Source organism: Pezoporus wallicus, unplaced genomic scaffold (genome assembly GCF_028554395.1).
Source record: "Pezoporus wallicus isolate ANWC-B61680 ecotype Strahan unplaced genomic scaffold, APGP_CSIRO_Pwel_v1 contig_6428, whole genome shotgun sequence".
Lineage (NCBI taxonomy): Eukaryota > Metazoa > Chordata > Aves > Psittaciformes > Psittacidae > Pezoporus > Pezoporus wallicus.
In genome coordinates, this window is record NW_026639269.1 from 2637037 (window position 1) to 2781215 (window position 144179).

Genomic DNA, 144179 nt, shown 5'->3' on the forward strand with positions numbered 1-144179 from the left:
CAAGAAATCTTCCATTAATTACAGAGGGCTCATTTTTATGACTAAATATATGACCAAAGGTACAGTTTGGGTGTGAATATGTGAATAACAAGGTAAAGTCAACTCCACCAATGGGGAAAAAATGCAAATTACGAGCTCTTCAGCCTAATAGGATTCCATACAAATATTCAAGCCTGTATACATCCCTGTATGCATCTGTAAACCTCTCAAAATCTGTTCTAATAAGATGAAATGCCGTTGGATTTCAGGCTTCTAAAAACTTATGTCCCACTTGTAAGGAAATTTCAACTGTGCTTGCATTCAGTTTTTTTAGTTTGCATCCCAAAGATTGACTTTAAATAAGTATAGAACACTGATTGAAAGCATTTATTGATTACAACCCCAAATCCTCGAAATCCAATTATATGTTTTCAAAGAGACAGACATCATCCTCGATTTAAACTGAAGCAGCTTTCAGTATCACACACTGTAATCATTCTCACAGAAGCTACCTATCAACATTACAAAGTTACTAAAGAAATACTGCATCTACATCTAAGAAGTTTTTCGCAAGCAACTCACAAAGCAAACTTAGAACGTTCACGTTAAAAAAAATTTGAGAAATTTCCATTGTCTTCTGTTTCTGAATTAAACTATGCCAAGTCAAAGATGCCTCATCCTAACTGACTTAAACTGGCAGACAAGAATTATCACTTATGTCTATACTACCTTCATGATCTGTATGTCTACTACCTTCATGATCCTTTACGTGTCCCTTGGACCAGCTAAGGTCTTCCCTCTACGCTAGCAGCACCCTCCAGTGCATACTTGCCCCGGTTCCACAGGTCCTTGCGCCTGCTCACATGCAAGCCTTTCTACTCACTCACACTAGACACATCATGGACTTTTACACAGACTACATTTTAGACTTTTGGGGTTTATTTTTTATTTCAGGAAGTGTTTTCAGGCTGAGCTGAAAGTCTCCAGTGAGAAGTCACCCAGCAACATACCCATGGGGACAGTATTGTGGACTTCCCAATTGCACATGCTGCCTCAGATGTAGGTCTTCAGTCAAACTGTCTTTTGCTGGTTTATGTGACCACTCTCTGAGCAAGAAACATTTTAACATGCCAGAGGTAAACCATTCCAAATGCTGCGTACGAGAGAACTGCATGTTCCACTCCAAAATAGATCTCAGATGTTTTCTAGCATGTGTGCTGTGCTACATTGTTTCTAGCTAATGTAAGAGGATCATGGGTAAATTCATACTGACAGGGTAGGTGTACAATATATATGCTTGCCCGTATAGGCACAGGACAATTTCAGATCACAGGGAGATCCTATTAGCACATCATCTCAGTTTGACATTAAACTATTACGTTGCAATGAATCCCTGAACCTTGTTAATTTTACAATGCAGAATGGAAGAAAATTACTCTTCAAACTCTTTGCTTCACAGAAATACGCAAAACCAGCTCTTACTTTTAGTTAAGATAAGCATTTTTTAAACCTTTTTTTTTTTCCCCCATAGTATACGCATTAATCAGCTTCAGATTCCAGTTACATAGATCCATTCTAATAGGATATAAAATTAGGAAAAAACCCTCACACAAGTCCACCAAATTCTGGCTGAATCAAAGTAAGTTTTATATAAATACTGTCCCAAACTATAAATTATTCTAAGGCTTGAGCCAACTCTAGTTTCCAGAGTACTTAAAACTTGGCCTCAACTTCGTGGAATATGACCAAGAATCACCAAAAGATTGGCAAAACCTAGGGAGCCTGGCCTGAGAATATAACAAAAGCCGAAGTCCAGAGTGGTTCACACTGACAAGGTGTCAGTGCATTTTAATGTTACCCCGAGTGACTTCCTCCCCACATACTTGCTTCTTTATCAGATTTTAAGTTGTATACACCTGAAAAACATTACTGGAAAATGATCACAGAATGGTGTCATAAAATACAATGTTTAATCAAAGTAGGGTAAAAGCCTTCATATGACAAAAATAGGGCTTGTTGCAATTATGATTATTTTGGTTACAAATGAAAGTGTCATGTTTAGAAATACCAGAAAACACAGCACATCTGGGATCTGAGTTTCTTCTCTGTGCACGGCACTTTTAATATTTCTCATTCCATGATTTCCCACAACTCCTTCTGAGCATACCTGACTGACAGTGATGCACGAAGAGGCAACCTGCTGCACATCAGGTGATTCAAGCAGATTTGCTGTGTGATACAAAGTAGATGGACGTGTAAAACCATCTGTTAATCAAGTACTTGCATTACTAAGGTATTAATATCTAAGCAGGTCATTAAGACATACTGTAGCTTTAGCATTGACCAGGTCAGACAATGTCTAGAATATCTAGCAATTAGATGGCACTTTTTAATTCTTAGGTTAGAAAAAAATCATACATAAATACACTGATTTTAGACTGTAGAGAAGAAAGTGAAGGTGACAACGTAATTCCAGAGTGGAAATTTAAACTCTGAAGTTCATAATGCACTAGTCATGGGAATTGTTTAGTTAGGGGCACATTGAGAAAAGAACACATATAAGCAAAGATTCACTTAAAATAGGCCAGTGGTCAGGACTGGCTGACAAAAAGTCCCACTAATTTGGAAAAGGAATGGAGTCACAGTCATTTTAGTGTGAGTTATTATCATAAAGAGCATCGTCACCTTCACTGTTCCATCATTATGTACCCTTCCATATCTTTGAAAAAAGATATGAAGTAATTTTAATGAAAAAAGAGATTACATAGTCTCTTCAGTTTGGACAGAGATAACAAAAGGGAGATATGTTAAAGGTCCATAGAAACATGAAATATGTGGAGAAGTTGAATAGAGAAGCACCATTCACTGTTTTTCTTAGTATAATAATCAAGGAGTACCCAATTTATTTACCAGCCAGAAAGTTTAAAGCAAACAAAGGAAGTAATTTTTAACACATAATTAAATCTCATGCAAAATTAAATTGTGGAACCCTTTATCACAGGACGCTGTGGAGGTCAAAAGTCCAGAAGCTTACAAAAGGCATTAAAAAATCCTCATGTAGAATAGATCCATCAGAGGCTACATAGCATGATAGTCCAGAGGAGACCCACAGTTCAGGAAATGCTTACAACCACTGGTTGTCATAAATGAAGAATTTGTTACAGGGCACTGAAGAGGTTAAGCATACTCTTATCTATAAAGAATCTGCTACTGGTCACTGCAAGGCACAAAGTAACAGGCATGATGGACAGATGATCTAACTCAGTATGGCATTACTTATGCTCCTTTCTGCTTGTTATTTATATAAATGAAAAGTAAATACTGAGTAATTGCCATTTTGACTTGACAGAATCTTAAAAATGAATTGGATGAAAGGCCATACAAGATGCACAATAATGATCAGATTCTCTCTGGAGCACCAAGGCCTTAAAAGTGAATAGTTCCCTTTTTCTTCTTGGTTACAGTTTTCTTCTTGGTTAAGAACTCAAGAGGAAAAAGCTATGTTCCTTTTATGCTCCTCAAAAGCAGCACATTTTGAATGAGCTATGTATTTCTCTGCCTAATTCACATAATCAACTTCCAAAAGTAATTTTTGTGTTTTTCACTCTAGTAGTAAGGATTTGACTAGTTATCTACATCATTGTGGATTGCAGCATCTAAATAATTTTCTTTAAAAGCAGGTTTTCCTCAAAGAACCCAATGACAAGTCTGAAATACTGATACATGTTGGAGAGTGCCAAAGAAACAGACTATGCTGCATCTTGCCATTATTGCAGGGAGCATTTCAACTGCAAAGCAGAATATTTATAATTACATGTTTAAAATAGACATTATAAATGAACTTAGAGCACATAATGTTAAAATACAGCCCAAGGCTATAATGAAGTATCTTAGTAAGGAAATTTCCAGTTCTCCTTACCATGTTTACAGAAAGAAGTGCTATGTTTTAGTATTAGGCAGAAAAGTAAGTTTCCACAGGCAATGACTACAGCAACAAGTAACAAGATGCATTTTGGTAGCCAAAGCATGTGGTAGTTCTATTAGCTCGGAGTTTTCAAATAAGAATCCCCAGAGATCAGCTGCACACAGGAGCTGCTTAATTTGTGTAAGTTACATGTACTTTTTTCCAATTCAGCAAACTGTGCAAATAATTTGGCTAGAAATTAGATGGTTCCTGGCAATTTTAAGTGCTTGGAAGGACATATGCTAAGTAACTTTTTAGTTTGTTTTGCCCTTAACGTATTTGAACGTTTAAATGGAAAAAAAAAAAAAAAGAGAGAGGAAAAAAAAAGATAAAAAGTAGCAAATATTAGAGTACATTACAATAAAATAATTTTCAGTGTAATAGCTAATAACCAATTCTGATCAATAAGGTTATTTGCAAGTTCTGAGGACTTCAATGACTATAACGGTGTTCTGAGATCACCTTTTGATTTTGATAGACTGATGACATTGCTTTGTTCCTTCATGGTTAATTTGGAATATTCTATGATGAAACTACACTATGATGTAAATTCTTGAAGATTAGGTAGGATACATTTTGGTTAATAATTAAAGGTATCAAAAACCAAACCAGAAACTAAAGATTTTTGCTTCTTTGTCACCTGCAAATAGTTTTACTATTAGGATACTAGCTATTGCTTTGGACAACAGTGGCTATTAGTGTCACAAGTAGATCTGAGTGTTCATGATATTTTCACTTGATGTCCTGATCTGGCAGCAGCAAAGCTAAAGTAGAAGGGCACTAAATGTAGAGAATTCAATGCAAACAAAAGCACAACTGGTTTAACCAGCATCAAACATGAACATGTTCTAAAATGGGTTTGTACAAGCTCACAAAACACAGATATTTGTAGCAGATCGCATACCCCAATCCACATTTTGTACAGGAATGTGTGGTGTCTATGGAATCCTTCCAGTACATCTATTAGTTGCTCAGGGCTAGGCTTAGTCTATTTTCCTCTTCTCTCCTCTTCCTCAAGAATACCACAGCTAGAAAATTAGATTTGTGTGAAGGAATTGTGCCCTCCAACAATGTAAAAGGTCAATAAAGGGAAGTGTTTCTAACCTATCAACTCCATTACCTCTGCCTTGATTAATGCACTGGTGATGAGTGGGTTTATAGCAATAACTCAGATTTCTGTTCCTACCCTTGCCTGTTGCTCTTGGGCATCTTCTCTGCTTTGATTTCTTGTCCCCTCTACATCATGCCTTTAACATAACCAATATTGCAGCCACTTCATCAAACGATAAGAATCTATAAAACATCTATAAAAATACACTTTTTAGGTGCAGATTAATAGAAAATAATAGCTGCTGCCATCACATGAGATAGAAAGTACTGTCCATAACTGAATGGCCCTAATAATGATTTTGATCTAACTTCAAAGTTAATCTAACTTGTTCTAATTTCAAAGTTGGACCTCCTTTGACTAGAGAGACCAGATGACTTCTAGAGGTCCTTTCTAACCTAAATTATTCTATGTTTCTCTGTCCTGTAAAGAGATTGTGGCTACTAACATTCACTAAAACTCCCAAAGGAGAGATCCATTTATATTAACCACTTGTTTGTACATATTTCCATAATCACTATTTTTTTAGGAACATACTGTAGGTTCCAATGAGCATTTCCTTCTCTGAAACCACCTAAAGAAAGCCGTGGAAAAAGAAAGAAAGAGAAGAAGCAGCTGCAGAGGAGTTTCCTGTCAGAGTTATGGAACAGGAAAATGAAGATCACAATAATATGCTAGGACAAAACTGATGTAACCTCAGTGTTTCATTGCAGGCACCTCTTTGGCAAATCTTCCACTACTTTTATGAAAGCTGTGTGCAAACAGGGATTCCAATAAATCTAAGCATGTACTGATCAGGGTATTTTAAAGACTGGGTCTTCTATCCACTGAAGTTAGGAAGGAAAGGGAAATAAAAACATCCATTACAAGAGTTGCTATTCGTATACCCTCAAAGCTTGAGAAGGAAGGGGGCAGACTGAAACATGAGAAATATACATTTGCATGAAGCAGAAAAGATCTGGAAATGTGAAGGCTCTAGGTTATCTGGGGAATCTGAAGCAACTCCATCAGGAGAGAAGGAATGTGGCTGCTTCTTGGGCAGGAAATACTGCTTGCTTAGCCCCATCAGCCAGTGCCAGTAACTGATGGCTATCTTGGTGACCGATAAGGAATCTACCCTACTGATTTAAAAAAAAAAAAAACCACACCAAAATGCCTTAAGGACTCTGCTGTTTCTTTGTAGTGGTGCTTATACATTTCAAAGAGCATCGCTTCTGGGACTCAGCACTGAGGAAGCTGGAAGACTGGATCTGCTGACTTGTGAAGTATCAAAGCATGCAAAGGGCCCCAAATCCACTACAGAAAAGCTGCCAGGGCTCATCTGAATCACAGACTACTCCAACACATTACTAACCCACACAGGCACTAATGGTTCCTCTGGGACTAAAAGTGAGCAGATCAGAAGTTACTAGTGCCAGAGGCTCAGATTATAATCTCCTCAACTCTTTGATATCTATAAAAAAACTTAGACAATGACTGACCTCTTTTGGATAATACGATATATACACATGCTTTCAGGGACAGGACAAAATAAGAGGACTTAGCAGAGAGAAGAGAAAATATATCCTGTTTATGTGTATACCTATTCTGGTGGCACTCTGGCTTCATTCTCTATGCTGCAAAGAAACTGCTACATAGAGATGATGTGACACCCAAAAGCAAAGGAAAGAAACTCTTTTGATACAGTCATCTGAATCTCTTGAAGAAATTTCAGCCATTGCTGATTATTGATTAAGGTGGCATGAAATTCAGAAGGAAAAAAAAAAAAAGGTCACTTGTCAAGTTCCTGAAGGTCTCTGGGAGTGTTTTCACTTCTGAACTGTGCCTGGCAATTCTTTGGAAGAATATCACTAGTCATGCCAGGGAATTTTCCAGCAATTCACTGACACAAAAACATTCACTAACAGTGCTTAACTTTCCAGTGCAGATTCAGCTGGAGAGAAGGATTCATCTTTCCTGCTTTTAATATACCTCCAGTGTAGATGCTACTCCCAACAACAGTAATCCTTAGTACTCAGTAAACAAAACCAAGCACTTTTAGAGAGGATTTAATCTAACATAATTTGGTTATTTACTTCAAAATGAGAAAAAATCACAGCCTATTTCTCTCTCCTGACTAAAGATGATTACAAGTTCAGCTACAAATATCTGTAATGTTTACGTCTGCATACGGTCAGATGGATTTCACATGAAAAACAATCTAAGTGTGATAAGCAAATCTTGAATACCATGGAGACTGACTCTTATATTGGATTCCCAAAACTTAAGGCATAAGTAAGTCAATGAAGAGGATCTAGAAAGCAATTGTGGTTAGGGTGACCATGAAGATACCAAGTCATTACTCCCTGTATTGATTTCAGACCATTCCTGCAATTTAGCAATGCCATTTTGAATTACAGTCATAATTTTTCTAACCTCTGCCAGTTGCCTGTCTTCTGCAAACATCTTGTTTTTTCTCCAGTGCCAAGTACATGTCACACATGAAAGGTTAGAAAGGCCAGCGCCAGAGGAAGCTGGTTTCACCTCACTGAGACATCACCTTAAGAGCCAGCTACCAGAAATACTTCACTGATTCTAGGTTTCTGTACAAGTGTTGTATCCACCTCACAATCAACCATACTTCTTCATTTCTTCATGACAGTCTCATGTTGGGCAGACTAGGAGCCTACATAAGTTGTATCATAAATGCTGCTTCCTTTTTGTGGAGACAGTGTTCTCACAAGAGAATGGATAATTGGTACATAAACTCTGTATAATCGTGAAAGATACAGCAAGGCCATGAGAGGCCTGAAGAAGCTTAAACAAGCAAGATAAGAAGAAGCTGGAGTTCACTGAATTATGAGAACTGTGGACTGTTGGCAAGCTTTCGAGGTCAAGTTCTCACACGTGTGCTTAACCAATTATATGTTAGTCACTAAGGGTCTTCAAGACATGTATCCAATCATAATATGCCAAATCACCGTAAGTGCATGTAAGAAAGCGTATATAAGGAGTTAAGGCTTTGTAATAAATTTGGCAATCGCTTGATCACATCGATCATCTCTGCGTTATCCGTGACTCCTGCGTCAACACCTTTTGTTCATTTCAATAGTTGTTCTATGAAGGAATGATATTAAATTTGTCTGAGAAGATGTCTTATTGACAAGCAATGATTTGCATTTTTGTGATTTACTATTTTCTCAGAAAATAGGTCCCACTCAAAGCTACCTTTCCTTCTATGTTAAATGTAACTACTTTTTGCCAGTTCTCAAGCACTCCTTAACCCTCCATGAGTTCCCCAAGAAGAGTACAGTGATTCAAATATTGCTTCATCTTGTTCCCTAAGTACACTCTATCCTGTCATAACATGCTATATTAATTTATCTGAATATTCACTGACTTTTCTCCTTTTGTGTCCCATATTCTTATTAACATTTATAAGTGCAATAAAACATTTAATTTTGACTGAACTTTCTATTAACCTAATTTTCTTATTTGTCTCTTGATAATTGTCTTTGAATCTTCACCTTTCTGATTTTACACCTGCACACTTATGTCTCACACTTATGCCCCTTTTTAGAGCATAGAAATATGCCATTTCCTGTTTTCAGTGGGATTTCTTCTGTTTTCCAGTCATTGAAGGATACTTTATATTTCCTGCATCTTATTATATTTCCCTTTTTAATCTGCATCAGAGTATCATCAGACATATCTTCAAAGCACAGAGTACACTTCTTATACTTAAGGTAAAATTGACATATCTTAAATATATCGTTTAAGGTATTTTATGCTGTACATTGAAATAAAGAAGAAATATGAAGTGTTTCTTGTTTAAAGATGTTCTCTGAGATACTCAAAAGGCATTTGACTTGGATGATAACATTAATATTTTATAGCACATTTGGACTGTGTAACACAGAAGTCACAAAGTACTCCATCATGTTTATTATTTTCATGCTTTCATAAAGTTTGTATAATTTAAAGCATGCTCTTGGGAAGAAACAGAAAAAAATATGAAACTTCAAGCAAAACAGGATATGACTATGTGACTGCCAAAATATTGGCAGAAAATCCATAAAGAGTAACTATGGAGTTTCCTGAGTGATTAATAGGACAAAAATCAAAATACAGCTACAAAAAAATGTAACAAGCACAGTGTATATTCAGAATGGAATAGAATGGAAAAATCCCTCTCCTCTTCACACAGATCTCCTTCTACTTCAACTTCATTGAGGAGAACATTTAAATAGGAGGACTCATTAAAAACTGGAATAAAAGGCTAAAAAAAGTTTTCGACACAGACATTTTAAACAGCAAATCAGCATCTTAGCAAAGAAAGAAAAATAAGTATAGATAATTATCAGAAAAGGAAAAAATACAAATGTTCAAAGTAAGAAAATGAGTTAAATAATTAAATGAATATCCAATCAGAGGAAAAATATTAAAATCATAAATGTAAAACCAGATCAAGACAACCAAAAATCGTTAATAAGAATGCAGATAAGGATGATCATTGGAATGTAGCATGCCTGATTTTTCAAAGCTTCTCAGCAAAATTCCTTGCCACGCTGAAAAAAAGAAACTATCATGCACTAAGAGAAAAACTCTTCTAACAGATAAGCAATTGGTTAAAAGACAGAAAGCTAGATAATAATAGATAAATACACGAGAATGAGGAGAATCTGCTCTCAGGCCTTTTTTGCTGCTCCACAAATACAGAAGTTATGTGGAAAATGGAATAAATAATGAGTTCACAAATATTGCCAAGTTCACAGATGACACAGATGTACTCAGGATCATCAAACCTAAAACTGGCTGACTAGAGCAACAAAATGTTTTCACTAGAAAGAGTTATCAGGCAGTTAAGCTGCCTGAACATGAAAGCCATTATCCAATAAGTGAAAAACTAATCCTAAACCCAGATACAGAAACGTGTGTCTGAATTTCTTCTTCTCAAAGACCTCAGTCACTTGGAATATACTTGTGAAAACATTAACTCCAAGCTCAGCCACAGTCAAAAGTCAAATACAATTGGAATTACTAAAATAAAAGAAGAAAACACATCAGGTAACAGTAAACATAACATAGAAAACATAAAACATACATCATGCCATGACGTCATGCCTTTTAGGATATCATAAAACTAGGAAAAACCCAGGGAAAGAGGGAATTAGGATGATATTGAAAGACTCCTCTACAAAAGACCATTAAGTAGTTTAGGACCTGAAAAAGAGATATTTGAGGAAAGATACAGTAGTGCCCTACAAAATCACAAAGAGCATGGAAAAGTTGAGCAGTTTAACTCACAGATTTTAGAAGTTCAGTGAGGAAACCATATCCCATTTTGAGACAATCTGGGGGGCTGGATGAGCAAATGAAACAGCTGAGTGAGAAACCAGAAACAAGCAAAAGCACTCTTTTCAGTTTCCATCACAGAAATGATGCCTTTCATTGTCATACATCTCTTGTTTTGCCAAAAAAAAAAATGAAGAAAGAAAAAGGGGGAGAGGGGAGGAAGAAAATACTCCAACTACTAAACCCAATTGTTTTTCATTTCATGTGGATTCTGCCTCATAATTAAATTATAAGTAATAATTATTTATCTCTGCAACTTCTGAGCTAGGTGTGTTTTGGGGTTTTTTTGTATTATTTAACAAAAAGTTTTGGCTGAAGCAGAGAAGTCTTTGGGCCTTCTGACTGCCTTTTCTAATATCTCCCATTTGTATATACATATGTATTTTATTTGTTTGACTGTAATGGGTTTATCTGCTTTGTTGGCTTCCCCTTATCCCCCTTTTCTTTTGTACTTCTTTCTTTTCTCCAAAAGCTGTGTTTGATTTTTCAGGAATGAAAAAACATACCAGGTTGTGAACCAAAGGAAACAATTTAATAGTCCTTCAGGATGGAATTGTAGGAGGAATTTTATAGGAGGACAATTATAAACCACAGGGTAATGATTTTTGTCTTTTATGCATAGAACAACTTAGCTCATTTGGGCCCAGGCCCAGGACTGGAACTGGCCAAACCCACAAAATAACTAATTGAATGTTTCAGTCAAACATTCAAAAAAACAAAACCTGCAATACTGAAATCCCCCTTAGTCAGTCCATGAAGAGGGCAGCCCAGCCTCAGCGCTGCCGCACCTTCTCCTTTGAAGTTACCCAAGCATTTAGACAGTAGTGACACTGCTTCTTAAAAGCAGACGTGAAGTTGATCTGGTGCTCAAATTCAAGCCTTCATGTCGTGGTTTAAGCCCAGCCAGTGACCCAGGACCATGCAGCTGCTTGCTCACTCCCTCCTTTTCCTCCCCCCACTTCCGGAGGGATGGGGAGAAGAATCGAAAGAATGTAGCTCCCACAGGTTGAGATAAGAACAGTCCAGTAACTAAGGTATAACACAAATCACTGCTGCTACCACCAGTAATAATGATAAGAGGAATAACAAGGGGAGAGAATACAACCATTCACCACCCACCGTCCGATACCCAGGCCTACCTGAGCAGCAATCTCGCCCTTCCAGGTAACTGACCTCAGTTTATATACTGGGCATGACGAGCTGTGGTATGGAATACTTCTTTGGCTAGTTTGGGTCAGGTGTCCTGTCTCTGCTTCCTCCTGGCTTCCCCTCCTCCCTGGCAGAGCATGAGACTCAGAAAGTCCTTGGTCAGAGTAAACATCACTGAGCAGCGACTAAAAACATCAGTGTTATCAGTGCTGTTCCCAGGCTGAAAGTCAAAAACACAGCACTGCACCAGCTACTAAGAAGGAGAAAAATGACTGCTACTGCTGAACCCAGGACACTTCACCATCTATGTGTGGGCACAAGAAGGTGGTTTTGGCACAAAACAGTTTTGCTGGCCCCACAGTGGGGTCTGCACCTGGCCCAGCTACCTCCAAACATCTCAGGTGCCCCTAAGGGGAGTACCATGCTCTCAGACCTCCCCACTCTGCCCCGGGAGGGGACAGAAACCCCTCTCTCCCCCACTTGACTGCATGTCCTGTCAGTTCCAATTCTGGTTGTGTGGGAGGGGGCATAAAGGCAGCAGGCTCGACCTAAGGACTCAGGATCCAGTATGCAGAGCAGTAGCAGCAGAGGATATGCCAGGAGCCCTCTGACACCAACAAAGTAGATAATCAGCACACTGCTTATTTCTCAGCTAGGGAGGATTCCTGGGCTAGGTTGTCCTCTGCAGAAATCCTGCCCCACCACTTATTCCAGGACCCCACTACAACCAGGTCTGCTATTCACAATCTATCTCCTTCAAAGCCCATCTACAAGTGGTCTACAGCAGCATCCATCGTGACCCAGGCAACAGGAGTAACATCTAGAAATCACGAAGGAGTTTTTAATTTCTTGGCTTGAAAGCACTCAGTTCCCAGCCAAAAAACTATTCATGAGTGCTGTCAGTCTTGTTTAACTCATGCCACAATGTTAATATCTGCATCATGGAAGAAGCACAGCACAGCGCTCTGACTTTTAACTGCAAGTACTATAGTTACTTCTCTTTTCAAAACCTGCTTCTGTAGGCAATGGACATTCAAACATATGTAAACTTCTGTGGGAGCAGGAGTAGGATTTCTACTGTTCCACAGACAGCTTCTGGGTAGGTGCCCCATAGTCTGGGTTGTATAGTTATTCTCTTCCTCCTGCTCCTTGCAGCTCAATCAAACCCTTCAGTCTCAAGCAGGAGTCAAATGCTCACACCTGTATTTTGGAGGAGTGCTTCAAAAACTAGCGCACTTTATAGGAAAGGGAAATGGCAGTCCTATTTGTATGTATCAAGGGAAAACCTTTACGTGCCTAACTTCAGATGTGGCTAACTTTGCCCTGCTCCTTTCCATCAAAAGAGTTGCCTCCAGGGCAGAATCCAAGGCTGATCTCTTCCTAAAACTTCCCCTTTCAGCACACTCTCAACAGCTGTTCATTAGTTCAGGAAATCCGGGTACTGTCTCTGAAGGCAGCTTTAGAGGCCACTGTCTGTACTGTATCTGGTTCAATTCCCTTCCATCCCTTAAACCCCATTCATGTAATCTCTCTGAGTGATTATATGCACTCTCAGAGTGGCATGGGCAGTGAGATCAGAGAATTTTCACTTCTTTGGATGAGCTGTTTTCCTGACTGTTCAGTGTGAACCTCAAGCTTTGTCTTCGATCAGTGTGGAAGAAATCTTTCTTCCAATTTTAATCCAACCCCTGCTTTCTTTTAGTTATACCATCTGATTCATGGTATCAGGGACTCAGGCTTATACATTTACTCATAGTATGAGAAGACTAATTCATAATCCAAAGAAGTAGGAAATACTTGGTTATTGATTTGCATTCTTCCCTAATTTGAAGAAATATGTTAGAAAACCAGCATAATCATTACATCTAGAAAGGCAAATATCCCTTCAGACCTGGAATTTGCCCTTTCCTTACAGGACAGACACTTGCTCTAATGAGAAGCAGGAGAACTATGCCTGCAGTACTCCTTCAGCTGTTAACTCTGTCAACATTTGAAGTCCTGCAGTTCCAGGATAGCTTTTTGTACATGCTTTTCCTCTCCAAATTCTGTGTTATTTTCACAATGAAAACATACATTCAGTTCTAAACAACTTGGAATGCTAAATTGCCACTCTCTTACAGCCAACATAACTTCATGTGCATTGATTTGGGCGCATCTTATGTTAAATGAGCTTTCAAACGAGGAAGGTACTGCAGAGGTAAGTTGATCACACATATTAGAACTGAATATACTTTTTTGAGTTAAATGAACATTTCTGAACTGCTTAGAAATGTTTGCACATTAAATTAATGAGCTGCATCTGCTTTCTGAATGAAATGAACACTTAGATAAAGTACAAACACAAGATACTGTCTTTCACAGTATCACAGTATCACAGTATGCTAGAGATTGGAAGGGACCTCGAAAGATCATCTAGTCCAATCCCCCTGCCGGAGCAGGAACACCTAGATAATGTTACACAGGAATGTGTCCAGGCGGGTTTTGAATGTCTCCAGGGAAGGAGACTCCACAACCTCCCTGGGCAGCCTGTTCCAGTGTTCCGTCACCCTCACTGAGAAGAAGTTTCTTCTCGAGTTTAAGTGGAACCTCTTGTGTTCCAGTTTGTACCCATTACCCCTTGTCCTATCATTGTTTGCCACTGAGTAGAGCCTGGCTCCATCCTCGTGACACTCTCCCTTTATATATTTATATACACTAATAAGGTCTTTGTCTCTGTACAGACAGAACTTCAATCATCTTAAGCAGTCTGAGAATCTAGTTTCATGGCAAAGTACATAATTTACTGAATATTTACAGAAAGGTGAAATTTTAACAGAGCTGAAGTTCATTCACTACCTTGATCACAATAAAAAGGAGGCAGAGATCAGGTCCACCTCATCAAATAGCATTTTCAGGCAATGTGTAGAAGTGCTTCTCATGGTACCAAAGTCTCTTGAATTATGTTTTGTCTGAACATAGTTTTAAACAGAATATTATGTTTTAAGTCACAAAGGAATTTCTCCCACAATCAGGTAAGTCATGACCTCTACTGGAAGAAGGGGTAAGAACTTGCATCTCCACTACATGGAGAATTGCTCATTAGAAAGTTGTACCTAGCTTTATCTAGAAATGTCATCAAACAACTGTGCAGCTCCTTCAGGCATCTAAATCGCTAATTACACTTTTTCTTATCCACCCCATTTTTTTTTTTTCTGTAACCATTGGCCTGCAACATTAAGCATAAGGCAGAGTGAGAAACTAAGAAAGATAGCATTATAGTACTAATAGCTGCATTGGGATGGTTGCATTGGTTTAGAAATGTTGCATTAAAGCAAACTCACTCCTTTAGTTTCAAGTAACTTGTCAAAGGCAGATGTCAGTATTTTATGAACAAAATTTTTCACAAAACCAGTGCCTCCAGGCAGACAATGTATTTCCAGCCCACTGTTTCTAACCTTATTGATTCTCAGTTCTATCATACAGTGGATAAAGAACTGGCTGGATGGCTGCATGCAAAGAGGTGTGGTCAATGGCTCAATGTCCAGCTGGAGACCAGTAATGAGTGGTGTCCCTCAGGGATCGGTGTTGGGACCGGTCTTGTTCAACATCTTTGTCGCTGACATGGACAGTGGGATTGAGTGCACCCTCAGAAGTTTGCCGATTACACCAAGGTGTGTGGTTCGGTTGATACGCTGAAGGGAAGGAATGCCATCCAGAGGGACCTTGACACACTTGTGAGGTGGGCTGATGCCAACCTCATGAAGTTTAACCATGACAAGTGCAAGGTCCTACACCTGGGTCAGAGCAATCCCAGGCACAGCTACAGGTTGGGCAGAGAAGAGATTCAGAGCAGCCCTGCGGAGAAGGATTTGGGGGTGTTGGTTGATGAGAAAATGAACATGATCCAGCTTCAGTGTGTCATTTCCAACCCTAACTATTCTATGACGTCTGCATGGAGACCTCATAGCAGCCTTCCAGTATTTGAAGGGGGCCTATAGGGATGCTGGGGAGGGACTCTTCATTAGGGACTGTAGTGATAGGACTAGGGGTAACGGGTTCAAACTTAAACAGGGGATGTTTAGATTGGATATAAGGAGGAAATTCTTTCCTGTTAGGGTGGTGAGGCACTGGAATGAGTTGCCCAGGGAGGTTGTGAATGCTCCTTCCCTGTTAGTGTTCAAGGCCAGGTTGGACAAAGCCTTGGGTGGCATGGTTTAGTGTGAGGTTTCCCTGCCCATGGAAGGGGGGTTGGAACTAGATGATCTTAAGGTCCTTTCCAACCCTAACGATGCTACGATTCTATGATTCTATACAGGGTTACAGCTTCCTTTAAAAATTAGTATGGAAATACAGTACGAAGTAAAAGGCGGTTAAAGGTGAAGTCATTCTTAAAACTAGTCGTTTCTTTGTATTCTTCAATTCCAATACTTGTTTCAGAAACCTTGTCTGGAGCCCACTGAAGTCTGATGGTTCTGTAACTGTTTCTTTTTCAGTACTGAAATCCTGATACTGAGCACCATGTGATCTCATTCACTGCTGATTCCTCCAAAAAGTTTGAATAACTTTGTCCTAGCTTTTGTTTCAGAGCAAAATTTGAAGGAAAGAAACAAAAAACAATAAAAAATTTTCATTAACAGTTACACAAGCATATGAGATTGGCTCCTCGTGTTCTAGATCACAATTATTATGTCTGTAAAAGCTGGAAGCATTTGAAAATGTTTCTTTCAGTTTCATAAGTAGTTGGCTGGTTTTTTTGTTACTGATCTCAATAATCGATGTGTTGACCAGAAGTTCAGGGTTTAGCTTTGTTAGTTGGTGGTTTGCTGGTTTGTTTGTTTTCCGTAGAATAGGGCCTGGGACTCAGCTGCATCATCTAAATTGGTATTTTAAAAGAAAAATATCTTTAATACAAAATGTGAAGTCTCGGCTATATCTGTAATTAACATTTTCACATAAAGAAAGGCCTCTGCATGAGTTGAATATAATTTGTTAGTGAAAACCACATAAGAATTTTATCCCAGCAGAGAAGTTTGCAAGTTTGACAAAGCTGTTATAAACATTGTTTCCTACATACAGCTCCTGGCAATATTTATTCCGCTCTTTAGATGGCCGCAAGTAAGGAAAGCACTTATACATGTCCGGTTTGAAGCCTACAAGTACTTCCAGGACTATTAGCCCCAAGGAATTTACTCATACACTTGCATGTACAGATGTAATCCTTCGATTCAGTGATCTGAAGGATAAGCAATAATGAAAATAAAGAAAGGAAGTAATTTCTGTGGGCTGTTACCAAGCTATCAGATATGTGAGAAGACCTCATTCCAGCCTCTTGCACAAGCTGCACACCAGCCAAGATTCAATTATATCTCCAAGCCAGTCATATACCACATACATACAAACATTGCATGTGGGCAAGTGAATTGACTCCCAGGTGGGTCATGGATGACCTTCTGAATCTAAACAGATGTGAAACATCTCCTGGAGGCCAGGTTTGTGCACTCCACATACACAAGAACAGCAGAACAGAAGTTAAGACTGACAGAGAAGAGATACACTGACCTCACATAATGCAGATATGAAAGTAGAGAAATCATAGAATAGTTAGGGTTGTAAAGGACCTTAAGATCATCTAGTCCAAATCCTTCATTTAACTTGAAATTTCTCCCACAGTCTTAGGCAAGTGATTCCAGAAAGACTCTGAAGAGCAGGGACAAAGGGGAAGTGGAAAAAATATATGTACAAGAAAAATGAGCAGATGAGGTCTGAAATCAACATGCCAAAGTGAACAAGCATGTGTATTTTGATGATCCAGAATAGCAAACAAGTTGCTGAGCATCAGGGATACATTGGAACAACTCCCATAACCACAAAAGAATTCCCATTAGTATACTTGCTATAAAAATTAATTTGCATTTGTCAACACCTAGTGCCCAGGGCTCTCAGGGCACTTTAACAGATGACAATTTGTTTAAACATTTGTTTTACACATTTAAATGGAAGAGCATTTTGTTATGTATATATAAATCTCTGCAGAATCCAAATATTTTTACTGGGAACTGAAATTTCACTTCTTCCAAATGCAGTATTTCTCTACCTCGCATATGGACACAACAGATGGAGTAAATACAAGAAATGGCTGTAAGGCTGAGAAAAGGTTCTTCTCAATTCTAGAGAATTTATAGCTGATGTTAAGATTTTTCTACTTGACTTCCTTGAAGTCAATGGTACGTAATACCATTAATGTTTACATTACATAATTTTGCAAGCAATAAATGTTTATATCATGTTCATTGATATATAACAGAGCGCTCTACAGACCTAATGAAAGTTTCTTCTTTACAGGCATTTCAGTATTAGAATTAACTACTGAGTTTGACCTCATTGTTCTCTAACCTGAGCCCTCTACTCAGGTTATCTATTATTCCCATGGTAATAAACTCTCCTTCTGAATATCTTGATAGAGTGTCTTTTTAATTTAAGGATGAGAAAAGGAACAACTACTCCATTATGTCTCAGATAATCCACATTATATGAAAGACATCTGCATTACTAGAAATGACAGCATTTTAGGACTACATTCCTAAAGATTTATTTAAAAGCTTTAGAACCTAAGTATAGAATTGCATGGGAAATGTTTTTAATTTCACAGAGATGTAATATTTCCAGACCAAATTGTTTCATTTTCAAGTTGAAGTTAAGAGTTTACAAATTGAACACACCAGCCTTTGCCTACTGCATTCTCATCAGTACTCCAGGAACTGGCATGGAGAAGCAGAGAGGACCTTGTATCAATTGAGTATCTTTAGTGATTTCACACAGTTCTCACACAGCTGGGAGCTATTGGCATTCTCTCACACCCACAGAGGAACAATACCATTCCTTATTCAACTGCTGAAGACCATATTCAGTTTCCATTTTGAGAAAAGATCTTGCTTGAACAAAGAAAAATCTTTAATTTGAAAGTATTTGCCTACCTCTGCTCAGGCATTTATTTTGGTACAGCTCAGGTAACAAATAGTAGAAGAAATTCTACATTGGGCAACCTGTTCCGGTGCCTCAGCACTTCTATTGAACATTTATCGCAATTGTATTATATTGCACAATATAACTTATATTGCACAAATATATTGCGATTCATTAATGTGCATCTAGTTACAGCTCTATCCAACTCTAGGTTGTTTAATAAAAAAAAAAATCATTCAGCTTCAATTTTTAAGCAGAAAGGGATATGAATAAAGGTTTTGAGTTGTATTTGCTATATCCACATTGTAGAAAACAGAATTCAAACAGGCGAGAAGTTTATTCCTGAGACTAACTGTTCTTACTACCAGATTCTCCCAGCTCTGGTAATTTTTCTACTTTCTGCAAAGCAGAAAGAGCAGCGCTCCCAGAAAGGTGAAGGTTTCCCCTGTTGATATCTCAGAGCAACACCGGAGCAGATCTGTTCAGTTATCTTCACCTCTTGCAAGTAGTCCTCTCCCTCTCACACAACTCAGCAACCAGGTAAGTCGCGGGAGGATGGTAACATAGTGGCAATGGTATATGTTCAATGCTATTGACAGCCAGGCCACAGCCTGTGCCTCTTCCAGTAACTCGCTTTATACCTCAAGACCGAAGGAAAGACTTGGCTTTTGCACCTCCTATTTACAAGAGCATTGTAACAACGGCAGGAGAGACCAAAGTAGAAGGAAGACGTGGGTAGATACACACACTCAGTACATTGTGACACAGGTTAAGAAAAATGAAATGTAATTTAAAAAAAAGAAAATGAAAGTGAAACCTAAAAAAAAAAAGTAATTTACATGAAGAGGGAAAAAAACCCAGAACAAATAAAGTATCTATCACATGAAAGAAATTAAAGAATATACTGTAGGGACCCTGTGAATGGACAATTCACATGTGTGTGCAAAGTAGATAGGCCATGGGTGATGTGGGAGAGGAGAGCAGAAGGAAAGAGAGAAGAAGCTAATAAAATCATGAAACATCCACAGACTGAACTTTGCAGGAGATCACCAGATAGATAAAACCTAGCCTTTAAATGGTAAAAAGAAAAAAAAATCCATCCCAAAATGCAAACCATATATCCATTTTCTTGGACTTCATACTGTAACAGTATTAACTGCATAAAATTAATCATTTTGGTGAAATTTACCTCATTTTAACATTGTCCTTATTGCCTTCTACTCTGCTTAAAGGCTAAGAGTTAATCTTCAAAAGAAATTAGCTAGGTAGCAGTTCTTTTTTATAACATCAATGTTGCTTCTCTAATCACTTTCCTATGCCACGTATAACTAGGAGAGGAGACAAGAAGGTTTCGGTTATTTTTTTTCTCCAGCTAACTCTGGGCAGCAGAACATACATTTCTACAGCAGGTATTTTGGTCCTGGCTAGATGGCTGCACAGCACTCCCAGAGATAGAGCCTACACTGCTCCAGCTACATATGTAATATAAAATATTCATACAAAGTCCACAGGCAGAAAGATAGCCACTATTTATTAGCTGCTATTCATTTTCTCAAGTGATCTGTAAGGGCAACTAGTTTGCTATCAACTTGGTTGAAAACTAACTCTTCCGCAAATGGAACACTTATTGAAGGCAAACCTGTCATAAGCCGAATATGCATCAAAATTCTCCACATGTAGTCTTGCCACAGAGCCATTCTTTGTTGTCAGAAACTTTTAACATCCCAAAACACTTAGTTCTAATTCCTATTTTCCACTTTACTGCTTTCACCCTTTTCCATTATAGCTGGGAACTTAGTTCAGCTGTAGTACGCTCAGCAGCAGCACCCCCAAGCCTGCTGGGAATTATTTTCTCATGATTTTTATCATGTGCAGGCTCAGCAAGAGCTCATGAGATTCAGGAGCTGAAATCTCCCCTCTAGGAGTCACCAGAATGTCCACAGCCATTATCACACTCCCTTATTGAGCATATATACATTAAATATTGGGGTACTCGCTCTTCTTCCAGTTTTTAATAACTGATGTTACAGTGGTCAGGACTATGTTATTAACTTCTCAACCTACCATAATGATACACTAGTAAGTTATTATCAAAGTATTATTTCAAGGCTTCTCAAGCCTTTGTCAATATTCACATAATGTGAAGGCATCCTTAAGGCAATGGTGTCATTGTAAGGAAATACGATTCTATAGGTAGTTAGCGAATAAAAAACAGACTAGGGACAATGTAGGCCCCCTCAGGAAGCTCTCGGGAGAACTGGCTACACAGGATTTGGAGAAGGCTGAGGTTCTGAATGACTTCTTTGCCTTGGTCTTCATTGGCAAAGGCTCTGACCAAATCACCCAAGCCTTGGAAGGCAGATGCAGGGACTGTGAGAATGAAGACCTTGGGCCCACTGTACGAGAGGATCTGGCTCGAGACCATCTTAAAAAACTGAACGCACACAAGTCCATGGGACCTGATGAAATCCATTTGCGGGTCCTGAAGGAGCTGGTGAATGAAGTTGCTAACCTATTGGCCATCATATTTGAAAAATTATTGCAGTGAGGTGAAGTTCCCGATGACTGGAAAAAGGGAAATATAACCCCCATTTTCAAGAAGGGGAAAACGGATGACCTGGGGAATTACAGACCACTCAGTCTCACCTCTGTGCCTGGCAAAATCTTGGAGCAGATTCTCCTGGAAGGCATGCTAAGGCACATGAAAAACAACAAGGTGCTTGGTGACAGCCAGCATGGCTTCACTAAGGGGAAATCCTGCCTGACCAATTTGGTGGCCTTCTATGATGGGGCTACGGAACAGATGGACAGGGGTAGAGCAGTTGACGTCATCTACCTGGATTTGTGCAAAGCGCTCGACATGTCCCTCATGACATCCTTGTCTCTAAATTGGAGCGACATCAATTTGATGGATGGACCACTCAGTGGATAAAGAACTGGCTGGATGGCTGCATGCAAAGAGTTGTGGTCAATGGCTCAATGTCCCACTGGAGACCAGTAATGAGTGGTGTCCCTCAGGGATCTGTGTTGGGACCTGTCTTGTTCAACATCTTTGTCTGTGACATGGACAGTGGGATTGAGTGCGCCCTCAGCAAGTTGGCCAGTGACACCAAGCTGTGTGGTTCGGTTGATACGCTGGAGGGAAGGAATGCCATCCAGAGGGACCTTGACACGCTTGTGAGGTGGGCTGATGCCAACCTCATGAAGTTTAACCATGACAAGTGCAAGGTCCTACACCTGGGTCGGAGCAATCCCAGGCACAGCTACAGGTTGGGCAGAGAAGAGATTCAGAGCAGCCCTGCGGAGAAGGACTTGGGGGTGTTGGTTGATGAGAAAATGAACATGAGCCGGCTTCAGTGTGCGCTCGCAGCCCAGAAAGCCAACCATATCCTGGGCTGCATCAAAAGGAGTGTGACCAGCAGGTCAAAGGAGGTGATCCTGCCCCTCTACTCTGCTCTCGGGAGACCTCACCTGGAGTACTGTGTGCAGTTCTGGTGTCCTCAACATAAAAAGGACATGGAACTGTTGGAACAAGTCCAGAGGAGGGCCACGAGGATGATCAGGGGACTGGAGCACCTCCCGTATGAAGACAGGCTGAGAAAGTTGGGGCTGTTCAGCCTGGAGAAGGGATGGCTGCATGGAGACCTCATAGCAGCCTTCCAGCAACTGAAGGGGAGCTACAGGGGTGCTGGGGAGAGACTCTTCATTAGCGACAGGACAAGTGGTAATGGGCTAAAACTTAAACAGGGGAAGTTTAGATTGGATATAAGGAAGAAGTTCTATACTGTGAGGGTGGTGAGGCACTGGGCTGCCCAGGGAGGTTGTGAATGCTCCATCCCTGTCAGTGTTCAAGGCCAGGTTGGACGAAGCCTTGGGTGGCATGGTTTAGTGTGAGGTGTCTCTGCTCATGGCAGGTGTGTGGAACTAGATGATCTTGAGGTCCTTTCCAACCCTAACTATTCTGTGATTCTATGATATTGATCTACTTCAATGGTGAGCTTTATAAAATTTACTTTCCCATGGCAGACCCTGCTTGAGTTTATCCACCAAACAAGTGAGTTTTCTTACTTATTACCTACTATATCTACCTGTCAAAGGAGCATTAATAGTAACTTCTAATAGCTATTTACTTTCAGTACTTTGTGGGTACCACCAGTAACTGTCAGTGTATCGGCTCAACTAGTATATGGCAGCCATTCCGACAAGTACTCATGTGGACAAAAGGTTTGATTCACAGTTTTGCAGCAATCTGTTTCAGTGAATACTGTAAATGAATATTGAATTCTGTGTGTTTCCCTTAGCTTGAGTAAGAATGAACTGCCCTTGAGAATGCTCCTGGCTGCTGGATTCCTGGGTGTAAGAGCTGCTCTGGTGCAGGGGCAAAAAAGAAAGCATGGAGGATTTTATGAATGCCAGTTCAGCCCCTTCCTTTTGAAGGCAAACTAACCCAGCACAGATGGCTTTGGATATTCAGTACAAGATTTATGTGACCACAAAACACAAAGCCAGATTCTTTTTCCTCAGTTCTATGTTTGGAGTTTTTTTCTAAGAAGCATTGTAAAAGGACTTACTGTGTATATAAAAAATATCTCTTTAAACTTCCATAACAAAAAGACTGTTAAGTGCTTTCATTTGCCTATCGATTTCCAAAGTAGGAGTTGGATAGTATCAGGCTGGAATGTTGTTATGACCTCTTGAATTCTCATCCAGAACTTTGGTCCCAGATGCCGGAGATCCCTGGTGCTTGGCACTGACACATTTGCCTTGAGCTTTCACTCCTGGGAGGTCTGTCACTTCATATCACGGGGGGTGTTATACCCACAGGGTACTTTCTCATAATTTTCTCTGATTACAGGGAGAAACATAGTTCATTCAAAATGTATATTAGAATGTAGGAATAAAGTGAATGACCTTTTCTTTCTCTTGCATTTACTACCCAGGCCAGTGCACTGCTTAAGCCAGCTGTTTTTTCAGGCTCTCTCTTGTCTATATTTAAGGTAGCATACACTCCCATGTCAATAAGAGCTTCACATACCTTGAAGAGTCATGTTCCAGTTAGAAGAGAGCTTTTTATCTTCCCCTTCCTCTCTCAGCTAGCATTATATTCTTCAACAGCTTGAGTTTTTTCGAGACACAGTTTCTAGGCATTATTGCCTTTTTTGCATGACAGTTCATATGTCATTTGAATGTCACAGAGATACCATTAATTTTTTCATGCTTAAAAAAAAAAGGAAAAACTGAAAACAACAAATGGAACGCTCTATGGAGTTTACGAGGTTACAACATTGGAAAGATACTTTTTGCAGGCAATATGGACATATGATGCTGTAACAGTCACATGGCTAAATTTTTTGACGAATTCTCACCTACCTTTTCCTTAAGTGGAAGAATACTATGTACGTTTACCAGTGACAGGAGGAAATTTGCCAAAAACGTGTCAGAAAGCCAATACAGAGCACTTAAATAGTTCTTCGAGTCTATGGCAGATAAGCAAGGAGCCTCCAACCTGCCCAGTATACCTTCTGGAGAGCTAGCTGCAAGTACTGGGAGGGGGAAGATGGTCGTTAAGAAAAACTCAGGAATCACATAGTAATGATTTTCCCATTGTAAAAATGGACAGTCAGATGCACTGATAAGGCATTTCACACACCTGGGGGAATTAACATACCTTGAGTTTTCTGTGAAATGAGATTCTCTAGTTCTGAAAGATGCACAGCCACTGATTCTCTCAGCTCCTCCTCTAAGAGGCCAACCAGCCTTGAAATACACTGTCTACACCTGAAGCTGACACTGACACTTTGGCTCTGAAGCAGTAGTAAGACTGTGATAATTCAGTTCTTCTTACAAGACAACTAAATTTTATTTAACTTTTTCTTTTTTAATTGGAAGACTATTGTATCTTTCAGTTAAACTGATGAACTGAGAACAATATGTATAAATGTGTATATGTGCATACATATACACATATACACACATACACACCATATATACATGTGTATATATATTCACCAAATAAACCTTCACATATGGAAGCCATCTGTGACATCTGGCCTTTACTAAATTATATATATATGTGTGTAAAGACACATCACTCCCTCACATCACTCCCTATGTATTTACTTCAAAATTCCTTAAGAAGATCACGATTCTCAGAGGTGCAAATGGCTGAGCTCCATACACCAGTAATCTTTCATTAAGAAGTTCAGTTCCTACAGTAGTAGCTTGCAATGCTGTATCTTTATGTCCAAGTACATGCCTCAGCATCTAAGAGGCAATAGTAATCAACAAGCATAGTTAAATGGTAAATTTTAAATCCATTTAACAAACACACAGATACTATGAGTTGAAGCCATATTAAAATTTAGTGTAGTTCCTCTGCTGACACCAACAGGCACCAGACCAACCAGACAGTGTATTTTTTAACTAAAGATTGGACAGCAAGATGCTACTAAAAATAAGTCCAGAAATTCTTTTTGCATTTTGCCGTCTGCTTAAAAACAAGGCCAAGATCCAATTTTAAAGCCTTATCATCAGATGAGTAAGTAAACATCAGTTAACAGAGTTTGTCATAACCGTTTCCAGACAATATCTGGTAATTAGATGGTGACATGTTTCATAGTGTTGGTTTTGTGTTTTTTTTATTGACAGCTTCCGATCAGCACCCACAATAACTTGATATAGTTTTCATGAATAGTAAAAAAGGGTCTTTTTCCTGTGGATCATTACTCAGATAATACTAAAGTTTATACCATTTGCTTAACCTCTTTAGAATTAGTTGAATATCTGGGAAAAATACTCATATGCTCAATTAAAGAATCCAATTAAGACATGGTCTCATCACATGTGCATTCACTCTATAATCCCACTATATCAAATGAAGTAAAAAAATTAAATGATTGAGAAATCAGCTAAATTCTGAATTGATAAAATCTGATGAGGAGCAATAATCTAAATCACAGATTCCAGCTCCTTTTCAAACTGGCAACCTGTCACTACGGGGGTCCCCCAGAGATCGATAATGGGCCCAACACTGATTATTATCTTAATAAGTGATCTGGAAGGTAGGATCAAGTGTACACCACATTCCAGTATTTAAGGGTGGCAACAAAGATGAAGACTCCATTTTACAAGGAATCACATGGAAAATATGAGGGGTAATGGGCACATTACTCCTACGGAGATTCCAGTTGGACAGAAGAGGAAAATTTTTCACAATGAGAACAACCAGCCTTTGGAGTAATCTCCCCAGAGAAGTGATGGATTCCCCTATGTTTTTAAGATTCAGCTGGACAGGGTGCTGGGCCATTTTGTCTAGACCATGGTTTTGCCAAAATAGTTTGAACCACATGATCACTGAGGTCCCTTCCAAACTGGTATTCTACAATTCTGTGATTCCATGAAGATACAGGTTTCCAATTAAGGGAACAATAAAAGTAATTAAAAAATAAGGTAGATGAAAGGTATTTGAAGGGAAATACTGGCACAGATAAAAAGTGGATTGGTTCGAGAACAGGTTTTTAGATCAACACCACTGTCTTTTGTAGTGACCTTGCCCATGCTAACAAAGACTGAATCAAAAGAAAACAAGTTCAGAACACAGGAATTAGTTTGGAATCAGAACAGTAAAAAAACCCTGTTACTTTCTACATGAAGGAGTCCTGGTTTTCTGTTTTTATTCACTGCAGTTCTGACTTGCTCTTTTTTTTCAGGGAAAAAAAAAAAAAGCTTGCCTCCCAGGCTTGCCAGTCACATGATACATCTTACTGGAAAAGGCATCTTAATGTGGATTTAAATTAGCATGCAGTGTGAACAGCTTCAAAAAGTTCTATAAACATGTTGGAATCCTGATACTTTCCTGACCTAGCAACGTGTTTCACTTCCAGCTCCCAAAAAATAAACAGTGTGAGACTGAACACAGCAAAATAAGAGGTTCCTAGATTTTTTCTTCCACAAATTCAACCAATGCTTGTTCACGTGAACGAAGCAGAAAGGTGGTGCTCCCAGGGTGTTTTCTCCAGAGGAAATGGAAGGACACTAGGGAAAAACCCCACAGCTGTAAGGTGGAAAGATGCATGGTGGAGGGATGCAAGGCATCACTCTTTTCTGTGACACAGAACACAAGCAACTCTTGCAATCGCTTACCAATTTACCATCAGTTCTTTATAAAATTTTATTTTACCTTGAATGTCAAGCATATTACCAATCTCTGATAGCAGGACAACAGAAAAACAACACATTAGAAAAAGCCACTTATAAAGCATAGGTTAAGATCAATACAAAACTCTGCCTTAATTTAAGAAACAGATTTTAAATTCTCATGGGAATTGTGCCTTTGCTCTTTATGTAAAAGCAAGCAATACACCTCATTAGCAAAGCATACAATGAAAATTACACATAGCTCGTTTAAAATGCAAAAGGAATCAGCATAACAAACACTGCATCAGCCAGCAGTTAGACCTTTCTTGTAAACCTGCTTCTCCGGTTTGGCAACTGCAGTCCTTGGGGAGAAACAGCAAAGGCTGTTTAACTTAATTACACAGAACTGTTACATCGGGGTTATGCAAGCATTTTTAAATATTCATCTCGGTCAAATCATAGCTACAAGCCAGCTATAACAGGTTTTGGGGGGATTATTATTTTTTAATGCTATTTTCATATAAATTGAATCACCCACATGAAACCTTTTTGACCTTTTGCAGCTGACAGTACCATTTTCAATCAAAACTTGGCCCTATTGAACCAGTAGCTTTACCCTTGTGTTTCACCTTGGTTTTAAAGCAGAGTTGCATGGCAAGCAGGTGATATTGCTTCCATAATAAGCCCAAATATGGTGATATTGCTTCCATAATAAGCCCAAATATTTATCTTAATTTATAAAACTCTGATATATGCTTTTGCTCACAGAACACTCTGAGCTATGACATATGAAATGTACACAAGCAAATAAGATTCACACACACATGAAGTCAAAGCCAGCCACATTCTTTCAAATACTGTTTTTGTTGGCTGCATGTGAAAAATTTCACAGTAATTTATACCTGACCAATACCAATTAAGGCCTAATCCTGCTCCCAGTGGTGTCTCCAGCAATTTTGCAAAGGACTTCCGTGGTAAAAGGAGTATGACAGGACACCTAAATACTCAATATCAAATACTACCATTAATTTTACTCCTATTAAAAGTAGTGATCTCTTTAAAACCAATAGAGATACAGTTGATGCAAGTTGTAAAAAATTCTTGGAGTTCCTTTTCTAAAGGAATGTATAACCTTTGGGATCTTTATTTTTAATGTTTATAATGTCAGAGGTACTTTTGTTCTGGCTTATGGGATTATTGCTGGTCACCTTCCTGAGATTTGAAAGACCATAAAAGACAAGCACCATACCTATTCCTCTAAATTATTATATCACAAATTAATAATTTGGTCCCTTTCTGAATGGATCTCTCCCCACAATTACACTAAAACACAGTGATGGGTCACACATTCCAGGGGGTCCAACTGGTCCTGGAATTCCTGGACTGCCACGATCTCCATCTTTACCAGGTTGCCCACGCTCTCCAGGACGTCCTTCCTTACTCATACCCGGCGGACCTTCAGGACCTTAATGACACACATGCAATAAACAAATACATTATACAGTATTGATATTAAAATGAAAACAAGAGCAACCATGGACCCAACCCCCCCCAGCACGTTGTGAAGTACGTAGATAAAGTAAAACTTCATTTTCTAAAAAAGACACTTCTTGTCACAAATTGCTTATATATTTACATAAACAACATGATACCTTATTAAGACTTTTTTTCTTAAAGCACATGGAAACACTTAAAAATAGCTTTTAAAAGGAAATATAAACATCTACTTTAGCACACTCTTATACTTTATCATATAATTGGGAACCACCATGGCACTAAGCAGAGTCCTCCTATTTCTATTCATTTCTCTGACTTTGGATCAGGCCCTAATATCTCTTCCAAAAGTTCAACTTTGCATTTTGCATGAATACGCTGTTGTTAGAAAGAATATTTTCCTACACTAAGCAATGTTTATAAGTCACATGATTATATCAGGGCTCAGTTTTCAGACAATGGCTGGCTTCAAGATCCATCTATGAAGAAATAGCAGTCTTGGATATCAATCTCTAGTAGACCTATCTTATATTAAATAATGTGTTTTATGACAATTTAAAGGGCATGTAAGAGACAGAAATTAGCCATAAAACATATATGGTAATTAAGATGTGTAATAACTATCTACATTTTTTTAAAAATTATATCAACACATTCTCAAAACCTTTTTTTTTAAAAAAAATTATTAACATTCACTGAATCTGCACATCTGAACCACCCCTCACCTGGAGGTCCTGGGGGGCCTTGGATCCCAGGAGCTCCAATTCCTTGATTTCCTTTTGCACCATTTTTCCCTGGCAGTCCTGTGAATTAGCAAACACATGTATATCCATCATATTTGAAAAATCATGACAGCCAGGTGAAGTTTATGATGACTGGAAAAAGGGAAATATAACCCCCATTTTCAAGAAGGGGAAAATGGATGACCCAGGGAATTACAGACCAGTCAGTCTCACCTCTGTGCCTGGCAAAATCTTGGAGCAGATTCTCCTGGAAGGCATGCTAAGGCACATGAAAAACAACAAGGTGCTTGGTGACAGCCAGCATGGCTTCACTAAGGGGAAATCCTGCCTGACCAATTTGGTGGCCTTCTATGATGGGGCTATGGAACTGATGGACAGGGGTAGAGCAGTTGATGTCATCTACTTGGACTTGTACAAAGCGCTCGACACTGTCCCTCATGACATCCTTGTCTCTACATTGGAGAGACATCAATTTGATGGATGGACCACACGGTGGATAAAGAACTGGCTGGATGGCTGAGAAAGTTGGGGCTGTTCAGCCTGGAGAAGGGATGGCTGTGTGGAGACCTCATATCAGCCTTCCAGTATCTGAAGGGGAGCTATAGGGATGGTGGGGAGGGGCTCTTTGTTAGGGACTGTAGTGACAGGACAAGGGGTAATGGGTTAAAATTTAAACAGGGAAAGTTCAGATTGGATATAAGAAGGAAATTCTTTGCTGTTAGGGTGGTGAGGCACTGGAATGAGTTGCCCAGGGAGGCTGTGAATGCTCCATCCCTGTCAGTGTTCAAGGCCAGGTTGGACAAAGCCTTGGGTGGCATGGTTTAGTGTGAGGTGTCCCTGCCCATAGCACGTGTGTTGGAACTAGATGACCTTAAGGTCCTTTCCAACCCTAACTATTCTATGATTCTATGATGCTATTATCTTTGCACAGTAAGAATATTTTCCCCCAATGAATTTGGAAGTCAGCATTTGATAATACTTCTTAAATAAGAAGAGGTAGTAATTCAAAAGCAAAAAGTGGGATGCAAAATAAGCATTTCTTTGTTAACCTGCACAGCCTAACTGGGTTCTAAATTATCCTCATTTCTACTGAATTAAGAGGTGATGTAACACCTGTTACACACACAGCCACTATGATTTGAGGGAATAGATGAAGGGCAATTAAGAAATTTGCTGTCATTGCCTTTACACTGGGAAAGTTTTTAAGAAGTTCTATGAAGGAAGTTTAAGGTATTCACCACGGTTCCTGTAGAATGCAGAATATATAGACGATCATCTTCTACAACATATGGCAGAATTAACTCGTCACCAAAGAAACACTGAGAGGAGCAAAATACGTACTCTCTTACAGTAGCAAAAAAAAATCAGTTTCTTCATAGAAACAGATATCTCTTTTCCCAACTCTTACAGAATAACCAAAACTGTAAGTGCCAGCTCCAGAGGAAATCTGCACATTCTGCTATTGCAGATGAAATTATAAAAGCACTGCAGAAAAATCATCCTTACATCCAAAATTAATTTGATGTGCTAGGTCATAGTTAATAAGCCACAAAGAAACCAAATATTTACTAACCATTTGCCTGCTTACCCTTGGGACATTACTAGTTAACTGCATTTCATACAGTTTTCCTGATTATTTCTACACCATAGGAAACAGAGGTGATGCTGGGACCAGTTACCAAGTTACAGACTTTACAAAGTCTCTTGGTCTAGTTGCAGACTATATATGCATGCCTAAAGTCTTGCAAATACATCAGATATCAGCTGGAATGCTCAGGTGGATGATTTACCTGAAAGTGTAAATGTTAGCTTTCCTAAAAAGAAATCAGAATATTTAAGAAGAGCATGAAGGAAGGAGTAAAAATGTTTGTCAAATAAAAAGAGCAAAAGGAGAAAACCCCAGGAAACCAGAGTGAGCATAAAGTTTGTTGCATGCCAAAAACAAGTCTATAGGGTAGCAGATAGCGAATAGCCAGTGAATAAATACTGTTCCTTAAAACAGCAGAAACAGACATTTGGAAGAAACCAGAAAATATGGAAATGTTGAAACCCATTTGATCTATATAAAATAATCTAAATGCAGTTAAAAATATTTGTGTGAGACTAAGAACTCTCTAAAGTGACCAAAACAAAGTTTGACTATAGCAGAACTGAACACTAGCTATCTCGTTGTATTCTTGTATTTTATCTTCTTCTGGTTTGCATTCTTTGTAAGCGGTGAAACATTCACACTGCACCATGTCCTCAGTTATACTTTGTGATACCAACCCACCTCTTCCCTTAGTTCACCCTGCAATAATCCCATGCAAAACTCAAAGCAGAAAACAAAGTCATAAAGTCCATTAGCACCATGACACATGCACACAGTACCTCTTGTCCCACGAGCCCCAGGGCGACCCGGGATGCCCATCAGCCCTGGAATGCCATCATTTCCTGGTAAACCAGGAAACCCTCTTGGACCTTCAGGCCCTCTTGGACCTGGTGGTCCTGGAAGTCCTTGGGAAGTGCTTTGGGATTGACAATGGTTACAGTTTTGCAGCCTTCCACTCTGGAGGATGGCAGGCAACTGGGCTGGAAGAATTCAAACAAAAAATTGCTAAGAGTGTTGGAACAATAAGATATAAAAATATTTCCCCCTAGTCACTCATACAAGACCAGCTGCTTCTCTTTAGAGAGTATGATACCTTTAGGCAACAAGATGGTAAAGTATGGAACCTGTGGAATACATTTCCACACCTGTAGGAAAACTATCAATCAGCAATGTCAACTTTCAAGAAAGTATCTATAGAATCATAGAATATTTAGGGTTGGACAGGATCTTAAGATCACATCTACTTCCAACACACCTGCCATGGGCAAGAACGCCTCACACCAGACCATGTTGCCCGAGGCTCTGTCCAACCTGGCCTTGAACTCTGCAGGGATTGAGCATTAAGGTCATTTCCAACCCTAACTAGTCTATAATTCTATGATTCACAACTTCCTTGGGCAACCTGTTCTAGTGCCTCACCATCCTAACAGTAAAGAAATTCTTCCTTATATCCAATCTAAACTTCTCCTGTTTAAGTTTTAACCCATTGCCACTTGTCCTATCACTACAGTCCCTAACGAAGAGTCCCTCTCTGTCATCTTTGTAGGCCCCTTTTGATACTGGAAGGCTGCTATGAGGTCTTCGCGCAGCCTTCTCTTCTCCAGGCTGAACAGCCCCAGTTTTCATGGCTTGTCTTCATATGGGAGATGCTCCAGCCCCCTGATCATCCTTGTGGCCCTAAATGTATATTTATTTATTATAATTATATTTGTATTATAATTATCAGAAAACTTCTTTAGCACTTTAAACAAGGGAAGAAGAGTAAAGAGGCCTTCAAACTTACTTCTCAGCACATCTGAGCACACCTGTCGAATAAATTCTTCTGAAAATTCTCGTGCCTGAATTGAACAGAGAACAGTTAAAAAAACAGACAGTATGCATTTGTTTGGGGGTTTTAAGGCACCCAAAATGACAAGGCTGAGGTCCTATACATACAGGTTTTCCATCTGATCCAGGTGGTCCCGGGGGTCCTCTATCTCCCGGCTGACCTCTGAGACCAGGAGGTCCAACCAAACCTGGCAGACCAGATTCTCCTTTTTGACCATTGATGCCTCGAATGCCTGGATCTCCTTTCTCACCCTTCTAGAATGCAAACCAATGAAAAGCCAATCATATCTTCACAGACCATTGGGAAGCTAGGTAGCACCAAGCACACAAATTCTGAGAAAATCTTCACCGATTATCCTCATGAAATTAATATAAGTTGTCACTGAAAATTAACTTGATACTGATGAAATTATTTGACTTAAATTTATGGAAGTTTTCAGCTTCTTTAATAACTGTCTGATACAATTACTTACCAAATATAACTAGAAATAAACTAGCTTTTGTTTGTTTTTTACTTTAAGGACCCATTTTACTTAATAATTAACGCAAACTAAAATAGTCTTCCTAATTAACATATAGAAAGAAAGGATTTATTCATTTTTTCATGAGAATTAGATCATTTGTTACAGTACATTAACATTCTTAGAAGGCTGGAAAATTAGAATTGAAATTCTGGCATCACTGAAGTTCTTGGCAGACTTCCTGTAATAATCAAGATTTTTACCCCATATTATTAGCATATAAGATGAAGAAAAAAAGCAGGTTTTATTTTAGTTAGGGTACTCATATATACATATGACTAATAGCAACTGTAGACCATTTGCTTCACTGGTAAAGGTTAAAATACTATTAGAAAATATTTTGATTATCTTCATCAAAGTAATGTTTTTTCTATGCACGAAATTAGCTATTGCAATAGGTCAAGTGGAACTCCTTCCTGTGCTGGAGCCAAACATCAGTACAATGCAATTTGGTACGGGATCAAGACTAAAGTTAGCATACTATGTTTGCTCCCTGTTGAGTTTTTCTTTCCATTTTTGCACAGCTTCTGCATAATGTTAACAGTTGCTTCAAAATTTTCTTTCACCCTTTCCAACCATCAAAGATGGAATTATGGAAATAAGGCAGCAATATGACAAAACTTATTGGAGCAAATAATGTAAATTTAAGAATCACTTGGGCAGTCTCCATAAAGTTACACTGAATTTTAAGTTACGGTATTTATATTATTTTGTATTTTGTATTATTTCTATATAGTACTTATCAAAATTATTTACATCAAGAAAAGTTCAAAGCTTTCTGGCTTGATCTGAATGAGTAACAATGCCCAGGGCTGTCCACATGACAGGGTTGCAAGCTTCAAATTCACTATTGGATTACTCAGTCTTATGCAGACAGACAGCCACTAAAGTAAGGCAGGTATTTTCTCCTCTTAAAATAAAAGAGAAATTGTACAAAATGTGACAGATGTCAGTCAAGTGACTAAGAGCAGTGCTGGAAAGATGTTCTACCAGCAAGATGGCATGCATGAACTGAACAGCAACCCATACCCTCTTCCCACTTCAGAAGTTCTACACTAATTCAGAACTGACTTTTTCCAAAGATGTATATGTATTTTATTTCCTGGATACAGTCCATTTGAATGTTGTATTTATACTCTTAGTTACACCATGTAGATTTGTACTTGTTAGTTTCTATTACATAACTAGAAATGTTTTTTTCATTTAACAAGGTCAGCAAGGCTCAGAGATAAACATATGGAGCAGATGCAGCTGCCTAGGGCTATACTAGAGACTGTATGTGCTGGGATCTGAAAATCATGCTGTTCTTGTAGCTAGAAGTTGTTTGTTTTAATTTTAATTACTTTTACAGCTATGGACTATGTTTACATAACAGAATCCGACTTGCAAGCTGATTTATTTGGACTAAATGTTAAAGGGCCTAGAAAGCATTAAGAACCAGTGAAATATTGTAAAAGTGGCACCAATTGTAGAAAAACATTACAGGCAAGAAACCAGTATAGAAACAGCAAGACAAAATGCTGGAATCATCAGCACAACTGCCTGCAGAACTTGCCAAAAAGCAAATTAAACTGTTGAGGGAATGTTTTCTGCAGTATACCTCGGTCTTGTAACACTCAGCCACATCCCATGTGTGGCATTGTTTTTTGACCATTGCTATTAGCAAAAAGAATAAAAAAGAAAGAAAGAAAGGAAAAGCGCTCAGTAAGTTTGGAGAATTACAGACTGAAGAAACTTTTGATTGAGGAGTCAGAGTCCAACAGGAGACAACATATTTTATAAAAGTATAAACTCATTTTATAGGTCTGATAAGTAAATACCATGGCATCATTGTATCTTAGTGTAGAGTAAGAATTATTTATTATTTATTTATTATAAGAATTAGTAGTATTAAAAGGACTTTTCAGAAGCAATTATTATTACTATGATTTCCGATACTTAAAAAGGCTAGCTCTATAGTATGGAAATAGGATTGCAAACATACATTTTACAGATTTACACATAATCTGCAAAGAAATGGAATAATTTTGTAATACTGTATTTGTCATTACAAAATACTTACCTCTCCTCGTTCTCCACTCAATCCTTCTAGTCCCTTTAGGAATTAATAGGAAGAAAAACAACAACAAAAAAAATAAAAACAAAAAAACAAGTTGAGCCAAATTACTTGAAATAAAAAAGATAGTATTTTTGTCTTTTGTTTTCAAGAAGTAATCACAAATGTCAATTTTTAAAGATTCTGTGATTGTTATTTATACAAAAAAAAAACAAGCTGTATGGAAGGATGGAAAATGTATATTGTGGTGAATTAGCACTTTAATAATACTTTCAATATCATATACCAAAAGGATAATTTGGGAATATATCATACATATTATAAACAAATAGACATAATACAGACAAAAAAAAACAAAATAAATAAAATTGTGTTCTAGCAAAAGGAAACACTTGAGTTTACCTGTTTAATACCATCTCACTTGGCAGAAATCAAGTTCAATGCCTTTGAAATGCAAATGCAGTTTAAAAGCAAGATTTTGCATGTTGGCAAATTATTTTAGTGTCATTTCTGCCACACGGTCCAATGGTGTTATTGATTAAGTTCCATGGTAAGATGGTAGTTCAGTGCAGGCTTTTTCACTTTTCTGATATACTGTTATGGACAAGGGAATGCACCTTTGAGAAGTCCTGAAGGTCTGAGAAACCTTGGAAAGACCTAGTGCTGTCTACCAGAAGTATCTGAATGACTGTTTTTTTGGTTGCTGACCAAACCAGATAAGCATGGGAAACAATTTTAGACTAAGCATGTATTATTTTTTCAGCTTTCTACAGAAAACAAAAAAAAAGGGAAAGCAATTCAATTTCATCATTCTATCTGAAAAAAATATTTAATGTTTTCTTTCACTTTGTTTTATGCTATGATTAAAATAATAAACATATGAAAAATTTCTCCATTATTTGCAAAAATAATAAAACAAAGTGTAATTTGTAAAATGTTAGAGTTGGACACTACATTTGGTTAAAATCAGTGAACAGCCTTTTAGTTGAAACTATTTCTTTAAAAAAAAATCTGCTCAGCTTTACTATTGGATTCCTGTCAACTTACATTCCCCTGAGAGTGATAAAACTAGGCTAACATACAGTGTGGATCTCCTGCCCGTGCCTCAGTGGAACCAGCTCCTTCTGGCTAGACAGGAAGCTGTATCCATGTTGTAATTCTGAAAAAAAGCAACCATGACTTCCTTCCAAGTCTCATTTTAGATATGTACCTCTAACAAATACTTCTCTGTTTAGACATGACATAGACAACGGAGTTAACAAGTATTTATAAATACTAACAGTTATTTGCTGTGGTGTAACAAGATAGCCAACTATGACACAATTAGAATACATTGGCCCAGAGCTAAAGAGAAACAACTGGATCTCACTGATTTTCAGCTGAAACAGGAAACATCTGTAATTTATGAGTGCAGAAGACGTCAATAATGCTCCTAGTATAGTCTAGGAGGTAATCAACTACATGAAAGTGTAGCATGGTACATGCAAAATCTTAACAACTCAAACATCACTCTTACAGCCTTTACACAGAAGCCACTTTGTGCTGTTATCTGCATTTTGTATTTATAGCTGTTTCATGAAAATTTTTAATGTTTAAGGACTTCATAAAATAATCCAGAAAAATGTACTTCTGGTCTGTTTCTCAATATATATCCCAGAACCACAGAAACATGTAGGCTGGAAGGGAGACCTCCATGGGTTCAAATTCTTTTTCAGAACAGATCCAGCTACAGCAGGCTGCTCAACACCCTGTTCAGACAGTTTTGTCACAGCTGCTGTAAGCAGCCTTCTCCAAAAGCAAAATGCTTCTCCTGTATATCAAGCTGGGATTTCCTGCTTTCCAACTCGTGCCCATTTCCTCTTGTCCTTCCACTGTACACAGCTGAAAAAAGTATGGCTCCATCTTCTCTGTGTTGTGTTTATTTTAAACATATTAAGGTTATTTAAGAGGAAATTTATATAACTATGTAATCACTTTATGCATAACTACGTATCACCTGATGCAAAGATGTATCCTTGTTGATGGAAATAACCTTAAGAAACAAATAATGAATCACGGCTCTCTTGAATGAGGATTGCTATTAGAACAGTACCTGTAAGCCTGGATTTCCTTGTCTTCCCTTTTCTCCTTTCAGTCCCTTCACGAAAGAAGCACATGTTCTTAGAATACACATTTATCTGGGAGACATAACTAAACTATCAAAAATAACACAAACAGGTAAAATCTCTAAAATCTCATCCTAAACAAGGCCAAATCAATCTGAAAAGTTACTCTTTAAGAGTTCAGACCAGAAATTGCAGAAGGATAAAATTTCTGCTCTGAACACAGAGGAGTCAAATTAAGATTTAATTAAGAATTAACTCGTTAGAATATAGCAGGTAGGCAGCTGCTACTGCTCAAGCAAACCTTCTGTGGACCTTAATCTTAAAAAAAAAAAAGCTCCTGAATGAACACCTCAGACTTGTAATATGAGTATTGCCAGACGGTCTCATTAAGAAACAAAGTTGAGTACCTGCATACCATTTTCACCTTGGTTTCCTTTGTCCCCCTGCAAAATATTAGAAGTCTCCATTGTAACTTGATCCATCTCAGAGACATGTAGTCTGTATTTTAACATAGTAAATACAAGAGAAGCATCTAATAGCTTTTATTTATACAAGTGAAAACAAATCATTTTGTCCCCATGTACACAAACGCTGAGAAAAGTACAGAAAGTTACACTAAGAAGGGAATCGGTCACAGAACTATCAAAAAGAAAAGTGGATACTCATATATCGAGGTCAAATTAAAAAAATACAACAAAATGAGGTGGAAAATCCAACATGATTTTATCCACTCAGTGTATGGGAGTGGAAAGGATTGTAGGCATGGAAGAGGAGCAGTATTGCTGATGGGTTAAATTTCATCTGAAAGATAACACTAAGTATACTTCCCTTCACCCATAGAGAACTGAGTATAAATAATTTCTGTAATACTTATTATAAGCCCACTGAATGCAGAAGTTACACATGACATGCCAAAGGAAAAATATCTTTTTCATCAGAAAAAAAAAAATATATATATATATTTTGCTCTAGTTCTTATGGAAGCCTCCACAAAAGACTGTACAATAGACTTTAGAGATGTGGTAGTACTTGCTAGAAGATGTAAAGTAAATATAGAACCACAGATCATACTATTATGCACTATAATTCATAATGGAAATTTCATTAATACCCATGTCATAACATTTCATGTTAACAGATTCTTCATTTAGGCCACTCTATGAAAAATAACCATTTTCCCACAGAACGGGCCTTCCAAAATATACCAACTATTCTCTAATAATAACGGCGTGTATAGGAAAAGGAGTTCCCTTAATAATGATCACTTGTAAGAAAAGCACTTCCAAGAAAAGATGAAATTAGTGTAAAACTGGAAAGAAACCTTACCTTTATACCCTGGGTACCAGGAATACCTGGGTAGCCTGGTTCACCTGGAGCCCCTGGTATTCCTAGTTCTCCCTGAATAAGACAGTAACTCTGTGTCAGTGATGTGCTCAGTAAAAACATGTATTTCGTGTATTCTCAATACACTACATACTTCGGCTATGATATTTTGAAATTTTGTAACTGAGGCTGATTGAAATGTCTGAAGAATTCATGAAGGGATGTTGAATACAGAGAAGCCACAAAAAGGATCCCTAACTCTAAGCTTCAGTTTCCAGTATCTGTCTTTTTTGTTTAAGTACTGTTTCATATTGAAAAAAATGCCTTGTAACTGATCATGGAAAATCATGGAAAATCAGTATATCATGGAGAAGTAAATTAATCCCTTCTTTAACTACAGTACTTACAGATTCATATTTACCTTGGCTCCTGGTGATCCTGGTTTCCCCTGCATTCCAGGTTCTCCTTTATCACCCTATATAACAATATAAGAGTGTGGCTAACACATCTTTTTTTTTTGTCACATGTGGTATGACTAGCAAAAAAAACAGACACTGCTGGGAAATTTGCATTTAAAAAAAGGCACAGCTAGTGACTGAAACGCTAAAGTTCTACTCCCTTACATGAAACCTAAAGTTTCAACTTTCTCACAGGAAAGATGAGATGCAGATGACAACATGTGATCTGCCAGCCTCTGCTCACCTGTCCCTTCTCTACTTGCCTAATTTCCTTTGCTCGGTCATACCATGTTTGTGCATTGATTTCATATTTCCACCATCTTATTTAATAAAACTCTGAGAATCCTCAGACCTGTCTGAGCCAAAATATCTATTTATGTTTCTTTCTTTATTATAGCCTATGGAATTAGGAATATACTCAGTACAAGGATTTTCATTAAAATCTAAGAATTATTGGTTACTTCCTAGTGCTGTTGCGTAAGAATGAGGTTATTAAGAATGATTCAGAGAGAATCAGCCTGTATTCTGAATGAGAGATACAAAGCAAAAACATTCTTCGCAAATGAAAATAAAGCTAATTTTAGTCACTTCATAGGTATTCAATCTTCTTTACCATAGCAAACACTGACCACTTTGAGAAATGTTAGCTTCAGTATACAATTTTAAATAAATATGTACTTTTGGATATAACATTAAGCATGTGTGGAAATTGAGCTAAATGTAAATACAAAATTCAGGAAATGGATTCTAGATTCCTAAATTTTCTCTCGGACATAAAATTTGGTGCTTACTGACCAAAACTCATCTTGGAGCAAATTAAAAGGTTACACTAACAGATCTGGATTTATAGTATCTCTTTTGGTTTCTGAGAACATGGGTCAAATTAATTATTGCTGTAGCTGCAGTGCGATCAAAAAAGTTACATCTGAAATAAATTTGGCTCCTTGGGTGGAAAAAGCAGCACGTAACATTTTTTAACACAATTAAAATATAAATAAATGTAACATAGGCAGAAAGTTCTGATGTATACTGAGAATTATCTGGCTCCCAATATTGCAGAATATTTTCCAGGACTCAAAACTGAAACGATGTCTCATGACCATTTCTGCAATTGTTCCAAACCTCATGGGATGACAGGCACCATATATTGAGCTATATTAAGCTGTCTTGAGACTGAACTATCATATAAGGTAATAGAGGGAAAATCATGCAGCAAGTCACCAATATTTAATATGCAAAAAAAATGGGCTGCAAAATCCTGGTGTTTTGTCATCTGTAAAGCAGTCTAAAGCAGTCATTCATCAAATCACAAGCAAATTAATACAAACATTTACCTTAGGCCCAGGAGCTCCAGGTAGACCAAATGAGCCTTCTGGTCCCATCAAACCCTACGTATTTGTGAAAAAGACAATGACAGTTCTATACTCATCTAGAGGAATAATGTCTTCAGTATAGTGTATTAGTATGATTAGTATTAGCACTATATTACCATAGTGAAATAAGTAGACCAGGAAACATAATGTCTCGTCATATCGCAATGCAGGCTGTAGCTCTGATACAGCACAGTGGATTATTTAGACCTTCGATGGCCTAAGGAAGGGCTACTGTGTAATGGAAAAAAAGCATGCAGGAAAAAAGCACAGCGCTGCCATGAAATACTCCTGAGAGAAAGAATTCTGCAACTCAAAACCCTGTCTGTGTGATCTAATCTTTAACATATCCTTAATATGTCCTTAGCTATAATTGAAAGTGACACAAGAGTTCCTTAGTTTCCATTTAGGGTTCCCAAAACCAGCAAAAGTATATGTGGCATTTCATAATTCTCTTCCTTTTTTCCGACTGTGTGTGCCTCAAAGGCTGCCGTGCTTTGACTGCCTTAGCAAACTTCATAGAGATTTACTGGAGCAGTTCACTTGGCGGCCACACCTTTGCAACTTCTGCAGAATCTTCAGGATTGAATTGCTCATTCAAGAACCCAATAGCTTGACACTCCAACACATGCAAAAAGCTAGAGCATTGCCACAACAGTCCCTTAGACTCTTCTCATGGAAACATGGTGATAAAGGCATATTTAGTTGTCTTTGCTCCACACATAAAGTAAGAGGTACACTCCAAAAAATAATCAGCTATAAGAATGTACTTAAGACACAGCATAAAAGAAAAGCATAATAACACAGAAAGTCAAACAATTAAATAAGCCCTGGAAATCTAACTTCTCAGAGAATTTTGGCAATGATTCTAATTGACAGTATTTTCAAAAACTACTGTTCTTATTGTTATTTAATCTTTGCTTTCATTCAGAGAAAACCAATCACCTTCTGTAGAGTACTAAATGTTAGGAACTATTCAGTTCCATGAAGTTTCTGAGGTCTGCTTCCACTCATACCCTAAGAGACAGCATATTTCCATGAATCATTTGCATGTGGCCTACGTTCAGCACCAGCTTTGTTACAGCAAGCATAAGAAAATATTTATTTTGTTTGGAACCAAACCTTGATTATATTAAGAATGCCTGAATGCACTTGCACATCAGACCTGCTTCTTCACTTGTTCTCTTTTTATTTACGTAACAAAATAATGTTTTATTAATTTTCATTTCTCTGTAAGGCTTAATTCAATTTGGCTGTTCTAAATCAATCCTCAAGTTATCTATTAACTGCCTCACTTCTGAAATACAGATGTCTTCATTGTGTGGTCTTTTCTGCATTCCTTGAATGCTACCTTCCTTTTGCAAAAACCATTGTGAAATTATTATTTTCTTCTCCTCAGGTCCTGTTCTGTGCTTCTTATTAGCACATGAATCAATACAGAAAAACAAGCACAAGTTTGGGGAGGGACAGTGGGAAGGGATGAGAAATGCAATTAGGGGATTTCCGGCTCCTTTCTCAGTGCCATGTCAGTGTTGCTTTGTGTTTCAAGCTGTGTAATACACTGAGAGCCCACCCTCTAACAGATCCACATTAGATCGCTTCCAGTTTATGCACACACCAGCCCTTGGATTACAAAAGTGATAAATATTCATCACAAATGTCCCTCATTCATTTCTCTTATATAAAGTAGAAATACTGTGTGGACAGAATAGCTTTTGATTTTTGATTTTTTTATTTTTTTACTCAGATGTGTCTACATCCACGTTAACCTGCAAACATAGGCTGGAGATGGCAGATCAGAAAAATATACTTAGTATAATTAAGGATCAGGCATACAGCTGCAGAAATGGGAGAAATAAACCCCAGCTGTCCTGGCTTCCTTTCCTGCACTTTCATTACGAGGCCATATTTAACGTATTTAATTTTTAAGACTACAGGAAGACAACTACATGAAATCAATACACTGCAAGAAGAAAACTCTGAGATGCAATACACAAAAAGCTTGAGAACTTCATCTGAACACTAAAGCATGTAAAATTAAAAGAGAAGAGCATGTTCTGAATAAAAATAAATAACAATTCAAGGACATAAAATGTAGCAGTACACCCCCATTTTCCAGAACTGACACTATTTATGTGGCAGATAAATGAATAAATTATCGATGTTGGCAATTATTACTGAAGAAGAACTTGTTACTCAAGAATTTTCCCAAGGTATTAACAGACCATCCACAAGCTTTCCATCTGTTTTTTCTGGAACAAACATATTCAGCCTGACTAATACAAGGAAAATCCTACTATCTTTTCTGGTTGAAATTCCCCAATGTCATAAAATATGTTCAAATATTCCATGCATCAATTTCCTACTTATTTTATCAGGTGACAAAAGATACATTAAATGAGCTGACAGGAAGCATGAATAAATTATTTTCAAGAACCAGATGATATTTCTCTAAATAGAATTTGAAGAAAACATGTTAGAGGAGTTACTTGAATAAATACATACACTTTGGAATCCCACAAGGCTTTATTATAGCTGATGCCTCAGGCATTTTCTTTAACTTCGCTCAGAAAGAAATGGAGAAAAATTTTCCAGCAATAGGAAATAAAAATGGTTAGAGGCACAGGTGAGAGATTAAATGTGCAAGTGTACTTAGAAGCATGGAAATTTGAACTTCTAGTTCAGGGAATGTTTTGTTCAAATCTGGTTTAAACAACTGCAGTTACTGGTTGTCAAGGAAATTTGTTCTTTCCAGAGAAGATCCTTAGGTGGCTGAAAAGTCCTTTAAGTTCTTGAAAGGAAAATTAACCAATGTACTCAACTTTATACAAGAGGGCTTCTGACAGCCATAATGTAGTGGTCATGCCTGATGCAGTCAGGAAATCAACAGCTGCTGTGTGGATGCAAGGTAACCCAGAGTGAGAGTAGCCCAGAATTTGCAAAGTCCAAACTGGTTTAAATCTTTCTCTCCAACCAGGGCTGCACTGGTTTTAATTGATCTTATGTTTTATTAAGGAACTGTGAGCATTGCAAAAGAAGAGAGCTCTTCAATACATGTACAGACATTCATATGCCTGTATATGGTCTTTGTATAACCTAGCATTATTCAGAGAGCAAGTTTAGGGGGTCTCTCCTTTGTCTGTGGCTATCTTCAGAGATGGAGGAGAAAGCACAAACCATATTTTAGTTCTGAATGTTTTTAAATGAAAAACAATAAAGCAAAGTGAAAATCAAGAAAATAAATAGGAAAAAATATCAGATATGTGGACTGTACAACTTTGAAAAGTCTATTTGCACTTTAACTAAACTTTCTCAGCTTCTTCAAGTGATAATCCACATATGCATTTGGATTACACATGACTAAGCAGTACTCAGCACAATCACAGCACACTAAAGATTTAAGAGTCCTTTGTAGAATCCATCTCAGCATCATTCTGACAAATGCACAACTGAAACCAAAAGACCACTTTCTTACTGTGACTTCAGCTCCAGAAGTGTAGAACTCTTAACAGAGAGCAGACTGTATTTACAGTTAAAGAAAACAAGAAAAATTTTTTGAAAACCCTATTCCTTAAAAGTACATCAAGAACAAGTTTGCCACTACTGATTCAATATTTTTAAGTGAAAGAGAATGACAGCATATTTGGGACTTATATGTGGCTCAGGTATCTGACAAAACAATAGAAATATCTTCCCAGAAAAGAAGTTTAACAGTGTTAACAGTGAGGATGCTTAATAATGGAACCATGTAAGCATTGTTGAACTTCCATATTGAAAAAGATCATTATTTTTAAGGCAGCGTATGTTCAAACAATTATGCCATTCCCACTAATTAATGCAAGATCTCTAACTAGTTTTATGCAGCTGTCCCTTTTGCCTTTAAAATTTCGATTTTGCAAAGTCTACAGGTACTTGCACCAACCTCCAGAACAATTATTTTACTACTGTGCTTTCTAAAGGACACAGAAATCACCCTAATCAGACAGTAACAAAGATGCAGTAAACTGGAATGGCTAAAAAGAATGTTTATTTTCTGTTTCCTACATTCTAAAATCAAAATCTCTCTTTAAGCGGTTTGAAAATTCAGTGGGCTCTGATATTCTCACAGTCTTTGTCAAAAGCACACTATCACTAAAGTATCCTGAAATTCATCTTCAGAAATCTATTGCACACTGTGACTACATTTAAGTCAGTCTTACCTTTCAAGTAAGACTGAGTACTTTCAAAGTTAATTCAAATTAGCTAATTAAGAGACTAAATTCAGACTAATGTGTTTGCTGAACTTGTTTATCAAATGTGGAGTCAGAAAATCATCAATTTTAAAAGAAAAGTAGGTATATAACACTTGGGGGGGAATTCAGAGATTAGATTTAGTCTGATCATATTTGCCAACCTGAAAATAATGGGTTGCTACTGTACTTGCCATTGCTTGTTTGCATATGAAAAATAGAGAATGACAGCATCAAAATAATTTGTTCATAACACCATTTTACATGTCATATATACATACATACATACTTACAGTATCTCCTGGTGACCCTTTTGATCCTGGTTGACCTGGTGGTCCAATTTCACCCTAAATGTTTCCACATAAGGAGGAGAATTCTGTGATTAATATATGTATAGTTGACGAGTTTCTTTAATACACCTTAATTATGAAGATTTATTTACTTAGGATTATTTTTCAAAGTATTATAAACTTACTCTTAAATTATTCATTCCTTACTTTTGAATTATTCATTCCTTCTGCAACAGTTGAAATAAAACCTAATGAGAGATTTTCAAACATGCCACAAAGAATTTGGAGCACATCTCCATTCATTTGCAGCTTGATTTGATGTCCTGAATCTCCACTAGGAAAACCCTTCTCTGAGCACAGACTAAAAACCCTTACTTTGGAAATGTATGCGCAGGTTTTAGCTGTGTTTTGAACTATTAATAATACCTTTTGTCCTTTTGCTCCTTGATTTCCAGGGATTCCGGGAATTCCCTGAGGGGACAAAAGAAAACCTTTTCAATATATAGAATAGTTTATCCAGAAAATAATATTTAACACCGCTACCCCTTCATGTCTTCATTAAATGTAACACTGTCATACGATTGAGGTTTAAAATACGGGCAGGAGAGAGAAAATTCAGAAAACACATAAGAGAAAAGAGCTTCAGCTAGCAACGTGCTAACTATTTCATCTGGGGATACCATGAAACACTAATAGTTCATTCACTTCCCAGTTCTGTCATGCCAGCAGTCCATATCTGCCGCTGGGCAGGCTTACATGTTCCTGGTTGCCCACCAAAGCTGCAATGCTTTAGTGAAATCCTCGACTGGCACAGGGAAAGAAAACACTTTTCATTATCCATGAGATTTCCCACATAAGACAGAGCAAAAGTCCTGGTCAACAGAACCACAAGTAAAAGAAATCCTATTTTCCTATATAACATACATGATTTTCACAAAACAACAAAAGATGTATGCTAGCTTCCACCTCCATAAATACTTGAACATAAATATTCTGCCATTTCTTCACATCACTGCTCATTTAGCTCCACAGTATATCTCACAGTTTTCTCACAGTGGTCATTTACTTGAACATAATTCAGATTGAAAACAAAACTCCATTTTTATTTAAAACTGCAGTCTACATTCAATTAATCTATTTTTTTCTCTCAAGTAGCACTATTCAAATTTATTGGACATTGTTCTTATTTGTATCACAAGAATTTGGCTTACAGACTTTATATTTTAATCTAATATTGAAATGAATACGCTGGTGGTGAAAAAGACACCACCAGAACAAATGCATTGTGTGGAGAAATAGAAAAAATAACATGATTGTAACAACCAAGAATAATCTGATAGCTTCCATATGGATTACATCTGTGTAGTGCTGGATTGGAAAAGATACTTAACTGTTTTGCAGTTTACACACAGCTTCTAGTTAATAATGACCACATCAAGCAGAAACAGTTCATTGGTTAATGGCGTATGAGCTAACAAAGACATCCTGAGCACTTACATGTCATAAAAATTCCAATGTACCTATCATTGAGAGATCAAAGAATATAATAAAAAGATTTGGAAAACAATGCCTCATTCTGAGACTTCTACTCATATTGTATATCATAACTTCTTGCTAAACATTTGTCCAAAAACACCTTAGACCTTTTGCACAAACAAAGAAATGGAAAATAGGGAATATTTATCACTGCATTTAGGAACTTCCAGACCTGTCCCTGAGTTCTCAGTATAATTATTTAACAGTGAATTTCTGGAGCTGTAAAACATAAAACTAAATTGCAAATATCTGTACGTGTAATACAAAACACAATTTCATATATCCTGCAAAAAACTCCCACTAAGCAGCAACCTTCTCATACTGAAAGGGTCTACCAAAGCTTTCCATGGTTACATTTCTATGCTATTTGCAGGACTCAGACAAGACAGTTCCACATACTTATCCAACGCAGTGAATGATTTACCACTATATAAGCATAGCTAAAAGAAGAAACACAATGTTCTGCTGAGCTGTGTTGAACTTCCTTGGCTATAAGAAATTGCTGAGAAAAGACATTTAACTTCACCTTTTTATCAGTAGCAAAGGACAACGCTCGAAGAACAACTGTAAACCTACATCGTATTTCCTGTGTGGGCTTTTTTTCCCCTTTGTGCCCTTCTGACTGACTCTGCACTATTGAAGCACATGGAACTTCTGCTCTTATTTCACTGGGAGCTGGTCCAGACACTTAAAATTCTCTTACAGCTCAGTGACATTCACTGAGCTAAGAATGAATCTATCACTTATGTTAATGCGAGTGATCCCCAGAGTACATGGGGTGGAGATTTTCAGTTATTCTCCACATGTCAATTGGCACAAAAGGAGGAGAATGAAGTGGCTAATTTGGTCATAAAGAGTGACTCTTTCCCATGAGAGTTATTTTTCTCTATAGCTTCTATGGTTCAGTAATTACAAAGACTAATGTCTGTAGGATTAGCTCCAGCATGCCTAAAAAATTAAATTTGGTTTCCTTCTTATTATCTATTCCCGATCTATTATTTCCTTTTACATGGATAATTTGGTTACGACAACTGGAATCATTTGTACTTTCCCAGAAGACAAGGTTAAAAAGTAGTTTAGATATCCTGAGTCTCTTTCCTAGCTTGTAGTTCAAAAGCCAAACCAAGCTTTGGAAATGTGTCTTGTTCCTAAACAGGGTCTTCACGTGTAGTACAAATCCTCAGAATCTGAGCGTTTTTTTCTCTATCATAAGTAATAAGGCACTTTTATTACGAAGTTATATTTAATAAGGTGACATAACACTATGTATACTGTCAAGGAAACCTTACTCTATCGAGACATGTATTCTTACTTTAAAGCATGAGGCAAAACAACTAGTTTTACTCCATTTTGTGAAGAGTATATTGCAACTAATATTATCACAAACGCCTGTGTTTAATCAAAACTTAATATGAAACAGATTCATCATGCAAGTTTTCTGCCACTAAGGGAAACACAATGTTTGGAACTACTACAGATGGGAAAACTGCCACCCACTGGGAGTAACAGAATCAATGCTGTGGAATAATTCATGATTCACTGGCCTATGGAAAAAAAAAAATGCCTATGGGGATGTCCTTTGCAAAGCTATCAAGCAACATTTTGTCCATACGAAATAAGAAAAAGGGCTTGTGATTTGAAATCTTCTTTCCTTTGTCTTTCCAGAAAACTTATTTTAAATTGTTTGTATTTATCACATATGCATATTGGTTATAATATCAATAAAACACATCATTACATTTCTAGACAAAACAGCTAAAAATCAAAGCATCTGCTGCACTGTAGAGATTTCTGTCCTTATATGAGTTGGGCCATCTTATACTTCCAAATTAGTTAATTTGTTTCCTTTTTTTATTGCAAGCCTTAATACTGCCTTGGTTCTTTCAGCATCTTTCTCAATTATCTTCATCTAATTCAAATGTCTTCCTCCTTTCTTTCAATTTTTCCCTTAAATGGAAAGTCTTCCCTTACCCTGTAGAAGCATGTAACATTATTCATTATTTTAGCTTTAATCAGCAAGTACTGTAACCAGATGAAATTTAGAGCCAGCAAGATGAGCAAGTGAGCCTAATTTGTTGGTTAAAAAATGTGTCAATTCTAAAGACTCTCAACTGCAGTTTTATCACACACAGCTGAGTTTGTGCCTAAGAACTAATGTGATCATGTATCAGTCTGGCAGTTAACCAAGATTTTTCATTTATTGAGACACTGCTGTCTTTACCCTTTATTCAGTCTCTTTTGCCTGTTTAATCTTTTATCTTCCATCCTGTGTGCACCTAGAAGCCCATCAGCTTTCTAAACTTGTTATAGACCTGGGAAGGCTTTTGCAGGGGAGCCTCAAGACCTAAAAGTGACACTTGAATGCTACATAGGTAACTGAAACCACCTCTGGTTTTACTGAAGGTGCTGTGGGATACCTGATCTAAAATCTCACCCTCTGAAACAGATGCTGCAGTCTCCCTCATACATCTCAAATGGCTCTCAGTGGCAATGCCTAGGTGACCAAATCCCACACAACTTGATAACTTATTCTCTGAACCAAAATTACCTCTTTCACTCCCACCTTTCCTTTTCTTTGCTTGTTTGTATATGCCTGCTGCAATAGGTCTCTATAGGCTCAGACAGCAAAAGCTTCTGACAAAGTCTTTACATTGGCTAGGAATCACAAGGCATATAAATGTAAACAAGGATATCTAAAGGTTAAAGGAGCTATGGGTATGCTTCACTTACAAGAAACTGCAATGCTTAGCCATGGGTCTCACAGCTTCACTGCAGAATGAAGCTCATCTGAGTAGGCAATTAAGTCCCCTGACAGAGTCTTCCTCAGCAGCGGGCCCCACAGCTAGGACTTCAGAACACCCAAAACCATGAATTTGTTTCTATTGTGATAATGAGCTTCACTAATGACACTTAAACATTTATATATTTATACAATTCTGTATAAATATTCTATTTTATCCCAGTTTTAGCAATTTAAATAAATCTTCCATTCTTTGATAATACCTGGCAGATACAATGGATTTAACTGTAAAAGGAACATGGTTTCACAATCCCTGGAAAATTTTTCTTGTAGCTTTCATTAATCGTGAAATGTCTATTTTTGTTTTGGATAATATTAAACAGCTGGGTTTTTTTCCATGCAGCCCCACAAAAAATCCATTAGGTAAATTGCCTGAGGTCTTATATACAGATCAACTTGGTATAAGCATTTTTACTTAAGACATAAGCTACTTTCCTCAAAATACTTTTTCCACTTTTTCTAGTATTATGGATTATTTGTATCTCCCTCATGCTTAACTTTATGCCTCAAACAGGAGAAGAAACCATGCATAAAAACTATTTCCAGAAACAAAACAAAAATTATTTTACTCCTAAAAAGAATACTTATTACCCTATTCTATTATTTCTGCTGTCTATAATATTACCCTTCTCTGGAATGGTGCCTGGTAGCACTTCATTCTTCAGTACTGGCTGATAGTCCTACATAGAAAATACGAGTTTCTAGACTAAAGATAACATACTCATTATCATAAAAATTCTATCTCTGGAAGATGCAAAATTATAGAGTATCTCCAAAAGCTTCCTTGCTATGAACAAACTGTTTTGCAATCAATTCCCCCAAAACATGGAGTGAACATAAGCATAATTATCTTACTAATGCTTTACTTTCTTGGAGAAGGCATACAAAACTGTACTCTTTCAACATACTGCTTTAAACTCCTCACTGAAAACAGTACATCTGGACTTTTCTTGTAACGTCAAACATTTGATAAATACTGTCTAGGACAAATCACTATGGAACAGTTTTTCAAGCTATCCATTATTTCAACATTAAGATAAAAATATCTGAAATTATATAAGTTTTCTTTATTAAAAATTATCATGATTTAAAAATTTATAGTAAAACAATACTTCCTGTTTAAACAGTGACACCCTCTTAAAACAATGCAACAGCAATAAAATGCAAGGTAAGCACAGACCCTTTATTTCAGAGGTCATTATCTGGGAGAAAAAATCTACAATATTCTCTACTATTATTGCTGAATATTGGTAAATATTTTTATTTATTTTATGCCTAAAACAGTATGGTCAGTGAGGTCATTTTGAGGATTATCTCATTTAAGTTATATTATTTTTAAAAAAGTGGATCCATTGATTAACATTTAGAAGCTTTTGTTAAAAGATGCTCACATTCTAAGCTGTTGTCCATGCACACAACAAAACTTCAAACTGTTTCCCTAATGATCATTCATAATTCAGGCAGTGACCCAGCCCTTACAAAAGACTTCTAAATAATGCACTGAGAAACTGCAATCAGAGTTTTAGTTTTAAAAAGTCCACAGGTGCTAATTTTGATCCTACTCTTTCCTTAAACAGTACAGCTGTTAACCAGGGTCAGCTGAAGGATCACGTTTAAAACAGATAAAAGTCAAGACTACTGATAAAAACGTTTTTTTTTTTAGTGTATACAAGTTCTTTGAATTATGTTTCAATCAAATAGCTCCTTCCACTCTGAATAATCTGCAATTTTGATTCTCGGAAGACACTACAGCACATTACATGACCAACAGCAACAGAACAAGACTCAGATGGTATCTAGATGCTCCCATGATCCCTTTAAATGCCTGAAAAATATGACTGTTTATGTATTACTGATTCTTACTTGAAAAAGCATACTTGATGATACATGAGAGATTTACTGGAGGTATGTATGAAAGTACAAGTCAAGCCATAATTTGGATGAAAGTACAACAGTCAAGATACTTCTTAAAAGATTACAGCAAACACTTGGTAATCCTAACAGAATGAAAGAAACAATCCTGATTTTGATAATGCATAAAACATTTTATGGGAGAAAGTAGCAAAATATATGTAAAAGAAATTCAATGAAGCTGCATCTGCTACTAGTTGGAATTGATAACAAAGAAATAATGAGCTAAACACAAAGAAGCATTCCCACAGACATAACAAGCATTCACCGGACTAGCATAGGAGCTTTAAATTAAATGCAGAAAAGGAAAAAGCATTACCAAGATCTTTACAGTTAAAAGACCAGAGTTCGCAAACACATTTTCTGGCAAATCTGTTATTAAAAATAAAACTCACACATGTTAAATGTGGAACACAGTGACCTCTGTTGCATTGCCAACAACACAGACCTTGGGAAAACTGCAATTTGAAAGCTGGAAATACTAATAGAAAATGAAGAGTGTGTATATCCTGTCACAAGCTGAAACTGGTGTCGCTGTTTCTTGTAAATACCCTGCAAAATAATATGAGTATCAGACTTGTTAAGTCTTTGTGGATCCAGACAAAACTGGAGACCCTAGTCCTGGAAGTGACACCACAGTGCCCTGCCTCTGCCTGCCATACCAGGCACTAGCCTTACAGACACTGGAAACCAAGATCCAATCTGTCTAAAAAGTTTGTGCTGATTTCTAACAGCTGACAAACTGACCCATATTTAACACTCACACATAAACACCGATACTCAAGCAGTTACATGCCTTCAAAATGTTTTATAAGTTTTCTGCTGCTTAAATTATGAAGAAAAGCTCATGATGGGTCACACAATTCCAGCACCTTCAACACAGAAGAGAGGGCAGGCTGAGGATGGCAGGGCCTCCTCGAAAGGCACTGACTGCTGCCCTGCAACTTGCACACAACACACAGGGCTGTCTGACGCTGCAAGAGTCAGAGTTCTATTCACACAGGTCACACAGATGTGGAAGAACATGGTTTTCAGCCATCCCCATTTCCTGTAGTAAGAAGCCACTCAGTTATATCAGCAGTGAGCATGTTTAGCAAAAACATGCATTTTTTTCCATATGGTGTATACTGTGAAATTTGTCACAGATTGTAGCAAATGAAAATGGTAAAAATGTGTTCCAGAAAGGACTGTAAAATTGCTAGAAAATTGTTCCACTGCTGCCTATTAAGTACGATGTCCAGCATGCATTTTTGTCTAAGGAAATCCCAGAAGCTCTGACAGAATCTGTCAGTAAATAACAGATGAAAAAAATCCAAAATATTTTCTACATACTCCTATCCTTGTCAGAGAAGAAGTTCTGTGACCATTCTCTTAGTCCAAGTCTGCTTGGTAGTTCTTATCTATTTAAAAAATGGATGAGAAAGTTGTGCAGAGACTGCGATCAAACCCTTCCAGAGGACAAAGAGGAGAATCACACTTTGACTCACGCAAGAATCACTAAGACTAATTACTAAAGCAGAAATTAATTTGCACAATAAAAGTCAAAGGTTGTTTCTTTAATTAATATTTTTGTAGTCCATTTCTTTATTCTTGGTCTTAGCGGATCTAATAACATTAATTTTTCTGGTCCTGTAGTAATTCCATAATGGTCCAACATGACTGTGTCAACATCCTAAAGTCAATTTTTTTAAGCTTAATCTAAGAACAAGATCCCATAAGCACTGTATTCCTTGTGCTTCATTAGCGCAGAGTGCTATTTCTTTTGTGATATGTAAGCTTTTCAGAACAATGGCTGTACACAAACATACACTTTTTTTTTAATTACCTACCTTTAAAAAAAAAAGGCAAAAAAAAAAAAAAAAAGAAGCTTGTCAGAACATACAGCATCATGAAGACTTCCGATATAGCAACATGCGCTACAGATGAAAAAACATGTATTTTTCTCATGGCGGGGGGAGAGGGGGAGAGGTCTTACATCATCGTGACATTTTAATTTAGGAGGAAAATCAATTAAACCTTGCAAACAGATTTAAACTCACTCTGACTAAAGACTGGTTTTTGTTTCCTTTTAGATGGGAAGCCAGCTTGCATTCAGACAAGAAATTGATTCACTGTATTTTAAATACATAAAGATTACTAAAATGAAAACATTAACTGCACCAAATTTCCCAAATTTGCTAGCACTGTATCTACTCGAGTGCCTGAGACTTCAGTATCAACTTCTCAATTTCAGTCTTAAAGATCTTTATGGACAGGAACTGTTTCATTGCTTCCTGAACAAAGGTGAACCAGCTGATCTCAGTTACAAAACTATCTATCATCTTTACAGCAAGAATATTGAGTATAAGCAATGCTAATGTTTTCTCTGATGAAAGGATTTCTAAGGCTCATATACTGCAGGATTTCTAAGGCTCAAATACTGCAGATCTCCCTTACTTATCTTCACTTTTCCCATTTTTACACTACATAGTATGTGACAGCCCATCTTGAATAATTGGCATAACCCTAATTGAGCATATTGCACAAGAATAATGCAATGCTATTGATTGTCGAGCACATGGAAGAAGCATGACAAGAAGCTAGTTACTTTGAAAGCCCAGCTAGCACCTGAACACAAAAACAACATAGAAGCCCTGCTTCAAATTGTTCGCTTGTTTTTCTCTTCCTCGTTTTCTGGAAGGGTTCAGATTCAACTATCTTTAACTAATGTGAATATCTAAACTGTGTAAGCCAGTTAAAAGAAACAGGCAACTTCACAAGGAAATGACCTCTTCTATTTGAGACAAGTACTTCATGATGGGATGAATACTCCTATCCAGGTGTAAGTTTCATATCAGAGAATAACCATATGTTACACAGGTACAGCAACTTTTTTTCCCTGGGTTGTTCCATATGTTGAAGAAGAATCATGAAAAACAAGAAAACTGCCTACCCTATTACTACCCTCTTGAAATTGTATCAGAAGAAGGAAAGTCAAACATCCTTTTGGTAATCCTCTTTTGATTAGTAATTAAGTAACTCACCAAAACTGTGTTGAGAAGCACAGAACAGAACAGCAATGGAAATGAAATAAACTAAACCAATAAATATTTATGGTTGCTACATTTTAACTGAGTGTCGTAGCCTACTGCCTATGTTTGGTTTCTAAGTATATCAATCAGCTGAGCAAAGTTTCTGTTTGGTCTCCATTGCCACTGGAAACTTCAGTGGATATTTACCTAAACTGTAAATCAAAATCCTACACTTTATAGTGTATTAGAAAAGGAAGAGAAAAACATTTAGATGATGTGTTAAAGGCATTCAGATGTCTCTTCTTTTTATTATTCTTAAGCATGAACACTAATAGAGACACAATTCATACCAAAAAGAGGGCACTTTCTCTAAGAACCTGAAATACCATGTACCTGTGCTCCAGATGATCAGGGGACTGGAGCACCTCCTGTATGAAGACAGGCTGAGGAAGTTGGGCTGTTCAGCCTGGAGAAGAGAAGGCTGCATGGAGACTTCAGAGCAGCCTTCCAGAATCTGAAGGGGGGCTATAGGGATACTGGGGATGGACTATTCATTAGGGACTGTAGTGATAGGACAAGGGGTAACGGGCTAAAACTTAAACAGGGGAAGTTCAGATTGGATATAAGGAAGAAGTTCTTTCCTGCATCTTCCATCCCTGGCAGTGTTCAAGGCCAGGTTGGACAAAGCCTTGGGTGGCATGGTTTAGTGTGAGGTGTCCCTGCCCATTGCAGGGGGGTTGGAACGAGATGATCTTAAGGTCCTTTCCGACCCTAACTATTCTGTGATTCTATGATTCTATGGAGCAACAATTAAATGCACCTAGGAATTTGGCTTTGAGCCATACTACTAAGATACAAATCAAACACTTCATATTACTGTTATGTTAAAATGCAAAGATACAAATCCGTGACAATCGATAATGTGTGTACCTAAACAGAAATCACACTGTGAAGCATTAGCTCCTAAAGCATAGCCCATGACTACGTGCAATTACCAACGTACGGTTTCAAAAAGCTTAGTCTAACTTTTGTACTTGTACACCATAAATGAGGGGAGAGAAACCCTACACACACTCTGCTTTTATTTACCATAAATGATAATTTTAGATCTGAAACTTTATTGTCTGACAAATATCTACAGATTGAAAACATTTCCATTTTGCATCATATGCTAAAACAACACCAAAAAAATCTATCTTGATTTTCCACAGCTTGCTTCCGAGACCTGACATAATGAAAGACCACAGTAAGCACAGTGTTTAGCGACTTGCCCCTTAGGACAGGCACATATTAATTACATATTCATCCTTTTTTTTGTCTAACACACTCTAACATAAATGACACTTTTTGTGTGATTGAACACAGCTGCTGAGCAATAACCTTGAACATAATTGATGTGAATTACAGATGAAAGCAATACAAAAATTACATTCCTATAATCTTGTAAACTAAATCAATATATTCTATGCATTGTATTTTTGCATAAAATCTACTGTCTGGTTACTTATAATTAATAAAAATTATTTTAATTCTATCAGTAGAGATAGTAGAAACTATTATATTTTATATATATTTTATATCCAACCTCTAGTATGTGTGAAAGGAGATACTACCATAGACAAATACACAACTAATAAAGCTGGCATTGCTGAAAAATATTTACACACAAAGAGATAAAAATATCTTGCATATTACTTACTTGTAACTCCTCTGCTACAAGCCACAGATTTGAAGCTTACTCCACTGGTTGCCAGATATTTTCTTTTTTACAAAAGAACTTTTTTTCAATTTTTTGGTCTCTCTTCCCAAAAGACTACAAAGATGTTACTCCAATGATTTCAAATACTCTTTCATATCATACTTCAGTTAAAAAGTGATGCATATATGACTAAATCAGGCCAAATGATGATACCACCACCCAATAGTTGGCAGTACTATTGGGTGGGTACTTTGGCTTCCAGAACTTAATTTAAATTCACGAGTATTTCACTATGCATAGTGATCCTATACATAATGTTTCTGCTGAGGAATATTCAAAATCCATTTTATTAAATCTTATATCCAATGTGTTATTTATATTACTGAAGGATTTGACAGTGTCTTGAAGTGTTCCTTGAAAACTGTGGGAGTTAAGAAGAAAACTGTAAGGCAAGAATAATGGAGAGATGTCGGTGTTTCAAGATTTATCAGCACATGTGAAATATTGTTTACGAAAAGTATGAACACCAACTTTCCTGGCACTAAAATGGCAGATGTCAGCCCAACACAACATGTATCAGTAAGAACATTCTCCTCAAGAATCTCCTACTTCAGAAAAGCCTTTTCTGGATGTATGAAATTAGCACATGAGTTCAGGAATGCCTTCAGGTATTATTACTGACATCAGGTGGATCCACAAGAACGCAAATGAGTCCTTTTTTCAAATATCACATGTTAAAGGAAGTGAATGTTAATCACTTAAGGCATACCTACTTCATACCAGCTTTACTATGTAACTTTCAAGATCAAGCTCCTTGGGAGTAAAGAAATTCCTGATAAAGAACACAGTTGTGTGGATTTGTCCACTCAGCTCCTCAAAAATGTCCACCTCAGAAAGTCCGGTAATTTTTTAGAATTTTTTTTTTTTCTGTCCAAGCAGTAGCATATTAGCTAATACACTTGAAATGTATCTGTACGTCATTTGCTCAAAATAATACAAAACAACTCATCGGAAATGCATTTGCATGATAATGAGTTATAGTAAACTGATTTTTTTCCCACTTAAAAATACATTAAAAATCAAATTGTGTAACTATAATGTTAAAATACTAATAAAACATCTCTACAGAAAGATCCACTGCCATATTAATAGTAAGAAAATCTCAGGTTTTGCTAGAAAAAAGGTAGTGATATTTGTAAGCATATGCATATTGTGCTCTCTGCAACTGATGCAAAGGTCTCCAGTCTCCCAAATGCAACAGCATTTAAATAAGCAAACATTTTTATGCATTTTTGCATAACATTAGCACAAGAGGGGTTATCAGATGTGTACTGTATACATCCATACTGTCAACTTAATTCACTCGGTTTTGTGCTGGTTGTGTAGACTCCATCTTAGGCAAGCTGAGGGCATGACAGCTGAAGGCTGAAGCTGCAGTCTGAAGTGAATATAATAATTTCCTCAACGGGAAAAACCAGAGGTGGAACAATGTGTGTTACTGCTCTTACTCTACAGACAGTATAAACTTATGCCAAAGCACTTATTCTGGGAATGAAAGCTCACTTTCTAGTACATATAACTAATAAGTATAATATCAAGTTTAAAGTCTCTTCATTAGAATTTCCAATAAAAGTCCCAATTATTTGAATGCACAGAAGAAATTACACTCTTCAGAAGTTTGTGGTTTTGCGTAGAAACAGGACTAGTTCATTGGAATCACTACTGGAATCTGATTAAATAAGCACTGCCACTAATTTTGTGCTTAGTTACTGCACTCTTTTTACAAAGCTGCACCATCAAATGCTTGTGGCAGGAGAATTCTTTCACAATCACACTGATTTAATGTATTTTTTAATTCATACAAGATTAAAAACCTATTGAGACACATTTTTACAAACAACAAGCATCTGTTTATTGTAATAGAGCTCAGGTAGTCAGCAGGGAGGTTTTAAGTTGTACAACATATTGGTCAGAGGTATTTCTATCACTATGTTTTCACACAAGCTACAATGGAGGAGGAATGCTGGTATGTAACTTTTATCAGCACATGATTTAGTAAGAGAACTGCCAGCATAGCCATATAAAAAGGTCACTACAGCATGAAAGCATAAACGAGACTGAGTACTGTTTATGATTCTATGATTCTATGGCACATGCCATTCATTCATAATCGGCTTACAACTACAGCTCCTTCAGTTCTTCCTTACATTTTTTAAGAAATTGCCTCTGTTAACACGGCATCTATAAAATAGTCTTAAAGAAATGGCAGCAAGGTATGCCACCTTTTCTCCACTTGATTTTCCAAAGTTAACAGATTTGAATTAGCACTAACTGAAAAAAATGCAAAAATAAGTTTCCCAAGTCTCTGTAGACAAAATAAAGATGTACACAATTATATATAGAAGATAAGGATACAAGACACAAAGATACGTAATTGTAGAAAATTAATATAATTAACTGAATTGCATAGTGTGTGAAGACAAAAATTTAAAAATCAGAAATCATGAGGAACAGGCAGAAAATAAGAACTAGATGGGAGAGAACTGTTAGTTTTACAACTTAGAAAAGCAAGCATTTTCCAAGTTGCATTAGGTCAGTGGGTCCAAGTTTATTACAGCATTTATTGTGGCCCCAGTCCAGACTGAACTCTATGGGAATCTTTCCATTGACTTCAATACACTTTGGATCAACAACTATGCTGTCATGTCTTATATCATTTTTGTCAACTGGGAATAACCAAGTAGTTCAGACTAGTCTGCCTGACGTTTCAGAAGTTGTAATTACTTGTTCTTTTACAGCACCATTCTCGTATTTTTCTTCTTAATAGCAATTAACTGCTGAAAATGTAGTATGGAATGAATTTAGCTAAAATAACTTGTCAGTCAGAACAAAGATAACCTAGGTTGTAAGCAAAGTCTGTTAAAAAGGCACGCACCTGAAGTGGATCTAAAAGTTATAATTCACAGGAAAACCTGAATTCAGTCTAAAAAAACGTGGTTGAGCTTAAAAAAAGTACTGTGTAACAACTATTGAAAGCATTGTGCTGTCAAAACTGTCATCTCCCCCTTCCTCAAGTGGGAACAAGACTAACAACATCTGTTATAGTAGCTCTGGCGATTAGAAAGTCGTCAACAAGACTCTGCCCTGTCTATTCCAACAACTCAATAATTAGAAGAAGAAATAGAGAAACAATCACTAAAAAACTAATTCAACTAAGCTAATCTATTCGTAAAGAAATAATGATGTATGGCATATGCCTACCAGTCTTACTGCATCATGTGTTTAGGTAGGGAAAAACACCTCATCTGAATAACCATTTTACTTTATACATAAATGTATTTAAAGGTCAAAGTCTGACTTTTCAACAAAGAAATAAGGTATTCTTTTGACAGCCACAAGACATTACTTGCAAAGCAAACACTATTTCTTACTTCTGTTATGATTGTAACGCTGACACCTTTGAAAAGCAGGCCATCAGAGTTCACAGTTCAGCTGCTACTACTGAGGCATCTCAGACTAGTGGAAAAGCATGAATTTTTTTGAAGCTGAATAGCAGCTTTCCTCCTAAACAGGCTAGCATAGCTCTGACACTCCACTGTCTATTGCAAAGATTTTGACTGTGACTTTCCTTTCATGAATTGTTCAAAACAGTTATGAAGTTTTCCATTATTCACAGCCCCATCCTATTCCACAGGCAGCTGACTACTTTTCCACTCATATGGCCTACTTAACCAAGTTAAATATACAGAAATTATGTTAAAATTACTTTATCATTCTGCTGTAGACTCTAAGGGGTACTTGAACACCTTAAAATTGGCACATCTCATCTAACTGTACTAGATAATCTTATCAAAGATGTTACTCTTTCCACACCCTTCATTCATTTCACATTTTTCACTCAAATATGAGTGATTGTGGTGTTATTTCTCTCCTTGGTGATTTTCACGAGAATATACACGTGCCTAGAGGCATGAAAGGAAAGGAGGTAACTAATGTGAAAGAAATGGTTTTGCAGCAGGTAAATAGAGGCAAAGTAGAATTTTTCAAAATTTCTTCCATTCTCAAAATATTTTCTCATTTACATATCAGTTTATGAAATGACAGTGATATGTGTAAAGCTGTAGTGAAGAAGAAGAAAGTTCATTAGAATTAGCTACACTTTCATTTTAATAATTATTTCCTATATTATTATTATGACTGGGTGCCAGGCATTTGTTCTGAGAACATCTCTAAGGAACATTGTCATTATACAGATAACAGAGTTGCTAGTAGCTCTGTTGCTTTGTGTCTGTTTTTTTCATTGTCTGTCTATACAAAGAAAGGCAAGAGAGGAAACAGTGACCTCCAGACTATTTGACAAGCCATCTTGCCTCAACATATTGCACTCTAAGGGTCCCACTAAAGCCAATCTTTTTTGTACAGAAGAGCTCTGGGAAACTGCATAATAATGGAGAGGGGGGAAAATTACATGGCTCACAGGGAAAAAATACCAAACAAACAAAAACTTTTGTTCTGTATATTACCATATAACTAAGTCAAGAATTTTCTTTCCTTGGTTTCTGTTTCTATTAATCTCAGAATGGCCATAGATATGGTAGAATTACATTAGATTTAGGTTTGCTTTCCAAACATAGAGGGTTTCTGGCTATACCAGTTTTATGTTCTATTCTAAAGATTTCTGCTTTATGAAGAAAAATACAGCAACTTCTGCTGAGATTTCTATACCCTTAGCATACCTTGAACACATTTCAAAAATAATTCTGCCATATTACCCTAGCATAAAACACACATATTTTACAGAATGCATTGATCTAGATCTGGCATTCTGGATGTGGTTATATAACATCAACAGACAAACCAGGAGTACAGGTATAACAGCAGGAGTCAGGTCAGAAGCCGGAAGCCATGCTATGCTGCTATCACTGGCAGAAACAAGGCCACATGAGGTCTTGTGATGTGACCTAAATACTAAGGGCAAACTCTACCACATGAAGTGTTTACAGCTGTGTTTCTGAAAAATATGATTCCTGGAGAGAGAACACGAGCAGTTGCAAATGTTCAGATATATTACTTGTGGCAAAACAGCATATGCTAGGCCTAGAAGAGTGCTATTAATGTCCTGCCAGCTTCACCCACAAGCACTGACTGCAAAGTTCCCATCTGTATGATTGTAAACACAAGAAGTCAAACACAGCTTCCACTGAAATCAACCTCTGACAAAATGCTAACTACGTTAAAAAAGACAGCCAGTCCAAAATTAAGCTAAATAAATCTTGACTGGTTCTATCATTTAGATAGTTGTCCCCTCAAAAAAAAAGTATTTATTAAAGCAGCCTGTCATCAGTAGGATAGATGACTAGCCATTAAACTACTCAAGTAACAGCATTGCCTATTTTTGCCATCACTAAAATGAGCTTGATTACTAGTTCTATTAAATACTATCTAAATTATTCTGCCCATGCTGTCAAACATTATTCTTACACACAGTGGGTAGGATTGGGATGGTCTGGCTAACTTAAGTTCCAAATAGCACTATTGAGGGAAAATAACCACATCACTTGGAATTATTTACTTAAGCTTTACAACCTACTTTTTCCTGTTCATAAATCTGGGGATTAATAAGAGTAATAATATACCAGCAAGTATGTTGTCCAGAAAATAACCACAGCTCTCAGAGGCCAAAGGCAATGGGAGTTCCGTTCAGCTGCATTCTCCATCCTAGGCAGTTGCCTCTTAGATGTTGTCTCAAGATGCATTCATTTCGCAAGCACACTCTTTTTATTCGCTAACACAAGAGCGATTGTAAGATGGCTAGTTTTATAAAGACCAAGTTAGACATAGTCTAATTTATTAACACTAATGTGGCTGAATGGAAGAAATAAAAACTGTTTGCACACATGTTTGTATAGGTGGGGTATCCATGAAACCTGCTGAGCCATCCTAGGGACACAGCTGCATCTGGCTGGTTAACTATATGGAGTCATACAGTTCAAGGCCTTTCTTGGGCTTAGGCAACCTATTTGGCTATCACAGGTAGGGCTCAGCAGAGTTTAGCCCTTCTTTCCCAAACCAGTGCCCTGACTACTAGGGTATGGCACCAGAGAAAATCACACTGAACTGCACAGAAGAGGAGCAGAGAGGACGCCCTTACTCATTATACCTCAAATACACATTGGAGGAACAACAGAAACAACAAAAGCAATAAACTGCACAAGAGGTCCCTCAAAGCCCCCACATCCAGCTCACTGTCCATCGGATGAAAGTGAACTACCCTCTACTTGAACAGGGTACCCACGTATCCCATGGCTGAGGATAGCTTTGATTATACACAACCACAAGCACACACTTTAACACAACTGCTGCACAGAAATGCCCTTTGCTCCTCCTCCAGGCTCTAAATAGATGGGAGCACCATGTTTGCACATACAGTCTGGTGCTACACCAGCAATACAGGCAGATGAGCAGGTATAACTAGGTGTCTTACATTTCCTACTGGTTACCTTAAGGCAATTTTCTGATCAGCATGTGTAGACTTCCTCCTCTTCAAAAGAAATTCCACTGATTACAAATGAATCATACAGCGCAATATGGCTTGCCATGTTAGGATTGTGTAAATCTTTTGTTGTTGTATTATATATTGAAAGTTTTCCTTTATATTATTTTATGGTTATTTTAAAAGACTTCTTAGTAATTTTAATGTCTTAAGTCTGCCACTTAATTTGGCTCTAAAGCAAAAGTATGGGATTTAAGTGATGAGTTTACACTGCTGTTACAAATGTCATATCGTGAAGCATTTATATTAATTTTAAAGAAAAATATATTTCTTTAGTAGTTATAGTTCAGACTTCACTAAAGCTTCTAGATCGAAAAGACAGCTTTTAAAGTATCAAATACTTAGCATTCCCTACATCAGGAATTACTTCTTCTTGTTTTCTAGATTATTAAAAAAAAAAACAAAAGTAAAAATCACCATGACTAGACAACATTTTTTCTAAAAATGAAAACAGACAAAACAAGGCTAGGGACAATAACAGAAGTCTTGTTATTATCCCAACACATTTCTTATGGTGCACTACCTAACTATATACAAAATCCTATTGACTTTTATTTCATGGGGTTTAATGAAGATTCACTTTCAGTTTTTCTTACATCTGAAGATACCATAGACTGTAAAAGGTTAATACATCTCACAGTTATTTGTGGCAGCAAAAGAAGAAAAATAAAGCCAACTGAGCAATTATGTGTGTTCTTCACTTAAGCCAGCCAAGTGGAAAGAAAGTCTCTTGGGAATGATTGCCCAGTGTTTTGCAGTCTACTCAGAGTGTTTTATGAGATTTTGGGGAATACACACAAAAAATTAAATTAAAGAGCTTGGGAATTTTTCAGCTGGAAGTGTTATTTCCATCTCTCAGTTATCACAACTCTCTACTGGATTTCAGTACCATATAACACATACTGCCTCTCTACGTTCAATACCACAAAAAAATCTGAATGTATAAAGCTGTATCTCATCTTCCAAATTAAAATGTAATTCAGAATATAATTCATCTGCAAGGCAGTGTTCTACCAACTGAGCTTCATTTACTGCTCTTGACCTACAGAATTACTGATGGTTTGAAGACAGCTGGCTCTCCCTCAACACTCAAATCTTTCAGCTATTTCTACAGATATTTGGACTCACCAGCTATTTCTACAGATAGCTTGGCTCTCCTGCTTCAAGTAAAGTCTGGTGGCCTTACAGAGCCAAACAAGGAAGTAAGGAGGACAAAGTCTAGTTATCACATATAAAGAGGAGGAAAAATGAGCTGCCCTGAGGAGTTGCCCAAACACCAGTAGGGCAACAATGTCTTTGGAAACAAGCAAAACTTAAAATGCATCAGCATGTTTCCCAGCTAAGCAAGAACAGAGATACAGATAGCATGAACAGTGTAACAAGATGCCAAGAAGTAAAAGGCCAATAAAACTGTACAATGGAGAGGGGAATGTAGACAGGGAAAAAAATAAACTTTAAAAATGCAATTAACAATTATATGAAAGGACATATACAGTGTTGCAGAAATGAAAGCTGCAAACACCCAGAATCTTTCCTTGTGTAGTAACTATCAATATCTAACCATACCATCCTGTCAATAGGGAAGAAGTCAATAATGAGACAATCTTATAACATATACACAACTTCTTTTGATTCTCCTTCCCATCCCTCTGGGAGCAGGGGGAAAGAAGAGAGGGAGGGAGGGAGTGGCTGCACAGTTCTGAGTTACCAGCTGGGCTTAAACCACAGGAGGTACATAATAGCAATATAGTTAAGTATCTTTTAAGGCATTTTTGACTTTAAAGCTTGTTTCTTTCTTTTACTAAATCCAAATTTAAAGATGAGCTCCAGAAAATAAAAAAGCACTTTTACAAAAATGGACATATCAAACAATTCAAATCAACATGGATGAAACATGAAGTATAACATCCATTAACTAAAAAAAATACCCAAACCAAACCAATCAGTATATCAGGACATGACAGCAGTTTAATCACTTACGGGCTCTCCCCGATGTCCTTCTAGGCCTGGAGATCCAGGCTGTCCGACTTCTCCCTTTGAAATAAAAGGGACTGTTAAATACAATATTTCAAAAAAAAAAAAAGCATAAAATAATTATTTCAAATAGCAAATTATTATTTTCAATATAAGTAAAATGCAAAAGCAATACACATGATCAAGGCTTCGTCAACAAACATCTCTTAAAAACAGTTTCAAGCACAGTAAGAAGTGTTGTCAATCTCGTATTCCCTCATGCTGTGTCCAGACAGCTCTCAAAACAGTTTATAAAAAGAAATGAGAGACAATTAATTGTCTTTTGAACCAGAGCAGCAACTACTGGTTGAAGAAGCATATAAAATAGTAATAAACTGCTATTTCTAATTGTTAGTAGAACTAATGGTCTGAAAATTATTTCAAAGCAGTATCCAGCAGTACCAGGTATGATCAAATCTTTATGTCCTTACTCAAAATATGTATGATACAAAATATGTATGACATCAAAAATACCTTGAAAAATTGAAGAATAATTCCAGTAATAAAATAACATAAAACAAATGCAAATAAAATATAATCTGGTAATAATTAACTTAAAATTGCAAAAAACGGACTTGACGTAACAATGGGTAGCATCTGGGTTTCAAGCCATGCTTTTTTTCCCCACATTCTTTCCCAGAATTAATATTGTAAGAAAACAGGAAAGCTCCAGCAGAAATTTCCTTCAAAGAGAGCCTGTTTGTTACTGCTTTGAATTTGATTACAGACTCAGTATGAAGCAATGTTTTATAGCAAGCAGATGTTGAAGCCAAGCTGACAAAATGTTTGAGTGAAGAATATGGCTTTTGTTAACTATTGTATTAGAAAATGAATAAAAACTAATGAGTATATTTTTGTACTACAGTAATTAAGGGAATAGTCAAAAAAATATCTTCCAGTTTAAATGTACACAGGTTCACACAACTAATATACTGAATTATCTGCATATTCTTTACAAACATAAAAACCAAATCAAAATATTTTCCGAATTCATGCTTTGTCAATATAATACTTCACTCTAAAGGGCCAGCAGTGATAGATAAAAATTTATGTTAAACAACTGCAACTATTATCCATCCATGTTACCAAATACCAGAGAGGAAAAAAATGTAATGTGTAACTATTTTATACTTTCTATAACACTGGAAAAGGAATTTCTCCATGAACTTCACAGAGATATCTGTGTGTAGTTATACATATATGTTGAAAATAAGGCTGCATTCATCTAAAATAAATTCAGATAGGTAACTAAGGTCCTATCAGAACCAAGTCTAGTTAAGACAATTGATGAAAGCTTGTTTTAGCTGACCAGCCAGCAGGAGCTCAGTTTCATTGCCTGGACATAGACATTTGATCACATTTGAGATACATAAGGGTGTCTTGTGTGAGTGTGAGGCACTGGCCTTCCATGGGACTTACACAGCACCTTTACAATGTTTTGGACACTGATGCATCTCAAATGCACTGAATGCTTTTCTGCAGGCAACTAAACTGGTACCTACAAGTCTGCCTTCTTTGAGCTGAATTGCTCTGAAGACTCCCCTGGCACTACTGGTTAAGCCATGACTGACTTCTGTGGCAACACAGGTGACTACTACAACCATAGACATAAACTTAGCCGAGTGTTTTAAGAATGTCTGTTAAATTCTCTTTGCCTGACATATTTGCAAGTATCAGAGATACATGCTTTTGCAGATATGTATTAATAATGACAAATTGTAGGCAAGTACTAATGGGATTTGAAGATCAAAATGAAATTAATGTAGAAGTATCTACAACTAAACCAAGTAAGAAATAAAGAAAAAATCCTTGCATGGCATAGAAATAATCTGCTGTTGATTGACGATGTTAACCACAGAAATGAGCAATAAGAAAATATTTCTTTTCCACAATTAATATTTACAACTCCTTTTACTAGTGTATTTTAAGGGTATAAACTTCTGGGCACTTGAAAAAAAACAAAAAAAAAACAAAAAAAGCCCAAACAAACACCACCCCCCCAAAAAAAAACAAAAAACACCACAAAAACAAAAACCCTAAAACAACAACAAAAAAAAAAACTGACCACAAAACAAAGAAACAAAACTACACCAATTTGTCATGAAATAGATTTATTCCATTACCTATTATTACAGTGTCATTAGGCCTTCCAAAGAGAACAAATAGGAAATACTGAGTTTACCTACCATAAAAGTTGTTTCATATGCTCTTTTAAAAATCTATTATTTTAGATGTATTCTCCTAAATAATACATTTTTGAATTGCAGGATGCTTAGTTATACATTGAAGTTGGGCAACTTTTAGGATAACAGTGCTGTAGCGTTATGTGTGAGTGATAACTCCCCCATTTAACTTCAAATTAAGATGACTACACATACTTTTCTACCTGAAGTCGTTTAGAGATCCATTAGGGATCTAAGAACCTATTACAGTGAACAGGGGCTTGATCTAGTTACCTAATCACAAATACCTGGTCCTGTGTAGGTGATGTAAGGCAGCCAAGGCTTCTACATCTGGTATGTAGGTGCCACCTACAGGAGACCTGTGTCTTCCTGAAATAAAACTTACAGGTCACTGGGGTACCCAAAACCAGCAAATAGGACTGCAAACTTATGAGTTGATCTCATAAAAGTTATAACAGGTAACAATCAGCAGCCGAATTACTTTTACTAATGATCTTACTAATTCTATAATTTACTTCAGAGGTTCTATTTATTGTACTTCTAAGAGCTTGATTCAGTTTTCAACACAGACATGTACATCCATTTCCTGCTGCAAATAAGGATGAAATATTTTTCACCATGAAGACAGTCAAGGACAGAACAAACTGCCCAGCTGTTTAGTCTTCATCCTTGGATGTTCTCCAGAAACAGCTGAGCAACCTCATATGGATTCAGCACTGTCCCATTTGTGAGCACAAGGCTGGTCCAGGAGATGTCCCAAACAATTTCCCCTCCAGCCTGAGCAAGCCTGGGATCCTGCTGGATCCACCTTGTTGGCAGCTGCTGCCTGGAAGGGTTTAGGTCTCTCACGCATCTTGTGTCACATCTCCCTGCTGCAGCAGGTGTCACAGATAACCCATTGTATTTCCAACTGCTCTAGACAAGCATGGTCACAAAATGGAAGACCCAGATCTCCAACTACAGTAAATAGGAATTTAGATAAATGCACTTGCAGTTTTAGACAACAAAGGAATATTACTCTTGAGCAGCCCCAGATCACTACATTTTTATTATTAAGAAAAATATTATAGGAACAAAGCAGCTGTTAAAAAGTTTCTTTAGATCAATTCAACCTAACATTTGCATCACATATTAATAATCTTTTTCCTATGAACTTAACTTAAACTGGTACTGCTAAAATCCATCTTTTCACCAATTAGAACACTGCACACAACAACTGGGTAAACAAAACATCCAGTGAGCTCACAGACTGCAATACATTATGGAAATATTAGATACTGTAGTCTTTTTTGCAGTAGACATATACCTAGTCCACTTGCAAAACTGTTCAAATTAAATACAAAAGGCACTGCACACTGAAGAGAATACAAACATAAACACGAATCCAATCCTGAAGGTGTTTTCTCCTAAGTTTCACCCAGCTCCCTTTAAAAGTAATAATAATATTTGATTACTTCCTTCTTAACTGTACACAACAGTTATGTTCTGAAGGGAATGCTTATATATAAATCTTATTAACATCCACAGAGTTAGAGAAACACAAACAGGGTAAGGGAGACAAAGTATAAACAATCTCTGATGATCATTAATGCACTCTTAATAAAAGCTTTGCCCCTGCTCACAAGCCAACTGAAATCAATGAAGTCTGCCCACTGGCCACAGTAAATTTTGACATTTCCCAGTAACTCACATTATTTTAATTTCCAGTAATTCTCCACAGAATAACCTGCGTGTATTTAGACCAACAGCAAAGCAACTGAAGACTTTGGCAAGATACAAATATACATTTGTACCTACCTTGAAACCGGGACTTCCTGGTAATCCATCTTTCCCACTTCTGCCAGGATCTCCCTGTGGAAACGGTTAACAGTCATCAGCAGGTGAATTAACAAGCAAAAGTAAAGGCAAGCTGTCTTCACATAACTTACAGATCGCCCAGGCATTCCTGGAAACCCCATATCACCCTTCTCTCCTTTTGAACCCTGAGAAATAAAAAAGCAAAAAAAAAAAGAAACAAAAAACAACAAAGTAACTACTGCTGTAAACTCAGTATATTTAACCTATCATTCATGTATGTTATTTCTAATTTTGAAAATGTATGGAAGATCTGTTTCTTTCTTAACACAGCCAGTGGTCAATTAATAACTAACCTCCATTACAGAAACATACATATGATCTAAAATACAGTAATGTGAACAAGAAGCCTCTTCCAAATTGCTTAATACTCTAAACTAATACATGAAGAAAATATAGCGATAGGTGAAAATGTAACTGTTAACACTGGATGACAAAAATATGTTCTCTGAAATATAAATATTTACATACAAGCACACACTGGTTTATATGAATTATGGATTAAACCAAGATCTCTCTTCCAGGCCGCTATCAGCCTCATTCCATTCATGTGTTCCTCTCTTCTCTCTCCTTATTCCTCTCCCTCTCCCCTGTTTGGTTGTATTGTTAATGTTCATTTCTGTGTATTAAAAAGCACAGCCTTCTTTAAGATATAATTTTTACTTATACCCCATATTAAAGACAGATATATATTTAAAACATATTTATGAGCATTTTCATCATAAAATCACAGAATCACAGAATGGTTTGGGTTGGAAGGGACCTTAAAGAAAATCCAATTCCAACCCCCCTGCCATAGGCAGGGACACCTTCCATTAGACCAGGTTGCTCAAAGCCCCGTCCAACCTGGCCTTGAACACTGCCAGGGATGGTGCAGCCACAGCTTCTCTGGGGAACATGTTCCATTTTGAGTTATGTTAAAATAAATTACATCAATCCACTAACAGAAGGATAAAGAGAGTTCTCAAAATACTCAAATAAGCAGAGCGTGAGTTTAACATTACTAGACATAAGCAAGGTGTTTTAATTTTTGTCTTTGTTTCTCACTATCCAAACCTATCTTACTTGTCAATAAATTAAATTAAGTTTCCCTGAGACGTCTGTTTAGCCCATGACAGTAACTGGTATGCGGTTTCCCTGTCCTTATCTGAGCCCACAAGCTCTTACATCTTATTTTCTCCCCCTGTACTGTTGAGGAGGGGGAACGAGAGAGTGGCTAGGGGAGCATTAGGCAGCCAGGCAAGATCACTCCTCCATAGATACCAATACCATTTTGCTTACTTGCCTTTTTTCCATATATTCCTGGCACTCCTTGATCTCCTTTAGGACCCCTTTCTCCCTAGACAAAATGTGTGTAAGTTAATTTTTAAAACAGAAGTAGTTATATACAGATACATATATACCCAAAGTATGCATACATGTAAAATGAAGCAGGCAAAGAGCTCCATCTGATATAAAAAATGTATTCAAGACAGTAAATGCAAATTTTGAATTTTCCAAGCAATCCTAAAGGAGAAGCCCAGAATGTCCAGTGCTGCTGGTGAGACTATTGACAGTTCCCAGGCTTTATGCTTCCATTTTCAGTATAAGGCACTTCTTTGAGTTTCTGGTCACTTCAATATAGGTAGACACCTAAGTGAAAATTCAGTTCTTTAAAGTGCTGCAATCTTCTGAAAGCCTTATATGAAAAGTTTAAAACACAAATTTGGAAAAACTAGCAAATTCAGTTGAGTACCAACACAGAAGAGCAAAAGATACGGTTGATGATGGGAACACAACACATAAACTCACTGTATTAGACCAGAACTATCCTTCAAAATGCTATCACTCAAATTCAATGACTTCAAGGCTTTCATTTGTCATGAAGATGATTCTAAGTAGTACCAAATCAAACTCCAAAATGATTACTAAAGAATCCCATGGAACAGAAATTTAAAAAAACATGTAATTTCCATTGCTTGATATGTACATAATGAAGCCTCATGGCATGTATCTTCCTTCAGTTTCAGGATCACATCATTTTATGTAGGTCATCAAATGCACCTACCTAGTACTGTATATAAACTTATTTTTCCTTTATGTTAAACTATAGAGTAAGTAAAACACATGAATATTGTAACAAGAAATATTTAATTTCAACCTTTGGTGCTGGCATCCCATGTAATCCAGGAAAACCAGGTAATCCACGGTCACCCTAAAAGAGTAAACACACTTTAAATCCTTATATGTAAATCAGTAGTAATATACTACAGTAACACTCATATTCTCAATGATCAACAAATAGAAAAAAGATGTTATATTTCACCATATCAACTACATATCACTGGTATGCTCACTGATGAGAGTCTGTTGATCTTTAAACAAGATTCAATACATACAAGAAAAAAAAAATCACTGTATTTATTAGAATAAATTTTACTGTAATCTTTCAATGAGGTTTATGGAGGTTCAAAAGCAGCAATTTAACTCTGACAAAAGGAAAAAAAGCTTGAAAAGAGCTTGGAAAAATCTCTGTAGAGTTTTTTTTGTAGAGATAATTGTACCATCTGATTTTGTAGAGATAATTGCACCATCCAATCCTAATTCTCAAATAATAAGGAAATGCCCTAAATCTGAGACGGGTTTGCTCCTACCTCTTACTGAAAATTTTAAAGTCCTACTGACTTTATCAAATTTCTCAGCACTTACTCGAGACGAGCGAGTATTAAAAAATAAGGTATTACATACTTTCTAAAAAATAAACCACATTAAACAAAATACGCTGAGAAAAAAACTTTGGCACTGTCCCGGGTTCAGCAGTAGCAGTCATGTTTCTCCTCCTTGGTAGCTGGTGCAATGCAGTGTTTTGACTTTCGGCTCGGGAACAGAGCTGATAGAGATGTTTTGGTTTGGCCAAGGACTTTGTGAGCCTCATGCTCTGCCAGGGCGGAGGGGAAGCTGGGAGGAAGCAGAGACAGGACACCTGACCCAAACTGACCAAAGAGGTATTCCATACCACAGCACGTCATGCCCAGGATGTAACTGGGAGTTAGCCGGAAGGGTGGGGAGACTGCAGGGTTGGAGGAGGTATCGGTCGGAGCTTGGTCGGGCTTGGGGGGCGAGTTATCGGTCAGCTGGTGCTGAGGTGTTGTATTCTGTTCCCTTGTTATTTCCTTTATCATTATTATCATTGGTGGTAGCAGTAGTGATTTGTGTTATACCTTAGTTACTAAACTGTTCTTATCTCAACCCGTGGGAGTTGCATTCTTTTGATTCTCCTCTCCGTCCCTCCGAGAGCAGGGGGAGGGCAAGAAAGGGGGGGGAAGTGAGCGAACGAATTACCTGACTGGGTTTAAACCACGACAGGCACTTTGACAAATCAGTTCTCATTCCAGTGCAAGAAAGAATCCACTTTGGTAAAAGCAGTTGGTAATTAAAAATACAAGCCAAAACATCAGTTCTTCTTATTGTCCTCATAGGTTTTATAATAATTGGTAATAATTTGTCACTACCTGACTTGAAATAATAAAAACAAGCTTAGTTGCTTGTTTCAGTAGACAGGATTTGCTTCATTCATAACAAAGACCCAATCACCAAATCATTTTTGGATAATCACAATGTTTTCTCTCTGTTAATACCTAACTTTATACGGAGTAACAGATTTCAATTTGTTTAATATATTTCAATCATAAAGGAGTAATAGTAAATTATGCGCAGATATTTCAACTTCTAATACAAAGGATAAGAGAAATCATGTCTCTGTTTTATCAAAACCATTCATGTAGAAGTCACATATTCACAGAAGACAGGAACATGACCACAGGAATGATAGCTTGTGGGTTAGTATCAAAATATCACTCAATAAAAAAGTACTGAAAACAGGCAATGGAATTGAGTTCAAAAAAATCAGCAAAGCTTATAAAATAAACACTTCATGCATCCGTTGCTTCTTAATGAAGAAGAATGAAGCCTCAATTTCTGCTCAGAAGCAGTGATTCAATTACTGGATAAACCAAAACTGGAAACAGTTTTAAATTAATTGCTACAGAAACTTTACAAGTAACGGGATGAAATTAAGAGATGAAAATTTGGGATGCATCATCAGGAAAAAAATTCTAATGGCAAGACATATTTTACAGTGGAAGAAGTTTTCTAAAACAGTGGTGGAAGCCCTATTTCTTGGCACATTTTAAACAAGGCTGGACTGAGCATTAGGAAATATTCTATCTGTCACAACCCTGCTGTCCTGGGTTTAGCAGTAGCAGTCAATTTTTTCTCCTTCTTAGTAGGTGGTGCAGTATTGTGTTTTGACTTTCAGCCTGGGAATAGAGCTGATAACACCGATGTCTTTAGTTGTTGCTAAGTCATGTTTACTCTGACCAAGGACTTTCTGAGTCTCATGCTCTGCCAGGGAGGAGGGGAGGCCAGGAGGAAGCAGAGACAGAACACCTGACCCAAGCTACTCAAAGAGGTATTCCATACCACAGCACATCATGCCCGGGGAGGTAACTGGGAGTTACTCGGAAGGGCACAGGCTCTCTTTTGGGGTTGGACTCATTCCCCTTATCATGTTATTTCCCTTATCACTATTATTGCTGGTGGTAGCAGCAGTGGTTTGTGCTATACCTTAGTTACTGGATTGTTCTTATCTCAACCAGTGTGAGTTACATTCTTTTGATTCTCCTCCCCATCCCTCCATGAACGGGCTGGGGGGGGGGGGGGGGGGGGGAAGGAAAGAAAGAGGGAGGAAGGAGGGGAGTGAGTGAACGAGCTGTGTGTCTGGGTTTAAACCACGACACCTGCACCACCAGGAGAATAGAGTTTTTCATCATCAGTGTCTTATTTTCTGCACGTGGCCCAATACTGAATGATTAATTAGATTAATATCTAAGATCAATTAGATTAAGATGCCTAAAGCCACAAAAGCACATTTTTCAGCTCTAATTATGCATTTGAGAACTCTGCTGCACAGTGAAGAATTTAAGGATATGCTTTCAATATTAGGAACTTTAGAAAAAGAAAATTTTACAGTAAAATCTGTTTGGAAAACAAGTGCGTATTTTACAAAAAAGGCTTTGTTTTTTTAATAAAGCAAAACAAAAATATGTTTTTATCATAGGGAAATTAGAACATTTCTAAACACAGGGCAAAAGTGTGAAAGAAGGGTGGACACAACTATTTACACAGCAGTGAGACTTGCCTATAGCCAGTGGCTAGTTTATTCACCGTGTATACAGGAGGTCCAGATTCAACTTCATCATGATTACAAGAAGAGAGTTTTATATAAGCTTACACATCTGTCTGCAGCCACAAGCTACTGGGCACACCTCAGCTACAATTTTCCATAAAAAGGTTTGGTTTCAATTAGTCTGTGTTTTCTGATAAAAAGTGCAATCCAAAAATTCCTACCCAGCTCATCTGGATGCTCACTTAAAAAGAGTGCAAAGAGATAGAAAGAAACTGTTCTGACAGGTATCCATAGAAAACTGTGCTTACAGGTATCCATATTAAGATACGCTTTCTAAATATAAATTATTCAGTAGAATAAAGGTGTTACTGGCAGTGCTAAAGCCTATATAAACTCTAATAAATGAAGCAGAAGAGGTTCAGAACTGAAGACACATTCTTTAGAATTCTTATACCTTCTTTATTGCATTTTTTAATAATTCTCACAGAAGACTCATGTGAAAATATTGATACTGTTCAGACTGTTCAGCCAACAATATTCAGCAGTATAACCAAAAATGATAAATGGTAAGAGTAAAATTTAATTTTTTATTTATCACTTTTCTTTTTTTTTTTTTTTTTACCTTAGCCCCATCTTTCCCCGGCTCTCCCTTGATACCTGGTAAGCCACGTGGTCCCTAAGAGAGAAAAAATTAGAACCAGCTCAAATACTAACTCAGATAGGGAATGAGACACAGCCAGTCATTCACAGTCTAGGAGGTTCCTCCAGTGCACTGATGATAACTTCTTAATGCAAATGGTGGACGAACCAACTAGGAGAGGAGCGCTGCTGGATCTGGTACTCACCAACAAGAAAGGTCTGGTTGAAGTAGTGATGGTCAATGGCAGCCTGGGCTGCAGTGACCATGAGATGGTCAGTTTAGGATCTTGTGTGGGAAGAATAGAATACCTAGCAAGGCCACATTTCTGGATTTCTGAAGGGCAAACTTTGGCCTCTCCAATCAATTGCTAAGGGAAGTATCATGGCAAAGGGTACTAGGTGGTAAAGGGGCTCAAGATAGTTGGTCAGCATTCAAGGACCACTTCTTCAAAGCTCAGGATCAGAGTGTCCCAATGAGTAGGAAGTCAAGTAGGCGAGCCAGGAGACCAGCATGGTTAAACAAGGAACTGCTGAGCAAACTCATACGGAAAAAGAGAATCTATGGATTATGGAAGGAGGGGCTGGCCACTTGGGAGGAATATAGGACAGCTGTTAGAGGATGTAGGGAAGCAATTAGGACAGCTAAGGGCTCCTTGGAACTTAATCTGGCAAGTCGGGTCAAGGACAATAGAAAGGGCTTCTTCAAATACATAGCAAATAAAACTAAGACAAGAAGCAGTACAGGCCCACTGCTGAATGAGGTGGGTGCCCTGGAGACAGAGGATATAAAGAAGGCAGTTGAGACTGAGGGGTGACCTCATCAATGTTTACAAATATGTAAAGGGTGAGTGTCAGGATGATGGAGCTAGGTTTTTTTCAGTGATGTCCAGTGATAGGACAAGGGGCAATGGGTGTAAACTGGAGCATAGGAGGTTCCATGTGAACATCTTTACTGTGAGAGTGACAGAGCACTGGAACAGGTTGCCCAGGGGGGTTGTGGAGTCTCCTACATTGGAGATATTCAAGGCCCCCCTGGAGAAGTTCCTGTGTGATGTACTGTAGGTTACCCTGCTCTTGCAGGAGGGTTGGACTAGATGATCTTTTGAGGTCCCTTCCAACCCTTAGGATTCTGTGATTCTGTGATTCTATGTAATACAACATGACCTGCAGAATGATGTGTCAACAGGTTGATCACATCATTTCAGTAACCAGATATGAAAGCAGAACCAAGCACCAAATATGTCCAGCACACTATCATAACCCATTACTGGGAAACACGGTCTGTACTAGTTCAGAGATGTCATAGAAGCATAGAATGGTTTGGGTTGGAAGGGACTGTAATGCTCACCTAGTTCCATCCCCCTACCGTGAGCAAAGACACCTTCCACTAGATCAGGGTTCTGATCTATGTTTCCCATCCAACCTGGCCTTGAACACTGCCTGGGATGGAACATCTACAATTTTTTGTGGCAATCTGTTCCAGTGTCTCACCAATCTCCTAGTAAAGAATTTCTTCCTAATATCCAATCCAAATCTACCCTCTTTTAGTTTAAATCCGTTTCCCTTTGTCCTGTCACTCAATGCCCTTGTAAAAAGTCCCTCTCCAGCTTTACTGCAGGGCCCCTTTAGGTACTGGAATGCTACTCTAAGCTCCTCCCTGAGCCTTCTCTTCTCCAGGCTGACCATTCTCTAGCAGCCTTTCTTCACAGGAGAGGTGTTCCAGCCCTCTGATCTTCATGGCCCTCCTCTGGACTCACTCCAAAAGGTCCATGTCCTTCTTTATTTTGGTGGCTCCAGAGCTGGATGCAGTACTCCAACTGGGGTCTCATGAGAGCAACACAGAGGTGAAGAATCACCTCCTTCAACCTGCTGGTCACATTTTTTTTGATGCATGTCCCCTTCCTTTGAAATGTCCATCAGACAGCTTTCACATATGTCATGTTGCAGGCTTGTTCTTGGCCCCAGCATGTTCTCAGATGTTTAATTCAACAAAGTAATATATCCTAGACTACACAGCCAGAGTGGATCATGCCACAAGTAAAATACAGCACAGGTTTCAATAACTGTCTCAGTAAGGACTACTAAATTAATACATTGAAGAATGAAAAAAGAATTCTCCTCCATCAGTCTGGGCATTATCTGAAACCTTCTTTTGAACTGTGAGTAATCAATCACACTCAGAAGGCTTCAGATTACTGTTACTGATTCTCAGAAAAATTGAAGGCACTGCTATGGCAGGGGGGTTAGAACTAGATGATGTTAAGGTCCTTTCCAACCCTAACTATTCTGTGATTCTATGATTTGGCTTGGGGATCGTCTAAGCTCCAGCCGAATCCTGCTCCTACAGGCCTTACCTAGCACTGATTAGATTACAGTCTAATTGTCATTCTACCTACAAACCCCAAAGCCATGCGAATTCCAAAGCAATTCCCCCAAGGACAGCCCCTGACTTCAGGTCATCCCTTGAGCCCTTTTCATTACCCACATCTCAACTCTCAATGACAAGCAATGGATACTGGGAAAGAGCTGGTAGGATTTGTCCCAGATTTCCAAATTCACAGCATGAAATTAAAACTTACTTGAACCCCTGGAGTCCCTGGGATACCTGGAGCTCCTGCTGATCCCTGATATCCCTAAGGAAAAGAAATCAAGACTTGTAACTTTTTGTAAGTTATATTTACAAATTTCCAAACACCTATTTAAGGAAAAAAAAAATCTTCCTGATCACTAAAGAACTGTTGGCACAACCCTGTCATTTTGGGTCACGAATTTTAGTAAATGCTGTCCTAATTATAAATTTGAGATTCAGATTTCAGCTTTTATCTCTTCATCTGAAGTCTGCAGACTCCAAACCTTATGCTAAAATCTGTTATTTTAGAACTGCTACACGAGAATGTGACAAACACACTGGTTTATGTCCACTTGGAGGAAGAAAAAAAACAAGACTCACATACGTAGACACCTTTTCTCTCTCTCTCTCTCTCAAGAAACATAGCTGAAAAATGACAGGACTTTTAAAGGCTTATTTCCAGTTACAGGCGTAAGTGTTAACAAATAATGCACGTTCTAATACATTATGCAGCTAGTTTTATAGTACCTCTAAATAAAAAAAAAAAAATAGTCCATTCTCAGTACTAAGCACTTAGCTATGAACTTCAGGATATACAACAGGCTATGCAAGTTAAAAAATAAATAAATAATGTGATGACTGGGACTACAGAAAGAAATGGTAAATAATTTGTGACTTGAAAAGAGAATTTCAGGAATGCTTTACTAGAAATCAACATTGTCAGAACAAGGGAACCTTTACAGCACCCAAAAGATATGCCTAAGCTGTTTTGGTAGACGGATTTCAATTAGCACAGCTAAGACAGCCAGTTTTTACGCAAAATTAACAATTGCTTTAGAAGAATCTTTTAACAGAGAAAAGTAACTGAAGGTTAGGAATTTTACTGAGCTCTAGAAAAAACATGTCATTCCAATGGACAAAATGAGCTACAAAGAGGGATTTTTTTGAGAATAAGAGGAGAACTTCTCCTGTAAGTCTCTGAGACTATTTGGCTCAGAGAGCCCAAACAGAATTTGATAAATCCCATAAAATGGACTATTCAATTTCAAATACCCTGAACTTGATCTTGATTTGAACTGGAAGAACTAATAATCCTATTTCTAAATGAGTTTCAGTCTTAAAATGTAGCACAAAATTTAATAGGGGGATTTCCAAACTGGTAAAAAGGAGCTAATAGAACCTTTTTAGTACAAAGAAAGCAATGTATATGTCTCATTTCTTCTCTAAATCAGTCAAAGCTTCCTGAGATAATAAACAGAGCTAAAATTATTTGCTTGGTTAGATACAAGAGAGTACTTGCTGTGCCCTCTTCCCAAAACACATTTGAGCAGATGCCCAGTGAGCCAGCTGGTAATGGTTAGTACAGAAGTAAACAGAATTCTAGGTCTCTGTCATACATAGATACTTTATCAAGCATTTCATTTTTAGTGCTCAAGGCAGTTCTAGAGAAATCAGCTTTAACTGTAAATGGTGCAGCATTCCCAGGTTGATTACAGGCCTCCCTGGTAGCTGAAACAATTCACCAAGCAAAAAAAATTACTTTTAAAAGTTTATCCATTTATTTATTGAAAGTAAAAAAGTTTGTATGACTTCCTGTAGGATGCAATTCTACATAAATAAAACTTTATTTCACATTCTAGATTTCTGAAATGCAATTTCCCTTCCTTTTACCTGAGTAAGGGAAGAAGTAGAGAAGGACAATTTCCTGGCTGAACTGAATTTCAAAATTCACAGGATGAATGGAGGATGGAAGAATTTTCGGCTTACAAAACTGCATATTTAGCTCAGAGCTAGATCATGTAATGCAATTTTAAAGCAAATCAAACTCATTGTCCCTGCGTTTGTTTACCGGAAAGCTGGAACAGCCAACATTCAAAAGGAAATCCACAGAAAGTCACAAAAACAAGAATCACCGTCCAGTACAAATAACACAGCAATTGTTTGGACAAGTTAAAAAAACCTTCTATAAATTATGAAAATCAGCTTTCATAAAAACTAAGCACCCTTTTGCTTCACTACTCCTTCTCCAGTAGGGACCATCAGTCTACATACTAACTCCTACAATTTTTTTGCAGTTCAGTTAGCTCCTCTTCCCTTAACCTCGAAGCTCTCAATAGCAGTATGTATGTGACGTACATACATATGCTTTGGGAACAGATGTGCCATAGTTGACATTTTACATAAAAGGGATATAAGTGAAAATTGCCTTTTCAGTCGTCACAGGTGAGTTCAGGACTGCAGGTAAACTTTCAAGTAAGGTGAAAGCATCAAATTCACCACTAAAAAGAAAGAATTTTTTTTACTGGGACTTTCTCTTCACTCATGAATTCTTCAGAAGACCCACAAATGGTGTGAAAAGTATTCTAGCTAACCCTGAACTTGATATTCAGTCTTGAATCTAGTTGCCTAAACACAGACAGCTCCTGCCTTTTGAGCTTCCTTAGACACACACCCAGTGTTAGAAGATAGTGCCACAAAATATTTGGGGGCATTCATCTTTTTGAAGCAGCAGTGTGGGAAGACAAAATACTTTATAGCATTAGAATTCCACACCTCCCGGGGTATATTAATTAAATATACATTAACTAATACAGGAATTTAGACACCCAGTAACTCTGTATATACGTAAACACTAAATGTAGGTGTCAGACTCAACCTCAGCTATAATGTTTCATCAATGTTGTCAATCAGCATTACTCCACAGCACTTTGTTTACATTCTTTTTCGTTATTTCACATCCATGCAACTGAAATCAGGAATATACAAAATCTCCCTCTCAATTTATTGTGGGTGGAACAATACTGATAAATTTCTAGTGCCTGAAAAATCTGTAAAGGTGAAGTGACAAACAGCAAGATACTGAGACACTAAGTTTTGTACCAAATGACTGGATATTTAAAACAAGAAATAAAAACAAAAACCACAGATAAAATGTAACTTTGGAATATTAAAGAAAATGGAAATAATTTACAAGTAATTATGAGGTAAAAAGTTGAACAGACTTCTTAGGCCAAAGAACTTACATAAAGGACATAGTCAAATTAGCAACACTGTTATCATCAGTGAATAAGAGCCTTGCTGAAAAACAAAAGTTTGTTTACCTGTAAAGGAAAGAGCTGAGCAAGGACATATGACAATTATTAATTCCAAAGAACTTAGGTGCAATAGCAGAGTAAATCTTACAGGTGTATCTTCAATGCACTCACCTAAAGAAAAAAGTCCAGGCAGCATTCACAGGTGAATCATATCAGAAATATATAAAATACAAATAAAAATGGAGGTCATATTGATAAGGCAATGACAACTGCACTGCATGCTGACTTACTGAAAAGCTTTTGGAGTCACTGAACAACATAAATGACAAAGGCATGACAGCAGGAAAGCCAAGGGAGAAGTAAACAAGCTCAGCTTGGCTAGGAAGTAACCAAGGATCAACTGTAATGGTCTAAAGATATTTAAGGACTGTAAACACTGAGTAAACAGACCCATTTAGGGTGATGTAACTAAGCGTAATTGAATTCAACTGAAAAAGATTTTACTTGATGGTAGGAAAACATTCTGACAGAGAGGTCTGTGGACCTCTTGTGGAAGCCTCCTTAAAGTGAATTTGAAGCACAATTATCTAAAGCATTAGAAGAGAAGTTTCCAAACCCCTTTCAAAAATACATTACATCTTAAAGGACAGAAATTCTTATTGCTATTCAGGCATGTATCCCCACCTACGCTCAAATTTGCAGTCACAGTATGACCTTCTCCCTCATTGGCAATATCAGTAACTAAAATCCTGCAATACAACAGAAATGTTAGAATGGACTTTCTGTATTTGATTTGTTTCAGCCTTTGTCTGAGAAGATATTTATCATCTAATGCTTTTGCCTCAGGTCCTTCCTCCTCCTTTTCTCAAGGCGCTTTTTTCCGCTCTCACCCCCAAACAATCTTCTCTAACACCTCACTATGCTTGTACTCATGTTCCTACTGCCTTTTTTTTCCCACCTCTTTGAACATGTGGATCAGTTGAGCAGTCCTCTCCAGTGGGACTGTTTAGACCCTGTACCTTACGACCTTCTCTTAAGCAGGGGTAACTCAGGAGCTCAGAGTGTCATCTCCTCTCTCCTCCCGCCGTTAAACAGCACGGCCCTGTAGAAGGGCTTCTCATGGCATCTGCTTCTGCAAGCTATGAGAACTGCCTCTGCAGTGAAGCCCCTCTGTCTACACATATCAAAACATGAAAATGAAGGGTAGATCCAGTATTGGATCACAAAGATAACTAAATGCCACTTTTACCTTCCAACACAAATTTAGGGGTGATTCTTAATCAAAGATTAATAAATCACATAAACATTATTATGGGAGAAGTACAGAAAGCAGGTTTTGTTGCCTTGAATGTTGCCTTATTTTAAAATTGGTTTTGCTTTGTTTTGTTTGGGCCTGTTTAATTCATTTGATTACACTTCCTTCCATTGGCTACTCTGTCATCTGCAAAGGCTTTCATAGCTCAGAGCTCTTAGCGGTATATTTTACCTGAGAATGATGTTCTGGGCTCAAATACAACAAGAGGGAAGACAAAAAAAAAATCTATCAAGATTATTAAATAAAAAGTCATAAATCAAGCTTTAAAAGTTCCTGAACTTCAAACTCGTGGAAGATGCGATGATGTACCAAGGGAGTATAACTTCCTGCTCCCTACTTAGGTGCTTATCCTCATCATCTACCTTTGGCTTCTTATGTATAATTATCTTATGAAGATAATCATACAGTCTTTTGCCTGAAATGTATAGCTGGATGCAACTCAAGTCAGCATCAGGCTTCGCCCTGATTTCAAAGTAGGAGGTCTTGGTAAAGCCATTACGTGATTGAATTAGATTGGAGTAATCAGATTTCCTTTCAGAAGAACAATGTCACAGTGTGCTACTGAGGAATATTTATTTTTCTGAAATTGAGAGCAACATTTTACAGCTGAATTAGCAACTATGTCTGTGAAAGTTTCCTGAGAAAAGTAGCTGCAGAGTTTATACCAACTTAAATCCACAGGCAAACCATCCAATAGGACAGGTGACCCTGCCCCTCTACTCTGCTCTCGGGAGACCTCACCTGGAGTATTGTGTGCAGTTCTGGTGTCCTCAACATAAAAAGGACATGGAACTGTTGGAACAAGTCCAGAGAAGGGCTACGAGGATGATCAGGGGACTGGAGCACCTCCCGTATGAAGACAGGCTGAGGAAGTTGGGGCTGCTCAGCCTGGAGAAGAGAAGGCTGCGTGGAGACCTCCTAGCAGCCTTCCAGTATCTGAAGGGGGCCTATAGGGATGCTGGAGAGGGACTCTTCATTAGGGACTGTAGTGATAGGACAAGGGGTAACGGGTTCAAACTTAAACAGGGGAAGTTTAGGTTGGATGTAAGAAGGAAGTTCTTTACTGTGAGGGTGGTGAGGCACTGGAATGGGTTGCCCAGGGAGGTTGTGAATGCTCCATCCCTGGCAGTGTTCAAGGCCAGGTTGGACGAGGCCTTGGGTGATATGATTTAGCGGAAAGTGTCCCTGCCCACAGCAGGGGGGTTGGAACTAGATGATCTCAAGGTCCTTTCCAACCCTAACGATTCTATGATTCTATGATTCTATATATACATGAAACTATTACCCATTTTTATTCCAAAAGTACTTTTGAAATACTCAGCTATTGCCAGTACACTAAGTCCATCATAAAAGATTCGGTCTTCAGTTGGTCGCCAAGTATTAGTAAACTCTAGGTAGTACAACTGCAATAATGTACTATAGGCCTTTTTTAAAAAAGAAATATTGGAATGATTGGAAACTACTTATTATGTGAAGGTTTTGAAACCTTATGAACTATGTACATGGGTATATCAGTAAAGTCAGTCTCACCAGATTATTTTTAAAGTACTTATTGTTTGTGGACACCGTAAAGACAAGACAAATGTTTCCGAACTTTCCTGAATGAAGCTAGTTGGAATACTGAAAAATTGTCCAGATATGCTAGCCACGTGCGTCAAAGTTCAAAATTGTCAAATAAGTGTATTGTTTAATTGCTTTTAGCAGACCAATAACCTATCTCCTCTATAAACCACAAGTGATCACTGAATAGACTCTGTTCATTTATTTTTCCCCTTAACTTGAGTTTTTCCCCAGTACATATGAAGTATCTTTTGAAATAAAAGAATGGCTTTGTGACTGCAATCAGGCTGCTGAACGTTCCCAGGTCCAGCAATCACTCCAGCTGCTTCTTTCTGATGAATAATGCCAATTAAAATCGGTTCCAGTTTACTATTTTTAGCCCTGTGCTTATTTACCAGTAGGATTTCTCCTGACATGACAATGTAATTATTTCAGGTCCCAAATTACATTTTTGATTGAAAAAAAAAACAGTATTTTAGCTACTCATAATGCTTCTCACTTTTCCGCTTTTCTCCAGTTACTTCAACTGATCTTCTCTGTATATATCAAAGTATGGAAAATAAACAGCTGGCAATTAATGAGAAAAAACAAAGAATCTATAAACAGAACTATTAAAGGAAAAATAATTAAAGAATGATTGAAAATGAGTCATGTTTATGTTCACCTTCCCAAATATTAGAGCAAACAATTTTACTAACAGCAGGTGAACAATTGCTTTCTGGGAATATTGAAGATATTCATGGGAATTGGTTTGAATTTTTCTGGACTGAAACAAAGTTTTACAACAATCTAGCCAGCCCACAAACAATAAACTAAATTTTCTTTGCTGTTTTACTTTAAAAGTCAGTTACATATAGTAATATAAATGCATGCCTAAAACCCTTCTCAGAGGAAGAAACATTTTGTTGACCAGTTATACTATTCCAAGAAAATGAATACCAGATAGGCAAACTGGAATAACTTTAGAGAACATAAAAATGTGTTTGGGAACAGAGAAGACTGACTTTCCAAGAAAAGCTTTTCATGCAAAAGTCATTCGATTAAACACTGACTACGCAACTACCTGTAAGCTTATTGTGCTGTCTGAATGAAGATCTTGCTTTTCAGAGATCCCAGGGGATACAGCTAAAAAGATCCATATACGCAAAGTTATCTCTAAGAAGGAAAATCACTGATAGCACATAAAATGTGAGTTTGCATTAGCAAATAAATAAGTAAAACAGAAAGAAGAAGACAGAGAGAGTAATCTGTTTTCCTGCACAGTGAATCTAAAGGGTGTCCTGCTGCTCATGGCTAAAAGCTAGCTGGGAAAGCACTCAAAAACCTACTGTAAGGAATGGTAATGTACCGGCCAGAGCTGCAGATGATCTAATTATGTCCTTACAAAGAACAAGTGCAAAAAGTTACAGTTGATACTTCAAAGAAATTAGTTAATAAAGCTATACGATTGAACTGTAAGCACTTCAAATAACATAGGAACTTCAATTCAGGAAAATAGTGACATTTCTCCATTAGTGGGGCTTTCTGATTCTCTGCAAATTGTCTGAGATGCTTTTGTTAACCTTTATGTTCACTGAATGCCCATCTATGCACGTTATGACTCACTCACAAGCAAAAAATCATAAAAAACATAATTGCCAGATAACAAAGTTACAGAAAGACTAACTTATTTCTCCTTCATGATTCACACTGTTAAAAATTCAAGTGCTTATGAGAAGATATATAGCATTGAAGTAGGAACCTGTTAATAAAAGTATGAAAAAGTCATAATAAACTGTTTCTAAAACAATACTGTTGCATCTGAAATGAAGCCTTAATCTTTCTAAGAGAGAATGGAAACTGACAGTTCCTTACCAAAATCCAGCCCATCCTGTCTTTACAGTATCACTTTATTTTTCAAAATACCACAGTAGAATAACTTAGTTAGGAATTTAGTAGGAACAACATGCTAGAGGTACTAAAATGGATAAGCAAGGGCAGATTTGGAAAAGACTTGTGATTAGTTACAGTATCCTCATGAATCTTTCCACAGGACAGAAAAATTGCTAAAAGTGAAGTTGAAAGGTCCAGTCCAGGCCTTTTTTGCCATTCTCTGAAATCTCTCTAGTTTCTCAAGTGTGGACCAAAATGCCCCCAAAAACTTAATATCCCTTCTAAGTCTCAACCAAACCCTTAGACTTTTAGTTCTCCTGTCCATAATACAATGTTTCTGTCATAAATGATTTTGTCTTCTCTGCACTCATCCACTTGTATTTTCTAATGTTTTGGAACATCTTATATTTTAATTCTTGACAGTATTTGGGACTCATTCCTAATTGTATTTTCTGTGGCTTTCAGGACATGATGCTTACCTTCCCTTCTACTTCACCATGGAGATCTCAAAATAACACTACAACCTAAGGACTCAAGCATAAAATTTTATCCTCACAATAAGAATGAAAAGCTACAATGAATTACCAACTTCTAGTACGTGCATGCACTTTTGTTTTCCTGCTTTTGGTATCCAAGCAGAGAAATTATCCTCTTTTCAGAAGCAAATTAATGCACCCAATTGTCTTTTAAATTATCTTTTTTTTAGTAAATATATATAAATTAATATAATATAATTGAAGTAGCTTCTAAAGAACACTAAGCAACATCAGAAGCCACATTCTTAGAAACATGGGTGGTCAAGTCTCACAACTTTTGGCCTGCCTTCTCTTAACACAGATACACACCATCACTTTGGTGATAACAGACTGCAGTCTGTTAACAAAACCCTACTCAACAGGGAAGCTTGGCTGCCAATATCTTAGAGGCTTCCAATTAGATTCAGAGATCTAATATACTTTTTACTGAAACTTTAGGCTATTTTTATATACTTATTTGCTTTTATTACAATTTTATTACAATAAAGTATGGTAACCACGAAGACCAGATGAGCCATTGCCAAATATGCAGTTTTTATTTTAGGGACATATGTTATTCATCTACTTTCTTCCAGTCTTTACCATCCCTAATAATGAAATGCCAGGTTAAAAAGTAAAACCTAGGATAAGAGAAAAATACAGGTATTATTATTATGTATGTTTTAACACATAATGTCTAGAACTGCAAAATGTTTTTGTTTTTAACATTGTATATACATATATACATCCTTTGATGGACTACTTGTGGCAGCCTAAAAAGAAACTAAATGAACCCACATTAAACATGAGAAGCAATCCCTAAAATAGACAGGATTTTATCTGCCCAAAAGCGCCTTCTAATACAAAAATTCTTAAGTAGTAAAGACTGAAGGTCAGGTGGTAACTGCTGCAAACTGATGCAAAGACTAACAGGAGCACTCATAGCCTGTTCTCTGCTATACAACAGTGCCTAACTCATGCTGCCATATTTACAACATTTTAGCTTGAAACAAAAACACTATGAATGACATCTTCATAGAATTGTTATGTTCAGATAGCGCTCAAGTGATATTCACAGTTTCAAAGAACGGACACAAAATCATCTAAATTTGAAAATCAGGTATCATGTATTTTCTCCTGTTAGTTTTGCATTTACAATATATGACTAAGTTTTTAGTACTCACAGGCTTACCATCTGGACCAGGCTGCCCAGGATAACCATGATTCCCAGGCTGCCCAGGGTCACCCTATGGAGAAGCAAATATGTTAACACACAACATATATGAAAGAACGTTTTAAAATTAGCATAGAGTAACCTTTGCCCTGATAAATTCCACAAAACAGTGGCTGCGAGCCCTGATACTTGGTATTGAGGAGTAATTCCTACAGCAAAAAAAGAACTGATATTGTAGCCCCCTCCCTGGGGAAATTCTCCCTAACTTCTTGTTCAGGACTTGGGAGAAATGAGCACCCTCAGCCACAGCACAAGTATGGCCCAGCACCTCAAATGCTTTCAAGCTTTTTAACATCTGAACAGAAATAAAACCACTTTTGACCAGACAGATGAAGAAATAGTTATTAAACCCTTGTTAATCTTGTAGTTCTACCCTGAAGAAAACTCTCATCTGCTTTGGCTCTTAAAGCAAAAGCACTGGAAAGGCAGGAACCAGGATCAAAACCTGCTAAATACTAAACTCCTCTCCACATACTTATTTCTGTCTTAAATATATATATATATATATATATATAATCCATTAGGTTTCTTCTTATAAGCCTTTTGCAATTATCTTGATAACCTCTGTTATGACCATGTTAAATGAAAAGAAAAATCAGTTCCCCAGGCTTCGAGCTTCTGGTAAGAAAGCAGGAACTTCCACCTCAATATACCCTCTGAATGTATCAAAGTTCTCTGTTTATTTTACTAACAGACTTGATTTAAGCCCAGCAAAATCCAGTAAGAGTTGGTCTATGGAAACATTTTACATCTACAGGAGCATTAAGCAGGTGCTATGTTCTTCAACCTGAACCATCAACAGACCTGCAGGTCAATTACAGCTGCAGAATTGTTATAAACAGGATATGAAACTAGCTTTCAATGTGACTATGAAAAAACATGTTTTCACATATAAACCACAGCAATGTAATGCTGAACTAAATGGAAAAGGGATATAGAATAATGCCTCTTTAGAAAAGCATACCAGAATTATTACTGTCCAAATTAAGAAGTCCAGGTTTGAAATTAGAGCAGAAGTAAAATTGCTTTCAAATATACTATCTAAACTATGAAATATCATGCCTTTAGCTTGAAAATGTTAAAATATCAGTTACCTGTATTTTTTAATTGTTTTAATTTAGTTAATTTTATTGCACTCCATTAGTATCACAAATACACAAATTAAGTTTAAATTTATACAGCTCCAAAGTCAGGTATTCAGAAGTTAAGACATACTGTTAAAATAACCTATACAATTTTCTGAAATTTTATACACCTTTATACTTTACAGGATGTGGCTTTAAGGTTTTTAAATGATAAATACTTGCTTCTCTCTCTTTTTCTTCTAATATGCTAAAGAGAAAAAAAAGGTAAAAGACCACAAAAATTCCATCATATGAAATAATCTCCAGCTTGTAGATCCCAATTCCCTGATTATAGTTATCCTTACCATTGTAGCAAAACACCCTCTGAGCTGATGTTGCTGCAGCAGACTGTTAACCCCTTAGATAATGAGAGTAGAGTTTTTTAATAATTTGTTTAATGAGAGCAGTTTGGCAATTTCTTGTCCACCCTTGTAAGGCAAGCTAGTCACTCTGGAAGCACTGCTTGATAATACAGCAAAGTTCTAGGGATTTCAGTTTGCCACGTTAGACATCTGACGCTCAGGTCTGTTTCTCAGTCCTCCACCAACATTCGAGGCAGTCATCAAAACAGCTAAGGTGGAACTCACCCAGTAAGCACCTAGTCCATTCTTTGTTAAAGAAGTTAAAAAACCCACTGCATTAAAACTTCCATTAGCAAACCATTTCATGCTGAAGTACAAGGAAACAAGGATTTTAAATCCATGAACATTTTCTTTAAAAAATAAGACACATTTGTGTTACTATGATTTATGGCACCACAATATGGCCTTGAGGATTCTAATCACTGTATTCATGCACTGGAAACCAGAAGCAGGAGAATTTGTCCACTACTGTTTTAACCTGTCTGACTGTGACTGGCCAAGATAGATTGGACAAGAAAAAGATTCAAAAAAAAATAAAAAAGCATGTATGCTCAACAAGACTGAATGGAAACTTACCTTGGGGCCTGGAGGTCCTTGTTTTCCTGGCGGGCATATGCAGGGGGCAGGCGTTGAGCCTACATCACTAGGACCATTCATGCACTACGAAGAGTGAAACCAGCCATCAATACACATGGCACAAGCATTCGACAAATGTATCATAACATTATATGAAGCTGATTATGATTCAGTTGTGCAGGTCTTGCCTCTGTCTCCTTTGTTCCAGTGAAACTTCTGCTTACCTGAATATTGCCCTGAATTTGCATGCATGAATTCATCATTTTATCCAGAAGAAAAACAAATAAAAAATTAAGTACTGATACTGGGCTGATATCTGAAACTCTATTTGCTTTTCCACAAGTATTTTGTCACACAGTTTGACAATTTTAAATCTGGTAATATGCAAGACTCTTCTCCTAAAGTAATTGATATTAATCACTTGAAGCGTGATCAGTTATCAAATATATTTATTTAGATTGGATATAAGGAGGAAATTCTTTCCTGTTAGGGTGGTGAGGCATTGGAATAGGTTGCCCGGGGAGGTTGTGAATGCTCCATCCCTGGCAGTGTTCAAGACCAGGTTGGATGAAGCCTTGGGTGTTATGGTTTAGTGTGAGGTGTCCCTGCCCATGGCAGGGGGGTTGGAACTTGAGGATCTTAAGGTCCTTTCCAACCCTAACTATTCTATGATTCTATCATTCTATCATTGAAGTTTGTAAAAAGAATTTAATAGATATTATGTAGAGCATAATGATCACAACTGATGGGCATGCTATCATGGGTAGCAAGCTTGAAAATATCTTAAAAGTCAAAGTCTCCTACCTCCTGGGCATGTGTCCCACCTAGGAAGCTACAAAGGAAAGGTGGGGCATGGCTGCTATGTCCAACTCCTGCAAGTCACTAGTCCTGGCCCCCAAGGGCACCCATCTTCCACAGACCACTAAATGACCTTCTCCAAACTATGCTCTCTACCCAAACAGCAGTAAACACTAAACCTTGGCAGACCAAATCACCCTCTAGAGATACTTTTTTAGGTATTTACTTCTCACCAGTAAGACCACGTGAAACCTCAGTGTTTTGCCAAGGCAGGTGAGTGGAGAACTATTAGATCAAATCCCATCAGCCCCAGGTCAAACACCCAAATTTACATGCATCTATACTAAATGAATTTTTTTTTCACCAGCAAATTCTTAGAGCTGTGGAAAGGCAAAATTTGAGAACACAAGATACAAAAAGCAGACTTTTTTACGTATTATCTAAAACACTTTCTAGAACATTTTAATCATATTTTCTGAAATAATGCAGATTTTTTTTATAATGCTCTCTGAATGTAGTTCTTTCTCAGGGTCAAATGATAGATCAAAACACAAATCCAAGTTTCCTTTGCAACTGAACCAAGTGGAGGCTAGGGGATCAAGAAGATGTTTAGGGAAGCTATCATATCAAGCCTCCAAACAAGCCCCCCCTTCAGAGAGCTCCCTTTAGCATGATGCAGGTAGCAGCTACGTGACTGCGCGTATCCCCATTCATTTTGCAACTACATCCACCCTTGCAAATTAGAGAAATGGAACTGAACTGGGAAAAAATATCAGATCACTTATTCTAATAAACGTGGGTTTCTTCAGAAAACTGATTTTTAATTTGTCTATTGACTAGAGTTCAACTAATGAAAATCCAGCTCTTTGAAGCTTAGCAAACCTCTGTCCTCTTTTCAAAACAAAGTGTAAATTCCCTAGAATAAGTTTACATAAAGTCAAATACTACCTTAAATTGAGTTTGAGCAGTTTATGATTGAGCCTACCTCTCCATTCTGAAACAAAAAGAAACACAGTTTAAGAGTACAGCAATATTTGTAATAAGCAAAATCCATTCATTTGTAAATACTACCAAAACCAATCATAAATTTCGGGCTGTAACTGTCAAGGAATTATAATTCATAATTTTAGACTCAGACTTAAGTGCAGCTGCTACCAATATATATGAATTTCTAGTTCATTTAATTTAAGGGTCTTCCAACAGAAGCTACCAGTAGCAATTTTTAAAAGGCAATGACAAAACTAGAATTAACACTGAACCATGTAAATATTTACACATGACATGTTTAGATTTGGGTCAAATCTTCTGCCAGGAGTAACCTCATAAAAATAAAATAAAATAAAATTAAAATAAAATAAAATAAAATAAAATAAAATAAAATAAATTCCTCTGCTTACTCATTCATGTCAGAGAATGTACCAAAATATTTCTAAAATCTCTGATCTCTGCCTAAATCCAGCATCTGGGAAAACACACAGCAGCACAGAGGCAAGGCCAGCTTTTTCTCACGCTCCTGTGTGACTGTGTTAGGCTCTGCTATTAGCTGAGTTGAGTTTTCCAATATCTGCAACGCCATTGAACAATCCATCCCCAAATATTTCAGCATACCAACCATGAAATTGTCTGTCTTCATGGTTTAGTAGGCACCATTAGCTGCACCATGTACAGGAGCTTTCTAATTCACAGTCAACACAGACTTCATACACAGTCCTATGGAGACAGACAGCTTCCTCTGTATTCAATTTTTGACTTGGACAACCTCTAGAGAAGGTTATCTTCCTCCAGAGACCGCATAGGGAGTTTAAAATTAATTTGAAGCCATGTATCTTCCGGAAAGGGGATGAATTCAAGCTGTAATTAGTACATACAGCCCCTGCTTAGTTCAGGAGCTTTGACACAATTGCACTTTGATAGAACACACCCACAAATCACATATTCCTCTTTAGAGATCGTTCAAAATTTTTATTTTCTGACGGAGTCCAGAATTTCATGGGTAAAGTCCAAACTTAATTCACAACAACAACAACAAGTGAAACGAAGATGGCAAAAAGCAATCTTTTTGCTTGGACTTCTTGCCAAATCACAGAGAACGCAAGGAAGGACGGACTTTTTAGTGTTTACTTTCTTCGTGCAAAAATTTCTTTCATTGGTTTACTTTTATAGCCTACTTTTATTTTGTAAAGAATAAAAAGATACATGGTGCAGTTAAATAGCCAAATACTAAATTTACTTCAGGATTTAAAGCTAACTTCACAGAAGCATTCCTGAACCCATTAGCTCTTGACACACACAGTTAGATTTCAGAACAGCTAATAATTCAGCCAGTCACTTGTTACTTAAATGAAAGCAGCAAGTTTTAAAAAGCCCTAATAAGGGTGCTGACTGCAACAGATACAAATAAATAGAAGAAAAATAGACTAGCTGGGCATCTGGGCAAGTCTGACAAAAAAAAATAATGCATGTGGATGTTGAAGATTTACAGGTTCTATTGTCAAACTGGCTAAATGGACCTAATGATAAATCAAATCACAACATGAAGAATACCGATTTACAAACTAAGACACTGGTGTCTGATTATCTTTAGCCTAGTTTGTTTTAGACACCAAACAAAGGAGGATATTTTGAATGAAACTGTATGCAGAAAATAATCTCTTGATTATATTTTGAGATGGGAGCTGAATACTTTTGAAAATCTGGCCCAAACCCTGTGTCATGAATGGTTTCCAAATCTGTTTGCATGTGTTACGTATTTCACTGTACAATTAACTGCAAGTAAGAGGGCAACCAAAGGGTCGATGGATCCCCATAAGCTTCCTAATTGTGTACATGAATCATAAAATCCTGATTTTATTTTTGTCCTATCTACAATATATTTCATGAAATTTTGGCAACTCTAATGCAATATTTACAGATACTTCTGATAGGAAAAAGTGACTTAAAAATATAGGTTTGTTGATTATATTAAAAAAAATCAGGTATTAAATTACCTGACAAGGAGCAATAACTATATCAGGTAAACTAAAGAGTAATATTTAAAGTATTTTACCCTGCTGTAACCTAGTAGTTTTCTTAACTTAAAGCATTTCAAATCTTAAACTGTAACAGAAGATTCCAAGATTCTTCTATACTGCAGTCAAATTCCTACCATCAAATATCTAAGTTAAAAAAACTTCAAAAATATATTTGTGCAAAAATAATGCTGAAAGCACACAAGTTCTGCATCAGTTGATATTGCACGTGCAACAAGCATTTGTTTGCACCAGCTCAATCAATGTATTACTTATTTTAAGAATTCACTGAGTCAGCATTAAACTGATTTCTAAAAAATGCCAAGTAGTCCTCAAAAGTTCATTTATCATACTCACAAATCCCGGGATCTCACAGACTGTTTCTCGATTATTTTGCTCTGGGTCACAGTAGATTCGCAGTTTTTGTATATCAAACTATAATTAAAACATAAAAGACTTTTTTTAGGTAAAGTATACATTTTCTGACATTAAGTTAAACTATACTCTTCTTAAACTGTATCTTCCACAAGTATAGAACAAATGAGCAAAATATTAAAAAGAAAGGGAAACTGGAAGCTCTGTGCCCCCCCTATAGTTAAAAATCAAAGATGCAGAAACATTTTTTGTCAGAGTACTTACAATGATTATTACATGCAATCAATTGAACATTCTGTAACGGAATTATTTAAAGAAATATAATCAATCCAAGATTTTTGTTTCTAAAATAATAGAAATCACCCCCTTAATCCTTGGCAATAAATCCAAACATTCACAGCACGAATTACACTGGCTGCCAATATAACAGGGAAACAAGTTACAACAGCACAGGCAAAACCAGCCTTTCACATTTTACCTTAAGAGTCCTTGGAAGATGTTTCTACACTGACCTGTCTCTACTAGATGTAAGACTAGTAATTTTGGTGAAGCGTAAGGGATCCCTGATGCTTGAAAGAATTTCATTTGGAGTTCAGCTGTATAATGTAAAGCTTTAAAAGGCAATCAGTAAAAACACTGGCACCAGGTAAGCAAAAGTTTGTGCCATTGTGCTCTACAGCTATATTAAAAAAAAAAATTATACCACTGAAGACAGCTTTTCTAGAATAAATTATCCTTAATCCAAAGAGAAAAAAAAACCATTACGCTCATATGAAATCATAGCTACAAGCTAGAGCAGGGAAAGCACAGAAAATGGAGTCTGTTAATACCATGCTTACTGATACGTGTTTTCAAATTTAAACTGTCTACAATTCACCATATTTCAGTATGTACACAAGTTCATCATTGCTATACTGCCAAGCACTGCAGCCAGTAAGATCCTAATTAAATCAAGAACACTTGCAAAATATCACCAGAAAACATCTGAATAAGAGCACAGAAAGAGAATGAATGTTCACCGAAGAATCTCTGACATATATTCTTGTATCATACTTTGCATGCAATTTCAAGGTATTTCTTTCTTTAAGGGTTTCCAAATACCTTTTCATTGAAAGTATGTATGCATTTTCATATGAAAGTGGTATGCAGGTTCACTAAAATATTTCTCTATAATCATAGTTTGAACAGAAATATCCTGGCAAAGTTTAAATGTTAATGCTTTGCAGAATGCATCACAGACTGAGAAAGTGGAGAAATGAAATATGTTTTTTAGATTATAAAAATCATCTGGAAACATAAAATTGCAACCTGAGGCAGATTTTCTACTTTTCTTCTAGGCCACTATCAGATGCGGCTCTCATACAATTCCACATTCCTAGAATGCTTTTATTTTAGATAACATGTCTAGCTACTAACATTCTTTAACTCAGTAACCATATTACTGGGAAGCTATAAAAGTCCCATTTCTGCAGTGACTTAAGCAAAAATACAAGGCACAACAAAAACAAATAACTAACCCTCTAATCCTAGAATGCACAAAACTGTGAAAATGGGATTATCCTGCACAGAGAAAATGCATGAGACAATTGAGTACAATTCTGAAATCTCTACTTTTCTTGCAATAAGAAGTGCTTGAAGTCCCATTAGAAATCTGTGACAAACATTCAGTAGTTTTCACAAAGGGGTACTTCAGTATACAGACAATGTCACCACCAGAAATGCTGAGTCACACACACAGCGCATCATCCAAGTTCCCATGCACACTTTAAGAATATGATAATAATAGAACTGAAGCCTGGCTACAAATTCATAAAATTCAGGAATACCTAAGTAAAGACATCTGAAGAGAGTTCTTGAAGATGATGCAAAGAACATTAATATATTTTAATAGAAGCAGTAAGGATCATGAAATGAGTGTACAAAAAAAGCATACTTTCAAAATAACTAAAAATAATACCTACTTATGTAATTCAGTATTTCTTAGTATTGTTTCCATTACTATCAGTCTAATTAGTTATTACTATCAGTCTAATTAGTCATTACTGCATTGCTATAAATATAAGAAAATTATCTATTTCACCAACATCTAGAACACTGTCAACATAGCAGTCTTCACTACTGGTCTATACAGCCTTGACCAATACAGCCTGAAGTTTTAACCAGATTTTTGATGTCTGCAAAGAGCTGAAGGGAAAAGAACTTTAAAGTTTCTCGGAACAGAGGAGATCCTTGGTGAATGGTTTTCAGGGGGAGTTTCCAGCACAGCCGAATCCGTGACAGTTTGAGTATCAAATATTTGCAGTGTGACAGAAACAGAGTTGATAGTACTTTTATGACAGCTAATGATGAGAAACAAACTTCATCAAAATTTTGTTCTCTCCCTCTTTTCCAGCATAATCCATATACTGATGGAAGGAAATAATATGCAATGCCAAGCACAGAAGAAAACCTTGCTTTGAGAGACTATTTCCCAAATTCAGGGGAACTACACTGCATCAGATTTGTGTTTCAGTGAAAACTGTGCCTCTTCAAATCAGTGAGGTCAATTAAGTACCCAGCACACAGAATGTGCTGAATCTCCTCGTCACCATTTATGTTCCCTTTTAACTATTAAAATTTTGTATATTAAATTTCAGCCCAGTGTAAATTAGAAGAGTAAGTTCAAGAAAACAGGAGGCACTAATGCAGTGTTAACCTACAGTAGAATTTATTATTGAGAGTTTAGCATATGCTTACCTGTACAGTTTCCTCCTTTCCAGAATACTTTCCTATTTGGGTTAGGCCACTGATGTAAATACCTAAAACAGGATGCAATGGCTTTGTTTCAATTTCTTGGCCATCTATATACAAAGTTACAGAGTCTTCTGTTACTAAGAGACGAAGTTGGTGCCAGCCTTCATCAAACAATGTCTAAGAAAAGAAAACAGAATTGTTTAAAATGTCTTCAATTTAAATAAGGATAAAACTGCATTTCAGCACTTAAACTACCGTTAGTGGCTGAGATGATCAATGTTCCAGGTTTTATCATACAAAAATTTGTATAGGCAAAAAGTATTTGCCAAGTAATATCATAACTGAGTAGACAGTATTTGGTAATCATAAAAAATAATTCTGAAATAGGAATTAAACTCACATAGATTTTTTTCAGTTTATGATCTTGAACATGCACAAACATGTATTTGCTAAAACTAAGAAGCCAGAGGCATTTTTTTCAGCAATGGTATGTCTTGAACACTTCAGATCTTAAATCATGGTGAAACAAATTGTTACTTAAAAGTCTTTCTACTTAATCTCTTACGGAAAAAAAAATGAGACGACAGACATGATATTGGCAGAAAGAATCACAATATTGAAATGAATAAACTAAATATTGCATTCATCATCTCACAAACATCAAATTTCTAAAGCTCAAGATTTAAACAAATAGCATAGTTCTAAAAGTGTTAGAAAATGAAAGATATCTCAACCTACCTTATAAATTAAATTCAACATGCCTTCTTCTTGAGCTGATCTATTAATTTCAAATACAGCCTAGCTCTTTAGCCTAGACTAGACTAGATGCTTATCTTTTATATAGCTAAATTTAATAGAGATTAATCCCACACTAAACTGGTATACATAAGAGTAAACTAAAACATACATCTTTAAGTGTTATATATCTTTGTTACCTTTTGCAGACATTAAAAGAAATTAAGATAACATCACTTAATAGCATACACCCTTAGATAGCACCTCTGTTTCTATTTCATTTTCATTTGTAGATTGGAGGTTTATTTATTTACAAGGGCTCTCATTACAAGATAAAATAAACAACAGGTCAGAACAGATAACGTTTCAAATTTTCCTGAGTAAAACACATAAATTATCATGGAGCTTCATTAAATAAAAAGTTTCATTAAAAGCATAGTGACATTTATAATGTGTTTGCAGACATACAGCTCTAAAAAGGGCATAAAATTGTTGTTATCCATAACAGCAATGCAAGCATGGAGAAACACAAAAATAAAAAACGGAAAGAAAGGAGGAAAGAAAAAGTCTTCTTCTCATGGTGAATGAAGTTAATGAATACCTGGGACTGCAAGAATAAGATTGATTTGTCACTGGAGCTGCAAGAAAGAGACAAATACAAATTTTTGAATTTACTTGAAATTTTCTGAATTTTCTAACAATTTCCACTAAATCAAAAAAGCAAATGGTGTTTTCTTAAAAATTAAATAAATAAATAAATAGTCTACAAAAAAGTATAAAAAGGCAGAGGGAATTTGGGAAGAAAAAGTAAAATTTTCCATCCAATAACACAGTGAAATAGCTCTCCCTAGCAAAAGCTTAGTAGGTAGGACCTTCTCTTGGAGAGGGGTCCTTCCTTCTCTGAGGATTTATATTTCAAATTCCTTCAGCCTGATTTGGAGTAAGGATTCAAATGCAGGCCACCACTTCTCAGAAAAACTGAGCCCACTTGGCTATGAAGCACACCAGAGGTAGATCTCTCCCACTCTTTTGTCTGCTGAAGCATCTCTCTTTCTTCACTTAAACAATACTATCTGCAGTAGGAATGGGAATCTCTGGACTGCACATTCCTATACTGCTAAAAATGCAGGAGTAGAGACATTCAATCTCTCCCTCTGTCTCACCTGCAACTGAGAGACTTCCTTACAAGAGTTGAATGCTTCACTGGAAATTCACAGAATCACAGAATAGTTAGGGTTGGAAAGGACCTTAAGATCATCTAGTTCCAACTCCCCTGCCATGAGCAGGAACACCTCACACTAAATCATGTCATCCAAGGCTCTGTCCAGCCTGGACTTGAACACCGACAGGGATGGAGCATTCACAATTTCCTTGGGCAACCCATTCCAGTGCCTCATCACCCTAACAGGAAAGAACGTCTTCCTTATATCCACTCTAAACTTCCCCTATTTAAGTTTCATCCCATTACCCCTTGTCCTATCACTACAGTCCCTAACAAAGAGTCCCTCCCCACCATCCCTATAGGCTCCCCTTCAGATACTGAAAGGCTGCTATGAGGTCTCCACACAGCCTTCTCTTCTCCAGGCTGAACAGCCCCAACTTCCTCAGCCTATCTTCATATGGGAGGTGCTCCAGTTCCCTGATCATCCTCGTGGCCCTTCTCTGAACTTGTTCCAACAGTTCCATGTCCTTTTTATGTTGAGGACACCAGAACTGCACACAGTACTCCAAGTGAGGTCTCACAAGAGCAGAGTAGAGGGGCAGGATCACCTCCTTCGACCTGCTGGTCACACTCCTTTTGATGCACCCCAGGATACGGTTGGCTTTATGGGCTGCGAGTGCACACTGAAGCCGGCTCATGTTCATTTTCTCATCAACCAACACCCCCAAGTCCTTCTCCGCAGGGCTGCTCTGAATCTCTTCTCTGCCCAACCTGTAGCTGTGCCTGGGATTGCTCTGACCCAGCTGTAGGACCTTGCACTTGTCATGGTTAAACTTCATGAGGTTGGCATCAGCCCACCTCTCAAGCCTGTCGAGGTCCCTCTGGATGCCATTTCTTCCCTTGAGCGTATCAACCGAACCACACAGCTTGGTGTCATCGGCAAACTTGCTGAGGGTGCACTCAATCCCACTGTCCATGTCAGTGACAAAGATGTTGAACAAAACTGGTCCCAGCACCAATCCCTGAGGGACACCACTCTTACTGAAGAAAGACTGAACGAGAACCTTCAGATTACACTAGAAGACAATAAAATTGGTTTGCACAAATAAGGGAATCCCTTGAATGAGAAAAATAAGAGCCGAAAGGAATTTTTTATCAGGAGTACCAGACAACTCCAGATTGAACTGTCTTTTTGTAAACTTGCATTTACTCTTCTGGAGAAGAAAGTAACTTTGATCATTGTGAATTATCAAGAAATCTAGACACTTAACAAAATCTCTCTCTTTAAATGAACTATTTTCATTGGCATTTCCTAGTCTCCATATCAAAGGCAGAAAACACTTTCCAGTGTTTTCTACAGTAAGCAAAGAGCTGTGTCAAACAACATCTCTGTGATCTTCTGATAATTACCTGCTGGGAACTACTGAGTAGAAAACACCTGCAAAGCATTTACAGTCATGATCACCATGGACACTCCGGAAATATGGATAAAGCCCCTCCCATCTATTTTTAAATGCCTAAGCAGCCAAAAATAAGACCATGCATTTTCAAAAAAAGACAAAACATAAAGGGCAAAGGACTAATGTGTACTTAAGTGAGTATTCCAGTGCAATGACACTCCTTACCTTTACAGGAGGTGCAGCAAAAGTAATAACTTGTGTGCCATTTATTAAACTTGTTGTAGTGAATGATAATGTTTTTACTTCACCATTAACAGTGACTGCTATTTGTGGTCTCTTATCCAGACTGAGAATTCTCCACAAATCCCATGTCTTTTTTACTTTAAATCTCTGAGTGGAAACAAACACATAGGATGGAGGCAGACCTTCTGGAAACACGTTCCTAAATAAGGATGAAGGGTTAAAAAAAAGACAGTACTTGAACATGAGTATAGATCTTAAAATAAGTCTCACTTTAAGCAAACAAAAAGAAAAAATCATACTAAATTTACAAGTGTATTTATAAATTTAAATACCTTGTCAATTCTGACAGATCAACACGTGAGGTGACTTCAAAAGCTTTTGCATTAGTGCTTGGAATTTGAATTCTCTTTTTAACCTTTTTCTTCACACCTAATCCTACAAGAATGTCAAATCCTTTTTCATCTCGAGCTGCCACTGGAATTCTTGTCGGACAAACAGATTCTGCAAAGTAACAAATGCAAATACAGTACAAAAATATTACTTTAGAGAAGTAACCTCCCATTTACCGATTTTTTCCTTTTAAGAAATGAGAATAGAGAACTGCCAGTTCTCTCAAGTGTGAGAGAAGTGACATGCAGAATCCTGAGGCATGAAACATATTTTACTGCGATTACACTCACATACTATTTTGAATTGTTACTCAGTGTAGTTAAAAGGTATTACTGTATCTGACCAATAAAAAATTGAATGTCATTTCTAAAATTCTATAGTTTCAAAATGCTAAAAAGTTACAGAACTTAATTTCCACAATGCACTAACAATTTGAATTCATTCAAAATCCCCCCCAAACTAAAAAAAAGGGTTGAAAACAGACAAAGGTAGAAATATCTACAATTACCTTTTTAATTTTATTTTGCTCAAAATGGACTCTGATCTACTTTGTCTGTTACACAGAAATCTGCTTGAAGCTGTTCTAACTGGACAAATATTGTGTGAAGTATTTTCTGTGAAAACTAAATTTAGCTGAATGGTGCCAACAAGTCCATGGGTCCTGATGAAATCCATCCGCGGGTCCTGAAGGAGCTGCCAAATGAAGCTGCTAACCTGCTGGCCATCATATTTGAAAAATCACTGCAGTTAGGTGAAGTTCCTGATGACTGGAAAAAGGGAAATATAACCCCCATTTTCAAGAAGGGGAAAATGGATGACCCAGGGAACTACAGACCAGTCAGTCTCACCTCTGTGCCTGGCAAAATCTTGGAGCAGATTTCATGCTAAGCCACATGAAAAACAACAAGGTGCTTGGTGACAGCTAGCATGGCTTCACTAAGGAGAAATCCTGCCTGACCAATTTGGTGGCCTTCTATGATGGGGCTACGGAACTGATGGACAGGGGTAGAGCAGTTGATGTCATCTACCTGGACTTGTGTAAAGCGTTCAACACTGTCTCACACAAGATCCTTGTCTCTAAATTAGAGAGACATCAATTTGATGGATGGACCATTTGGTGGATAAAGAACTGGCTGGATGGCCGCGCACAAAGAGTTGTGGTCAATGGCTCAATGTCCAGCTGGAGATCAGTAACGAGTGGTGCCCCTTAGGGATCAGTGTTGGGACCGGTCTTGTTCAACATCTTTGTCGGTGACATGGACAGTGGGATTGAGTGCGTCCTCAGCAGGTTTGCCAATGACACCAAGCTGTGTGGTTCGGTTGATATGCTGGAGGGAAGGAATGGCATCCAGAGGGACCTCGACACGCTTGTGAGGTGGGCTGATGCCAACCTTATGAAGTTTAACCATGCCAAGTGCAAGGTCCTACACCTGGGTTGGAGCAATCCCAGGCACAGCTACAGGATGGGCAGACAAGAGATTCAGATCAGCCCTGCAGAGAAGGACTTGGGGGTGTTGGTTGATGAGAAAATGAACATGAGCCGGCTTCAGTGTGCACTCGCAGCCCAGAAAGCCAACTGTATCCTGGGCTGCACCAAAAGGAGTGTGACCAGCAGGTCGAAGGAGGTGATCCTGCCTCTCTACTCTGCTCTTGTGAGACCTCACCTGGAGTACTGTGTGCAGTTCTGGCGTCCTCAACATAAAAAGGACATGGAACTGTTGGAACAAGTCCAGAGGAGGGCCACGAGGATGATCAGGGTCCTGGAGCACCTCCTGTATGAAGATAGGCTGAGAAAGTTGGGGCTGTTCAGCCTGGAGAAGAGAAGGCTGTGTGGAGACCTCATAGCAGCCTTCCAGTATCTGAAGGGGAGCCCATAGGGATGCTGGGAAGGGACTCTTCATTAGGGACTGTAGTGATAGGACAAGGGGTAACGGGTTCAAACTTAAACAGGGGAAGTTTAGATTGGATATAAGGAAGAAATTCTTTCCTTTTAGAGTGGTGAGGCACTGGAATAGGTTGCCCAGGGAGGCTGTGAATGCTCCATCCCTGTCAGTGTTCAAGACCAGGTTGGACGAGGCCTTGGGTGATATGGTTTAGTGTGACCTGTCCCTGCCCATGGCAGTGGGGTTGGAACTAGATGATCTTAAGGTCCTTTCCAACCCTAACTATTCCATTATTCCATGAATGTTATCTCTGTTTGATTCTCTTTCCACAAAAAATACTAGGCAGTGAACCTAAGTTGTCTAAAAACAAAAAGTGAGAACAGAGTGAAATTTAATGCTAAAGCCAACACTGTTTTAGAGTAATGAATCAATGAAAAGAAGCAACTTTTTATTAAAATTATGCTAAACTGTTTACTATAAATACAATTTCATAATTCATTTCCCATTGTTTCTTCAGAAAAGCATCAGTTCCTAGAAAGGGAAGAGGTTAGGAATACATCCCAAAAAAGGGATGGAGAGTGCTCTCATCTCCATGCTTACCAGCCATAGGCTGGAAAACTCATTTTTCAGAGAATTATAATCTCAACTGGTCTGTACTGGCTTCTCTTTACAATACAAGCAGCACTGCATGACTTCCCTTCCTAACCAATCCAAGGGCACCCAGAAGCTACCCTGTTCTGGTGGGGGAGGCAGGATATATAAACTCTAAGAAAATCCAGCTTAGTGTATGCACAGAGCACCTGTGGTAGGAAAGGACAATTCATCCTAAGGGAAGATGCCATATGTACTTGGGGCAGCAGTAAGAAGCCACATACATTCCCCTTAGTTTTCTTTTTCTCCTCACAGCAAAATGCTACTTCACTCCCAAACTGTTGTCATGGAAACATTTTCTGAACTCATTTATTTGAAAGCTGAACAATGGTCACACTGCCAGTATTAAAACAGATTACAGATAATCACATACACTGACAAGAAAATGAATGGAAGGATCTATTACCAGTTGCAGTATTAGAAATTTGATGTAAAAATCAAAAAATAATTGCAGAACTAGGATTAGTTTATATGAGAGGGCCATTACTTTGGATCAGCACCAAAGTAACTATTCTAAACCAATACATTACAAATTAAGCATGTGTAAAATTACATATTAAGAAACCATTCTTTATTTCTAATGGCAGACTGAAAAATTAAAACATTCCCAGTAAGACAGATATTTTTGGGATCTTCTGGATCATCTTCAGGCTGGATTATTTTGATACATATCCATTATACACGATGCAGAAGTCACTGGCAAAATTAAGAACTGTCTTTCATGAGAAATGTGTTTCCCATGCAAAATATCAGTCACAGCAGCTCTGTAGCATACATTGATTGTTTTCCCCTTTTAGTGTTTTTTATCTAGCTTTCAGATGCTTTATTTTTCCTTCCTGAAGCATGAAATAACCTTTTCATGTTAATTCCCATTATCTTGCACAAAGGAACTTTTCTTAGAATCCTCCAGATATACTTCTGAGGACTGCATTGAGTAATGTTCTTAAATGCCTGACACACAATCTTTCTATATTTTTTCTAGAGAATATTAATACTACAAGAACATCTGACTTACTTCCAGAATGTTTAAGGATTCCTTTAGTCACATTGTCCTTTCTGGATGACAGGTTCACCAGGTTTTTTCCCCCCTGCCATACTCTAAAACCAACACCAGAGTTCCCAAAAGGCACAACAGCACCCTCCATCTGCAAGGCTGTAATAGCACTACTCACTACACAATCCACCAAACCTCAGCATCATTTTTTCATAAAGGAAATACCACCCCTGTGCTCTTATATCCATATTCATATAATAACAAAGTTAAAAACACCACAGAGTAAAGGTTAGCTGTTTTTTAGACATTAAAACAAAGACAATCAAGAGAGAATTGCAAAATATTCAGGCAGTTTCATGTTGTTGATCACAGCCAACTCATTGCTGCTTTGCCCTCATGGAACTTCCTCTTCCAGAGTCAATATGAATCTTAACAACATGAATAAAACACCTCTCAACTATAAAATTTCCAGTTTACTAGTCTCAGTTCACCTGCTAAAGACATTGTGGATAGAAATGAAGCTGTCAGCTGGCTTTGATCACTCTTTGAGAGAGGCATCTCAATGCCAACACGAGTAAAGAGCACAACAGAAGAGAGTGGAAGCAAAGGGTCACTTAAACAGTAAGTACACTTTTGTGTATGTAGTCAACATTTGCAGATTACTGATGTGAGAGTCATGTCAAATACCACAGCTGAATTTCAAAGGATACTAGGTAATGCTGAAAGCAGAAAATCCATCTTGATGAAATGTAATGTCACTTCTTCTAAACTTTATTTAAAGAAAATATTGTACTTGGGGAGTTTCTCCCTGCATGTGGTTCTGTTAAGGAATTTAGCTGCACCAAGCTGATTTAATTTTTGGACTAACCACCTTGCTACATCAGCCACAAGGAATTATTATGATTTTCTTAATTGTAGCAAGAAATAAACACTATTATCCTCAGCATAAGTTTCACCATATTGTTTCAATGAACTCCATTCTTGAAGTGACAGCAAACAAAAATTGTTTTTCATTCTTACTAAGTGCAGAAATATGGTACAACTGAAATATGACTTGCAGCAATTCTTGGTGATAAAACATGTACAAAATAGCACTAATAAAGATTCACTGTATCACAGAGTCCTTCTGAGTGATATATTTAGAAGCAATTTGCTATCTTTTTTATATATACGGAAAGCCATTGTTTCACAAAGTTATCAGAAAACTCCATGCTGTAATGCTGCTAGCATTCTAAAGCTAAAAAGTCATTTTACAATGTTGGTCTTGGCTAATTCTTCTATAAAATCCTTCTAAAAAAAGATCATAACAGATTGTTACAAATCCAGGCACTTTTGGCAAGAGCTCTTTTTATATTTTTTTTTTACAAATCTAGCTAAAGAACTCCTGTTTGTAATGATAGGCTGTCCTCTCTAATGTCAAGAAGAAATGCTAGATTGTGGAGCAGTATCAATCGCACTCAGAAAAAGGATAACGTGAGCCCGATATTCTCAGCACTATGAGAATTGCTCAACTATTTTAAGGTTTCTAAATTTTACCAATGCAAAAAGATGGGGGGTTTAGAGCATAATTCTACATGCTGTAATTGAATGCACACTGTGTTAAAGCACCATGTCTTTCCCAAATATACCTCTTGGTTTCATGAATAAAATAATATTTTGGAGTGATTTCTGCAAACAAGATCAGAATTAAAGATGGTAGTAAACAGGTGTCTTAGGTTACATTAATAACACATTCTGCTTATGAAATAAGTAAATATGAGTATAGGACTACATTCTGAACACCTAAAATATTTTATAATCCATTACTTACCTTCACAGAGTTTCTGCTTTATAACTTCTTTAATTCTTGATATTGCAATATAATCTTCAACATAAAATACATAAGTTGATGAAGGCTTGTTGGCAATAGCTTTAAGTTCGTTCTCCTCAATTTCTGAGCCAACACCAATAGCGAACAAAGTGATTTTATTTTTCCTTGCTTCTGCTGCTACATCCTTGACTTCATCTTGAGACTTCCCATCAGTGAGAACAACTGCTATTTTTGTTAAAAATCTTGAAGATTTTGCAAAAAGATGGTCAAAAGCAAACTGAATAGCTCTTCCTGTTCTTGTATTTCCTCCCAAGTAGTGTATTGACTCCATTTCCCTGATAAGGTTCTCATTGGATTCATGAGTTCCAAGGGGGATTTCAAGTACAGGGTAATCGCTGTACTGGACGACTCCAACTTGAATAAACTTTGGCCCTATGTCAAAATTTCTTGTAATATTGACAAGCCAGCTTTTGATTATTTCAAAGTTTTCTGGGCCAACACTGTAAGAGCCATCTAAGATAAAAACTAAATCTGCTGGAGCAGTTCTGCAACCTTTAAAAAAAGAAATAAAACAAATACTTCAATGAATTCTTCCACCTTATTCTTCCACAGGAAATATTTTTCATATCAATTATTGTTTGGATTAGAATCAAAACTGACAAATACATTCAATTAAAAAAAAAAATCAGCAGAGTTTATCAGAGAAAACAAGATTGCTTCTGCAAGCCACACAAATCCAGCTTGTTATCTGAAAACCAAGCCATTTTCTGGTTTTACATTATCACCAGAAATGATGATGAAAAATTCTGGAATTCAGTTCCTTAATTGGTAATTGTATTTCATGCAATCAGCAGAGGGGAATACATTTTGGGTTTTTTCCATATCTCTTTGTCTGCAGAGATGATAAACACTAAAACTCATCTTTGTCAGCAAACCAAGTACACTGCAGAGGAAGACTATAGTCTGAATGTTCCAGAATTCAGCAGTAATATCCAATCTTTTTACAAATATATTTTAATTGACTTCTGACACTGCCACATGGCACTTACAGAAGTAGCTGTTATAAAATCCTGAGTCTTGATAGAATGTTGCTGGTAGAATATTTTGATTTTAGTAGAAGAAAAATGATCAGTGGACAAGCTCAACCTCCAGAATATAAAATCATGCAAGAATTTAACAATTATAATGTAACTGCATGATGATTCAGACATGGATTCAGCTCTGCTAGATGTAGTCACTTATAAATGGAACTTTTAGACTAAATTGCCAACTACAGGGCGTGGACTGACACATGCATTTCTATAAGACAGTATTATCCATCTCACATACACATTGTCAGATGGAGGGAATAACTCTCAAGGGAAAGAAACACCTTCCATTGACTACGAAAGGAGATTAGATAACTACTACATGAGGTGCCAAAGAGATGGCAGAAACCAGGAGAGACTATTTTGATCCCATGGCACATGGGATCATCAAGGTTGCCAAATATTTGTACTTTCTGTTTTGTGAAAGGCTGCAGCTCCACCACAGGAAGGACAGCTTTGTCTTGCCCTGACATCTGCCTACAGACACTTCTGGTTAAATCAAGACTGGAGCTTTACAGTTCCATCTGCCCCTGTGAGCATTTACTAGACACATAGTGAAATAAAGATATTTCCTTTGTAAAGGAGAAATAAGTTATTTAAGTTACTTATCATATATTGCACGACTTTCACCAGCAAAATTATAATGGAAAAAATCACAATTAACAGAAGTGCACATGTGGGCCTGAAAATGGATACTCTCATTTTAAGGGACACTTTGAATTTGCTCTCATGTGAAATATAAAAACCAAGACTTACTAGCTCTTGTTTCCCCATCTTCAGCTGAGATGTAATCACGAAGTAGCAGAATGAATAGCATCTGAAAAAATGTCACGATCTGTGCCATTTGTACTGTATCTTCAGTCTTGAGATTAAACTAGATGGAAAAGAAAATACAGTGTTGTCATATTTTAAAATAAATCCAACCTTCTGTGTTTTTAAAACCTATGCATGAGGAACAACTTTGAATCAAATCTGCAAGCCCAGGTGTAAGGCCAGCCTGAAATGGATCCAAGACCCAAAAAAGTGTGAGTCAGGCATGCAAGCCCAAAATTGAGATTCTAAATTCAACAACACTCATTTTTCTGCAGAAGGTAAGTTTTCACCAGGGCATATTTGCATACTTCTCCTGCTAGGTACATACATGAGTAGGTTATATAGCCAGGGACAGAGAACTACCTGGCAGGGTCACTAATTTAAGCATTCTATGTTTAGCCAGAAGACTAAATATTCCTCTTCTCCCTACAAGCTTTGTTTTGTCAGTCATGTTAGTCTTCATCTACTACACATTAGTTTATCACTAAGGTTCTTGAAAACTGAAATGCCCTCCTTGAATAAGGCCAAGACTCCTTCCCTTTTTGTATCTTTTTCTTCTAGTCATAAACCTTTACTTATGCCCACACCATAACAATCTACATGCTCACCTAAAAAAAGTCAAATACAAATGAAAATATTTACCACACAACCAAATTAAACTGTGACTGAAGGCTGTGTGTGTTTCTCCTTTTTATATCGCTAATCTTTAATTTTGAACTCTTCAGGGTACAAAAGGTGTTCACCACATTAACAGTGATAAGGCACTGGCAGATGTTCTGAAACTTTTGTAGTGCTGGAAAATGTTAGTTTCTAAAAATACACCAAAACACAATTCAGCATGCCTATTGTAAGTACCTCTTAAGAGAAGAAATAGGTAAATGGAAATCAGTAACCATTTATTTTCCAGGACTAGTCAGGTGAGTAAACTGAAGAGAATGCCATTTAATCACTATAACATACTGAGCAGCCATCAAGAGGGCAGTAAGCTGTTATCTGCAACAAAATTCTACAGCAATTAAACATAGACCTTTCTCTTTAACGATGCATATATCTGACATGATGTTTTTAGGAAAATGTTCTTAGGAGAAAATGGATTACAGAGTTGTGGGGGCAAGACAATAACAGGAAGAGAAGTAGTAATTGCAATGTCATGTTCATTTCTGGTAGGTTCATGCTCTGTATCTGCCAAATAGAAAATATGCCACAAAATCAGTAAGTTGATTTACTCTAGCTTTTCAGTCAGCTGCTTTGCTTTTTCCACTATTTATAAAGCACTACTTCCATTAAGAAAAAAAAAAAAAACAAACAACAAAAAAACAACTCAATCTCAAGAAATTCACAAAAGGCAATTTCCAGGAAATGCTACTCCTACCTAATGTAATCCCCCAAATTAATCATGCAAAATCGTAATTATTATGTTATTAAATAGCACCTTCAGATTACAGATAATTGCAAGGTAACCAAGGCAATACCATACTTTGTTATTCACATACCTTGCATCTGAATGGGTGAGAAACCAGATGAAGCACTGGGGTCTATGGGATAAGGTATAAACACACTGTTTCAATGATTCAACACAAATACTGGGATGTCAACTTCATTTAAAGTGATTAAGTTACAGTTCCTTGTCCCAGCTACTTGAAAAAGGATCTGTTTAAACTATGCAATAGAGTAATAGGCATGTAATACGTGATAAAAACTTACCATAATAGAAGTGGAAAATTTACATTGATTATTTCACACTTGATGGTTTGTAAGAGTAATCATTTTAAAATCACTTTCAGGTTTTTTTTATGGCAAGTGTTTACTGAAGAGAAAAACACATCTCTCACTATGCCAAATTGAGCAATACGAAAGAAATTAAATCTATGTGGGAATTTGAATAGAGGACAACTGCATTCTTTGAGAATTTCAGAAAAATGTCAGCCTCTAACTCAAAAAAAAAGAAGACAGACTACTGTAGATAGAGCTGATATACATCAAAAAAAAACACAATTCTGGCCCAAACAAACTAGAAAACCTACAGATACTTCCCAACAACAAGCCCCCCAAAAAGGCTGAAAAAATTATCATAGAATCACAGAATAGTTAGGGTTGGAAAGGACCTTAAGATCATCTACTTCCAACTCCCATGCTATGGGCAGGGACACCTTACACTAAATCATGGCGTCCAAGGCTCTGTCCAACCTGGCCCTGAGCACTGCCAGGGATGGAGCATTCACAGATTCCCAGGCAACCCATTCCAGTGCCTCATCACCCTCACAGTAAAGAACTTCTTCCTTATAAGCAATCCAAACCTCCCCTGTTTAAGTTGGAACCCGCTACCCCTTGTCCTATCACTACAGTCCCTAATGAAGAGTCCCTCCCCAGCATCCCTATAGGCTCCCCTTCAGATACTGGGAGGCTGCTATGAGGTCTCCATGCAGCCATCCCTTCTCCAGGCTGAACAGCCCCAACTTCCTCAGCCTATCTTCATACAGGAGGTGCTCCAATCCCCTGATCATCCTCATGGCCCTTCTCTGGACTTGTTCCAACAGTTCCATGTCCTTTTTATGTTGAGGACACCAGAACTGCACACAATGCTCCAGGTGAGGTCTCACAAGAACAGAGTAGAGGAGCAGGATCACCTCCTTCGACCTGCTGGTCACACTCCTTTTGATGCAGCCCAGGATACAGTTGGCTTTCTGGGCTGCGAGTGCATACTGATAAAGAATAGATTGATAAAGAATAAACTGATAAAGAGTAGTTGTGAAAAAGATGACTGAGGAAAATATCACAACAACACACTAACTAATTGTTGGTGTTTGACATCTCTGTGGCTGTCTAAACGGTTATTTACGTAACATTCATAGAATTTCTGTAAATGGAAAATAAAAAAGCCACAGCAACTTAGTGACTTCACAGTACCAGTCTTCACTAAAAAGAGTACAGGGACTGCTACCATTAATATTGCAGCTTTTTTTCAAATAAAGCAGCACACTGACTCTATAAAATTATTTTAAGAACAGCACAAAACTTGTATATGCTTTGTGCCACAAGCAAGGGCAATTCAGGTCATGCAGGGACATCGAGATCCTGCTTGCTGGCACAGCTCTCCTTTCACCAACCCCTGCCGAAGCCATTACTGCCTTCCTTAAAGGACACTGCCCCCTTTCACCTCTGTTCACCCTTCCACACACACCCAGTGGCACCTTCAGGGGTGAACCCTCCAGATCAGCAGGAATGAGAGAAGATACATGGAATAGGAAGATGCTGGGAGGTGGCTGAGTGGGGAGAACAGGGGGCTGGAAGGAAGACTTTTGCCTGTGAAGAAGGAGGTGCTCCACAGAAACACCAGTACTTCACCATGGGAGAAGTACATGTGAAAGCAGCATTTAATGGCTGTCCTGGAGTACAGAGAGCACCAGGGAACCTAGTTTAGGAACAGAGGGTGAAAGTCATGTCAAAAGCACTGCAGATAGGAGATGAGGGGTGTTACAGGGGAAAGTAAGGAAAGTAAGTAAAAAAGTAAAGTAAAAAAAAAAGGTAAAAAAAGACAAAGAAGTAAGGAAAGGAAAATTCATGAGGATATGCAGCGGTGTGCTCCACTCATATATCCAGGAGAAACCTGCTGTCCTCTGAATTTTTCCGTTTTGTGTTCTCCTTCTATCACTCATCTGCATTCACCTAATTCATCTTTATATTTTAAACAACAGATTCAAAATTAATGGCACACCCCTCGTGATGCTATCAGTCAACTCTCATCAAATTGTCTTGAAACTCCGCAAAACAGGAACCCTGAAAGTAAAAAGGTAAAACAAGAAAGAAGAAACATTTGCAATTTCCTCCTGGTCCCAGCCCCACCTACCCAAAAGGAATGAACTGCTGTTCGTACAGCCCTGGCCTCACATGAGGGGCATATTCAAACTCACTCTTGCTCCACTGGCAAGAGAAATAATACTGGGAACACCTTCACAAGCTAGCAGGCATCAGTGCTGGGGAGCACAGGAGGGAATTACAGGGCAGGAATCATAAATGTCTCACTTCTCACAGTGAAGAATTTCCATTCTTCACCAGTGAATGCTGCAGCAGCCTTCAGTGTGTATCTTTATACTTGAAAGACATTAAAGTAATGAAACTATCATATCAGAGCAAGGTTTCTTTCAATGAAAACAATGCTCCAAGTCGTATTTCTTGAAAAGAATCAGTAAAATAATTGGCAAAAGTTTGTCTGATTTGCAGAATCAAACTGTCTTCCCTCAATGGATCAATTTTTCCATCTGTAAGAGTCCTTCTGTATTTCATTTACAACATTGTCTGAAAATTCTGAGATACTGAACTTAAGAACTTCACTGTAAGTATAAAGCCAAATAGCTATTCAGTAGTCCATGATGGACTTATTAATGGAAACCAAAATTAAAAGGATAAACCCAACACTTAAGCAACCAGTCAATAAGAATTCCAGGAATTGTCCAGTGTTCAATTTAGTTGAAAGAAAATAATAATGTAGCACTGCACTTTTAACAGTCAAAAGAGATGCCAAACCAAGAACTCCACAGATCAAACTCTTGTGCCTCATTGACACAGTAATTACAGCACAGGCAACAGAAGTGTACTTGAAATAACTAACAGAAAATGCTTGCCCAAGTGCCTTAATGGAGAGACCACCATTAATACCAGCTCAGGACTTCACCATTGATGTTGCCAAAAGCCAAAATTCAACACTGCTGATTATGTCCTTTCTATCTCCAGGCTTTTTTTAGAGAAACAGCGATACTGTCTCTATGGTGGTCCATGGAAGTGCACACTGCTTTCTTCTCCGCCTTTGGGAGCTTTCCTGGCTGCTATGAGAAGTCAATGGTCCTCATGCCAAACTGTAGCTGCTGGAGCTATAGTACCTGGGTCAGATTGTGCAGGGAAGTGCTAAGGGATGGTAAATCTGTCCCAGCACTGCATAGACAGAGGGACACGTGATTCACACTTGCTCCTTATTTACTCCGCATCTACAAACAATAGCCAGGACTCAATGATCCTTATGGGTCCCTTGCAACTCAAGATGATTCTATGATTTTATGACATTATGCTAAGCTGGAGGGGAGAGAAATAAAAAAAAAATTAGATAACAATTTTATAGCCCCTGTCTTCTTCCAAATTTTCTGTTAAGATTTGTTTGTGGTTTTATGAAACATAACCAGAAGAAATAATTTATCAAATTGCTTTCTTACTACATAGAAGCTCATGGAAGAGAAATCCATACAGGCTTACTAAATAAGTACAGACCCTGCATCCAGCAAAAGCAAAGGGTTGCAGACTGAAAAAGTATTAGTGGAGAAATAGCATATGTGCTGCTGTATTTTTCAAGGCATCCCCCATGGTTATGTCATTTTTCCACCATAAATGGGACTGTGCGCTGCACCCAGAGGCTTTATAATTCTGGAAAAATTTAAAAGCAGTAGGCTGATTGACACAGGGCATCAGAAGCAAGCCTTTAGCTATCCCTCAGCTCCACAAAACCTTTGAAATTAGAGCTGCAATGGCCTATCAGGCATTAACTGAGACAGGATACTGGGTTTGGTGGGCCTTTAGTGTGACTCATTATGGCTATTCTTCTGTTCTTCATTGTATGCTTTTTATCTTTGTTTTTTTTACATGCCACTTTGATAGCAAAAGGGATGTTTAGAGGGAACGGAAACAGTCCTCTGCAGTAAAATTGTCTATCTTAGAGAGATCCCAAACAGCTTATTTTGCTTATCTAGCCTCTGCTCTGAGACCCTGAAGTAAGAGGCTGTGGAATACACCAGCTATTTTTGAGTATCTTTGAGACTTGCATCTCAGGCAAGTTTCTGTGCATTTCAGAGTAAATTAAAGATAAAACCATAGCGGTGCGACTAAGCACATCAGTCCCTTGAACCATGACTTACAGGGCAGCAGTATAAGATCCTGTTCTACGCCAAAACAGTTAGTAGAGTATTTTTTCTATCTTCACCAAAGGCAGAGGAAAAAGGGGGTACTATAATTGGCTGCATCAGCACATGCCCTTGTGTGTGCATTGTGACAGACAAACTACAGCCTCCTCAATGTGCATTCAGTTTCTGTCACATATGGAAGGAGAACTCAATGAAGTATGGAAATCAGTGACATATTGACTCACATACATGCTGTGTCATTTTAGGCACAGCTTTAACCAGTCGGACAATTCCTGTAATTTAGTTTTTGCTTTCTTCTGGGTGCTGCAATTTTGCTGTGCAACAGCAGTTGCAATAACAGGGCCATTGAACGCCTCCAGCTGAGAAGCAAACTGGACCCACGTTTCCCACACAGTGGACATGTGGTACAGCCATTACTGAAACCAACAGCTCCTAGTCAATTTTTGAATGAATTCAAGGCTGCTAGTGTGTTAGAGGTACCAAAGGCATGTAACTCCCAGAACAGCTTTGATATGCGGAAGTGCCCACAGGTTCAAATGACAACATCTCATGTATCCATGCACAGCAGAAGAACTTCAAATCTAAATTTTCAGTAGGAAATTTAGGTGCCTAAGCAGAATTTCCACTTCTTTGCTTTTAAAATGCCTAAAAGCAGCACCTTCTGTATCGCAAAGGCAGTTTACTGATGCAGTCTTCCCATACCCAGCTCCAGCTTTCCAGCACCCAGATAAGCATATCATTTTACTCTTCCCAGGAATACTCTCTGAGGAAACTTTCTATTCAGAGCAATTTGCAGTGTTCCAGAATAAAAAAATATTTGCTCTTCTTCAGTGCAGTTTTTTTACTATTCAAACTGCAGAAGGGGGGAAGGGGCAGAGATTTCCTTTCTCTGGAAGCCCTGGCTTCTCTGCGGCATAAAGATTTCTTCCTGAAGAACTACACTGAAGATAAATACTGAGAGGATAAGTTCCTTCACTTCTTCCCATCACTAGTTACTGCCTAAGAATGAAGCCAGGAAGGGTATGATTTTAACCTCTTCCAGCATTCTGGGAAAATAACCAGACCATAGGTTAATATCTCACCTTCCAAGTATAAATTAACACTTCTCTCCTATTACATCACTGTATAAACATCTCTTAATTTAACCAGAGATCATTCGGTTTGGCCTACAAAAAAATAAATATTAAAACATTACAACAATAATGATTGAAAGGACATACAGGAGATACTTTGCATTCCTATAACTTACACAATACTATAGAAACGGTATAGTAAGAGTAAAGCAACCCTGAAAATCCTGATTTATATACATTAAATAATGTGGAAAAGCAATGCAACATTGCACCACCTTCTTATATTTGTTCTGTTTTCAAAATTAACAGGTTGTACAAATAAAATGTTAGGGCAATTTAACTGTTTATTCCTAACTTATACTATCAGTCCTAAGCATTCAAAAAGTCTATGGCGTTACTCCAAGTCAATTACTTTTATCAAGTAATACATGTGAATCTGTGTTTATTTCACTTGGATTTCAGTCCCATTCTGCATTCTTGTTTTCTATATATGTTTCCTCTTCATTTATTTTTCTTGGTGGGCACAACTGATGAGGTTATTATACTTAAAAACATTTGAAAAAATAACAGCATTTCCTGGGAAGGGTAAGGTTACAAAGACACTGTTAATTTAGGCTCAGTTTACACACACACACATATATATATACACACATACATAAGTACAAGGTTGTATATAAATAGATAAAATCTCCAACAGTGACAAGTACATTAGTATTTGCCATAACATTTCTTTCTATGAGGGAATTAACTATTTTGGCATAATCACCAGCATAATCACATTCATACCAGGAATGTTCTACAACATTAAATACATGATTGCAGAGTAGTTCAAATGACCTTTTATTAAGAGGGATCAAGAAAGAAAATTATGTGTTTAATTACACATATTGTGAGGTGGGTTTTTTCTTTTTTTTCTTTAATGGTACAACAAGAATGAAAAGTAATTTGAAATTATTCCATTCTTGTCTATGTAAGAATACATGGCCATACAAAGCACCCAGAGTGCAGTTTGATGTATTTTATTGCTTAACCTTGAAATCAAGCCAAAAGCATTGCCTGGGCTCCCTTAAGAAGAAAAGGTTAATGGGGTTTTTGCTTGGGCCTCCCCTTCCCTTTTCCACTACCTTTGCTGTCTTTCTTTTTGCAACAGTGGCAAGGGTAAGAAGCTCAGCTGTGTTTCCCCTGTCTCTAAAAATCTAAAAGCCTACCTGATAGAAGGACTAAAGAACAGAGATCTCCAGACAGCTGGAGAAACACATGAAAAACAGCAAGAGCAAATGCAGGCAAAGACCTATTGTAGCTGAGTAAGCGAGGACGTCAAGTCCACAGCTGCAGCAATGGGAGCTATGCAAGGCAAATGGCAAAGCAATCTGGGTTAGCTGAAGGAGAATGTCCAAGCACCGACAGAAAGTGAATGAATATCGGAGACCTCAGAGAAACAGAAGCATCACATCTTGACTGCATTTTCAAAAATCAGTCTCATCTGTCTCTGCATATACATCCGTGGTCCCTCAAGCCATGCTCCTGCTGCTCAGACACAGATTTTGGATTTCTCTCCAAAAACTCACTAAAGGCACTAACAACCACTTCAAATTTATGTTTGGTATTTCACTCCTTTGTGCCACAGCCACAAATTAAATCTCTCATTAAAAATGGCTGACTTAGCAGTCAAAAGAGTATTGCCCAAAACTACTGACAAAGGAAACCACTTTGATCTTCACTCCAAAAGACATTTTAGGGAGACAAAAAAGACAAAAATAAAAATACAAAAAAAAAAAAAACAAAAAAAAACAAAAAACAAAAAAAAAAAGGACTGGTAGTTTAAATGAAACTATTCTGAAACATTATTACAATTTCCACTATTAAAGGTATTCAATACAAACAAAATAAACCCACGGGAATTAGCACTGCATGGTAAGATTACATATTTATAGTTTATATATATATATACTCTGCATAAAGTATTATGCAGATTATGTAATACTTCATGCAGATCATATAAAGGAGCAGAGAGGATTAAAGAAATTATATATCTTCAACATATTTCAGAAAGAAGGCTTTGTATCAACTACATAAAGGTTTTAAACCAACTTTGATGCTGTATATCAAAGACCAAAGTAAGCAGTTGAATAGATGTTGTAACCCAAGCAAGAAGATACATATTTCTGAAAGCAAAGAACCCTCTTAAGTGGCATGGCCTGACTGTTCATTTTTCACATGATTCAGTAAAGCACAGCAAACCCACAGACTCCTCCAGTCTACAGCAGAGAAATTTGCTCTTCATGCTCCGAGACCTGAAGTCACAGAAGGCTTTTATTTTTAAATCAAATTTTTTTCTGGCACTTTGCACTTTGTTGGATTTATTCCCATTCCAAGAGGATGCTGGGCCAGGTGCTGGCAATTAGTTATTATAGGTTAAAGAAAAAGGAGGCTTACCACAGCGCTGGACTGATACACGACTGATTGGAAAACAATATAGGATGGGCAACATATGTAAGCAACCACAGTTGGCAGTTCAGCACTCTGCTTGCAACGAATTTGAGGTCTCCCTGGAAACCATGATTTCATTCCATCTGTGAAAAGCCCATGCTGTTTTTTCTCTCTTTATCAAGCAACTTGAGATTCCATAGAATTTTCCCTCTTTGGGTAGACCCAAGGAAAACAAAACAGCTAATCAATAGGATAACATCTGACACTCAAATTGTAGAGTTGAAATTCATCTAGCATACAATAATAGCATCCTGCATGAGAGACGTTTGAACTTACTCCTACAGGAAACCAAAATGTTCAAATTTCACGTGTGCACATGTATATGTATCTATGTTACCAAAGAGGGAAACAAAAAATTATTTAATACAAGTAACTACCCTGAGCAATAGTTTGGGAGACCATTTTGTCTGAGCAAAGGACTGTAGACTTCAATTGGGCCAGTGACAGCTGTTGGTAAACAGAAGGAAAATAGACATTGTGGCACGTAATGCAATAAACTGGAAATTATATATCGTAATTATAGTTACATATAATTATATATAGTTTACACTGAAAGCATTATAGAAATCGGCTCAAGTCTGAGAGAAAGCTACAACAATCTCTAACAAATGTTCATAGAAAGAGGCATAAAGGCAACATAACAATGGAACCAATCCACGTAAGAATTTCTAATGCAATTTGAAGACTAGTTGACCAGAGATAAACAGAATTGCTCATCCTTTACTGCTGCGGGCTCAAAGTCTTGAGAAAAGCAAGCCAGCCCAGGATTCAGAAACCCTGTCAATGCTACTCAATTCAGCTAGGTCCTGACACACAAGATACACATTTCCACCAGTAACTTGTCACTTGCTTCTTTCTATTCCCCTAATCTTTATTTTCTTTCCATCTTTCTATTTTTGTTCTCCACTTTTTAAAAAAGCGAGGGTAGGGCTGGGTTAGCTATGATGTTACTTTGCAATGCAATGACTGCAACATCTGCTGTGAAAACAAGGGAGCAGTAGTATGAAATACACAAGAGGTGATTTGAAATGTTTGCTAAGTGAAGGAAAGATGGACATCTTTTGGGCTGTGTTTGACTCATGCAAGTAAGGGCCAACAAAATATAACTTCAAAACCAGAAGTTATATTTTCTCTCTTATCTTTTTCTTCTATTTGTCTTGTTTATCCCTCAGACAGGTTTGAATTCCTTCATCAAGTACAATGGATCAAGACCATCAGTGCTATTATAGAATCATAGAATGGTTTGGGTTGGAAGGGACTTTAAAGCTCATCTAGTCTCAACCCCTCTGCTATGGGCAGGGATAGCTTCCACTAGACCAGGTTGCTCAAAGTCCAACCTGACCTTGAACCCTTTCAGGGAAGGGGCAGCCACATGTTCGTTTTCTCTTTCCACAAATTGTACTTAATGCTATTCTCACTGCTAATTAAATACTGTCAAATGCTGCAGGAAATAAGGATGATGACCCCTGGTTTAGCTGTTTCAAAATTTTATTTGAAAGCTTGGTCCTTTACAATTCTTTGACGGTCCTCCCTCTTCTTCCCCCATTTCCAGAAATATCAGAAACACAATAAAAGGCTAAACAGATTCTGGTTTTTGGCTTTGGTTTTTTTAATAGCAATCTGTAGCCATGGGGAAAGCTGGTTAAAGCCTCTGTCCAAACTTCAAAACTTGATTTTATTGTTTTATGATACAGAATGAACGGATGTTTTTTCCATTTAACTTAGCAGAACAGTCTTTAGACTACACATGAAGGTATCATGAAGTAGACTCAAAACACTCAATTATATGTTAGCATTTTAACAATGATATATGAAGTCACTAACATCAAACTGAGAGAATTCGTATGAGGTAAATAGACAAAAAAAGAATTTTAGTTTTACCAAGTCTATGGTTTTTAAACAATAGCTTTTGGTTGTTTGTTTTCTTTTTACTTAGTCTTTTTACTGAAAATATTAACCAGTCATTCAAAGGAGGCTGTGAATGCTGGAATGGAAATGGTAGAAATTCCAGAGGAATTTGGGACCCGAATGAAAACTTTGAAAGAACTCCAGTTGTCTCCAGTGATACTAAATCAGACCCTTAATATTTTAAACAGGTTTTTGAGGGAAGAAAACAGAAATTTAGCACATGCACGCTTAAAGGAGAAAACATAAACATTTGCTGTTTCAAGTATATCCAAAATCTGGTACTTTGAGAAACACTCACAGCTCCAAAGTATGATCCCGAGCAAAAATTAAAACCACGCAAAATGTACACTGCAAGAAGACTAAAGATATTCCAGCAAGTATTCAAGCTCAGATTCTTTACAATGTGAGACTCTGACAGCCTGCTATATGAAGAAAATTATTTTATTACATTCATAAAGCATAAAACACCTTCATGTTTTTCCTTCGGTCCACCAAGCAACTAAAGACCCAGTAGCTGCACAAAGGAGTAACTAATGAACAGGCAAATCACACCAAGGTTTTGCAAAGGTATAAGGTGGGGAGATAGCCAGGACCTTCCAGCACTACACGTCTCTATGTATTCCCTCCCCAGAAAATTCCCATGTCTTCCCCTACTTTCAGCTTTGTTTCACACCATACAACCCCTGATACCAAAACCCTGCCACACTAAATCAATACAACTTCAAACATCAAAACATACTTGTGTGTTTTGTCACAGTCCCAGAGCAAAAGCATATATTGAACTGAGGGGAGTGCCACGGACACAAGTCACTACAAGAAAACTGAGAGGAAGGCAAGGTGTCTACAGGACTCCATAGGACTCCTGGGGCATGGGGAGCAAGGATGAGGAAACTGCGCAGTCCTGGTCAATACTGTTCGGAGGCTGTGGGAACCTAAGTGGGAAACAGGAATAAAATTAGGTTTTCTTCCTCCCTCCCCTACCCCCAGCCTCCCTACCTGAATGCAGAGAAAGCTGCTGGGAGATCTCAACTGCAAAAGTTACTCAAATCTGGACTTAACAAGACCCTATCCAGCCTACACTGAGTCTGCTTTGAGCAGAGGTTGTACTGGATGAACCCAGGAGGTCCCTTCCAACCTCTATGTTTCCATACCTCTGCAGTTCATTTCCACTACCCTCCTCACTTTTCAGAAAACAATTTGCAGGGCACTTGCCCTCAAGGTGCATGTACTCTGTCCCTTAGGTACATTATCCTGCTGCCACAGAGAACAGAATGGGGCTTCACGGGAGTCCACTGCCACCCCTACCTTGACCTCTCCTCTTGGCAACAAAACCAGCAGACAGGCAAGTAACCAGCAGACAAAGTTTAGGTATTCAGAGTACACCCAGCAGCTACTCTTCCCAATCACATACACAGAATATGCAGCTGTATTCCTGCCTGTTAGATACCTATCGAGTATCTTCCAGTTTGAAGTCAGCAATGACATCTACCAGCTCTTCAGCTTTCAACTTTCAAAGTGGCCTCTTACTGCCTGTGATTTTTCGTACTGGTGGATTTCACCCTTTCATGAGTAACTCCAGCTCTTCTCTTTTATTGTTTAGGGTCAGTTTCCATTAGCATGTTAAAAATGCTCCCGTGTCTTTGTGTGCTTGAATTTTCACATATGATACTTCATAGTTGGATACATAGCACTGTATCTGTATCATAACTGCCCAGTTATCACATTCTTGTTTTATGTTGAGCCATACAGTGATATTGAGGAGTAATTCTCCCACTACTAAGCTATCAGAACCTTGAGTACCATCTCATCTTTCCCTATGAAAAAGCCCCTGAGCCCTGTAATACTGCTATAACCATTTACCTACATATATAAAAAAATATATATTTTTTTTTTTCTTTTCTCTTGCCACAGACAATCTCTGCTATAGGCCACTTGTTTAACATTCAGACTTTCAGGATTTAATAGTACAATAGGAGTACAACTCCAAATCTCCAGGATGCCATGAGAACTACACTAAAGTCCAAGAGGTGCTTGTTTTTACAACAGTCACAGTCATGCAAGTTTGTTATGCACTTGGAAATTCTCAGAAATCTCAATGTTCCAAACTGCAAAAAAAAAATTATTCTTCAGCTGTTGCAGACAATTCCCCACAACCTGGCACTGCAAGGATGGAGTGGGGGTGGAATGCAGCATCCTGTTCCATCTTGCAAGGTACAGCACATGGGAAGAGGGCAAATTCTTTCCTCCCACTCTATGGCTATGAAGAAATCTTCAACATATGGGTCAGAGAGTCATCCGGGCCCCAGAGATGAGATTTGCTACTATACTCAGCCGTGATCCCAGTCATAAGCATTCATCACCCACACACCTCCTAGATTTCTACCAGGGAACTAGTATAAACACGGCACTTTTCCCCCTCTTTTGAGCAATAATTAAATACTACTTTGCTTAAAGAGCATGCTACCTCAGAATACTCTGATCAATTATGTATTTTACAGAATTATAGCACATACAGTACATAGCTGAAGACTTTCCCGTTCTGCCTCCTTCATGCCATTCCACTTGAAATTTTTCTGTTCAAAAGAACAGAGCATACAGTTCTGCCCTTTATTTCTCTTTTACAGTAAGGGGCCTAGAATTTGCTAGTAGCTCAGGAGCATCACACTTCTGAATCAGCCACCTTTACTTAAGCTAGCTTTCTTGCATAAATGGGTGTATAACTTACCTTTCAGAGAAGACCCACAAATTAAAAAAAAAACCGCAGATTTTACATTATCATAAATTTTAATACATGGTTTTCAAAAAAGTGGAAGGAACACAATGCTATTATTCATGCCAGAAATTTGACATTTCTGAAGATGCCAAATGCACTTTCAGACATAATCCAGAGTTATTCAAGTTGAGATGGGCTTTTTTTTTAAAGTGTCAAACTGGTACTCTTAGAAAAATGGGTAGATCTGGGGTTTGTTTCTTTGTTTATATATAGGAGGGAATTCTAATATACTCAGTCTTCCCAAGAACACAAGGTCTTGAGCATCACTTGCACTATTTCAGAGCAAACACGTTTCCAGTGTTTATTCTGGCACTTGAACCTAGGGATCAAAGCTGGACAAAAGCACCATGCTTGCAGTCTTCGTGACTTCATATAAAGAAGGCTTGCAGAGATAAATTCATCTGTTAAATGTCAGTTCAAATTTGCATTTCTTACAGTAAATGAAAAGCCATGGTTTAAAAGCATTACTAGCACAGATTCTTTAGACCATGGTATTCTGCAGCCTCCCTTTTGGAAGTGATCCTTTTTAATTGTATCCAATCCTTTACCTTTTGTAAGCGTTCCTAAGAGTTTGATCGTTTCTCATCAGAACACTGAAGATGCTGGAGATAACAGTAGCAAGTTTTTACTTTTTTTTCTCCAGTTAATTTTTAAATACTCAGTGCAAAGTAGTTAGTTACAAAATGAGGTGTCGTTAGTGCTTGTCATAGTACAAACCAAAACCTCCAGATTCATCAGAATTCAATGCCTGCATTTATGCTGTGAAGCACCAGCATAAAATCATTTCATTCATATTTGCTGTCCATGATGCATGAGATTCATGTTCATTTTTATAGTGTTATTAGAAACACTAAATTGTGTGATTCATAAACTGTCAAACATATTGTAAGCCAGCAGCATGAACAACTATTAAGCAAACACAGAACAAGATAAATTAAAAAAAAAAAGTAAAAAAAAGATAGTTTCACAACAAACTTATCCAGCATATAGCAATAAATAATCTGTTAGACAACAGACACAAAAAAAAGAGATCAAAATGGATCCAGCTGAAGAGTTTCTAAATGTATTCCCTTACATATATGATGCTCTCTGTCTGTGGAGTTTGCTTCATAGACAAAGTTTTAGTAGACTTAACTAACATGAATTAAAAAAAGGTTCAAAATTTCATGAAAGCTTTATTTCTCTATTTCAGTCCTCCAGTAAGCTAAGAGGTAAGAACAGGGTACAACTAACAGGTACAGAACTGTCCTGGGTTCAGCAGTAGCAGTCATTTTTCTCCTTCTTGGTAGCTGGTGCAGTGCTGTGTTCTGACATTCAGCCTGGGAACAGAGCTGATAACAATGATGTTTTGGTTTGGCCAAGGACTTTGTCAGCCTCATGCTCTGCCAGGGAGGAGGGGAGGCTGGGAGGAAGCAGAGACAGGACACTTGACCCAAACTGACCACAGAGGTATTCCATACCACAGCACATCATGCCCGGGATGTAACTGAGAGTTACCCAGAAGGGCTGGGACTGGAGGGTTGGAGGAGGCATCAGTTGGTGCTTCGCTGGGCTGGGAGGGGGGGCGAGTTATTGGTCGGCTGGTGGTGAGGTGTTGTATTCTCTTCCCTTGTTATTTCCTTTATCATTATTATTATTGGTGGTAGCAGCAGTGATTTGTGTTATACCTTAGTTACTAAACTGTTCTTATCTCAACCTGTGGAAGTTGCATTCTTTTCAATTCTCCTCTCCGTCCCTCCAGGAGTAGGGGGAGGGCAAGAAGGGGGGGAATTGAGTGAACAAGCTGTCTGGCTGGGTTTAAACCACCACAGGAACCCTCTGTACCATATGGCAACCTCCTAGTGGTGAAGGGTAGACTGGAGTAAGGCAGAGCCTTTGCTGGGCAAGTCTTGTCCATCAGTGCTATGGAGCATCACCGAGTGAGTGTCAGAGAGACACTTCTTCAGCTCTGCTCAGAGACATCTTGCATAGCAAAACCCTAAAGAAGCTACTGAGTACACTATTGCTCAAAGCCGTCTGCACTATGAATTATTAATATTTTCCACATTATAAAAATATTCTCTACTTCTTTGCCTATCCATTTTCAGGAAAGAAAGGATGACTCCTCTTTAATCAAACAAGAAAATAGGCTAATGATTTAAAGTGATTACATATTTACTGAAGGTGTCGATCTTCCATGCTTGAGTTCTATTATGGTGTTGGTAGAGTGGAGTTTCCAGGATGAAATCAGCATATAACAGAAATTTCATATCAGTTTGATTTCTGAGCAGGATTTCATTGCCTGCAGTGGCCCAACTTTCCAAACACATCCTATAAATAATTCTGCAGAAGACACCTATTACCCCAGCTCTATTTAAAAATAAGACAGATGGAACCAGGAAACTAATCCAAAACTACATGTGGTCAAGTATCAAGGAGCAGAGAGAATCAGTTCTTCTGCAGAGGACCGAAACTTTTGCAAAGGAAATGGTCTGTACTGGACAGCTCCAAGGCAGTTTTGCTGAATGCCTTTTTCTTGCTACTTCAGGTACCATCAAACCATGAACTTCTGAGTACTTGGCATAAGTAGGTATACTTATGCATACACAAAGAAGAAATTCTCTTTTGCAAAAAACACCTCTTCTGAGGGCAGATACTTTGTTTAAACCAGATCAGAAAACATGAGATACAATAAACGGATGCCTTTACTCTTCAGGATATACAAATTAAGCTTTTTTCTTGGTACTGCTCGGCTTCCTCGAAGACAAGTATGTGCTTCTGAAAATTAGATGCAGCTGTTCTCTCTTTTGAGCTCCTTAGCAAAATCCTCTGCACCCTGGCTTCTCCCCCCTCTTTTGGCAAAATTTGTCAATGTTTGTTTCAGCCGAGTCATGAGCACACCATGACCATGTGGGCCTCTTTACACAGCAAATGGACTTCATCGCAGGGGCAAACAATTACATTCCTTTCTTCTCATTTGAAATTCATTAGGGAATAACAAACATAAAACTCCATTGTCTAGGGCTTTAAAAGAAACAAATAAATAAAAATCACTGTTACCCCTATTCAGCAAATCTTCCTTCCTTTCCCCAAACCTCATTCTTTTCCATGGCAGTAAAAACCAAACAACTCCTTTATCACTTTATCTTCTATGATACTGCAAGAGTATATTTCTCACCGTTTAATACATTGACAGCATTTAGACAAGTTTTATTATCAGTGATTTCTCATGATTTGTGCAATTCTAAATGGGACCTGAAGGATTCTCAATTTTGCTTTTCAGGCATAGGAAAAATCTCCTCCAGGTCTCTTAATTGCCATCATTTCCCTGTTCATCTTTCTTTCCACTTCCAGGTAGAGCTATTCAAAAAGCTATTTAATTTGTTTGGTTGGTTTGCTTATGGTTGCCATTTGATCCTTGCTTTCTCTGCAAGTGACAGAGTTTCTGAAAGACAAAGACTTCTTTTCAGTAGGTGAGAGTTGCCACTTCCCTCTGGTAAGTAAGATAACTAGGGGGCTTGTCTCTGAATATTCCCCTCAACATATTAACACCTTTTGTTTCTGCATTTCCACCTACAGTATCCTTTGGTTGAAGTTTCTGTGAAAGGCTCCCCTCTTTACATAGCTCCAGTGTTCTTGGCTTTTTCCACACTGCTCTATCTTAGGAGTTCATGGTGAATCTCATGGTATATCTCAGAAGTTCTCTCACTTCCGCCTGTCCAGTTCCACTCCCTCCTAATGAAAACACTTTAAACAAAATGAGACAACTAGACAGATATCATTCCACTTGGGAAAAGAGGGCACACAATTCCTTAGCAAAACACTAGCATTCAGTTTGACATACATTCTTCCAGGAGAAGACTACTACTTTAAGTCCTGTACTATCAAGGCCAAGATTTTAAGAGCTAGAGACTTCTGTGTCCTCCTCCCATAAGTAATCAGCCCTCTAAATAAATGGAACTTCAGCATTATATAACTTTCCCCTGGGGTTTTTACTTGGGCATAAAGTCTAATCTCAGAGAAACACTCAATAAAGTGCTTTTGTGCTTTGAAACATTTCCCACAGCCGAGGAAGGACTGAATTCACAACGCCAACAGTCCAGCAATGGGCCATTCTCATTTTCAAGTCATATTCTGCATAATTCATCCACTATTTAAGTTACTGCATAGATGACCTGCTTCCTCTTCACACAGAACACTGCAACAATGCTTACAGTGATTATTTTCTCCTCTTATTTAACTGGGGATATTCTATCATCTTCTCTACTTGCAGTGAAAAAGGGGAAAGAGTAGGAAATCAGTGTTAGATCCCAAGAGCAAGTAAGCAGGAACATGCTGATCTGGTCAAAGAGAGCTGCAATTATAGGAGAAGACATTTCTTGAAACAGCCTTGCTTAGATCTCTGTCCAATAGTCTGTCTCAACCAGAGCTCCAACAGAGCCATCCAGGAGATCCCAGGTGGTTAAAAAACTAAGAAAAATAAATTACTACATTTGGGAACACAGAAGGCAGTAGGCATTTCTCTAATTGCACCTATAATTTGAACCTTTTAAGTGTCTGATATCAGGAATAGAATTAAAATACCACTTCACACATCTTCACACAAACACTGATAATCTAGAAAACTCATCATGGAACTGTGTGGTCCCTTCCTGGCAGCGCCCCTGCTAGCCTGGCAACAGTTCACAAAATCTGGCACAATTCAGTGAAGCACAGGTTATACCACAAGATTTTAAAAAGAGCTCAATAATCTGGTATTTTAATAAACTGTACTGTTGATACTGCTATGGAATGTTATCTTGACCTCTCCACATAAGATACTGCAAGCTCTTGTGGAATTAAGAAACTCATAACGGGGTGAGAACTGGAATTACCTATTGAGACCAAAAGAAGCACAAGGTGCTCTTGAAAACAAAGACTTCCCAAGTATCTGTTAAAGACTGAGCCTAGACATACTCCTGTTGTATCAACTGCAGCACTCTTATGTGTCTTCAAATCACCTTAACTGGGCTCATTTTTATATGCTGTAACAGTTTTCATTGAAAAAAAAAAGAAAAAAACCCACTTTTGGAAATCATTAACTCTACTTAATGAAGAAAGTACAGATTGTTATAAAATATTTTGGAAAATACAAGCTAGCATGCTTTAAAAATTGTTGGCTTAATCTCAACCTAGAGCTCAGGGTTTTTTTTTCCACTTTCTGTTGAGGTAGGATATAAATGAGTCCCGGCAAGTTAGAACATCTTTAACATCACCATGGCTCTGAAGATTTACACAAAAGAAAGGGGGAAATAATTGGCAGTTTGGATAATGCAAATCAATACCATACATTTGATAAATTGGACTAAATAGCAAGAAAAAAGAGAGAGCTTTGGGTAAATGGTCTTTAAAACACACAAAAATGTTCTGAGCTAATCAAGTATCACTTTTAATGTACACCGCAACCACAGAAGTTGGGACATTCTTCATTCCAACAACTCAGATTCCCTTTTTCAGAGACAACTTGGATAAAGATGCTTTTCTAGGATGTTCCACAGAAAAAAATCTTTAAAAAAAAAGAAAATCATACCAGTTTTGTCCCATCACAGCATGCTACAGTTGCTTCAGCTGTAGGTATACCATGTCCACACACACAAATTTAGAGCCCTCCAAGATGATCTCAACTTCCCAATTAAAACATACAAAGCCTCAACAATGACATTTTTGCTCAAGGTCTTCTACACACACACACACAAACCTGCAGACCTGTAAGCAAGTAGTCCACTTCTACCAGCAGATTTTACCTATGCCAAAGAAGACGGGGATGGCAGCGCTGCATCCCAAACCATTGATCAGCATCTCCTATTTACATACCAATTCTGCCACCACCTCAAAGAGCAGAGATGAGTGTACATACCCCTATAGCACACTGCCATACCCCTGTGCTGTACATCTCTCTCACATCACACAGGACTGCAAGAGAAGCAAACCTTGCTCTTCAAGGTCACTGAAGTGCTGTCTTCCACTTAGCTCTCTTCATACCTCCCTTTATTACCTTCCCAACTTCCAGACCAAGTGACACTGAGATCCCAGCCCTTTTTCCAAAGCCTGGAAGGGGGAGGAGAGTTGGCAGGGGCTAATGAATAGGGAAAGGAAAACTGTTAGCTCAAGGAAAAATCAGTGGCTGCAGAGGTATAAGAGGCACCCACCACATGGGACAGTAGAGAAGACAATGAGGAAAGCTGGTCTGGATGAAAATTGTGAGGGAGTAAGAGAGCTTCTGCTGCCACAAAGCTTCCACAAACCCTCCTGGTTCTAAAAATCCCCTGAGCTCTCCTCGCACCTCTCCCAGCATCAGTTCCCAGAGGACCTCCACCCCTAACCCCACTGCCAAAAGCAGATGGCCCTTACAGACACTTCTCAGCCCCTCCTGCCCTAGGAGAGCTGCAATTGATCCCAGCCCCTCCTTGCCCTCCCCCCTGCAATCTCCAGAACCCACTCACTTTGCCACATCAGTATTTGTTTCTTTCTGTGCTGCTAAGATGCCTCCAGCCCCTCTTTGTTATTACTTCAGCATCCCATGCCTCAGACCAGAGCTTCAGCACAAGGTACTGCTGGAACTAATCATAGGAGAAAGAAAAATCTTGGAATAAAAAGCTGAACTGTGAAGAGGCCTTAAAGTACTAATATAAAAGGCAGAAATTTAGATTTTCTATGTACTAATGCAGTAATCTTAACAGACTTACTTTGAACTCACAGAGACTTAAAGAAAAAATGTAAATCTCCCACTGGCATAAATGATAGTTTTATTTTTCATCACATCAAGTTCAAACAAACTTCCCTGCAATTTTTGCATGCTCTTAGTTATAAGAGAATGTGTCTCATTCCAGTGTCTGTGTATTTTACTTAGAGCAGCTATTAACTTCTCACTATTTAAATCCTGTTTTATTGCAGCATAAAAGACACTGATAAAAAGATCAATTACTCAATCCAACATTGAAATGATATAAATCACGCAAAATTCCAAAAGGTTGACATGTATTTACTTTGTACTCGTTTCCATTCAGAATATTATTCAGTATGATCAACACTGCTCATCAATCTGGTTTCTATCTGCTGTTAATCACGAATAGTGTGTCTGACATCTACCCGGGAAGGCTAAATCAATCAGTGCTGGTTTAAAACAATGTCTGTGCAGATTAATGGTAATTTAGAAAAGTTTCTTTTGTGAGTCTCACAGTACCCCAGAAACTAGACAGAAGAAACAAGTCTTTCAATCCATTCTGTCTATGCACCCCTCCCAAAGGTCTGAGTTTTCTTCTGCCATATATTGTTTTTTTCCACTGCCAGTCCAGTTCTAATTGAAGCAACACAGAAGCCTGGCAGGACCCAGCCTATTTTCATGGGCAAAAGCAGGGAAAAAACACTAAGCCTTGACTGTTTTTTGGGTTCTGTTTTTTTAATTTATTTAACAAAGCAATATGTATTATATGTATAATATGTAGCAACCTCCTTAATTTTCTGCTTTACTCCTATATTTTACTCCAGATGAGTAAAGTTGGCTACTTACAAGTAGAACATGGCTGATGGAGCCTTCTGCAATGCAAGGATCTGTATGTGGTCACTGCTCGGGCTCAAGGACATGCACTGGATTCTCCAGGAAGAATATGCACATGGGACATCAAACCCTGTACCCCTACAGGCTCCAGCACAAGCAAGCCAAGGAGGTCCTGCAGAAGGACAGAGTGCTGAACCACACACATCTCTATTGCAAAACAATCAGACCTTGTTGTTTTGTTTAACTGGGGCAGATACACTCTCCAGCAATCTCCTTGGGACCATCACCCTTGGACAAATGGCAAAGCTTGCCTTCCAGTTCCTTCTGGCTCAGCCTAAAGCCTACATCCTCCGATACTTCAGATCACCACTACTGTGCTCATGGGTAGATTTCACACATTCAGTGAATCTTTGAAATATGTCAGGGCCCTCATAGCACTAACAGGCCTTTACTGGCCACTTCCCACAGCCCAGAACCCCCTGTCAGCCCCCTAGGGCCAACAGCCCCCTACCTCATGATGCCACAGAAGGGCTGGTCTACAGTTCCTCACTGCCTTACCCAGTCACGGACTCTACTGAGCTGGACCCACACACAGACCCACATCCCAGCCTGTCCTCAGCCTGTCCTCAGGGGGGTCCCAATGCCCAGGGCTGAGACTGCCCCAGTGCCCCTGGCTGCCCTGCTCCTGGCTGGAGTATTGGGACAGGCCCTGGCTGCCAGGCCCTGCCCTGATGGACCCCCATGGGGAGCCCCTGCTGCTGTGCCCTGACAAAATGCATCCCTTCAGATGATTCAGAGGAACTTCAATGACATATAGGGCAAGAAACTGACATCAGAAACAATAAATGGAAACCAATGCATTTTGTAAGGTGCAGTTTGGTTTCTTTGAGTACTCTATGGTACCACACCACCATGGGTGTGATGGGAAGCAGCAGAAGACGAAGCAGCAGAGGATGTCTCATGAACATCATGTCTTCGATGGGGCTACTGGGCTTTACTGGACTCGGCTCTGGTCGTGTCAGCTCAAAGAAGAGAAAAAAGGCAGAAACAAAGACATCTCAATAATGCAGATTATTAAGAGCATTAAAAAGGCCCGCCTTGTAGAGAGACACTAGAAAGACTCAATCAGATCTATTCAATGCCTCTCTAAAACAGTAAGGGCAGAACACATGGACACAAAATAATAAGTAACCTAGAAAGAGAGGTTAAGCCTTGTCTGTTTCCACTCTTACAAAACAGCACTGTTCAGAAAACTTAAGTCATCCTTTTTTGGACCGTGAGGCTAATTTCACAAGCAGTTACTGAAAGCAAAAATTGTGGCACAATTTTTAAAATAATTAATATGTAAATTGATAATAATAATACAAAGAATAACTCACTAAAATAATAAAACTTGAGCAAAGCAGCAAAAACCTCTAGGTAATGAAGGTAAGGGAAGAAAACACCAAGTCTCATTCCAGCCATCTATTTCAGATGAGCTAATAATTAGACTTGGCAAAAAACAGTAGAAAATGCAGTAGAAAAAAAAACTACACTTTTCAGAGTATGTTTAAGAACTGAATTATAATCCAAGTAATTTCAAAGATTACAATCAGAGCCAAAATACAGATAAATTAAACTGAAGCAGTTTTGCCTCATGGATTGCCCGAGAGGCACCTGTATTACCAAGGATCTGAAGGGAGCAATGTGACACAGTTTACAGAACTGTACTTTGAAACTCAGCTCCAATCTCCTAACATTTACCAATAAGCGTATTTACTGCTTCTGATGGTGCCAAACCAAGATGTGATGTTCTTAATCAGATCACCCACCACTGCTCCTATACTTCAACTGCAAACGCAGTTTGAGCAGAAGGAAGAAGAATCATAAAAACTAGTATAAAGTTAGGCAGGTGAGTGAAATCTTATGAATGGATTACTGAGCCATGTTTACCTTACAAAGCCACTTCTTTGACATGCACGATCACTAAGAGTGTGGGTTCACAGTATGGCTTCCTGGTAGCCTCTGCCACCCCTGGGGCTTGTAAGGGACCTGGAGAGATCATGTAGTGTCCCTCACAGTACATAGGCACAGCTGTCCTTGCCTTAAGCATTTCTGGCAAATGAATGTCAGATCTGATCTTAAAAAGTTCCAGTGAAGGAGATTCTGCACCTACCTGGACAGTCCAATGCTCAATTACCTGTACAATCAGATAGGACTTTCCCTACCACTTAATCTTATCCTCCTACTGCAGCTCAGCATGCTGGTTCTTGTTACATCTCCACTGAATGCGCAGAACAGTTTGTTTCCCGCCACTCTACAGCAACCAATTACACAGTTGAAGATTGTTATCACATCTCTCTTTTCTTCCCTAGACTGTAACATTCCAGTTCTTTCACCATTTTCTCATACGTTATGTTTCCTAAATCTCTAATCACCTTTGCTACTCATCTTCTACCTAACTGACAACACTCTGCTGGAACTGCAGTGTCCAAAATGCCAGACAGTACTGACCAGTCACAACTACCAAGAGATGCCATCACACACCTGCAACCATCCTATTATGCATCCCAGAATGATGTTTGTCTTGATTTTGCACATTTGCACATCCTTAATATGTTGTATCCTATCAAAGTCTTCATGCTGAAAACTAAATTTTCTAAGGAAAATACTTAGAACAGTTCTTCAAATAAATATTTTGTAATGATTCTTTAGTTCAGTATTATGCATTTGAATAAATATTTGAGAGATATATAATAAGCATCCCACAATCAATACAGCTTGGGGAAAGCTTCCATGTAAGTTTACTAAGTCTACTATACTCACAAGGCTTCCTCAGGTGCCTGAAAGGTGGAAGACTTTCAGAATCAACCAGTGGACTGCTCTTCTAGCCTGTGAAATCCTTGAATCAGAGACCAGATGCTTTTGGCACTGTAAGTACCATGCACATCTAAGCACTACACAACTGAAGAGCAGTAATCAGAAGCATCCCACAAAGCAATTTTTTTCCTTCTAGGTATTGAAACAAGTACAACTGAAGTTATTATGAGCCCTTCCACTATTGTAAAGCCTGAACTGCATGCCACAAACTATCACAGAAGTTAACACACAAAGTTAGTTAATTTGTTTCACGCGTGATGAAAGAATAAAGCAGATTTCTGTATGGACAGAAGGACGTAGCATGACATAAATGATTTCACCACGTGCCAAAAAACAAGTGAGGATTTCACGCCAGTACAACCGTCCTGCACGCACTGCAATCACATTGCCACCAGCCCACATCACTTGACAAAATACACTTCAAGCTCCCCGTTAAAAGTAGGGCACACATCCCCTCATCGCATACCGGCGGCTCTCTAAGCACGTCCGTGCTCCGCGGGGCGGGGGCCTGTCCCGGTCCGTCTCCGCCGGCCCTGGCTGCCCCTGGAGCCGCTCCGGAGGAACGAAGGGAGTCCCGCGGGGCTGAAGCACGCGGGGGAGCCCGCCGCCCGCCTCCCCACACCTCCGGGGAGCCCCGCTGACCTACAGGCTGCCGCACGCCCTGCCTCCGCCACCCGCCGGCCGCACCTGCCGAAGGGCTCTACTCGCTGCGACGCGACTCTACCCCACGCCCGCTCGCCGGCGGCCCCGGCCCGCCGAAGCCCGCCCCGCCCCGCTGGCAGCACCGCCCTCGCCCGCCCCTCCGCCTGGCCCCGCGCCCCGGCATCGTGTCCCGGCATCGTGCCCCGGCACGGCCCCGAGCAGAGCCCGCCGCTTTGCTGCGCCCCTCCGGCGCCTCCTATGCACCCGCGAATTGCGCGCCCTCTCCGTCCCGCCTGGTCCCTGGCAGGAGGTCAGATAGGCTTTCCCTGCTCTAGAAGAACATCCTTACTCAGGGGTTCATCTGGAATTAGCAAGTAATTTGATACAAGAGGGTCAGACCAGTTGCCTAAAGTCACTTGGTGATGATGGACTGTTCACTTCAGAAGTACTTTGTATGGGGAATTTACTGAAAGATTATTTGGCCACACATCTCAGCACTCCTATTGTACATGTGGTTTCACACTTTCTGAAGGGATGAGGGTAAATTTACATTAGATGTAAGGAAGGTGTTCTTTACTGTGAGGGTGGTGAGACAATGAAACAGATTGTCCAGAGAAGCTGTGAATGCCCCACCCCTGGAAGTGTTGAAGGCCAGGTTGGATGGAGCTTTGAGCAACCTGGTCTAGTGGAAGGTGTCCCTGCTCATGGCAGGGTTGGAACTGGATGAGCTTTAAGGTCTCTTCCAACCCAAACCGTTCTGTGATTCTATGAATGTGTGATTCTGTGCTGTCCCACAAACCTACAGTAACCACCACACAACCCTTTCAACCACATCCACAGTACTACCACCCATACTAGAGCTCAGGTGCACAAGTCCTTTTCTGTCCATGCAAAACTATTCGCGCTTGTTACACAAACGCCTCCCTCACCTTCACCGGATACACTTTAACATGAAACCTTTTTTGAGGATAGCTGAAGAGCTGCAGATTTTTGTGACCAAACAAGGTAGTAAATGTGCGTGTTGCACACTCCCACACAAAGTTCAGGCAAACATCTCCACACTTGACAGAAAGAGCTATCACCTTCAGTTCAGTGCAAATAAGAATGAAAAAAAACTAAATCAAACCTGCTGTTGTCTGCCTATCCAAACACACAAGAGGATTAGATGTTTTTCAATCTAAATCATATCCCAGAAAGGCACTATTTGAGAATACCTGAATGGACCGTCACTGATAGCAATACCTTGTTTCCCATCCTTGCTCTGACCACACATTTGGAAAACCGAGCAGCTCAGCAACAAAGTAATGTATACCTCAGTTTGTGATGATACATTTTGATTGCTGACAGTGAATTCATTCATATGAATGTGTCTATACATACCTAAAGACACGCACATGTGTATTTTGTGGGGGTTTTATTCCTATGTTAAAGAGCCTCTAGAAGAGAGGCTTTTGAGGGATCCTACATATGAACTGTCATAAGGTAGACAATACCTATTTTAGCTAAAAAAAAAAATCAATGCATTGTGACGCCTTAAACATGAATTATTTTTAACTTTTGATGATGCTCTGTTAACAATTGTGTTTCCTAGGAATGAATTTAGAAACATTGCAATGCTGTATGTCTAAACTTTGCTTTTAACAGAATCTACATTAATTAATAAAGCAGTGGTGTCATTCATAACTTTCATATGACTATAATCCACCAGTGGTCACCCAGTTTCACTAATAATTTTTTTGTTTAACTTAACTTACACAAAAAATGGGATCAGAATGTAAGTCTTCTTAGCCCTCAGGCTGGTCATGTTTGAGGAAATGATGCACAAAAGTGGATGTGAACACAACCCCCAGTAGAGCATTGCTTTGTCATAATGACATTTATTCACCCATGAAGAGTCTCCTACCATAAAATTATGAAAATGGTGAACTTTTAGCTGATTATTTATCAATAATATTTGATATTATTTCTCAGATGGTAAGTCTGTAAAGGGGGGAAATTTTAAGTCTTATGTAAAGCATAAAAGAAAGTATGGTGCCCAGTGGGGACATGCAAAAGAGAAATTAAATGAAAATTCAGCCTAAATTCTAAGAATGAATTGTGTCCAAATTAGTCATTTTGAGGTCTCTGCTACATTCCCATCTTGCTTCAGGCAATCAGAAATTGTGTCATCCTCCTCCCACACTGTGAAAGCTCTTGAGGTCTCTCTGTTTCATGATTCTGTGGTTTCAAATGAAGTTTCTGGTTATTCTACAAACAAGTTGCATTAGCTAAGTCTATGTAGACAGAAAACTTTCCTTGTGGAAGCTCTCAGAGTTACACTGAGCTAAATCTGTATTACCTACATATATTGAAGATTCAAGCTTTACTGACTGGGATTAAGTAAAGTACCTTTCAAAACCTGTCCTTCCAATTCTATTTTCCTTCTCCTGAAAAAGGAATCACATTCTGCAGCCCTTATTCTTCCTTGCTCAAGAAAAAAATTAATTTTGCCATTTTTTCCTCCATGAAGTTTTGAAGGACAAAATAAACAGGAACGTAGCTTTGCTGTCTTAACTGAAGAGAAATGCTTGGAAAAGATAAAATGTAGATTAATAAACAGTTCTTCATTACATAGTTCTGCTTCTGTAATGACTTGCACACTAGTAGCTTTACTCAAAAGAATTGCATGGTGTGCATATTGGTGTGTCCATGTTTTCAGGGCATAGTCCTGAGGATGTGAGCCATGGAGGCAGCATGACTTACCATTGTAGAAGTCATACGAAGGTCAATTCTCCCAAGACCCATTTCACCAGGCACAAATTCTTCCCTCACAGCAGCAACAGAGGTCCCTCTCCCATGCCCTTTGGTGTGGGACAAATGGAATAGACAAAGTGGTGGAGCATGAAAGACTGGGCATAAAACAGAATCTTTTAAATAAACTGTTCTACATAATGTCTAAAATACACATATATTTAAATTATTTCTTACATAATACAATGGTCAGGTCATGTCATGAAACCAACTTCCATATTTGATACTAGTGATCACATATGTCATTTCAATGTATTGTAGAAGGCTAGGCTGCTATACTTTCTAGTTTAAGAATATTTTCTGCTAGCTTCAGACATAATTCCTAGTTTTCACATTTGGCTGGCCTGAAGTTTCAGTGAAATTCTATGCCAATGATTTGTTGACTTTTAGCCATCCCTAAAATCAGCCAATAGATGGTAGGAAGCCAGCCGGGAACCAGTAAGCTCAGAGACAATTATTGTGCAGTTCAGTTTACACCTGTGTATGACAGATAATTTTCATCAGACCAATCCCACTCCTGGTAAATAGCAATACTTCTTTTCACTTCAGCAGATGCCTAGTAAATAAAGTGTACTTACACTTCTGATAAACACATTTGCCTGTGAATTGCAATATTTAGTAAGAATTTAGGCTATGTTTAGGACCCCAGGATCACAACTCACACCCTAATGAGGGTGCATTCTGGACAACTTTAAGCTGTATATGAAATCCTAGTAAATACAGGAGCTGTAGTAATCACCACTTAGAATTTATGCTATAGAAAACTAGCAACACATTTACTTAATTCAGCTGTCAGCAACGACACCACATTATGAAACCATCTCTGCAAGATCAGGTTGTTTTTTAAGAGACAGAAGTTCAACACCTTATTGCATACCAACATTTTTGTATTTTGCATCTCCAATAAATATACTTTGGTTTAACAAATGGGTGTAGCCAAGGTTCTGAAATGAATTCTGCATTATCATGATGAAAACAGAGACAGGGGCTGGGAAAAGAGAAACTAGAGCTAATGCATGAAAAATAAACAGCTGGAAAATAGTAGTTGGAGCCCAGGATTTGCAAAAGAGAAGTTTCCACGATCCCTGTCATTTAAGCCGTTGCTTAAAAAAGCTTGATGTTTGGAAAGTTGTATTTTCACAGTTAAAGTGATAGCTCTTCACAGTTCAAGGATGATAATGTAGGAACTTTGGGCGATAGATACAAACACCTAAGTTGGGTGTCCACTTTAGGAGCACTGTCTCTTTTTACATTAATGTGTAGTGAAGAGAAAGAGGCTTCTTCAACATACAGTTAGGAGCTTTTAGACTAGGTCTTCATTCTTCATTAATAATACAAATCTGGAATGAAATTAAATAATGCAAACAGCCCTCATGGATGAAATGGGTTTTTCAAAAACGGGTTAGTACATTTGATTTTCAGTAACTGTAGTTGTTAACATGGTAGACTTTTGAAATTGGAAAAAAAATAACTCCTTGGACTTGAAAGATTTTACACAAATCTCACAGATTTCTGTTCACACACACAAAAAAAAAAAAGTAAATAAGAGCTAGGGTCCCCTCTTTTCATTGTGTAGTGTTATATTAATTCAATAGGTTCATCTAAACTATTAGACCTTCTCAGAGTCCCACACTCAGCATGCCTCTGGGTAGAGTATCTGGCTCTATATCTAAAATTTTCATGTAGTCAGCTTGTATAGAAAGTTCCCCCAGATAAAATCATTCTGATTTTCCATGAGAAAAAAGAAGAAAAGAACAAAACTAGGATTTATAACAGATAGAAGGCTGCATGTAATGAACTCCATTTCTCTAGTGTATGGGTTAGGGAACTTCCAGATTCAATAGCTGTCCTGTAACTCAGGCACCTTGTAAACTGCTCAATGAGCTATTTTCTTCTCTTGTCTGAATTAATGTAATCCATACTGATCAGAAGAAGCTCAGAATTGAATTTAGATGTGCTGTGGGCAAAAATTGTTTCAATACATTTGCACTGGCTAACACTCAAGATTTTTTCTTGATGTGATCATTATCTTACAGCAGCTTAATAACACGTATGTCCCAAAAGCTGACTTTGACCTTCTAAGTTATGTAAGAATCATCCTAGGAAACATCTCCGGAGAAGTGCTTCATTTTACCAGTGGTTTCCCTGTTTGCTGCTTTGGATACAAGGGGAGCAAGAAGAAAGTAGTCCTGCTTCAAAATGCTGCCCTGCCATTCACAACAGTTACAGCTGGTGACTTCTGCACAAAAAAAGGAGCAAACATGTAAGTCAGGTCAGCTAAGATTTTTCTGATCTAGCATATTCAAGAGGAACTAAATAAGCATTTAGAAAGTACTGTATATAAAGAGTATGTTTAAATATTAGTCCTTTTTAATCTTAATTTATAGACAATCCTCAATATGGAAAGGTTGTAACTCTGATAATTGCCTAGCTTGCCATTGTTACTGCAAGTAGAAGACAGGATGAACAGGAAGGCAACTGATCGATTGAGCAATTTGTGTAACAGTCTGCAATTCCTGTATCAGTAACTGATGGACTCTGAAGCCTCAGTGAAAATGGCTCCTGGTGAAGAAAGAAAACACAGTGCGTAAAACTATAATCAGGAGTTGCAAGCAATGAGCAGAAATTGTCATGGAAACTTCAGGGAAAGAGGTAAAACACGAGTGTTGGTCAGTTTAACTGGAAAATACTGAAGGACTTCAAGGTGCAGAACAACAAACCCACTAACCGGATGAATGGGAAAATTTGTTTATCTGGCTCCAAGCCAAGGTGCAGCAGACTTCAGATGGCAGAGCAGCCTATGCTGAGGAGCGCCACTTTACAGAAGAAGAAAATCTGGTGTTACTGGAGGGCTGGCAGCAGTTTTTGAAAGGACCTGGGCAACCCCAGAGCCTCTCGCTTTCCTGTAGTGCTTCTCTACAGACTCATGGTATGGAAGTGGCAGAACTGTTGGACTGGTTGCTGACCTGCAAAAAAGAAGCAGTGCTCAGGTGGCTGAGCTGAAGAAATTGTGTTTAATACTAATCCTTTGCCACTACAGACAGAAAGTGTGGCTTATATTGTGTGCTTTCTTTCACAGTAAATTTTTTTATGCTGTTATAGTATTAACATTTCTAATCAGGGTGCTTTGGTGAGGGATTTGATACAAGTCATCCTCAAGTCACCAATAAAATAAGATCGTTTCTGTGTAATGTTTGCAACAGCCTTGCATGCAGGGTGGCAAGGAGGACCTTGCCACCTCTCATTCTGAGCAAGGGCTCATAACAGAGTTAGGAAGATAAGAAATCATCATAAAGTACATCTGAAAGGTTAAGAAGTGCTCTTTGAAACTCAGACTGCTGTTTTGCAGAAATTTGATTGACGCTAGATGAACGGTTAAGCTCTGGAGGAAAGGGATGATTAGGGGAAAGTGCAGCTAAATGAAAAAGCCAGGCACATGCTGGTGGTTCAGAGCTTTTTAGAAAGACAGAACTCAAAAGCAGTGGAGAAACACAAGAATCCAAAATTCTAGAGATTTTTCAATAAATTTATAGATCCAACAGAAATGTTCATGGAAAACAGCGAAAATAAGTGAATAGATGTCGTGGTTTAAACCCAGTCAGGCAACTCGTTCACTCACTTCCCCCCTTCTTTCCCTCCCCCTGCTCCCAGAGGGACGGAGAGGAGAATCAAAAAGAATGCAACTCCCACGGGTTGAGATAAGAACAGTTTAGTAACTAAGGTAGAACACAAATCACTACTGCTACCACCAATGATAATAATGATAAAGGAAATAACAAGGGAAGAGAATACAAGACCTCAGCACCAGCAGACCGATAACTTGCCCCCCTCAGCCCGACCAAGCACCGACCGATACCTCCTCCAACCCTGCAGTCTCCCAGCCCTTCCGGCTAACTCCCAGTTACCTCCTGGGCATGACGTGCTGTGGTATGGAATACCTCTTTGGTCAGTTTGGGTCAGGTGTCCTGTCTCTGCTTCCTCCCGGCTTCCCCTCCTCCCTGGCAGAGCATGAGGCTCACAAAGTCCTTGGCCAAACCAAAACATCTCTATCAGCTCTGTTCCCGAGCCGAAAGTCAAAACACTGCACTGCACCAGCTACCAAGGAGGAGAAACATGACTGCTACTGCTGAACCCAGGACATTTGAGTAATTATTTTGTACCTTGTGTTCTCCAAATGTAATGAAGAGCTGGGCATATACGATGAGGAGTGACAGTGAATTATAATGCATGGAATTTTTCTGGGATACGGAGGCCCTTCTCCCATTAGATTTCCTAGCATATCACACAGTAGTTAAAAAGAAATTGGATTTCATGCTAGATGATGGCTTGAAGCGACAATCACCATGATCTTTCACACTTGTAATTGTGTCAAACATCTGATGGAGGAATGAGGGGACATAAAGCTTTGTGTTTACAAGAGCCTTCATTCACAGAAACGCCAAGACCATCCACCTTATTATGCAAGAGACGCTTGAGAAAAAAGGTAAGGAGCAGAATATATTAACAGTTTTAATTAATCCAATACATGGATATCCTTCAAGTTGAATTATCATTCAGAACTGGAGGGGGGAATAAAAACAGCTGCTGTGATAACCTATGGATTGCTTCAGTGATGCAGAATTCCTTTTAGACTCTGAATGCACCAGGGACATTTCAGATGTTTGTGAAGAGTACAACCCAAGTTCTGAGGATCAAAAAACACCCTCACATCCTTAAATGACTTCATCTGTTCCCATAAAACATGGGTGGAACATCTGGTAGAAGTGGAAAGTACTCCAAAGCTTTTTAAGAGCCAGGGTTTAAATTTGTAAGAAATAATGCTCATTTACAAAGGATCACACAATTTTCCTGGGACAAAAAGTCAGTGATGGTCGGCTGGAACCTTGTGTCCAAAAACATGGAGATTAAAATAATGGAAAGTTCCTACATATGTGAGGAGAGCACAGTGACTTCTGCAGCAGCTTTGTACAAAAATTTTACAAAGCAGAAAATACAAGCTACTCTTCTGGACTGAGAAATGGTCAAAAGATTAATCCTGAAGAAGGGAAGCACTTCTAAATTACACTGTGCCTGAATCATCCCAAGTACTTGCCATAGACCTGTGATAAGTCAAAGTTTTCTCTTATGCCTGTACTTTGAAAACAAAAAAGAAAAAAAAAGTCAAATTCAACAGACCCAGAACAAAAATTGCCAATGGCCAAAAATCAGAGACCCACAAAAGTTCATTTAGTCAATTGCTATGGAGAACCCCCTTTATTATCATAAATTTACATAATGTAGAACTCACAGGTACATAGACCACAGACTCTGGAGTGATTCCAAGGATGTTTGTGAATTCACAAGCTGCCTAAACATGCATTCAAATAACACCACAATGCTGAAAAGCAAAAGACATTTATTTAGATTCAGCTATAGACCTAGTGAGAGTAAATTCATACCTAGATTTGGATGACTTCTAAGAATGACAGTCGCTTTGTAAAGTGGTTTTCAGCAGCACTGGAGAAGGCTTTCAGCTGACCAAGTCAGACGTGCTACCCAAGCAGCTGTACTCTGTACCCTCTAGAGAAAAGTCCGCAAATCAAAAGGAAACATTCAAAGAATTTCAAGCTAGATCACATCAGTCTGAGTCCAGATACAGGCTAAACCTATAATCAAATGCTAAACCTGACTGGGCAAATGACCGTGGGTGCATGTGCCAGTTGGCAAACTATGTAGATTCCTAAGGGTTTAAAAAAAAGATCAGTTTGAAAAATGAATTTCTGTTAATCACTAAAATGGTCAGTGAAAGTCAATTAACAATTCATCCATTACTGTTTATTCTTAAAAAATGATAGCTTAAGGCAAGCTGCTAGCATTGAAGCCAATGAATCATAAAGAGGGGAAAGAAAAAAAAGAAAAAACAGAGATTGTCAGAAGCATCAAGAAATCACAGTCCCCATCCTACATCGTTACCATAAAGTCTTTGCCTAATTTACTCTTAAAGATGTCCAGCAATAAAGAATTCCCACTTTACCCAGGTCATGTCTTATCAACTTTATTTACTGGTGTTGTTAAAATCTTTTCTTCCTTCAAATATCTGTAAGTTGTTAGTGAGAAAATAATGTTAAGCATCATGACATTGCTACCTAAGTAAACTTCCTAGTTCATGTCCTAGCCTTCCATATAAAACTTTTATAATTACTAGACTATAAGTCTGTGAAAAATACTCCCATCATATTGCCAAATCCATCAGATTAAGATATTATATATTTACTTTTTACTGAAAAATCATATATATCAGTAAGTTTATATCAAATACAGTACAACTCATTATTTTCAGTACAATAGATAATAGTGCTTGGAATTATTCAAGGTTTTCATCGTTTTCCAGTAGAAGATTTTATAACTGATGTACAGGCTTTTTGTTCTTATTCCATTATTCTAATACTACATATTTAAGCACCCAGTTTTTATCAGGATTCTCTTGACAGCTCCAAGAATCAGCCACTGTAAGTTAATTTTATGCAGAACGCTTCTATTCCTAACAGTTTGTTAACCGTTCACTTAACATAATTTAATGATCTTAAAGATATCTGTCAAAAGGCATTTAACAGGGGAATAACTATATTGCAGAAATTAGATAATGGAGATTTTTGTCAAAGGATGTTATAAATTTAAGTTAATTAGCAACACTCAAGGGAAGTCTAAGATTCAATGGGTATTTTTAACACAGATAACTGGAATAATTCCATGACATCAGACTTAACAGCACCTCCAAAATGACAATTTTTCCCTCTCAGCCTGCCTAGCACACAGATTCCCACTAAGTAAGTGGATTATTCTCCCTTCTCTTTCAAGAGCTGATATGTGAATACAGAGCCAGGAAAATATGGAAAGCAACAGGGAGAAAGTAGGGGAGGGAAAATCAGGAAAGAATACATAAAATTGAATTGCATTTGAGGAAATACAGACTCCTGAAATTACATGTTGACTTGGTGCTGCAGGGCGTGCTTGGCTCCCCAATGGCTCACTGCAATGTCACAACGATTTTTCTGACTCCTTTTCAAGTCTGCTGGGCCCCAGGTAGTCCAGAGAACAGGAACAAATTTTCTTTCCAGTTCTGTAGTTTTGAGTGCTACTGCTCAAAGTATAATCAAGTCCATCCTGTTATTACACAAGTTTCAGCAATAAAATAGTGCAATAAAATTGTGACTCTAGCAGTGTCTTTGGGAACTTGATTTCTGGAAACTTAGGAAGTGAAGCAACAATAATACTTTCCTTGAACAGATATTAAAATTCTTGTAATCATCACTGGTTACTGCCCTTTGGTGTATGAGAAAAAGATGACAGATTATATTTTATGTGACACTGAGATGTTTTTCCTTGGTAGTAACATGCATCATGGTAAACTGGCATCAAATAATTAAAAGGATGTTAGTTGAGAAGTCAGAACTCAGTTAAAAAACTTCAAAAAAATGAACCTTTGAGAAAAAGGTTTGAGAATGAGCTTCTTTCTTGGTGTAATTTCGGGGGAAAACACTCATTCTAATTAACACAAGGAAAGGGAAAGGATGATTTTGCATAGGAACTGAAAAAAAACAAAAAAATACCCAAACACTAAAATGCTGCCATGGATGAGCCAAGTGAATGTGACTGCCATTGCAACCTCTCAGCAGTACCAAAGGGAGAGAGGGCAGATACCATGCCAAGGTGGGACTGCAGGCTGAGTCATCCCTGAGTTTATTTACTGAAAGGTCAGTGGGGAACAGGACAGGGACCAACCAGCATTACTCAATTGCTCTGTGAGTTAACATTTCCCACACCGTGGCTTTTTTCTCTGATTCCAGCATGCCCTTCCACTCAACATTTTTTATCTGGAAAATCTGGACTATTTCCTTGGAAAATGTATATGCTCAAATTACTAGAAGTTTTGTAAACCACTGCATGTCCAAAGCCCATGTCAACGTGTCAGCATCATACAATGTCATTTAGACCATAAACTCTCCTCAGCATTAGCATTAGCTCATGAGTACTCTGTACAATTTCTGTATAAGGCAATGACATTCGAATTTGGCTAATTTGTGTCTTAAGTTTCTGCTGTTTCTTTAAATAGTGAAATGAACAAAAGGAGGATAATAAAGATAATTCTGTGTGAATAAAAAACATTTCCATTTCAGTAACTGAGTGTGGTCTGTCTCGTATTATAATTTTCCTTACTACAGAAGGCAAAGGTAAAAAATAATCATATCTGACCATGTGGCATTTAAATACAGTAGGGCACTTTGAGTATCCCAGCTATATGTTAAGAATTAAAAAAAAAAAATAAAATAAAGCAAAACAACAAACCAAACTACAATACCAATGCCCTCTTCTTATATAATATCTTCAAGGGTCTTTAGTATGTTTTTAAGTCTGAAATTTGGCATGCTCCTTTTACTTCCAGCAAGTCTTGTGATGAGTATTTTACATAATCAAAATTAAATATTGCCAAGATGTGCTTATTAATATTCCAATTTCCATTCAGATTTTAAACTGGGCATTATCTAAGTGATATCCAAGAAATATGGTGACCTGATAAATGAACCTAGCATTTATGTATGGAGGGAATAGATTAAAGTTACATCTAAAGCTATTTAATACATCGAGTAAGATACATATTAATATTTTAATACATACACGGACAGTGGGATTGGATGTGCCCTCAGCAAGTTTGCTGATGACACCAAGCTGTGTGGTTCGGTTGATACGCTGGAGGGAAGGAATGCCATCCAGAGGGACCTTGACATGCTTGTGAGGTGTGCTGATGCCAACCTTATGAAGTTTAACCATGCCAAGTGCAAGGTCCTACACCTGGGTCGGAGCAATCCCAGGCACAGCTACAGGTTGGGCAGAGAAGAGATTCAGAGCAGCCCTGCAGAGAAGGACTTGGGGGTGTTGGTCAATGAGAAAATGAACATGAGTCAGCTTCAGTGTGCGCTCACAGCCCAGAAAGCCAACCGTATCCTGGGCTGCATCAAAAGGAGAGTGACCAGCAGGTCAAAGGAGGTGATCCTGCCCCTCTACTCTGCTCTTGTGAGACCTCACTTGGAGTATTGTGTGCAGTTCTGGTGTCCTCAACATAAAAAGGACATGGAACTGTTGGAACAAGTCCAGAGGAGGGTCACGAGGATGATCAGGGGACTGGAGCACCTCCTGTATGAAAACAGGCTGAGAAAGTTGGGGCTGTTCAGCCTGGAGAAGAGAAGGCTGCATGGAGACCTCATAGCAGCCTTCCAGTATCTGAAGCGGAGCTATAGGGATGATGGGGAGGGACTCTTCATTAGGGACTGCAGTGATAGGACAAGGGTTAACGGGTTCAAACTTAAACAGGGGAAGTTTAGATTGGATATAAGGAGGAAATTCTTTACTGTGAGGGTGGTGAGGCACTGGAATGGGTTGCCCAGGGAGGTTGTGAATGCTCCACCCCTGGCGGTGTTCAAGCCTGGGTTGGACAGAGCCTTGGGTCACATGGTTTAGTGTGAGGTGTCCCTGCCCATTGTGGGGGGGGTGTGGAACTGGATGATCTCAAGGTCCTTTCCAATCCTAACTATTCTATAGTTCTATGATTTTCAGGTTATGTTACCTTTGAACAATTGTGGTCTCGCCAGCCATGACACATCTCCCAGAACTGAGACTGGCTGGGAGAACTTACTCCTATAGGTAAATTTGGACCTGACTAATGTGCAAGGCTTCAATGAGTGTGTTCAGCAGACTTCTTTTCTTATTTTACATCTGGCATATAAATATACAGACAATTGGAAAACATCATCGTTTCCTCAACTACACTTTCCTGTTTGTACCAGGGTTATTACTATTCAGTAAGAAAACCTCAACATAAGAAACATGTTATTTGCTCATATCACATCCGTTTGCAGAGTGCTTACTTTTATTTAGAAACTTTACCAATCTTCAAACACAGATAAAGCAAGTTATATATAAGATTTGTTTATGATACAGAATTTTGTGTATTTCAC

General features: G+C 38.0%; 1 protein-coding gene across 1 annotated transcript; it reads right to left on the reverse strand.

The window, feature by feature from the left end:
• Positions 1–27304: 27304 nt before the first annotated feature.
• On the reverse strand, positions 27305–106287 carry COL21A1 (collagen type XXI alpha 1 chain). Its single transcript, XM_057414082.1, has 29 exons — positions 106174–106287; positions 104330–104881; positions 98934–99102; positions 98584–98800; positions 95065–95238; positions 92311–92388; positions 89931–89939; positions 88148–88231; positions 86036–86098; positions 76565–76618; positions 73969–74022; positions 70320–70373; positions 69465–69518; positions 68254–68307; positions 68123–68176; positions 64110–64163; positions 45046–45090; positions 44623–44676; positions 40065–40118; positions 38694–38747; positions 38276–38347; positions 37357–37392; positions 36937–36981; positions 34851–34883; positions 32376–32522; positions 32224–32278; positions 31220–31420; positions 28832–28909; positions 27305–28077 (listed from the first exon to the last, which is right to left on the reverse strand). Exons 1-29 carry the CDS (start codon positions 106259–106261, stop codon positions 27890–27892), a joined length of 2874 nt encoding a protein of 957 aa, XP_057270065.1. The 5' UTR covers positions 106262–106287; the 3' UTR covers positions 27305–27889.
• Positions 106288–144179: the final 37892 nt, after the last annotated feature.

What these genes read in the sequence shown, in the direction of transcription:
- COL21A1 (XM_057414082.1), bottom strand. Translation starts at nt 106,261, where the DNA reads ATGGCACAGATCGTGACATTTTTTCAGATGCTATTCATTCTGCTACTT. An exon ending in AGATGGGGAAACAAGAGCTA is followed by an intron (nt 104,882 to 106,173) that starts GTAAGTCTTGGT and finishes CTTTTTTTAAAG; the next exon opens with GTTGCAGAACTGCTCCAGCA. An exon ending in AAAGCAGAAACTCTGTGAAG is followed by an intron (nt 99,103 to 104,329) that starts GTAAGTAATGGA and finishes GTTACTTTGCAG; the next exon opens with AATCTGTTTGTCCGACAAGA.